This window comes from Marmota monax, unplaced genomic scaffold (genome assembly GCF_021218885.2).
Source record: "Marmota monax isolate L192 unplaced genomic scaffold, Marmota_monax_Labrador192_F-V1.1 WCK01_AAM20220418_F8-fsc00223, whole genome shotgun sequence".
Lineage (NCBI taxonomy): Eukaryota > Metazoa > Chordata > Mammalia > Rodentia > Sciuridae > Marmota > Marmota monax.
In genome coordinates, this window is record NW_026692990.1 from 502,196 (window position 1) to 646,374 (window position 144,179).

The following is a 144,179-nucleotide window of genomic DNA, read 5'->3' on the forward strand; positions in this document are numbered from 1 at the left end:
TTCTATATCCACAAAAAATGTTTTTCAGAAACTAGGGAGAAAATAAGACATTTCCACATTTAAAAAGAAGGAAAAGAAGCTGAGAGAGTTCATTATCACCAGACTTTACCTACAAGAATGCTAAAAGTTGAAATGAAAGTTTGCTAGAAGTAACCCAAAGCCATATAAAGATATAAAGATCTCTGGTAAAGGTAAATACATTAGCAGATATAAAAGTCATTATTAATATAATTTTAGTTTGTAACACTACTTTTGATTTTCTATCGGATTTAAAAGACAAATACATAAAAATAATTATAAGTCAACATTAGTGAGCATACAATGTATACAGATGTGATTTGTGACTTTGGAAACATAAAGGAGATTCAGAGCTTTATAGGAAAATAATTTTATATAAAATTGAAGTTTTTGATTCCAATGCAATAGTTAAAATATTAAGATGGTATGAAACTCATTATAATCATAAAGAAAATATCAATAAAATATACACAAAAGGAAATAAGGAATCAAAGTGTGTCACTACAAAAAACAAATATGAAATAAATTAGTAGTAGAAGAAATGATGCACAAAAACCTATAAGATACACCAAAGACAAAATAGCAAAATCACATAAATAGGTGATTCTTTATCAGTAATTTCTGGAAGTAAATTAAACTCTCAAATCAAAACGATTACCAAAGAGTATTTTTAAAAACATCCAACTATTTGAGAGAATCATTTTATATAAATGGCTAACAAATATATGAAAAAAATTTCAACATGTTTAGCCATAAGGAAAATGCAAATAAAAACTACACTGAGGAGGCTGGAGAGGAAGCTATTGTTTAATAGGTACAAAAGTTCTGATTGGGTGAAGATGAAAAGTTCTAGAAAGGACAGGTGAGGATTATCCACTGTGCCAATGTACATAATGCTGAAATGTGTTATTCAAAAATGGTTAAGTGTTGGGGCTTTCAAGATGGCAGAATAGGTTGCTTTCCTAGCTGCTGCATGGAATGAAACCAAGAAGACGGACGGGCAGCTTCTCAGCACAGTGGGTGAACCAAAAAAAAAAAAAAGAAGCAGGGGGATTTTACTGGAATTTAAAAGTGGACATTCAAAGCAGATCCCCTGGGGACTCAGGAGGTTGTATACAATAAAATAAGGAAGAAATCCCCAGAAGCACAGTTGTTGTGGCAGCTGGGCCGGAAGCACCAGCCAGAGGGGTTGTTCCATGAGGAAAGTGGAAGGATAAGAGCTTGATGGCACATTCCTGTAATCCCAGTGGCTCCCAGAGGCTGAGGTAGGAGGATCACATGACCAAAGCCAGCCTCTGCAACTTATCGAGATCCTGTCTTTAAATAAAATATTATAAAAGGACTGGAAATGTGGCTCAATGGTTAAGCAGCCCTGAGAACTTAACAAAGAGTCTGGTGTAGAGTAAGAACTCAATCAAAATTAGCTGCTATATATTTTTTACTTTAATAGGTGTTCTCTATAAATGATGTTATTGAATTGTTATAGCATCCTGGTTCTGAGATAGTCCCATTTTACAGGTGAGGAATCTGTAGAAGTTCATAAGCACAACACTGTATTCTAGGTTGAACTTCAGAGCCCTTCCCACTTATACTACCATCATTCCTGGTTTTTACTGTCCTCCTTTAATTGTTGAAACTGAGAGAGAAAGAGGTGGTTTTGCTCAAGGTGCCCTCATGGGTGGTCTGATCCCAAAGACCAAATGAGCTCATTTTGGAGGGAGAGGAGACAGAAAATAGAGAGGGAAGAACCAGAGCCAGGGGAGGAGAAAGGCAAGAAGAGACTTCTTTGGGTTTTATCTCTAGCAGTGGCCTGAGATACCTTTGGGGCCAACTCAGGGCCAGGCCAGCAGAAGGCGGGGTGGGTGGAGCTGAGCCAGAGGGCAGGAATAAACACCAGGTCCAAACCCAGAGCACTCACCCGTCTTTCGTTCGTCCTCAGTGCAGGGCAACAGGTAAGCGCTGCTTTCAGCCCAGTGCCTTCTCTTTGGTCTCTCTGCTCATCTCAGGGCTACACACTGTCTCTCTGGCCTGATTAGACCCTTTCCTTTATCTGTTTCTTAAAAACTGTCTCTGCCATTTTCTTTTTTCTCCCCCTCTCTCTTCCTGTCTCTCCCTGTTTTCAGCTTTCCCTTGTTTCTTTTTCCCTTGTTTTCTCTCCTTTGTTAGTTTTCAAGATCACTAACTTCACTTATTCATTCTGATATTCCTACTTTCTCTTGAATTTCTTTCCTCCAGTCTCTTTTCTCAATTCTGTTTCTCTCTGTCTCTTTCTGTTTCTCTCAGTCTCTTCCTCTCCTTTATTTTCTATCAAGAAAGACATTTTAATGTTTCTTCCTGATATTCTCTACCTCTCCTTCCATTTGACCCCTTCTCTCTGCTTGGCCAAGAACAGATCTCAAAGGGTCAGAGCCTAGGTGGTCAAATTTGGAGCCGGGGAAATTGATGGGATGAGGAGAATGGAAATGGAGAATTGTTAAAGAGAGATTTGGGGGAACTGAGTGGTAAATAATTAGAAAGAAAGGGAGAAGATGGAGGAGGAATATTGTATCATATGCAGAATGTCAACAGATTTGTATTCTCACTCTAATTCACTGTATGGCCCTAGGAAAGTCATTCATCCTCTAAAGAAGGGATTTGAACTGTGATTTCCACAACTCTTTCTAGTTTGATTTTGTGGTCTTCTGAATTTTTCTGTTCAAGAATTTCTAACTCTCTGATTCCAGGTATCTAAAATTCTCTGTGATTCTTCAGTGGTGGGAAGAGGGTACTAGGAAGGGAGGCAAGGCCTGATTCTTCCAACTCCTGAAGAGAACAGTTTCCCCTCCAGATGTAACTGATTCTTGCAAAACAGGCCACAAATGGGATGGGGGTGTGTCAAGGAATGCTATAATGAGTGGTTTGGGTTTTCTGCTTGGGTGGAGTTTTGGTTGGCCCTTCTGACCTCTGGGAATGCAGGATTGAGTGCTGATATGAAATTGAATTTTAATGATGCAGGGAAAACATTTGAATAATGATCCATCACTTGGCTGAATATTTTACTCTTTGATTAAAAGCATTGTTTTGAGAAGATCCCAGGCAAGAATTTCCACATAATAGATGCATAAACTATTAAATGGTAGAATGAATAAATGGATGTTCAATAGTACCTGAAATCCTACTTCAGTTAGGATGTGTTCCTTTGGTAAAGGAATTTGGTCACAAAAGGAAAATGTCCTGGAAAGTGCAGCAAAGGGGATGAATGTCTGGAGTTAAGTCCTCAGTTAAGAAAATATGTAACAGTATTTAAATCATGGATCTGTGTGGTTAAATTAGTGGTCTCTGAAGCCAGATTGCCTAAGTTGAAATCCTGCTTCTCTTACTAGCTCTGTGACCTGGACAAGTTTCCTTATCAAAAGGGTGTCATGAGGATTAAATAAGTCAATGTGTTTGAAGTATTTAAAATAGGGCCTGGAACAGTGAGGACTCTGTGAGGTTTGACTATCAGAACAAGATGGGATGTTTGAAATTATCTTGTTCAATGTCTGTGGAGAAACTGAGGCCCAGAGAGGAGAAGTACAGAGTCAAAATTCACACAGTAAGTTGTAATAGGATTTGGGATAAAAATCAATTCTCCAGATTTCCAGATTTGGCTTGATATCTTCATGATGTGACTTTCCTTGACAGTACCTCCACTTTCCCTACATAGAAAGTGGAGAAAATAAAGATAATAGCTAACACATTTTCAATATTGCTCTGAGATAGGTATTCTTCTAAATACCTTATGTGAATTATCTTACTGAATCTTTACAATATTCCTGTGAAGTAGTTTGTCCTATTTTTTTTCAAGCAACTCATTATGCAAGTGTTTTTCTGTCCTGTTATTATCTATAAGTTTATAAATATAAGACATATAGCAGGGAAGTGACTCTCAAGCTCACCAGAACAGTGAGTAGTGGAGCCAGGATGCAAACCCAAGTAATCTGGCTTAAGAACACAGAGCCTGTGTTCTTAATACCCTAAACTGCCTAAATTCTTCCTTGATTCAATTTAACGCACTCCAGTCTCATGGTAGGTAGTGGCATGGAATGGACACAAAACCAAAGATACCTAGACTACAACATTATGGGTCATAATGATGGCTGGGCAGATTGAGGCAATACTCCAGGAAAGGAGTATCAGAACAAGAGAAATTGGAACTATAGCTTGAAAGAACTTGAGAATTCAACAAATTTCAAGAAGTAACCTCTATTTTCCCAGAAGCCTGAGCCCTTTAAAGTATTGAACTTTCTCCATTTTTATACATGCAGTGTAGGCATTAATTCACTATCATCCCAAGGTAGGACAGGATTTTGTCCAAATGTGGGGGCTTTTCTTCTCACTACATATTTCAATGTTGTTGTCATTATTGTTGCTGGTGTTCATGTTGGGGAAAAGAGTCTGCAGGAACCTGGAACCTGTCCATCTGCCCCACCTGCCTCTCCCTGGGCTATCCATCTTTGCTTACCATCCACAGTCAGGGCAAGCCCCAGCCAGATATGCAGGCATGGTTCCAGGAAGGGGCTCCTGTTCTCTCTCATTCCCTGCACTCAGTTTGGGGAGTGGTCAGAACCCAATGGTGATAAACTCTGGGAGCTTTATCTGTGGTCTGCAGGCTAAACCCTGAATGCTTTGGCCTTCATGAGCAGGCAGGGGAAGGGAAACACTTATCTCCAGATATGAGGTAGGCATTGGATCAAATTAATGACTTTCCATGTGAGGTAGGCAAACCTCACATTTGACAGCTGATGAGAGCCAAGATCCAGAGAGGAAGTGACTGGCCCAAGAACATCCAAGAAACGAATGGGGAGCTGGAATTGAAATAATAAAAGCTAACACTTTGGGCTGGGGATATATCTCAGTTGATAGAGTGCTTGCCTCGTATGCACAAGGTCCCGGGTTCAATTCCCAGCATCCAAAAAAAAAAAAAAGCTAACACTTATCAAAAACCTACTATGCGCCAGACACCATCCTAAAGACTTGACATGGGTTATTTCATTTAGTAATTCACCAATTCTGTCATTTCCAATTTCTGGGCCCACATGCCCTGGCCCCACATACTAACACAGTATGCTATGACAGACAGCCTGTGAGATTGAGGGCAGATGATCTAAAATGTAATAAGGGGAACAGATTGCTTTGTGAAGAAAAGGGAGAGTGCTTGCTTTATGAAGTCAGGGAAGTAGGTGAAAGAGGTCGCCATATGAGGACAGGGCTATGAGTTCCTCCTACTCATTTGTCCCTGACATCATAAAGTTTTATACATACTGAGGATGCTATTAGATTCTATTCAGTAGTTTGGCAGTGCCAGGAGCTTAGTCTTCTGACAATCTCCCATCTCTCTTTCGTTGTACTGTCCCCTTATATTGTCTCACCCTTTGATTCTGGCTCTACATTTTGCCCTTGTTCTTTCAGTCTCTCCCCTTTGCTCTCTCTAGCTGTATGTATTTCTCTTGGTATCTCTCAGTCTTCCTTCCTCCCATCCCTCCTCTTCCCCCTTTAGCCAACTTTATGTCTTCATCCTTTGCTTTTGTAATATTCTTTACTCCCTTCTCTGTGCTACTCAATTTCTCTCTCATCTCCCTCAATAAGAACATTCTCCTCTACCTCTCTTTTTTATAGTTTAACTTCCCAAGCATTTCTCCTTTATATATTTTTTTGTTAAAGAGAGAGAGAGAGAGAGAGAGAGAGAGAGAGAGAGAGAGAGAATATCTTTTTTTTTGTAGATGAACACAACACAATGCCTTTATTTTTCTGTGGTGCTGAAAATCGAACCCGGGTCCCGCCCGTGCTAGGGGAGCACTCTACCACTGACCCACAATCCCAGCCCTCTCCTTTATCTTTTTATCTGACTTATTCTCTGCCCTTCTGGCTTCTCTCCTTTCCTACTGTCAGTTATAGGAATCTTTATATATTCCTCTAGGTTCCTGGATTTCTCCTCATGTCCCTTTTGTGTCCCTCTCTCTATTTGTCTGCCTCTATCCGCCATGTTCTCTGTCTCTTTCAGTTTCTCTTTCCCTCATCTTACTCTTTTTACCCATCCTTATGTATTTCACATCATCATTTTTTTTCACATCATCTTTTTGACCTTTCAGGACCCATCTTCCTTTCCATGTTCATTTTCATCTCTACACTGTTTCCTCTCCTCTGGCTTTGATCTCTTTTTCTCTCTCCATTTCTCTTCTAACTCTATCACCACACCTTTGTTTTCTCTCTACTTTTCTTCTTTTTTTAATCTTTTCTAAGTTTTCTTTTCTTCTGGTTTTTCCCCTACATCCCTTTCCTTTCTCCCAGATGCTATTCAGTCACTAATTTGCTCCCAAATTCAATAAATATTCATTAAGTGCTATGTGTCATTTCTGATCTCTCTGGCCCCTTTCTTTCCTTTTTCTTGGCCACCACTCTTTCACTGGCTCACAGACTGCATCTTTGTGCCATGTCTTCCAGTCCCCTTGTATTTCATTTTCATATCCTCCTTTATCTGTAATTATCCAAAAATCAGGAGAAAACCCAAAGACAGTAAAATACCAGCCTGGTGACACATAGTCTATATCACCTAGGGCCTTCCCTTTCTTCTTGTTGCCTGAATCTCTTTAAGCTAACTGGCCTTGAGTTCCTTCTCCTTCTCTGGCAGAACCTTTTCAGAAAACTTTCTGGGACAAGCCTCATGGGTTCTAATTTATGGCATCTATTTGCATTAGCAGGGTGATCCTTCACTTGGCTAAGGCCAATATTCTTAGAAATATTCTTGGCCCTAAGTATTGATGAAAGGGTTGGTTTTGTCAAATCTCATCCTGTTACACACAAATTATACTTAATGATTCTCAAAACCACAGAGGAGGTCAGTGCAGAGCCTGAGTCCAGGCTTTGTCACCTGCAATTAGAACTCTTTCCTTCACACCTTTTTCTAGTGGTCAGTTTCCCACTTCTTCCTTTCTGGTGATCTGCTAGTACATTTTAACACTGAAATAGAAGTTATTTCCTGGGAAGGACAATAAGGACATTTTTGAGGAAGGCACCAAGCTTTGGGTGGGAAGCTAAAACCAAAGAATAAAATACAGGAATGCACCTTGGCTTTGGGCTGGCTCCTCATGATGAAATCTCATGCCTTCCATGTGTTCTGCAGGACTTCAGTCGCAAGATGGTGGCAGCAGCTGTGTTGCTACAATGCTGCCCAGTGCTTGCCCGGGGTCCCACAGGCCTCCTGAGCAAAGTGGTTAAGACTCATCAGTTCCTGTTTGGTACTGGACGCTGTCCCATCCTGGCCACCCAAGGACCAATCTGTTCTCAAATCCACCTAAAGGCAACAAGAGCTGGAGGAGGTAAGAAAAGATTTCTGGAAAAGGGGGGATGTCTGGGTCATAGTGACAAGTCTCCAAGTCATACTAGCCATTGTTGCCTAATAATTAGGAGACTTCATGTGAAAATGTCAAGGCAGAATGAACTAGCCTAAAAATAAACACATAAAATGTCTTCTTCCAGGTTCTCTAGAGTCTCACTCCCATATTCTTCACACACTATATTCCAGCCATACTAATACTACTTAAAATAGCCTGAACCAACCTTATTGTCTCAAGATTCTGTAACTTTGCTACTGCCATATTACCCTCTCCTATACCAAGTACCAGAATATCTTATATTTCTCATTCAACACTGAGTTTGAGCATCATGTCCTTTGCAAAGCCTGCCTACACCTTTAGCCTATTCAATGCCAAGTCTGGGTTATAATCCCTATATCTTCTGAATTTTCATAAGCCCTGTCCTCCCTCACATCCTAGAATTATTCACAATGTGTCTTCAGTGTGTATCATTCCTACTAGCTTGAGAGATCCTCCCGCACACAGACCAGACTTATCTACCCCTGTGTCTCTATCATAGCTTGAGATAGGGATTTGGGATTTGGTAGCTCTCAGTAATAATTGTTGTACTGAAGTTACGGCTAGGAATGCACCCTCAATTACTCTCTTGACTTTGCATAGACTCTCCATCCTGGGCCAAGGGCCACTGTCCCTTCATGCTATCAGAACTCCAGGATGGGAAGAGCAAAATTGTGCAGAAGGCAGCCCCAGAAGTCCAAGAGGATGTGAAGACTTTCAAGACAGGTTGGAGTCAAGTTCTACCACATTTGACCTCTACTCCTAATTATTGAACCACTTCCTCACCCCTGAGCTAGGCTAAGCCAAGGGCAGCTAATTCACAGCCCATGTTGGGATCTTGGTCTTTTCCAGGGGAGTCATGGTAGACAGTAGTTTAGGGTGTACTGAAACACACTCTTCCCAAGACACATGCACAAGTTCCCATAACTTAGCTATTAAACTAAGAAGAGCCCTCTAGATTTCTGCCTCCTCTCTCCTAGGTGGTTAAATAGATCCTGACAGGCTGGTATCGCATTTAAGACTACATTGTGAGTGTCTGGATTTGCATGAATGAGAAAGGGTTAGGAATAGATAACCTTTTATTTTTTCATATACCATACTCCTTTAATTAGCCTTGTTTTACTGAAAAATATCATGCATTAGTAGTTTTATTAAAACAAATTCAAATGAAATATTGTTCTCAACCAGATACATCCTTTAGAAGGGTGTGGAACCCTAGATCGACTCAACTGGAAAAGGCCACCCAAGATAATCACACTTGAGTGATGGCCATACTGTTGACATCTTTCATAAACCCTTTTGGGATATCATTATGGACCAAAAAAAAAATCCAAAATTGAAATTTATTGATGTTGAGAAAAGAAGAGCAAGGTAAACTGGCCTGATTCTGTCTCCCAAATGCAGGACCCAGGGTGGCTGCCCTAGTTACTTCATCTAAGGGAAAATCTTTGTGAGAAGAAGTGTGGTTCATGGTATAGAAAGTTTCTTGATATTATAGGATTTGCCACTTGGGAAAATGAATAGGAGCTTACTTTGCAGATTTCTTCTCTTTGTAGAAATCCTCTAAACTTTAAAAACTTAAATGTCTATACATTTCATTAAGCCTAACGAGGACAATACATGGTTTCTTTCTCCCTCTCTTCATATCAATGAATCCCATACTCCTCAGACCTGCCAATCTCCCTGGCCTCAGTCAACCTGATGAAGCCATTCTTTGGCCCACAGGATCCAGAGCAGATTTCAGGGAAGCTTACACACCTGATTGAGAACAATATGGCCGGTAAGTTTGCTGAAGTGGAAATAAGGGGGTTGGAACAGGGAAGGAGTATTGAAAGGGTATCTGACACAGTACAGGATAAAGTACAGAGGGGCTTTGAAACCAAAGAGAATCTGAATTTAAATTTCACTGCCGGCACTTGCTGTATCTGTGTACTTGGGTAAATAAGTCACTTCCCTTAGGTGGAATTTGAATACCTATCTTAAAATTACATTTATGGCATGGAGTATAGCATTTCTAGTTTGTTCTGTGGTCTCATTAAATATTAGGTTTATTCCCATTATTTCTTCTCCATGCTTCCCTCAAAAATTCCCACCCTTCGTGGAGCCTTTTTTGCCCTTCTTGCATGTGTTCATATTCATGTTTTATATGGAATTTGCTCTTTTTTTCGAATATTGAAATAATATGATTCATTATCAAACAATTTTCAACAGATACAGGAAAATATAAATAGTGAAATTTAAATCAGAGTTCTACCATCCACTATTAATTTTTTGTTATATTTTTTCCAAGTTCCTATAACTAAACACACATACATGCACATGCATGCACACACACGTGTGCATAAAAACACACACACATAGAACCTCCCTTCCACTCTCCTCATCACACATCTTTTTCATAAGTAAGATCTACCAGAGTTTGTTATGCTGCTTTGTTCACTTACCAATATGGCCTGAGCATCATTCCATGCCTCTAGACATAGAGCTACGTAACAACTATTAATGAATAAAATGTGTTCTGTATTGTGGACACAACATCCTTCAATTAATCAAGCACTTATAATTTAGGTTGTTTCAAATATCTTTGCATTCTTCTTGTTTAGATTATATGTTGGCTTTACATATAATACAAATGTACCCAAAGTATCATATTACATTTTTCAGTTGTGTGTTTTTTTAATGAGTCACTTATTCGCTGGACACTTATTTATTATATGACCTCAGTCAAGTTTATGTTTTATGTCTCAGTTCCTGCATCTGTAAAAATGTAAATACTAATAGAATTTTCTCTATAATTTTGTTGTGAAGAATAAATGAAATCATATTTTAAAAGTTCCTGGAAGAGGGTCTTATAATGCATTAGATATTCATTAAATGTTGGCTATAATAATATAATTATTACATATGTTATATATTAAAAATTATATGATTATAAATATATATAATGTATTAAATATAATAATATATTTAATTAATATTAGCTATTTAATTACTACAACCACTACTATTATTGCAGTAGTAATAATACTACTATTACTATGTACCATATGTTAGTATGGGTGTACTTAATGCTATTTGTCATCAGATGCTCACAATTCTACTTGGAAAGTATTATTAGTCCCATTCTACAGATGAAGACATTAAAACAAAAAAAAATAGCCAGGCATGGTAGCACATGCCTGTAATCCTAGCAGCTCAGAAGTCTAAAGCAGGACACAATTTCAAAGCCAGTCTCAGTACTTGGTGAGGCTCTAAGCAATTTAGTGAGACCCTGTATCAAAATAAATAAAAAATGGGCTGGGGACATTTTTTCTTCTCCATGCTCAGTGGTTAAGTACCCCTGGGTTTAATTCCTGATGAGAGAGATTGCGAGACACAGAGAGAGAGAGAGAGAGAGAGAGAGAGAGAGAGAGAGAGAGAGAGAGAGAGAAATTATGACTTTCTGAAGGCCACACAAATAGCAAGTGATAGAGACATGACTCAAGACTAGATCTGTCAATGCTGGAGACTAGAAGTAGTAATTCCATTAAGGAGGCTTCCACATTAAACCTGGGAAGAGAGAGATGAGACCATACCAAGAGTAGGAAGCCTGAGTGACTGTGTCAATGAACTATTGAGTGAATAAATGAATAAAAAAGCAAAAAGATGGTTGAATGAAGTAGGGGAGAGTTAGTGTGATTCAGCAAATCAATGACTTAACAAATAAATGAATTATACAACTAATAAAGGGAATTATACAACTAAAAATCAATGACATGAATAGAATATAGATCAGCTGGGAAGAGATTTGAAATGAATTCTTTTCATCCCCATCTCTACTCCTACAGGTGAACATGTCTTTGGTTATGACCAGTTTTTCAGAGACAAGATCATGGAGAAGAAACAAGACCACACCTACCGTGTGTTCAAGACTGTGAACCGCTGGGCTGACGCATACCCCTTTGCCCAACACTTCTCTGAGGCATCTGTGGCCTCAAAGGATGTGTCTGTTTGGTGTAGTAATGACTACCTTGGTATGAGCCGGCATCCTCGGGTCTTGCAGGCCACACAGTGAGTAGTAAAGTCTGGGCTATAAGATATGGGGACATGCCTAAAGAATATCTAGAGCCACATATGGAAGGGAAAGGAAGAGCTGCAGTGTAAACCTGGGTTCTACCACCATCCCTTTTGTGCAAGATATTCCAGCATGTCTACTCCTCAGATATGAGCTAAGTCAGCCAACATACAAGGTATTCTAAACCCTTGGTTGTCCAGTGCTATGGAGGATAGCAAGGCCCATTTTCCGTGAGATCTTTTTTGGGGGAGCAGTACTAGGGATTGAACCCAGGAGTCTGTAACCACAGAGCTAATCTCCAGCCCTTTTCATTTTTTTATTTTGGGACAGGTGCTCACTAAGTTGCTTAGGGCCTTGCTAAGCTACTGTCATTGGTCTCAAACTTGCAATCCTCCTGTCTCAGCCTCTCCCCAGTCACTGGGATTGTAGGCATGTACCACTGTGCCCTGATCCATGACCTCTAAATCCAACTGTAGACTGAGTATTTCCAGAGATGGTATGTGACCTCTTTTAGGTTTCCCAAACTTCTCTAGCTCAATCTTGCTTCTCCTTCTATCCCTGAGTGCTTCCAGCTCTGGAAGAAAGAAGCATGTCTCCCTATCCTCATCATCCTCCCCTCTACTTAGTTACATAGGACACATTTCACACAGGATCACTAAATCAACACTGACCCCCATCACAAAAGGGAAACCTACCCAGTTTCTCAGTGCATGACAAAGGTTTTTCTTTTCTCTTCATCTCCCTTCATTTTCTTCTGACCAGGGAGACCCTACAGCGTCATGGAGCTGGAGCTGGTGGCACTCGCAACATCTCAGGTACCAGTAAGTTTCATGTGGAACTTGAGCAGGAGCTGGCTGAGTTGCACCAGAAGGACTCAGCCCTGCTTTTCTCTTCCTGCTTTGTGGCCAATGACTCTACTCTCTTCACCTTGGCCAAGATCCTGCCAGGTAAGCCTCAGGCCTGAGCTTTGTTCAAGGCTGGTGTTCTGCAATATGGCATCCAGTCACACTGCAGCCATTGCTCAAACCTCTATTCTGAGTTCACTTGCTCCCATTGTTCTTCCTTCTTTCCCACCTTGTAAACCCTCAACACTGGATAATTATATTCCTCTGCTTCTTCTCTTCTGTGCCTAGCTGAGGAACATCAGGAAACAGATACTCAGAAGACTAACTATAAATTCCTCACCTCCCAACTCAACTGGGATCTTAACACGCATTAATAACACTTCTATGTCTTCACAGAAGCTTTTAAAACTTTATTTCCTCTCTAAACCTTTTAACTCCTTCTTCACTTTTTAAATGAGTAGTCACATTTAAAAAATATATTGTAGTTGTAGATACACAATACCTTTATTTTATTTATTTTTATGTGATGCTGAGGATTGAACCCAGTGCCTCATACATGCTAGACAAGTGCTCTACCACTGAGCCACAACCCCAGCCCATCACAAGCAAGCATTCTTACCTATTTTTTTCTTACTCTTTCCCTCCTGTCATATTGGAAGAGATGACCTTTTTCTTGTTGACTATTCCTTCCATTACCCACTAACTCTTTTTTTAAAGACAGAGTGAGAGAGAGAGAGAGAGAGAGAGAGAGAGAGAGAGAGAGAGAGAGAGAATTTTAATATTTATTTTTTTAGTTTTCAGCAGACACAACATCTTTGTTTGTATGTGGTGCTGAGGATCGAACCCGGGATGCACGCATGCCAGGCGAGCGCGCTACCGCTTGAGCCACATCCCCAGCCCCAACCCACTAACTCTTCATGAAACTTGGCCTGTTAGCACTTTCTCTTTCTCCTATATCTTCAGCCCCTCCCCCTCTTTAAACTTGTTCAAGCTTCTTGCATCTTAAAATATCATTCTCAACCCCTCATCACTCTCTAACTATGTCCTTATGTCTCTTTTCCTTATAACAGGCAAACTGCTTGAAAGAAGTTTCCATACTTGCTGTCTACTACTTTACAGTATATATCACCAATACTACATGTTTTTACCACTAAATCACGTTTAGTGGTAAAAACTTTTTGAGGTCACTCATAACCTCCCAATAAACTGAACATCTTTGAGGTTTCTCTTGTCAATCTCATCCTCCTTGAACTTTAGAATTCAACTTTGTTCCATCTCTATTGCCACCATCTTAGTCTTAGACCAATATCTTTTTCTTGATTTTTATCTTTGCTTTCCTACAGTCCACTCTTTACAGCAATCAGAATGATGTTTTAAAAATGCAAAAACCTATCTTTGTCACTCTACTGGTCAAAACCCTTGAATGGAGCCCCATTTCTCTTAATCTAAACTCCCTATTATGTCTTCTAAAGATCTCTGTAATCCATCTTCTACATATCTTTTAACACTCATCTTTTGACATCTTCCTCTCACTTCTTCATTTATTTATGTATTCATTCACTTATAAATCAGTCATTTTGTGTTAATTCATTAAGAAATATTTACCTAGCATATACTGTATACTTAGCCTTACAATGAATACATGGGATTAAAAGATAAAGAGATGTTGTTGCTGCTCCCAAGAAACTCCCAATCCTTCAAGCCATGTTCTCTAAGAAACCATAAGTCAATTTTCTTAAGTAGAAATTCTCTTACTCTTATGAAAGGGATAAGAGATCCTTGATATCAGTACAAAGTGAGGGTCCAGGAATCAACTCCCTCCACCAATTTCCCACCCTACCAGCACTCCCAGCATTGCCCAGTAAAAGTCCCTGCATTCCTGTATTCCTCAGGTTCTAGAAAAATGCCTTTCTCTCTCTGGAGCTTAGCTTTCTCCCCTATATAGTAAAGGGTCTGGATCCCATAGTCATTAACTACCCTTCTTGTTCTCACATGCCCTGTGCATATGATTCCAACAGTGAAAGCTGGATAGGTATCTATGCCTATAACTATAAAAGATGGATGCTACCTGGAAGATGTGGGGTTTTATCTAGACCAGGAAGAATCCAGAATCAGTCAAAGTCTTCAAGCATTCCCTGGGATAAATCCCTTTCCAAGTATTGATCTTAAATATTCAGGAGAATAAACCTAGGCTCTGTCCTCAAGAAATTCTAAAGCTTCCTGGAAATTAAATTTTCCCTACCCCAAGACAGTCAGAGGCCAGACCATAGTTGGAAATGAATGTAGGAAAGAATATTAGGGTCAGAATTTCAGGGCAGGGGAGCTCTTCCAAAGGAGAGAGGTGTCACAAAGGCTTCCAGAGGAGGAAAAAGCAGAGCAGGGTCTTCAGTGTGAAGAGGGGGTTGATTTCCTTCCCCTGCCAGATCAGATCTGAAGGTTGAAATAGGATTACTGAGACAGAAGCTTAAGAATTATAAATCTTGTTCCTCAGGGTGTGAGATTTATTCAGATGCAGGCAACCATGCTTCTATGATCCAAGGTATTCGGAACAGTGGAGCAGCCAAGTTTGTCTTTAGGCATAATGACCCTGACCACCTGAAGAAACTTCTTGAGAAGTCCAACCCTAAGACACCCAAAATTGTGGCTTTTGAGACTGTTCACTCCATGGATGGTATGTATATGTGTGAGTGAGTGTATTTTACTAGTATTGGTCTTACAAAATCCATGATGATGATGATGATCATGACAACTAACATTCACAAGGTGTGAAAATCAAAATTATCAATATAATACATGTATTAATTCACTTAATCATCACAACAGTTCTATAAAGTAGGTACTGTTATTATTTTAATTTTTTTACATGAGGAAACTGAGTAATTTTGTTGTTGTTTTTTGCTAATAGGGATGGAACTCAGGGGTGCTTAACTACTGAGATACATCCTTAGCCCTTTTGATTTTCTATTTTGAGACAGGGTCTCACTAAATTGCTTAGGGCCTCACTAAATTGCTGAGGCTGGCCTTGAACTTGCAATCCTCCTGCCTCAGCCTCCTGAATCACTGGGATTACAGGCATGGAGCACCACGCCTGGCTGAAGTAATTTACCCAGGGTTACATGGCTAATATATGCTAAAAGATGGAAGAAGCTATTACACTCATCTTACAGGTAAAGAACTAAAGTTTAAAGATGGCATCAAATTTGTCTTCAGTGGTATAGAAAATTGGTGCCAAAATGAGTAATTTCACTCTAGAACATATAACTCCAATTCCCTTGCGAGACACTCCTTCCATTAGAAATGACATGCAAATCAATTATCCCAGTGTTTGATTTCTACAATGGAAAATTTCACATTGTCTAGGACATTTTCCAAGATCTGTTATGAAGCTTTGAAATCAAACCAGGTTTTCAAGTCATTTCAACACATTTAAATTTGGGTAACTCTTTGAATCTTTGAGCTTCATTTTTCCCCAAGGTAAAGTATCTGGCTATAAAAAATAGAGATAACACTTTATTATGCTTTCATAGAAATAAATAACTTTACTCTCTTACCTTCTTTCTTCTTCCAATTGAAAAAAACGCCCCAAAGTTTCTGTTGCTGGCCCTATTAAGCAGAAGTTATATGTTTTAGGCATCCCCTTCTGATGTTATTTAAGGAAAGAGGTTCTCATTTCATTTCAATATGTCACTTCCCCAAATGAGACAGGAGTATTTCCTTAGTATTCCCTAATTTAGTTAATGTTACATACCATCAGCATCATGTAATAATTATGTGTGCAGCCTCTGATACCAAACTGTCCATGTTCAAATTCCAGTTTAACAATTTATAACTTAGGCAAGTTTCTTAAGTGCTCTGTGTCTCCCTTGCCTTATTTGCAAAATAGAGGTAACAATAATAGAATAACTTTGAGAATTAAATGAGTTAATATATGTAAGGAACTTACTGATCATGCCCACTCCCACATATCTACAACCAGCAATAAAGTAAAATCATTGTATTTGTGTATTTCTAACACTTAAGACTATTCAAATTAATTCTCTAGTAGAAACCATGTTGGGATTCATATTACTTACATTTGCAAATCAATTTTGTTTTTGTTTTATTTTGTTGTTTTGTATTGGTGGAAGTTCTGCCAAAACTCTCAATTCTAGAGCGGAATCTCTCCCACTGAAATATTTGAACCATCCCATTGTCTTCTTTATCTCAGGATCCACTTCCTATACATGGCTCCTCTTATGTTGTCCTATCAATTGCTCACATACTTTAACCATGGTCTAGAGCCCGTTTCCACCTGCAGAAGTTTCTTCTGTATTCTAACTCCCTGTATATCAGCAGTTCCCAGGGAGTACAGAAATGGGGAATGGCAAAAAGGTGTGGGTTCTTATAATATGCAGAGTGACCACAAAGTATATATAAGAGATTCACAGCCATCCAAAGACCTTACAAAAACTTTCAACATAGATGATGTCTAGAATAATAGGAAAAAAATGGTAAGTCTGTAAGAACAATGGCAGGGGATATACATATTACTTTTAGTTTGCTATCATTTGATAGATTATGACTAAGCTTGAGGAAAGAGTCCCTCAGGGAACTATATTGATAGAAGTGAGAAAAACACTCCCACAGAGATACAGAAAAGACAAAGATGCCAAAATGCAAACTCAGAAAGAGACATAAGGATACTGAGAAAGAAAGTCTGGGCAGACAAAAACTCCACCAGTAAGAAGAGAGGGAAATGAGGCAGAGAAAGAGGAAGAGAGGGAGGGAAGAGGAGAGAGGAAAACAAAGGCAGAGTCAGAAAACTAGAGGCATAGAAACAAAGATGGGAGTGAACACAGAAAAGGATATAGTGACAGAAATCTGGAAAGACAGAAACAGAGAGGATTGGTGAAGAATAAATATATTGACAGGACTCTTAGTAATACCTGTACAAAAAAATTGAGTGGCAAATGAAATCAGAATTGTATTAAGCTAGAGCAAAAGATGACTTTTTCAACTTATTTAAACAAAGGCATCATACAGGCTAGTGCCAACCCAACACAGAATAACAAACACACAGAATTGCAGGAGAAAAAATTCAAAAGTTGCTAAGAATGGTAGAAACAAAAGGCTAGCCAGTCAGAATGGAGTAAAAATAAAGACAGAGAGCCAAGCCTTGATCCCAGGCTTGGGAAAACACCCCCCCCACACACACACACACACTCACTCACACATACACACACACACACAGAGTTAGGGTGTGGGTGGGGTGCAGGTGATTTGGAATAGCCCCAACTGTGGGTGCACACACTCCTCTCTCTATATAACACCCTTTTCCAATCCAAAGTAGGTATGAATGGGGAATTCCCCACTGGAGATAGAATTGGGATGGGTTATGATCCCTTACCCATATCCCTTGGCTTTGCCCAGGTGCCATCTGTCCTCTTGAGGAGTTGTGTGATGTGGCCCACCAGTATGGGGCCCTGACCTTCGTGGATGAGGTCCATGCAGTAGGACTGTATGGGACCAGGGGTGCTGGGATTGGCGAGCGTGATGGAATTATGCACAAGATTGATATAGTCTCTGGAACTCTTGGTAAGTGAATGTCTTGGGCCTTTCTTATGTGCAATTCCAGAGACGAGACCCCTTTTCTTCTTCCTCCCCAAATCTTCAGAAGCTAGGCCAAATAGCCAGGTTCAACTTAAAGAAATGAAGAGCTGTTTCCCTCCCCCCAAACAGCCCCAAGCTTCATTTTAGCTCAACTCCTTGCCCTAAACAGCTAAATGTCCCCACCCTGCTCCTGCCTATCTAATCATTACATATGGCATGACTTGAAAGTCCTATCTCAGAGCCACAGAATTATTAGCTGTCTGCCTCGTCATGGACAGAAGAGGTGAGCAGAGGCTTGGGAAGGGAATTTAGAGCCCCAGCTTCTGGTTTATTTCCTTGTGTTGCCTGGGGAATGATCCTGTTCTTCTAGCGAATGTTTACTGATTACAGGGTGTTAATCTTTCTCCTACCTGTCTCCAGGCAAGGCCTTTGGCTGTGTGGGTGGCTATATCGCCAGCACTCGTGACTTGGTGGACATGGTACGCTCCTACGCAGCAGGCTTCATCTTCACCACTTCACTTCCCCCCATGGTGCTCTCTGGGGCTCTAGAATCTGTGCGTCTGCTCAAGGGAGAGGAGGGCCAAGCCCTGAGGAGGGCCCACCAGCGTAATGTCAAGCACATGCGCCAGCTACTAATGGACAGGGGCCTTCCAGTCATCCCCTGCCCCAGCCACATCATTCCCATCCGGGTGAGAGCCCCACCCTCTCCACTGCCCTCCCCACCTATCTCTTCTGAAAGCCTTCCCACCCTAAGCAAACCCACACCAGCTCCTGTCTTCTGCTGTGTTTTCCTGTGAACATCCTCCTTATTGCCAGGTTTGTTCTCCTTTTTGAAAACTTATCAGCCATTCTGGATTAACAAATGTTTTTTGTGCATCACCTATTACCTCATGATTATTAGACTGTCCTGAGCCTCACAATATTGAGTACTTAGAGCCTATAACTCAGTGTTTTTCAAATAGTTCATTAAGAGCAATAGTGTGTTACATAATCAGCTTGGTGGATCATTAACTATCATTAAAAATTAGAAAAATATAAAATAGGAAATGTAGGAGTATACCACACATAGTAAAAGGTATCAGTTTGTGAGGAATTTGTTGTTTTATACGTGTGTGTGTGTGTGTGTGTGTGTGTGTGTATGAATGTAATGTAAAAATGTGTTGATTACTGAGAACTGAGGTCAGGAAAGTAAAATCCAAAGCCACATAACTAGGTGCTATTTTGTATCCCCAACTATGTTTGCATGTTTACAGCCTTTAATAGTGAATTGCTTCTTGTTTTTTAAATGACATATATTTGTGTGAGTCAGTAAGTCAAGGTGAAGAAAGGATACTTAGTTGTGACAATTTTGTAGATGAAAAGTATAGTCATCTCTCAATACCCATGGGGATTGGTCCCAGAACCCTCCACCAATACCAAAAATCTGATTGTTCAAGTTACTTATATAAAATGGCACAGTATTTGCATATAATCTCTGCAATACTCCCATATACTTTAAGTCATCACTAGATTACTTATAATATCTAACACAATGTAAATGCTATATAGTTATTAAACTATATTGTTTGGGGAATAACAAGAAAAATTCTGTACATGTTCATGATGCACCCAATTTTTTAAAAAAAATATATTTTTGATCTGAGTTGGTTGAATCCCTGATGTAGAACCTATGGATTGAGATCCAACTGTAGTAACTGCCATAGGATAACCCAATATTCCCTTGAAAGACTGCTTTTTAAAATACTTATTTTGTTGTTGTTGTTTTTAAAGCACCTCAGAAGTGGATTTGGTAGGTTTGTCTTCTCACTGGGAACCACTCCAAGTTAACCAATGTAGTTGCTTTACAAACAGCTTCAAGACAAGGCCTCACTTCCACCCCTCCTTCAATTTCAATTGCTCTGAGCATCTCCCTGATAGAAATTCTGGAGCTGCCACTTAAGAAATCCTCTATGAAAACAAAGTCCCCAAATTTAGTGCTGTTTCTTGATCTGATTACCTTCACTTGCTCAATGGAACTCATGATGGTGGGTCCAGGGTAGCAGGTACTGAAAGTTCTTTCTCTTGGGCCCAGGTAGGTGATGCAGCTCTCAACAGCAAGATCTGTGATCTCTTGCTCTCCAAGCATGGTATCTATGTGCAAGCCATCAACTATCCGACTGTTCCCCGGGGTGAGGAGCTGTTGCGCTTGGCCCCCTCCCCCCACCACAGTCCTCAGATGATGGAAGATTTTGTGGGTAAGTCCTCAACATGGTTTTTTACAACAATTATCCACATCTCAGCCCCAAGATATGAAGAGGCCAGATTTCATATATTATAAAAATTTCTCTAACATTTACCATGTGCCAAGCCCTATACTTGGGTCCCAAATGAATGAGAAATAGCCTACAGACTAACAGTGCTCTAGTTCGGTTGGGGACATGATGGCATACACGACATTAAGGGGTGATCAATGCTTAACAAAAAACAGTGTGTGGGGGAACTGTAGGAGCTGAGAAGAAGGGCCTGATCCTGCCAGGGATTTCAAAACAGGCCTCCTAATGGAGATGACACCTGAACTGGATCTTACAAGGTAAAAGTGATATTGGGCCAAGGGAAATAAAAAAGGTGTAGAAGAGGGAGGTGTTCCTAAAGATGAAAGAGCACAAAGAAAGGCAGGAGGGTGAGAAGTATCTTGAGATATATCAAAAACAATTAGCAGGTATTACTGGAATGTGGGTAGTAGGAATAGAGTTGGGGAAGAAAGAGTCAATCTATGGGTCTATAACAACAGCACAAGACAAGGACTTGACTGAGAGGCTTAGAGAGCTGAGTCATTATGGCAAAAAGATGCCAATTTAGTCAATTCACTTAAAGTTTACTGGACTTCTGTTGGGGATAGTTTTTAACACAGGGTCTGGCATAAAGCACATGTTCATTCCAGGTCTTCAGGATAAAAGATATGTAGACAGTTGCTGGTCTAGAAGAGGAGTCAGACAAAGAGAGTACTTGCTCAGTGTGGTGAGTTCTAGTGTTCCGGGATCTGGATGGAGAGTTCATTTATGGCTAGAGAAGGTGGGAAGGGTGACACTGGAAAGGCTTTGTGGGGGAGGAAGTCTTTGTGGTCCATATTGAAGTACATGCAGATATGATGCAGGATATTCGAGAATAAGGGAGTTCCAGGAGAAATAACTTAGAGATAGGAAAGCAGAGAGCCTGACTGATAACAGTCACTGTCTGGAACACTGGAAATCTATAAGAGTTCAAGGAAAACAAGATATATAGGTACCGTTACTCATTTGCTCAAAAACATTAAATAATTCTGGCTTTTATTAAGTACTTACCATGTGACAAGCACTGTTCTAAACACTTTACATGTATTAACCCATTTAATTCTCACAAAACCTTCATGAGGTAGAGAGTTTCCATTTCTATTCATTTTCATTGTATCTATGTGGAAATTGAGACAAAAATATAGTTACTAGTCTAAAGTCATGTAAGTAGTATGTTGGGATTTGTGTGTGTGTGTGGGGGGGGCTGTTTCTATCTTCATGGTCATAACCACTGGGTCTACTGTCTCTCTAAGATAATAACGCAGACTCTCGGAACTTCTCTTCAGTGTTCTATATTGGTCTGTGAATCAATTCTAGAACTTTCAGGTCTCTCAATGTTTACTTAGGCTGGGATTTTGCAGGAAAGGTACATGAGACACATCCACCATGAGTCCACAAATACCACAATCTCACAGGCAAATCATCTTCAAACTGCAAATCTTTATAATCTCTCTTAAATCCATTTTCCTTTATCCACTGTCACTTCTTTAATCCATTACAACATAATTTCTTCTTAATTTCCATTTCTCTCTTGTTATCCTTTAATTCTTTCTCCATACTGACCACTATAGGGATTTTTCTAAAAATCGGACAATATTGCTCCCTTGCTTAAACATCTTTTTTCCCTATTATGTAGACTCTGGAGCAGTGGCCTCTACAGTAAGATATTCAAGAAGATATACAGGGCAAGGGATTGGAATACAACATTTTTATGATTATTCTTATCTTAAAAATAGGAAATTAAGGAACTGGGGTTGTGGCTCAGTGGTAGAGCGCTCACCTAGCACATGCGAGGAGCTGGGTTCGAGCCTCAGCACTACATAAAAATAAATAAATAAAATAAAGATATTGTGTTCAACTACAACTAATTTTAAAAAATAGAAAATTAAGCTTTACCCTTACTGATTTCAATATGCAGGCTCACAATAATATATATATATATATATATATATATATATATCTCACAAATAAATATAGATTGGAGATACATGCTTAATCATCTGTATTGATTAGGTATGTGGAGTCCAAAGTTTGTAGACCCCTGGTCTATAGAAGAATTGAAGCTCCTTGGAATGATATGCAATGCCATTCACACAGTGATATTTATGCTCTCTCTTCTTCCCTACATGCATTTTCCTCTGGCTATTCCAAATCACTTTTGGTCCCCTCATTTTGTTGTTCTCTTACCTCTGAGACTTTGTTAATGCCTCTTCTGATTGGAATGTCCTTCTTCACCTCTTCTTCTGTATTACATCCTTTCACCTTCTAGTTTTAACTCAGGCATCCTTTCATTTATTCTTTCAACTAATATTTATCAAGTACTTATTGTAGGCCAACACTGTTCTAAGTGTTGGGGATCCACTAGTAAACAAACCAACACAAAATCTTTACCTTCCTGGAGTTTATATTCTAGTAGAAGAGGATAGTTAAAACATTTTTAGAAATAAGCAAATTAAATGGTATGTTAGTTCTTAGTACTATGAGAAAAATATAAAGCAGAAGTATGGAAGTATGGGGGTAAGGCCTAGTTTGGGAAAAAGAAAGCATTAGAAAAAGGCATTAGAGTGGCAAGTACAGAGGTCATTAAGGTAACACTTGAGCAAAGACTTGAAGAAGGTAAAGTAGTTAACTGGGCAGATATATAAGGGAAGGGTATCCCAGGCAGAGAGAAGGGCATAAGGCAGGGAAGACCCTAACAGAAGAGTATTCTTTTTCTATTTCAGGAACAATAATAAGATTGGGGATGTTGTGTTGTAAGCAAGTAGGAAAAATACTGAGCATATAGAAGCAATAAGAGGCCAGATTGTGCAGGGTACTGTAGGGCATTGGAAGGATTGCAATTTTTACTCCAAGATCTTTTGGAAGGATCCGAGCAGAGGATAGACATATCTGACTCAAATATCATCACCATCATCATGATTGTTGTTGTTGTTGTTATTATTATTATTAGGTACCAGGGATTGATCTCAGGGGTGCTTAACCATTGAACCACATCCCTATCCCTTTTTTAAAAAAATATTTTTTGATACAGGGTCTTGCTAATTTGCTTAGTGTGGCTTTGAACTTGTGATCCTTCTGCCAAAGTCTTTTAAGCTGCTAGGATTGCAGACCTGCACCATTGTGCCTGGCTTGACTCAAAATTTTAACAGAATTGCTCCGATTTCTATGTTGAGAATACACAGAAAGGAGAAAGAGTGAAAGCAGGGAGACCAGTAAGGGGCTACTGTAATATCCCATGTTAGAGATGATGGTAGTTCAAACTTGACAATAGCAATGGAGGTGATGAGAAGTGGTTGGATTTTGAAGGTAGAGCCAATGGTATTTGCTGGCAGAGTGAATGTGGGATGACAGGAAAAAAAATAAAGGATCACTCTGAAATTTTTGGACTGAGCAACAGGAATTGCCATCAATTGAGATGAGAAAGGTTGAAAGCAGAACTGGTTTGTTGGAAAGTAGGGTCATTAGTAGCTCAGTTGTACCCATATGAAGTCAGATATGCCTGTTTGATGTCCATGTGGAGATGCAGAATACTACTCCTACTGGATACACAAGTCTAGAAAACAAGAAAGAGTTCTGGGCTGGACAGGAAAATTTCAAAATCATCCACACAGAGTTGGTGTTTAAAGCTGAGACTAGACAAGATTATCAAAGGTTTGAGCATAATAAAGGTTAAGGACAAAGCCCTGGTACACCCTAAGATACTTCTGATAGCTAGGTCAGATTTCCTTCTCTAGGTTCCCATTGCTCCTAGTAATGCCCCATACACTGTGCCCCAGCCTCCTTGGTCGAAACACTGATGACATAATGTGGGTACTCTGTCATCCTCTTCACCACACTAGAGTTTCCAAAACAAATATATCCACTTCTCAGTCCACACATATCCTGCACTTAGGGAGTGGTCCAGGCCAAGACAGAATGATTTCAAATTGTATCAAAGGAGTGCTTTCCAAATCTTCTATTTATACAGCCCAGCACCCAAATGGTAACATCACAGCTCACACTGGAGCAAACAGATTAAGCTACTTCTATCCCTGAAGAACCTCAAAAGGCTGAGGGGATCAATATCATGGTGTATCTGTACTATGACACAGGATTTGGAAGACCAAGTCTAACCAATTCTTTCCTTCCCCTCTTTATCACCTTCAGAGAAGCTGATGGTAGCCTGGACTGAAGTGGGGCTGCCCCTCCAGGATGTGTCTGTGGCTGCCTGCAACTTCTGTCACCGTCCTGTGCACTTTGAGCTCATGAGTGAATGGGAACGTTCCTATTTCGGGAACATGGGGCCCCAATATGTCACCACCTATGCTTAAGAAGCCAGCTCCATTGGATGCCCATGCCACCTGTACTTCATTTGGGGCGGGACCTCCTCTTGACCTCTGCTTTGTTATATGCCTCTAGCTTACTTGAATCTGAAAATAAAGAGCAAATTGCAGCATTTTCACCCTCTGTTGGACAGACAGCAGACAAGTACACTATTCTGGGAAACCCTGGACAAGTGCCAGACCCAAAATGAAACCAAATATCACTTGTTATTCTGACCACCCCACTTTACTGACAAGGAAACCCAGATGTGGAAAGAGGAAAGAAATACCTCATATAAAATGGTTTTTCCAATGGTTTCAGCAAAAATCCAGGGATTGACTCTTCACTTGTAGGCCTGAAATATGGGGCCCATGTACCCTATAAAGCTAGGAGATAGTAGATCCTCACTAAACTGCCTAGAATGAAAGAGTAGTTCCCCAGAACTGTATTCAGCAGTGCAGGGAACCACTACAGCCCAGCACTGCTCTCCTTCCTCCCCACTTCCATTATATTAGGCTACAAGCATCTGGCAAACCCAGTTCTGAGATGGCTTCTTTAACTCAACTTTCTGAGCACATCCAAAATTTTCACTCAATGTAGTACACTGAATTTTTTAAAAAACAGACTTTATTTTGAACATATTTCCCCGCAAGAAAAGAAGAGGTTTTTAAATCACAACTTCCTAGGGCAGCTGGTTCTCATGAACTTCTGACAGGAAGGTAGGAAGTGGGGTGAGGGACTGGGTCACAACACTAAGGCACAAGAAGCTCACAAACAAGGATGTAGGCAGGAAGATAGAGGGACAGAGACCTTGGAGGAGGAAGAGGAAGTTGAGGTAGAGGGAGGGACACCTTGGGGGAGGAAAAGAATGAGAAGGAAGACAAAGAAGAAAGAGGAGGCCTGGCATGGTGGTGCATGCCTGTAATCCCAGTGGCTCAGGAGGCTGAGGCAGGAGAATCACAAATTCAAAGCTAGCCTCAGCAAAAGTGAGGTGCTAAGCAATCAGTGAGACCCTGTCTTTAAATAAAATACAAAATAGGGCTGGGGATGTGGCTCAGTAGTTGAGTGCTCCTGAGCTCAATCCCTGGAACCCCCCTCCCCCCAAAAAAAGAGAAGGAAGGGAAGCAAGGAGGCCTTAGGGAAGAAGGCAGCATAGAATGGGTGATCATGCCAGATATCCCTAGGTCTCCATGGGTTCAGCTGGGCTTGCTCCAGAGAAAGAAGTTGCAGCGGGAGGAAAGGTCACTGGGAGGACCCCGGGGCCTGGCACACATGTAAAAGTGGCGGCCCAGGTTGGGTCCTGGCTTTTTTACAGTTCGCATCACACATGGTTCCCTGTGGCCACTGCAGAGGGGCATGGGTGAAGGTCCCCCAAGCACAGACTTCCAGAATGAGGTCCGTAACTCCTTTTCTTCTTTACTCTCTGAGTGCTTGGCCTGCCCTTCTACCTCTCTGGCTATCATCTCCTCTTCTAGTGTCTTTGGGGTTGTGAGGTTGTTCACCAGAGGCAAGCTAAGCAGCTCCAATTCAGGAGAAGTTTTGGAATGGCTGGAGGAGGGCTGGAAGTAGCTCATCAGGTTTGTCTGGCCTCTTCTGGAATTAGCCTGACTTGGCCGAGGCCTGGTTGAGCGCACACGGACTTTGTTTTGCTGCTTCTGTACCTGTGTTTGATTGCTGAGCCACAGCGCTGACTTTTCCAACACAGGTTCTTGTTCACGAGGAACTAGGAAGCGGAGAATCTTGAGCTGGGTACCTGCAAACTCAGGGAGAAAGCGGGTGCACAGAGGAGGGCACTGTTTTGCAGGCACAGAGGACACATTCAAGGTGGCACCCACAGGGCAGTGGTCAGAGCCCATCACCTCAGGTAGCAGGAAGGAGTTCTGGAAGGTGTCTATTACCAGGGTCCTATCCCCCAGCACATAGTCAAGCCTAGAACCATAGTTGAGATGTCGGGCACCACTAACCACGGACCAGCAGGTGAAGGCCCTCTCCTGCTTTGGTTGGAAATAGCGGTAGCTATCAATGAAGGGCCCTCCATGGGATCCAGCCTGGCACTCCAGGTTACTGAGTAAGCTGTCCATCCATTTGCGTCCTGGGTCCTCTTCAAAGCATTCCTAGATACCCAGAAGGGGGAAAATCTGGTTGTTCCAAAAGACTACTGCTCAAGGTCACACACTCGAGAACTGGTAGAGTTGGGATTTGTTTTCTCATTTTCTGATTTCCCTCCATACCATGGTACACTTACCTTGCACTGGTCCATAAATGTCAAATCTGAAAGTCTGTTGTTTTCTTAATCTAAACAATTCCCAGAAATGCTTTTTGAAAGAATGGAAAACAGGAAAAGTAGTTGCCTCTAGGGAGTAGTGGGGCAGAGATTAGGAGTTAAAGAATGTTGGCTTTTCCTTTAAACCCTCTGGCACTATTTGGTTTATCTTGTGTGGGTCAAAACTCTCATTGACCATCCCTTCCTCCTGAAGTCAGAGTCCATAGAGATCCATGTCTTGACTACTTCCTTTGGCTCTGATCCCTGATCCATCCATTCATCTATCTAATCTACCCACTCACACATTCAATACAACAATGTTCACAGAATACCTATTTTGTCTCAGGCATGAAGCTAGGACCAAAGTAGATCTAGTCCTGGGGATAAACAGAATAAAGAGACAACCTCCAGAATGGGAAGAAATAATTGCACACTATTCAACTAACAAGAGATTGATGTTATAAGGAACTTCAAAAACTCGACAACAAAAAACAAACAAACAAAAATAATCAATATCACTAAGTATCAGGGAAATGTGAATCAAAACCACAATGAGATACCATCTTACTCCAGTTAGAATGGCTATGATCAAAAGGACAAAAAATAATAGATGCTGGTGAGAATGAAGAGAAAGACAGTCTCATAACTGTTGGTACCAATGTACATTAGTACAGCCACTGTGGAAAACAGTATGGAGTTCCCTCAAAAAGTTTAAAATCAGGGACTGGGGTTATAACTCAGTGGTAGAGCACTTGCCTCACACGAGTGAGGCCTTGGGTTCGAGCCTCAGCACCACATAAAAATAAACAAATAAAAAATAAAGATATTGTGTCCATCTGCAATAAAAATTATTTTTTAAAAATGTTTAAAACCAAACAGTCATGATTGAGTACTCCTACTTCTAGGTATATATCCAAAGGAAATGAAATCAGTATGTCAAAGAAACATCTGTACTCCCAAGTTCATTGAAGCATTATTCATGATAGCCAAGAAATGAAATCAATCTAGGTGTCTATTGATGGATAAATTAAAAAAAAAAAACACAGTGCCAGGCATTATGGTGCACACCTATAATCCCAGCAACTCAGGAGGCTGAGGCAGGAGGATTGCAAGTTCAAAGCCAGCCTCAGCAAATTAGTGAGAACCTGTTTCTAAATAAAAATTGGGCTGGGGATATAGCTCAGTCAATCTCCAGTATAAAAAAAAGAAAGAAACCATACTACACATATAAAATGGAATACTATTTAGCCATAAAAGAGTGAAATTCTATCATTTGCAGCAAAGGGATGGAACTGAAAGACATCATAAAGATAAGCCAAGCACAGAGAGACAAATGATATCATTTATGTGGAAGCTAAAAATGTTGATCTCATAATCAACTGGTTGCCAGAGTCTGAAAAGGGAAGGGGAGAAAGGGATAGCAAAGCACACAGTTTGATAGAAGGATAATATTCTAGGGTTCTGTAGTATAGTGGAGTGACTATAGTTAGAAACTATTTATTATGTATTTAAAACTAGGTAGTAGAAAGGATTTGATTGGTCCCAACACAAAGAAACAAAAATTTGTGGTGATAGATATGCTAATAATCCTGATTTGGTCATTATATTTTGTATATATGTATGAGCATATCACATAAATGTGTATAATTAAGTGCCAATTAAAAACACAGAAGAAGAGTATTTCACAAAAGAAGCTGCCCCTAGGGCCAAGAACTCAGCATTGGCTGGCTGAGTGAACAGAATTACAGTCAGGAAGAAGGCCAGAGACTAGAGGGACTCTTACCAGGTTGACTGCATCACAGTGGTCAATGCGGCGGTGGGCTGTATTCAGGTCACCCAAAATGATCACATGGCTGAAAAACACAAGGTGGGGTTGTCAAGTGGGCATTCAAGAAAGGGGAGCAGTTGTCCTGAACCATATTTTTTTTCCTAAGCCTAAGGGCTCAGATAGGCCACCTCCCACACCGAGACTAGCCAACAGCTACTTGCGTTGCACCTATCTATCTCTGCCACCATGCCACAACCTGAATTCCTCTACAGCTGACCAACCAAATCCAGTGCTCCAAAGGTGACAGTGCTGTTTGACATGAACACCTCAATCATGTCTACCTAATGCCATTTTTGTTGTACTTCAAAACTGAACTCAGGTAACACTTCCTCTAGGAAGTACCCCTTGATTACTCTAACCCACCCTCACTTTCCTGTCCTTCCCAGGAACAAGACTTTCATTTGCTTCCAGGCACTATTACCACCCTCATCTCATTTCATCCTTAAAACTATTCTGTGAAGTGGGCTTTCATATACTCATTTGACAGATGGGGAGAGGTAGGGATAGCCTTGGTATTCATAGGAGGAGCAAGGATATGTGTTCAGAATATAAAACTCATGGGCTGGGGTTGTGGCTCAGTGGTAGAGCACTTGCCTTGATGTGTGACGCACTGGGTTCGATTCTCAGCACCACATATAAATAAATGAATACAATAAAGGTCCACCAACAACTAGAAAATATTTTTTTTAAAATATAAAGCTCATGTTTGTGTCCCTTTACCTTGTACACACAGTTCTTAAGAGAGCAAGGCTTATTCAGGTGGGCATAGTGATGTCTGCAACTAGGCTTTGAAGGAACAGAAAGACTGTATATACCTTCCAATGGAGCATGACACAAGGTTGGGCACCCAGGACAAACTCAAAGAAGCCTTGCTGCCCAGATTTCCAGTACCTGCCAGCTGCCAAGAGGGCTTCTGCTCGGATCTGTAGCAAACGATAGAAGCGCATCTTAAAGGTCAGCCGCTCAGGCTTCCCAGGGTCTGCGTGGGGGCAGTACACGTTGATAAGGGTCAAGGTCCTCTCTTTTCCTTCCCAAGTGCTGGGGAGAAGAGAAAACCTCAAAAGGGTCAGTTTCAAGGCTTCCCCCACCACACCACATGGCTTCTACTTAATGGTTATCCACAGGATAGAAGAAAAGGATTAGAAAAACACTGAACTCAGAGGACTTGGGGACTGACTACAGGTGAGTCAAGGAAAGGGGCATGTAGGATGCCAACCAAGTAAACCAGGTGATGATGCTACCATTCATTAAAACAGGATACCCAGAAAGCGAGCTACATGGGTTTGGTATTGGCTATGTTGTTTTTGGGGTGCCTATAGTAGTAAAAGGGCTGGATTTCCAGGCCAGTCCCCCACTCTGAGAACTCAAGGTTCATAATGGTACATAATTTGCCAGGGTCACATAGTGAGCAGCCCAGTCACAACTAGAGTCCAGAAAAGGCAAGTTTGGGAACTTTTCTATAATGAATGCATGTTTATAAAGTGAGCTCTCCACATAAAGACTAGAACCAGCAATGCTCAGTGGCAGGGGGATATGGGCTATTACCGGATCTTGTGCTGTGTAAGGAGGGCCCGGCCCTCACTATCCAGAGCTCGGAGCTCCTCTTGTGTGAACTCATCCGTGTTTCCGTAACAACCCACGTCCCCATTCTGGGTGGCAAACAAGCCACTCAGGCCTTCTTCAGCAGCCACTGGGGTAGCGCTGTCCTTACAGAAGGTAGCTACACCTGGGGACAAAGAGGATATCTGAACAGGACTGGCAACCAACAGTCTGTTGTGCAGCCTGTCTCATTCCAATTGTTCCCACAAAAGTTACCTGATACTCTTCATAAAATGTGGCTCACTATTCTTTTAAGGCATTGACAAATTTTCCCAACTCAAGAGCCACGGATGGTTCCCTTGAATGTGGGGCAATTTAATACCTCAGAGCCTCAGTTCCTTCATCTAAAAAGCCACAGAATAATAATAGCTAATGTTCTAAGTATTTTACAGGGACATATGGTAACTGCTCTTAAGTTATTATGTATTATTATTATTACATGGATTACCTATCCTAGTTTTCCAGTTGAGAATTCTGAGGCACAAAGAGATAGTCTTTCCAGAGGGTACACAGGGAGTGAACCATAATTTGAACCCAGGCAGTCAGGATCCAGAGCTCACAAAAATAACCACCACACAATTGTACTTATTGTACAACAAGATAACTTTATACATAAAAATACACTTCATGTAACTTAAATTTTATGGGGCTTTAGCTCTTTGGACTAAAAATCTAAATTTCTTATCACCTTCTCAACAAATATTAGAAACCCTTTCTTCTTACCTGCCTCTATCACTAACACTAATTTAAAATCCCCCAAAACCCAATTTACCAGAATAGCCACTTCGGCTGCGGCTGAAGCTGAAATAGGAGTTATAGCCCTCAACGATAGCCAGGGGCTCTGTCAGCACATCCCCTGAAAAAAGGTATAACATTAAGTCAAAGGTAAAACTAGGACCCAGAACACAAAAAGGCCTGAAATTACAGTTGTAGGCTAATAGTATTGGCACACATCAGAACCAGCGTTGGAAGGAAAAATGAAGTATCTATGATCAAAGAATCTAGAAAGGTAGAAGAGTCAGAGAAGGAATTATATCAATATCAGAAGGCAGGGAAGTGGGGACAGCCCATGAAGTGGAAGGTGGAGAATTAGTGAGTGGGGAGTGAATCAAAACTAAGCCTAGGGGTCTAAATGATGGAAAGGAGCTAGGAGTGGGAAATGGGAACATGGAAAAGGAAAATGGGAATCTGAACTGGGGTGTAGGAAGATAGGAAAATAGCAGATCTGAAATGGTAATGATGAGAGAAGAAATTAGGGATCCTGAGGGAGTGGGGGAAAGGAAATTAGGTCTAAACTTGGGGTGGGAAATGAGGTGGAGATGAGGGTTGGAGTAAATAAAGGGAACTGGAGAAAATTATAAAGTATGAGCAAGAGGCAAAGATGGGGTGGGAATTGGAGAGGGACAGAGAACTGAGGGGTCTGCCTTGGGGGTTGGAGATGGATAGTGCATAGGAGGGGGAATTCAAAGGGCTGAGTTGGGGCAGTAGAATTAGTGGGAATCTGAGTGGATTGGGGGATTTCACAGGTGAGGCAATTAAAGTCCCGTAGAGGACAGGAGATGGGAGTGGGAATTAGGGGATCTAGCTGGGATAGACAATGGTGATTAGGGAGGGAAAAAGATTCTGAGCTGGGTTTAAAGGACTCTAAGTACGGGGAAGTGGGAGAGTGAAATGAGATAGAGCAGAAGACAAAAGTTAGCGGGAAAATAAGAATATGGTAAGGATTTTGGATTATTGAGTGCTCACTAGTCACTTTGGTCTCCTGGAGACAGACAATATCAGCATCCAGTTCATCCAAAATGCGTCTCATGGCCATGGAGGTACTGTTGCTGGTTTCCTGGCACACCACCCCTTGCAGGGGACTTCGGATTCCATTTATGTTCCAGCTCACAATGCGCAACATCCTAGTAAACAGCAATACCTCCGCCACATCCCGCGTCTAAGGAGCGGGCAAACTGCTTGGCGCTCGGAAGTCAGTTAGACCGCGCGTTTGCGCGTGCGTTTGCGCAGGCGTTCTTGTCCGTGCCACGGAAGAACTTGCCGCACGTCTGGCGGGGCCTTGAGTCCCGCAGTTCTCATTGGCCAGAGACGTAACTACGCGCACAGCGAAGGGGCGGGGCGAACGAACGCTAAGAAAGAATGAATGGCGGAAAGCAGGTCCGCGTTTGGGTCCTAACTCCTCTGGCCGTGCCCTGGACCGGACGTTTGCGTCTGACTGTGTTTCTCCTTTATTCAAAAGTTCCCTTGGTGCTTCCGGTTACTTAAGAATGGGATGTCGCCACTTTTTAGGCGGGAAACTCCTTGGACCCGCTCACCGGCCTAAGCCCCACCCCCAACACGGCAGATAGCCCACCTAAGAGCCCTTTTGGCTTTGGCACTTGTGCCCTGGGAGTTGCAGACACTCTGTGTTTGCACGCTCCAGGGATGAAGGGAACTTCACGGTTGGAGGAGAGAGCGCTAAGAGCTTCTCTACTGAGATAATATTTTAGTAGATGACCTCTGGCATTATTGAGGCAGAAGGCGGGGGGAGACTGTCTCAAATCCGCCCTGTGCCTAATTTGTCTTGTGTCTCAGAGAGTCTAGAAGAATGTGGCCAGACGTGTACTTGCTCTTGGCTCCATTTGTCAGATGAATTAAATTGAGGTCCAGAACATTTAAGCTCCGAAGCAGCACTGTCTGTCCCCTGATGCAGCTGTGTTTGTCCTGTATACATCATCTCTTTCATTCCCAGGTAAACCTTGGAAGGGGTGTAGAAGTTGAGTGAATTCACTTCAGTCTCACAGAAGTGATAGAGCCAGGATTCAACCTCTTCCTTAAACAGGTCAAGAATTACTTTTCTAAGTAAGATTTTATGGACTACACACCTGTCACCGAAGTCTTCCCCTGGGTCCCCACAGCACTCTATGGTTCATGCTGTCACAGCATTTATCACAATCAGCAGCTATCATTGATTTCTATTTCTGTTGCCATTAAACTGCCAGCAACTCTAGAGCAATGACATATGTATGAGTCATCTTGTTAGCTCCATTTCCTATTACTGGACACAGTATATCTTAGAGGGAATTGAATATTTGTTAGACGAATGAACAAAGGGCAACAGCAACAGGTTCATTTTTTTTTTTTTTGAGAGCACAAAAACAGAAGAGATACACATGCTTAATATCCAGGGGAAAATATAACATTGTATTTTTAGGTTTCTTATCCAGAATTGCAACATAGTTATTTTTTTCCACAGAATTTTACAGTCTTAAAGACATCATCTTCTGTGGCTGCAAAAAAGACCTAGCAAACTGCTTTTCCTCCCAGAGGACTTAAAGTTTACCTACTACTTGTTGCCATCAGAAAAGAGCTCTATAATTAAAATGTGTGTGAGTATGTGTGTTGTGTGTGTGCACACGCGTGCGTGTCTTGAGCTTTTTCATGCTTTGGGATTTGCTGATTTAGTATTGAGTCCCAGGAGTGGGATAACTAGGACAAAGGAAATGAACATTTTTATTGCTCTTGCTTCATATTGCAAATTGCTTTCCAGTAAGGAATTGTGCCCATTTACACTCAAGACTGATCTGAAACTCAGCCCCAAGGAAGGCCAGATCTTGCTTGTCTCAATAGCTGGTTTTAATTTCCCCATTCTGTCGTGGCTTGTTAATATTAGTTCTGACCTTTGGGGCAAGGTGAACACATGGTTGGACTGAAGAGAAAAGGCTCAGGAACTCCTTTGGCACTACAACAGCTGATATTTCAACAGAGAGTACACTACACCCCTTAACAAGGGTGCTTCCTCAGCCTTCCCAGGAACCGACGAACATCTCCAGGTTCCCTCTTTGATGCCACCCACTGGACCTGCTTTGGGGGTCTGTAAATGCAAGAGAACTGAGTGTTGGATAATTAAGGATGGAAGAAAAAACCTCTAAGAGAACAGGTAGGTGAGAAGGAAAAATAGAGAGGAGTTACACAAATCTAAATCCATTCTTTGGGCTCATTGGAAAGTTTTGTTTGCAAGGTGTTTGTTTGAGGTATGCATTAAATGGTATGAGAGAGTTGGGAAAAAACGATTTCTATATCTAAACTATCTGTATTTTTAATCTACTTTTACCTGAATTTGTAGGACAGCGACCTAAAGGGCAATTCCCTAGCACAATTAGAAGTATCTCCAACTTAGTCTAGTACAGTTTTGAATGAAATGTGTGATATAGATATCTCTTCCCTCTCCTATAGTATATAAAGTAGGGTTGATTTGCTGTGACACTTTGAACAAACTTTCTAGTTTCTCCAGGTGTCAATAGCTCATCAATAAAATGGAAATTAAAGTCTCTAGCCTACTTCCCTCAGAAGGTTGCCTGAAGATCAAGAGGGGCAGAAGGACATGATCCAAAGCTCTTTGGAAACATTTTAGGATTTTCATACTCTGTGTGAAATTAGTTATCATGCTTTGTACATAGCATCTACAGGCAATACAACCCACAAATCTCTAACTGCTCTTCTCCCTCAGTGACTATAGTGTATGGAGAGTTACTCCTAGGACTAGGATGCAGTGAGCTTTGGGTCCCAAGCATGGGGCTGAAAATAGGGGGATGGTGGCCAGGGCCGAGGCTGCAAAGGAAGTGGATCATAGGCTACTGCCACAGAAGGCCTGATATGTACTCATACATACACATCTAACCTGCAAGTATGTGGCTAACTCCCCTTTAGTCTCCCACAAATTCATCCATACACACATTCCAATAATTATCAATTGTGATTTTATTGCCCATCAGTACTGTCTTGCTACTTTAAGTAGGATTCCTTCCTTCATTCAGTATTTGGCAGAGGGGTGTCAGGGTCTGTGGATCTCTGGAAATCACATTGTATATTTTTCTTCCCTAAAGATAGCTACATTTGGACTTTATGGCTGAGCACTCAGTTTGAGTAAGAATCTGATACTGATTAAACCCTATCCCTGCAAGCAATTCATTAGACCCTCTCAGATGGGGCTTTATTCTTTTGTTTATTCTGTTCTGCACCATTCAAGGTTGAGAGACATTTCTAGATGCCACATTCTACCTTTTAACAAGTCAGTTCTCCCATCCACTTCCCTACACAGCTCTTTGTTTTAACACTTACCTTGATAGAACGGTGTATCTCATCTAGAGCAGAAAAATGTAGACTGTACCAATATTCATTGAGCAAATGTTTCCTCTGTGCTAGGGCCTGAGCTGGACACTGGAAATATATCACCAGGGTTTATTTCCCATCTTCATGGATTCCACAGTCCAGCATGAAAGCAGATGAAGAAAACAGTGGGGCTAATTGCTCAGATAGATGGAGGCACATGGGCAATATGAGAACTAAAGACAAAACCTCTCCCAAGGATCCAGAGTCAACTTCCCAGAGAAGATGAATGTTGAATCAGACCTTGAAGAGTGAGTTGGATTTCATTAAGAATGGAAGGGAAGGAAGGTATTCCAGGATACCCAGAGATAAGGGGAAAAGCCCAGAAATAGGAAAGTACATGGTATATTTTGGGTCCCAGTGAGTCAGTCAGTGCAATTTAAATGTGGATGTTTAAGGGAAATATGGTTGGGTAGGTAGGTTGGTGCTTAAATTAGAAGAGGTTTGAAGGCCAGGCTGAGGATTTTCCATAAAGCTTGTTTATTTCTCCTTCTGGAGTCAGAATTGGTAATAATGGTAAAAAGTCTTATAGTTAGTTTCAGATAATATTAAATTTGAGTTTTCAAGCCTAGACCCCAAGTTTATCCTTTCAGACCTTGTCAAAAATCCACTAGCCACCCATCTCAGATTTCCTGCTACTAAAATTATCTTCCTGCCTCTTGGCAGGTTCATAAGGACAGAATTGTAAACATAAAAAACATATTCATGTGACCGACTAGATTACCTTGGACAGTCCACTTCACCTCCCTAGATTTTAGTTTCCTTGTCATGTGAATCAGATGTGTGTAAGGAATAAATAGGATAAAGGATATGTTATTGCCTAATGGGCAATTGAATACATATGCAAAAGATTTATTATTAGTTATTAGCATTAACAGAGTTTTACCAATTAGTAATTAATTGGTAAATATTAGGATTAGGAGAGTTGTATCTCTTCCGAAGTCTGTCTCTGAGACTCTACAAATTCTAATCTAATCTAATCTGTAAGGCTACATTTTTAAAATGTCTAATTTTTATTGACACATAATTGTACATATTTATGGAGTATCATGATATTTCAATACATGTATACACTGTGCAATTCTAAGATCAGGATAATTGGCATATCTATCATCACAAAAATTTATCATTTCTTTGTGTTAGGAACATTCAAAATCCTTTCTACTACCTATTTTGACATGCACAATTAATTGTTGTCAACCATAGACAACAGTGTGCTATAGAACATTAGAAGTTATTCATCCTATCCAACTGCATTCTGTACCTTTTAACCATTCTCTCTCGATCCCACTCCCCTTCTTAGGCTCTGGTAATCAGTGTTCTATTCTCAACTTTTTGAGATCAACTTTTTAGTTTCTGCATATAGGTGAGAACATGCTGTATTTGTTTTTCCATGCCTGATGTAGTTCACTTAACATCATGCAAAATACCACATTCTTAAATCAAACTAGCTTGATCAGTTAACCAAAGAAAATCCCTGGAGTGGGAGAACTTAGGTTCCCACTGTTCTACTCATGACTTGGCGACTGATTCTCTTTCTTTTTTTTAAATTTTTTTAGTTATAGTTGAACACAATATCTTTATTTTATTTATTTATTTTTATGTGGTGCTGAGGATTGAACCCAGTGCCTACACCAACCAGCTGAGCACTCTACTGCTGAGCCACAATCCCAACCCCTTGGCCATTGATTTTCTATGTGATCTTAGAAAACCATTTTCCTTCTCTAGACCTCAGTTTATTTGTTTGTTTTCACCTGAGAAGATGAGATGAAATGATCTATATGTGGCTTCTCAACTTTAACATAAGTCTTTACATAAAACCAAAAAGGTGTAAATGAAATCATCTTTCTATTTGATTCTCAGGAGCTCTTTATATCATAAATGTTAACTCCTTTCCATAATATTGTAAGTTTCCTTTACTAATAAAAGTCACAGATTAGTCTAAGTGATTAAACATTTACTTCATTGCTGGCAGCTGGAAGTTTGCTGGGGCCCCAGCAAACTTCCAGCTGCCAGCACTTCATAAAGTCAATAACAGTATTATTTAGCATTTTCCAGATGCCTTACACATATTAATGTATTAAATCTTCAATAACCCTAAGGGGCTAGTTACTGTTATCATTCCCACATTACAGATGAAAAAAAAAAAAACTGAGACACTGAAAAGTTTATCTGTTCAGTGTCTCATAGGCAGAAGTAAGAATCCACTCAGATAATGTGGCTGTAGAGCCCATTGCTCTTAATCACTGTTATCCACTGTAGATTCATTTAGATATGTGGGCCCTGATGTTGAAATTCTGGTATGATTTATACACAGCAGCTGGAGGAAATCTAACCCTTGTGTAGACTAAGGCTGAGAATGTATTTTAGGGAACTTCTTAAAAGGCAAAGTTGAGCTGGGGAGCATTTGAGGGCAGAGATTGGAGATTTCAACCCCCAAGTGGTTGCTCTTGTGTAGCCCAGCTCAGTAGAAGAAAGTTGAACTTCCTAATAGCCAATCACTGGAGGTTCATCAGGGGGTGGGAAGGTTGCAAAAGAATGAAGTAAGAGCATGCTTGGACATATTCCAGGCAGGCTGGGCAGTTACATGAGTTCTACAGATAAAAGTCTCAAAATAACCAAGGGGAAGCAGGGAAAGCAGGCCCTGTGAAGGGAAGAAATTTGGGTGTGATGGTTCTGGCCTATGAATTTGTTCTATTTAGAGGACATTGCTTCTTTCTACCCATGCTCACCCTACTGCAGCCTCTACCCTCCAAAGCCATCATCCCAATGGCTTACATGAAAAACTTTAGCCAGGTTGTTGAGCAGATAATAATGTCTTTATCCCTAGGGCATCTCATGGCAGCTGTCAGCCATGTGAGCAGTGCTTACCATGTCTCCCTTCAGCAATGGCTGTACTCACTTCTCTTCTTGAGGTGTCAGTTTTACTGTGATTTGTTTAGCCTTGGCTAGAGAGAGTATAAAAATGATCAGATAGTGCCCATCTCTCCAAGAGTGTCATAGGCATCATATTTTAGGAGGAAGAGGCTCTGTGACAGGGAATCCAACAGTATTTAGGCAAAGACAAGGGTTGAGATGCCATTTTGGGTGGGGGTGACCTGTGAGGTAGTGAATATTCCACTTCCAGTTTGCCTTTTTCATTTGGGACTTGGTGTTTGAGCTTTTGTTCTTTGGGGCCTTGAATTTCTGATGTGGATCTTTGTTTTTGAGTTAGAGCTTGACATTTTACTTCAGACCAATTTTTAATTTCAAAGCTAATTCCTCTACCTCCATCATCTTTGCTTTGCCATTTCACACAGGATGCTAGCACATGATCTTTGGTCTTTTATTTGCATACTCTACTAGTCCTGACTTCATTGGCGGGAAGTGACTGGCCAGACCTGGGCTGTCTTGCTGGCTGCCTTCCTTGCTGGACTCCAACTTATCTCCTATGTACACAGCCCTTGGAGTTCAGAGGCCTCTGCTGACTTCTGCCCAACCTCTTTCTCTCAGCACCCAAGCCCCCCCTGGTATACACAGGAGCAGAGGCAGGCTAGGAAAAAGAAGAGGGCCTGGAGACAGGTTGTGAGAGGCTCAGAAGCCCAGTGTGCCTTCATTCCAGCCCTGTCCATCTGCTTCTGTGACAACATCACAGAAAGGACAACTAGGAAGATAGAAAGTGAGGCTTGATACCTTGTGAGCAGTGGTGTCATTAACTGTGACATCTAAGATGTCTCGAGAGATGGGGGAGCTCACCCAAACCAGGTTGCAGAAGATCTGGATTCCACACAGCAGCAGCAGCAGCAGGCTGCAACGGCGAAGGGGATGTAAGTGGGGTTTACTTCTGTGGGCTCAATGTGGTGGTGATAGAGTGGGTATAGAAGAGCAAAGGATGTCTGACATCCACTCACACCTTAACCTGAAAGTTGGAATGGATGAACAGCTGAATGAAATAACTGTAGGATAACAAGCAGCCAATGTCAGGAGAGGTGAGGAAAGAGAAAAGAATAAGGATTAGATAAAGACCATCTTGATCACAGGGATCTTTGACTAGAAACTTCTCCTTTTGTATGTAAAGCTTATTTGTAATGTTTCATGTTTGGAATTTGAGGTTTCTAGTTTGGGACTTTTCAGTGCTATCCTGGAATATTTCATTTTGGTTTGTTCTGTGATGTGTCTGGAAATTGGTCTTGTTTGATTATGCCCAGGTGAAATAAGGTGATGGTTCCTGGCATCATTTCCCATAGGACAGGTGCTGGATACACAATCATACCCTCTCATTGGCCAGCATCACTCCTCCCCTTTCACAGGCCTCTTCTAAGAAATCTATACCTGACTGGGCTGAGAAAGGCCGAGTGTCACACTCTCACATTGCCTTCTTGGCACATACAGACCCTCTCCCTACTCCGTTTGAGGGAAAACATATGCAGTCTCTCAGGACAAGCCTACTGATGCAGTGTGTTTGCTTTGAAATTTTAAGAAGGAGCATGGACAAAGGAGAAGCAAACAAAACCTGTAAATAAACTTTTTAAACTGTGGTATACCGTTTTCTATAGATAACGGGACAATTGCGTACCAAGGTGTTTTCATCGCAAGTATTATGGCCTAAGGAGCCAGAAGGTGGGTGAAGATAAGGCAGCTGCGGACTGTGAGACCCAGACATCTCAAGGACCAGATGAGCAGGCTTCCACATTCCCAATGCTAGAGGCATTCTAGGCTCTGGGTTATTGGGGGAGCAGTAGTTGTTTTAGAGGGTCCAGGAAGATAATGTGCATTAAATATAGTGTGTAGGATGTAAGGTATGGATGGAGGAATAAGAAAGAACAAAACCAGCTAAATCAGCAATTTCACTTACTCATCTGGAGATCTAGGAGCCTGGATGAGACAGAACTTCATTCCAACCATATTCCTGGGGACTCTTGTCTTTCAGGTTGGAGTGATAATACACATTCATCACCTGATATAGTCTCTGTCCTATGGAAGATACAAAATCAATATGTGCTCACTTTAGTTCTGAGTCTCACTTTCCTCAGCTATAACACAGAACTAATACCTACCTCTTAGTGTTGCTGTGATGATTTACTGATTCAGAGGTTTTGGATACAAGATTGGCAAGGTTTCACTCCCATTTTTTCCACTTCTTCCCTCTGTGACTTTGGGTAAATCTCAACCTGTCTGTGCTCCTATTTCCTGACTTGTGAAATGAAGTTACTAATAGTATTGTTGTAAAATTGGATAAACGAAAGCATGTAATGTACTTAGAAGTGTTCAGCACTTAGTATGCAATCAATATAATGTTATTATTTAAATAAGAATTTGGTTATATGGTTATTATTAATCACTATATCCCCAGCATCAAGCCCTGAACCTGGCACATAGTAGATACCCAGTAAATAATCACTGCTACTTCCACTCTGCCATTCACCATAATCAGCTATGAAGCTCTGTGTATACAACACATTTACTCTTTAATGATTGACTGAATTTTACCAGACCACAAATGCCAAAAAATTTGGATGATGGTTGCCAAGTCCTGCCCCAAGCAGTGTCTGTCTCACTTCTGATTCTGGGGAGGCCAGGCTATTTGACCCCAGAAAAGTCAGAGTCAGAAAGGAATGCTTGGAGCATTCTCTCTAGAAGACATGCAATCACTTAATGATGTTCTGAGTATTAATGGCATCAGCATGTGTAAAGGGTTTGAAAAATTGTGTATGTTATTTTCTCATCCAACGTATGTTTATGTGAGCCACCTATATAATGGGTTTTGCAGCTTGTTTATTCACCTTGCTGTGTACAATTACATTTTGTAAATATCCTGCAGTTTATCCATCTTACTGTTGATGAGCATTTAGGTAGTTTTTAGTTTGGGGTTATGAACAATAGTGCAATGGACATTCTTGTACATCCTGTTAGAGCAAGGTCCTCCATCTTGTCCTTCTTACAGAGTCTTAGCTATTCTTGGCCTATTGCTCTTCCCCATATATTTTGGAATCAGATTTTCAAGCCACATACACAGACAAAACTTTTAGGAATTTGATTGTAATTACATTCAATCTGTAAATAAATTTGAGAGTTAACATCTTTGTTTAGGCATTTCTAAACATAGTATGTCTTTCTATGTAGTTAGTCTTTTTAAATGTTATTTAAGTGACATTTTATAATTTAATCTACAATGGACTTGCATATCATTCAAGTTTATGTTCTTGCTGATTTTTGTTGCTATGGTAAAAATACCTTTTTAGAAATTAATTTTATGGCAGGTTGATGCTAATGTACACAAATATAATTTTTTTCTTGTATACCAAATTCATAACTAGCAAACTTGCTACAATTTTTTATGAGTTTTGGTAATTTGTATGTGTCAGTTTTCATCTCCCCCCTCCAATCCTTTTTTAAAAAATCTCTTTTTCTTGTATTTCTACACTGCCAAGACCTTCCACATCCAACAATGCATAGTACAGTTTTGAATAGAAATGTTAATACTGCATAAACATGTTCAGAGGTTAAAAAAAAAGAAGTGTTAATACTGCATGTTCTTATGTTGATCCTGATTTTAATGGGAGTGCTTTTAAAGTTTCACCACTGAGCAAATTTGAATTTTTTTGGTAGATATCATGTAACATGTTAAGGAATTTCCCATTTATTCCTAGTTTGCCAGTATAGTTTTTAAAAGATGAGTGGATGATGAATTTTATTAACCTGTTTTCTGGATCTTCTGAGATGACATGAAGATTTTCTATGTTAACCTGTTAATATGGTTCATTGCATTAGAATTTTTCTTATGTTAAATTAATCTTACAGTCCTGGGATAAATAAAAAAAAACTTTTAGTCAGTTCAATAAAATTTTGTTCAGGGAGGAGACTGGCCTGCAATTTTTCCATTCTCATGTTGTTCTGTCTGATTTTGGTGTCAAGGTTATACTAACCTCATGTAATGGGGTGAGAACTATTTTCTTTCATTCCGTTCCCTGACAGTTTGTCCAAGGAGCTATCTGTTCCTCAAATATTTGGCAGAACTTCCAGGTAAACCAATCTGGGCCTGGCATCTCCTTTAAAATTTTAACAGATACAATTACTTTAATAGGGAATCATTTCAGTTTGCTATTTCTACTTAAGTCATACTTGTTAAGTTATGGTTTTCTAGGAATTTCTGTATTTCACATCAGTTTTCTAACTTATTTGTGTAAAGTTCTTATCTTTGTATCTGTTAATCTGCTCTTATATCCTCTCTTTTTTTTTTTTTGTTCTTACATTATTTGTGTTTTTTTTTTCTGTTGATAAATCTTGCCAGAAGTTTTACCTATCCTCACATTTGGTGTTCATTGGAAGGAAGCCTATAATTCCAATAGAGGGATATGTATAGTTTTTAAAATATATTTTATTTATTTACAGTGCTGGTGATCAAACCTAGTGCCTCAGACATGCTAGCAAAGCACTTTTCTATTGAACTACACCCCCAGCCCAATATTTAACTGATACACACACAAAAAAACATTAAATTTGTACATATTATTGGGGTACAGTGTGATGTTCAATACATGTATAACATTGTGTGATGTTTATATCCAATTGAACCTATCTATCTCCTCAAATATTTATCATTCTTTGTGTTGAAAACTTTCACAATCCTTTCTTCTAGCTTTTTGAAATGAGCAGTGCATAGTTATCTGTAGTCACCATACTGTGCAGTGTAGTACTTTAGAGTTTCTTGCTCCTGTCTAATTATAGCTTAGTGCTCATTGATCAAACTTTTTCCATCCCCCTACACTGTCCCAGCTGGGATAGTAACCACCATTCTACCCTTAACTTCTATGAGATCAACCTTTTTAGATTCTACATATGAGTAAGATCACATAACACTTATCTTTCTGTGTCTAACATATTTCATTTAACATAATGATCTCCAGTTCCATTCATGTTGTCAGAAATAACAAGATTTTATTATTTTTATGGCTGAATAGTGTATTTGTATATGTACATTTTCTTTATCCATTCATGAGGGGTTGTTTCTATTTAATCACTGTTGTGACTAGTGCTACAGTGAACATGGGAATGCAGATGTCTCTTCAGCAAACTGATATTATTTCTTATGGATAAATGCCAGTAGTGGGATTGCAGGATATATTCTATTATTAATTATTTTTATGTTCTATTATTAATTATTTTTTTGGTACTAGGGTTGGAACCCAGGGCCTTGCACATGCTAGGCAAGCACTAAGGATGTAGCTAAGGCTACATCCCCAGCCCCTATCTTTAATTTTTGAGGTGATTTTAATTTCTATGAATGGATACTAGTAGTGGGATTGCTTGATCATATAGTAGTTCTGTTTTCAATTTTTTAGGAACTTCCATATTGTTTTCCATAATGGCTACACTAATGTACATTCCTACTAACCATATACAAGGGTTCCCTTTCCTCTATGTCCTCACTAGCACTTGTTTTCTTTAGACTTTTGGGTACTAGTTATTCTTACTGGGGTGAGGTGAGATCTCATTGTAGTTTTGATTTGTATTTCTCTGATAATTAGAGAGGTTGAATATTTTTTTCATGTGCCTGTTGGCCATTTGTTTGATAAATATCTTTGATAAATATATTTATCTTTTGGGAAATATCTACTTTGATTTATTGCCCATTTTAATAGCTTTTTTGTTATTGCGTTTTTAGAGTTCCTTATATATTCTGGATATCAACCTCTTGTCAAATGTATATATTGTGAATATTTTATCCCCTTCCGTGAATTGCTTCTGTACTCTATTGAGTGCTTCCATTACTGTGCAGAAGCTTTTTAGTTTTATGTAATTCTATTTGGCTATTTTTACTTTAGTTTCCTGTGTTTTGAGAATTTTGTCCAAAAAATTCTTGCTTATTCCAATCTCCTAAATAATTTCTCCTGTTTTATCCTAGTTGTGTAATAGTTTCAGGTCTTACATTTAAATTTTAATCCATTTTTAGTTGTTTTGTTTTTGTAATGGTGAGAGAGAGATGTTTAGTTCCATTCTTCTGCATATGGATATCCCATTTTTCCCATTACCATATTGAAAATATTGTCCTTTCTCCAGTGTGTATTCTTAGCACCTTTGTTGAAAATCAGTTAGCTATAGATGTGTGGGTTTGCTACTAGGCTCTCTATTCTGTTGCTTTTGTCTATGCATCTGTTTTAATACCAATAACATGCTGTTTTGATTATTGCAGCTTTATAATATGCTTTGAATCAAGTAGGATAATGTCGCCTGCTTTTCTCATCCTGCTCAGAATGGCTTTGGCAATAATCTTATTTGTTTTGTTCCATATAAATATTAAAATTAATTTTTTCTAGTTCTGAAAAGAATGTTATTAATATTTTGATAGGGGCCTGGTGATCCCAGCCACTCAGGACGCTGAGGCAGTAGAATTGGGAATTTAAAGCCAGCCTCAGAAACTTAACCAGGCATTAAGCAACTTAGCAAGAACCTATCTCTAAATAAAATATTTAAAAGGGCTGGGGATGTGGCTCAGTGGTTGAACACCCTTGGGTTTAATCCCTGGTACCAAAAAAAAAAAAAGTATTCTGATAGGGGTTGCATTGAATCTATGAATTGCTTTGGGTAGTATGGACATTTCAACAGTCTTGATTCTTCCAATGCATGAACAAAGGATGTTTTTCCACTAATTTATCTCCTCTTTAATTTGTTTTATCAATGTTTTTATAATTTTCATTGTGGAGATATTTCACATCTTTGGTTAAATTTAAGAAATTTGTCACTTATCCTTTGAAATAAACAACTTTGCTTTTTTGAAATGAGCAGTGCATAGTTATCTGTAGTCATCATACTGTGACTTTCTGTAATCTTTATTTTCTGTTTATCCTCCATGGGGATAAAGAGGCTTTCAAGGCTTTAAGCCTTTTTCCAAAAGGTTTTACGTATTTATTACCAAAGTAACCTACCTATTGTAGATGATAGAAAAAAGATAATAATCAGATTCCCAATAAAACATGTCTTATTGTCCAGACAGTGGTGACCTTCTTAGCTTGGTATGATAGTGACCTTGATACATCATAAATATGTGTGCCATCTCATGTGCAATTCTTTAATGACCCAGATTGGTTGTTCCCCAATGTCTCCTCTTGGAGTTATACCTGATTTTATTACCTGTTTTCATTGGAATACATTGGGGAAATGGGACAGTTTTGGTTTTGTGTTTTGGCCATAAGTTGCTTGATACTGGAAGATCTGAAAAGATCTGGTGAGGAATAGAGTGAGTGCATGCCATAATGGCAAAAAAAAAAAAAAGCTATCCTTTTATTTTTAACCAATCTCAGTCTTTTTATTCAAAATGTACTTTGTGTTTTTATCCATTCTGATACCTCTGTCTTAATGGTATATCTAGATCATTTACATTTAAAGGAGTATTGATACAGGTGGATCAAAATATACCACCTTTAATGTTTTTTTCTACCCATTACATTTGTTCTTTTTTTTCGGCCTTCTCTGGTTTTAAAAAGGGCATTCCATGTGATTCAGTTCTATTTCTTCTCTTGTTAGTTACATTTCCTTTTCTAATCCTTTTAAATAATGCTTTTGCTATTGGTGATTGAACTCAGGGCATGCTAGCAAGCACTCTACCACTGAGCTATACTCCAATCCTGCCAACTTTTTTTTTTTTAATGATTACTGTCTTAGCCTGTTTTGTACTATTATAACAAAATGCCTGAGACTGGGGAATTTATAAAAAACAAAAATGTATTTTCTCACACTTATAAAGGCTGGGAGGTACAAGATCAAGGCACTAATTAGTTTGATTATCTATTGAGGGCTGTTATCTGCTTTCAAGATTGTGACTTGTTGCTGCATCCTCCAGAGTGGAAGAACACTGTGCACTCACACAGTTGAAAGTAGAAGGAAAAGAAATAATGCTTGAAACCTCTCTTATAAAGGTCTTAAGCCTATTCACAAGGAGGGCAGCCCTCATGACCTAATAACCAGTTGAAGCACTTATTTTTTAATACAATCTCATTGGCCATTAAGTGTCAATACCTGAATTTTGGAAGGTGTATCTTCACACCATAGCAGCTGCCCTAGCAATATATACTTTTAAATAATTTGAATTCATCATCAAATGGCAATACCACTTCATGTGTAGAGTAAGTGCTTTATACCCAAGTATTCCCAATTCCTCCATCCTTTCCTTTGGGACATTGCTGGTATTCATTTCACTTATCCATATAATATCATTGCTGCTATTATTGCTTTTAAAAATAATTACCTTTTATATCAATTACGAATATGAAATATTAGATTTTACCTCCATTTGTCTATTTCCAACTCTCTTCTTTATGTAGTTACAAATTTTCTGAGCTATATCATTTTCACTTTACATAAAGAACTTTTAACATTTCTTGCAAAACAGATCTGCTAGGGATGAATTCACTTTTAGGAAAATAGTGCTGAATATATAATTCTAGTTTGGCAAATTTTTCTTTCAATATTTCAAAGATTTTACTACATTATCTTCTTGTTTCCATGGTTTCTGATAAGGAGTCTTCTGAAAGCAATAATTGTTCCTCTGTAAAGGTAAGGTGTCTCTCCCCATCTTCTTTATGGCTTCCTTCAAACTTTTTCCTTTTTCCTGGTTTTCCTCAGTTGATTTAGATACCAGAGGCTTCAAATTTCCCTGAACACCGCCTTTTGTCTCTCCCCTGAGCTTTTGAAATTCCTTTTGTGTTGTACTTTATAGGGTCTCTCTCTCTCTCTCTCTGCTCTCCCAGTAGTAATCACTGTTATTATTACTAGGCATTTATTAGCAAATAAGTGTATGGGGGCAATAAGTTTAAGTTCTCTGGACCTCTGAGTAAATTAAATTTCAGTTTTTGAATTGTACAGTGGGCCTGTGTCTTGGGGCTGTGAACATCAGAAATATTTCTGTCCTTTTCTTGGCTATCGCATTCCCAATCTATTTCCTTAAAGTCCTCTCTTCTGTGGACTATGGCTTTTTTTCCCCGTTGGACAAGACATGAAGACTGGAAAGGGCTGATGTGGAATAAATTTCTCTTTCTCTAAAGAAGAGATATTATGAAGTTTCAAAATTGCTAAGTCCTTCCTTCTGAACTCAGTCCTTTGTTAGGGAGAAGAGCCCGAGAGGAGCTCACAATGGCTATACTTGCCAGTCTTCAATTGGTGTCACATGGGAGCTTCCTTTTATCATTACCATGACAACCTGTGGCATTCCTTAAAGAAAATGCTGTGGAAGTATGGAGACCTCTAAGACTTCAACCTCTAGGAGCTTCTTACTCTCATGCCAATCTACTCTCAGCCTTCAGCAGTTTGTCAAAATTACTATTTAGGTATTCCTATTAGCCTCTTGGCATTCAGAGCCTTCTGCTCCAGGGAAGCAAATCTTCCTTATTGCCTCTATCTAAAAATGCTTGACTCTTCACATTTCAAGGTGGCATTTTTCTCTATTGCTTCACTTCTCTGATGGGTCCATGAAAGTCATTGAATTTCAGTTTGACTAAATTTTCCCTTTAAAGATGGGACCAACAACTTCCAAGATCTTGGAACTGAAATTGAAAATGTCTTGGTTCTTTTTTAACCTCACAAATTTGGCATTTGTATTAATGTTTCTCAAGTCAATGTTGGCTTAGCTTTACCCACATGTTTACCATTTTACTTGCTCTTCGTTCGTTTATACCTCCCAGCACTTCCTTCTGTGACTATTTGTTGTGTTCCTGAAATACATTTCATAGAATCCCTCTTATTGAAGGTTTGTTGGTAATAAATTCAGAGTTGTCTGACAATGTGATTATCACATCATCATTCTTAAAAAGTTTTTTCTGAGTACATGATTCTGGGTTAATAGTTGTTTTCTCATAGAACTTTTTAATGCTATTATTCCACTGTCTCATTTTTCATTATTATTGTTGACATGTTAACTGTGAATCTAATTATTACTCTTTTTATATTTTATTTTTTAGTTGTAGTTGGACATGATACCCTTATGTTACGTTATTTATTTATTTAGTTTTATATGGTGCTGAGGATCAAACCCAGGGCCCTGCATGCGCTAGGCAAGCACTCTACCACTGAGCCACAACTCCAGACCTAATTATTACTCTTATTAGGTAATCTTTCTATTATTTCTGATTGCTCTTAAGACCTATTTAGCATTATCATTCTTAATTTGATTATGGTTTTTCTAAATGTTGCTTCTTTTTGTTGTTTTTTTTTTTAAGTTGGATTTCCCTAACCAGAAGACTGATGTCTTTCATCAATTCTGAAAAATTCTGTCACATATAATTTATTTAGATATTGCTTCTCCAACATTCTATATTTAGTTGGACCCCTGGCAGACTTTATAATTCTAGTCATATTTTAAAATTTTTATTTAATATTTCTATATCTTCTTATTCCTATTCACATTGTATGTAATTTCTTCAGATTTATTTTCCAATTCACTAATTATCTCTTCACCTCTAATTTGCTGCTTAACCCTGTATAGAGGTTTTAGTTTCAATACTTTTTATTTTTAATTTCTACAAGTTTTATTTGATTCTTTTAAGAACACATGTGGTCTTTTTTTGACAGGCTCATGTTTCTTTACCATACTTTTGATTAACTTTTCTTTCTTCTTCCATCCTTTTTGTATTGGGGATAACTCAAGGCCTCATGCATGCTAGGCAAGCACTCTACCACTGAGCTATACCTTCAGCCCTTTTTCATTTCTTTGAAAGTATCATACATATTTATTTTACAGTATGCAACAGTCTTTGCAATTCCAATTTATCCGTAGTTCCTGTGGATTCTTGTTCATATAGGTTTTTCCTGTGTGCATGTGTGTGTTGTACTAGCTAGAGAGTCCCCTTACACAGGTAATATACATTACATCCCCAAATCACATTAATGTAGGATGTGGTTAGAAATTCTTCCCACTTTGAGCCCACAGAATTTTATTTATTTATTTATTTTTATATTGTTTAGTTTTGCCTGTTTTTGAACTTTTTTGTTTTTGTTTTTGTTTTTTTTTCTTTTTTATTAGTTGTTCAAAACATTACAAAGCTCTTGACATATCATATTTCATACATTTGATTCAAGCAGATTATGAACTCCCATTTTTACCCCATATACATATTGCAGATTCACATCGGTTACACATCCACTTTTTTACCTACTGCCATACTAGTGTCTGTTGTATTCTGCTGCCCTTCCTATCCTCTACTATCCCCCCTCCCCTCCCCTCCCCTCCCCTCTCCTCCCATCTTCTCTCTCTACCCCATCTACTGTAATTCATTTCTCTCTCCATACCACCCTGAACGTGCCCAATCTCGTCTGATCTCGGAAGCTAAGCAGGGTCGGGCCTGGTTAGTACTTGGATGGGAGAATTTTATTTATTATTTTTTGTACATGTTGTCTCCTAAAGCCCACATTCAGTGACCCACCAAAGAAACATGCACTTTGCTACTCAATAAACACCCAACATGTATGTGTGTGTGTGTGTGTGTGTGTGTGTGTGTATATATATATAATATTTAATTTAAACAAAAATGCCTTTTTGGACCACTGTGTTTTTTGATCTATTGTTGTTTAACAAATTACCACCTCCCAAAATTTCATAGCTTAGAATAATAAACATCTATAATCTCATAGTTTTTGTGGGTCAGAAATCAGTGCACAGCTTATCTGGGTCCTCTTGCTCAAACTCTCTAAAAAGGCTACAATCAAGGTATTGGAAGATTCCCCCATCTACTGGGGGAATCTTCTTCCAAAGCTACTCATATGGTTGGTGGCAAGATACAGTTCCTTACAAATATATTAGAATGAAGCCCTTAATTTCTCAGTGGCTGTTGGTTAGAGACCCTCATCAGCTCCTTGCCATATGGACCTTCCCAGTGGGAGCTCCTAGCATGACAGCTGACTTCCAGTGAAGAAAACTAAGGAAAGAGCAAGAAAAGATTTTAAAAAGATAGAGGTCAGAGTATTTTTGTGACAAAATCTTGGAAGTGATATCCCATAACATTTTCCTAGTCTGTTTTTAAAATATTTTTATTAATGCATTATAGTTATACATAATAGTGGGTTTAATTTTGACATAAGCATATATTCATGAAATAAAATTTATTCCACTTAAGTCTCTAATAATTCCTCTTTTCCTTCTCTCCTTCCTTCCCCTGATCCATTTCTCTATTCTACTTGTCTTCCTTCTATTTATTTATTGTTTTTTAAATTGGTACTTTATAGATATACATAAATTAAGCTGAATTCCCTGTGTAGATTCATATATGTACATAATATAATTCAGTAGATTTCCTCTGCAGTTCCCACATTTTCCCATCCCTTCTCCTTCTCCCTTGATTTCTGTACTCTACTCCACTTATCTCCCCTACTGTATTTGTTGGGCATTTTAGGCGTTTTGAAGTGGGAAGAGTTATTTACAAATATAGCCTAAAATATTGCCAGAAATTGAAATATCTCTTATAAGTTTTATCCCATTTCCAAATTGAATAAGATGATTGATACACTTTTTTAAATTACTTGGAAGTTTACAGAATGCTTGTAAAGAATGTGACTGGCTCTCATACAATTCTTTTCTAAAAACAGTAATTCATAGTGGTAAAAACAGAATTTTATTCACCCCAAAGGACTGTTTGCACCCACATATGCTTAGTTTCACCCATTTTCAATATCCTCCACCAGAGTGATATTTGGGTTTCTTTTATATTGTTTATTGTTGCATTATAGATGTCAGTGGTATTTGTTACAATTGATGAACATACATTGATACACCATTATCATCCAGACACCATAGTTTATATTAGTTTTTTTTTTTAATACTGGGGATTTAATTCAGGATCGCTTTACCACTGAGCCACAATCCCAGCCTGTTTATATATTGTATTTTGAGATAGGATCTCACTGAGTTGCTTAGGGCCTCACTAAGATGCTGAGGCTGGCTTTGAACTTGGGATTCTCCTGCCTGGGCCTCCTAAGCCACTGGGATTACAGGTGAGTGCCACCACACTCAGTTTATTTTTGTAAGATTAAAGGAAGTATTTCTCCCTGGGATTACAGGCATGCACCAACTCAGAATAGTTTGCTGTTCTAAGAGGACTTTGCTTCTATTTATCCTTCCCTTCCTCTTCCCATGCTCTTTTTACATGCTCTCATTCTCCCCATTTTTAAAGCACTTTTAAATTTTTTTCACAATAACCAGATTCCCTAGCCGTTTCTCCACAGAGCCATGGTTCCTTTAATCGAAAAATTATATCTAGAAATCAAGATCTGAGTGCCAGATATGCTGGTTTCTTCTAAGTTGTCACTACTTCTAGCCCTCTCACCAGACAGAACTAAAAACATTTGTGTGCATTCAGACACATTTATATTTTGGTGTATTTCTATTGATATATATGCTGATCAATCATGAGTTAGAACTGATACTTTTTTTTTTGAGAGACAGTCTCACTAAATTGCTGAGAGTGGCCTCAAACTTGTGAACTTCTTGACTCAGTCTCCCAAGTAGCTGGAATTACAGGCATGCGACACTGCGACCAGCTCAGAATTTATATTTCTGACCCTGAACCAATACTATGGTCTGGAGTTTCTCCTTTGTTTATTGTTAGCTTCTTTCTCAGACAGTAAGATACCTGGCTTCAATTATCTATTATTCATTCATTCATTCAACCCTATTGTACTGGTAGTTTCAGCACTATTAAACCATAGCTCAGTGAGAAATAAATTTATCAACACAAGTACAGTGTATATACAGACCTTTTCTATTACAGGTCTTACAGTATCAGTCAAACCACTATTTTCCATAATTATTTATTTGTATCTTCACTGCCTTTAGTGAGGTTACACTGTATACTTGTAATACAGTTAGATCCATTCATCACAAACTGTAATCAATATTGGGTAACCCAGGTATTTCAGTTGATTTTTTAAAAACTTAAATACATAAAATTCAGTTCTGTAGCTTTTGACAAATTTGTGAAGTCAGTCATCCATGTACACTGTACCCGACAAAACAATTCTATTACCCTAAAAATTCTCTTGTTCATTCCATTATAATTAATCCCTTTGACCTCCCTTGGCCCCTGGAAACTACTGGTCTGTTCAATTCCTATACTTAGTTTTGCCTTTCCAGAATGGCATATAAATGAAATTATACCACAGTGGCAGCTTTTGAATTTTGCTTCTTTCTCTTAGTGTAATGCATTTTAGATTCATCTCAATTATTGTGAGAATTAATGGTTCTCTTAAATGCTGAATGGTATTCCAGTTTGTGATTGTAACAGTTTGTTTATCCATTGATTAACTGAGTGACATCTTGGTTATTTCTGGTTTTTAATGATTTTTAATAAGGCTCTATAAACATTCTCATATGTATTTTTGTGTAAACTTAAGTTTTTCAATTTACTTCATAAGAATTTAAATGAATTCCTGTACTTAGGCATGAAAATACTGTATCATATGTCTTTTTCATTTAGTTTTTTTTTTTTTTTTTTAATTTTTTATTGTGGGTTGTTCAAAACATTACAAATTTCTTGACATATCATATTCCACACTTTGATTCTAGTGGGTTATGAACTCCCACCTTCACCCCATACACAGATTGCAGATTCACATCAGTTACACATCCATTGATTTACAAATTGCCATACTAGTGTCTGTTGTGCTCCGCTGCCTTTCCCATCATCCACCCTCCCCCCTCCCCACCTCTCCCCTCCCCTCCCCTCCTCTCTCTCTACCCCCTCCACTGTATAACCCTGAGGGTCTCCTTCCATTACCGTGCAATTTACCTTCTCTCTCCCTTTCCCTCCCACCTCTCATCCCTGTTAAATGTTAATCTTCTTCTCCTGTTCTTCGTCCCTACTCTGTTCTTAGTTACTTTCCTTATATCAAAGAAGACATTTGGCATTTGTTTTTTAGGGATTGGCTAGCTTCACTTAGCATAATCTGCTCTAATGCCATCCATTTCCCTGTAAATTCTATGATTTTGTCATTTTTTAATGCAGAGTAATACTCCATTGTGTATAAATGCCACATTTTTTTTATCCATTCGTCTATTGAAGGGCATCTAGGTTGGTTCCACAGTCTTGCTATTGTGAACTGTGCTGCTATGAACATCGATGTAGCAGTGTCCCTGTAGCATGCTCTTTTTAGGTCTTTAGGGAATAGACCAAGAAGGGGAATAGCTGGGTCAAATGGTGGCTCCATTCCCAGCTTTCCAAGAAATCTCCATACTGCTTTCCAAATTGGCTGCACCAATCTGCAGTCCCACCAGCAATGTACAAGTGTACCCTTTTCCCCACATCCTCGCCAGCACTTGTTGTTGTTTGACTTCCTAATGGCTGCCAATCTTACTGGAGTGAGATGGTATCTTAGGGTGGTTTTGATTTGCATTTCTTTATTGTCTAATTTTTTGAGTTCTTTGTATACTCTGGATATTAGGGCTCTATCTGAAGTGTGAGGAGTAAAGATTTGTTCCCAGGATGTAGGGTCCCTATTTACCTCTCTTATTGTTTCTTTTGCTGAGAAAAAACTTCTTAGTTTGAGTAAGTCCCATTTGTTGATTCTAGTTATTAACTTTTGTGCTATGGGTGTCCTATTGAGGAATTTGGAGCCCGACCCCACCGACTGTAGATCGTAGCCAACTTTTTCTTCTATCAGACGGCGCGTCTCTGATTTGATATCAAGTTCCTTGATCCATTTTGAATTCACTTTTGTGCATGGCGAGAGAAAGGGATTCAGTTTCATTTTGTTGCATATGGATTTCCAGTTTTCCCAGCACCATTTGTTGAAGATGCTATCCTTCCTCCATTGCATGCTTTTAGCCCCTTTATCAAATATAAGATAGTTGTAGTTTTGTGGATTGGTTTCTGTGTCCTCTATTCTGTACCATTGGTCCACACGCCTGTTTTGGTACCAGTACCATGCTGTTTTTGTTACTATTGCTCTGTAGTATAGTTTGAAGTCTGGTATCGCTATACCGCCTGATTCACACTTCTTGCTTAGCATTGTTTTTGCTATTCTGGGTCTTTTATTTTTCCATATGAATTTCATGATTGCTTTCTCTATTTCTACAAGAAATACCATTGGGATTTTGATTGGCATTGCATTAAACCTATAGAGAACTTTTGGTAATATCGCCATTTTGATGATGTTAGTTCTGCCTATCCATGAACAGGGTATATTTTTCCATCTTCTAAGATCTTCTTCTATTTCTCTCTTTAGGGTTCTGTAGTTTTCATTGTATAAGTCTTTCACCTCTTTTGTTAGGTTGATTCCCAAGTATTTTATTTTTTTTGAAGATATTTTGAATGGAGTGGTTGTCCTCATTTCCATTTCAGAGGATTTGTCGCTGATATACAGGAATGCCTTTGATTTATGCGTGTTGATTTTAAATCCTGCCACTTTGCTGAATTCATTTATTAGCTCTAATAGTTTCTTTGTAGAGCCTTTTGGGTCTGCTAGATATAGAATCATATCATCTGCAAATAGTGATAATTTAATTTCTTCTTTTCCTATTTTTATGCCTTTAATTTCTTTCGTCTGTCTAATTGCTCTGGCCAGTGTTTCGAGAACTATGTTGAAGAGAAGTGGAGAGAGAGGGCATCCCTGTCTTGTTCCAGATTTTAGAGGGAATGCCTTCAGTTTTTCTCCATTCAGAATAATGCTAGCCTGAGGCTTAGCATAGATTGCTTTTACAATATTGAGGTATGTTCCTGTTATCCCTAGTTTTTCTAGAGTTTTGAACATAAAGGGATGCTGTACTTTGTCAAATGCTTTTTCCGCATCTATCGAGATGATCATATGGTTCTTATTTTTAAGTCTATTGATGTGGTGAATAACATTTATTGATTTCCGTATATTGAACCAGCCTTGCATCCCAGGGATGAATCCTACTTGATCATGGTGTACAATTTTTTTTATATGTTTTTGTATCCGATTCGCCAGAATTTTATTGAGGATTTTTGCATCTAGGTTCATTAGAGATATTGGTCTGTAGTTTTCTTTCTTTGAAGTGTCTTTGTCTGGTTTAGGTATCAGGGTGATGTTGGCCTCATAGAATGAATTTGGAAGTTCTCCCTCCTTTTCTATTTCCTGAAGTAGCTTGAAAAGTATTGGTATTAGTTCTTCTTTAAAGGTTTTGTAAAATTCTGCTGTATACCCATCGGGACCTGGGCTTTTCTTAGTTGGTAGTCTTTTGATGGTTTCTTCTATCTCCTCAATTGATATTGGTCTGTTTAGGTTTTCTATATCCTCCTGACTCAATCTGGGCAGATCATATGACTTAAGAAATTTATCTATGCCTTCACTATCTTCTAATTTATTGGAGTATAAGGATTCAAAATAGTTTTTGATTATCTTCTGTATTTCTGAAGTGTCTGTTGTGATATTGCCTTTTTCATCCCGTATGCTAGTAATTTGAGTTCTCTCTCTTCTTCTCTTCACTAGCATCGCTAAGGGTCTGTCGATTTTGTTTATTTTTTCAAAGAACCAGCTTTTAGTTTTGTCAATTTTTTCAATTGTTTCTTTTGTTTCGATTTCATTAATTTCAGCTCTGATTTTCATTATTTCTTGCCTTCTACTTCTTTTGCTGTTGTTTTGCTCTTCTTTTTCAAGGATTTTGAGATGAAGTATGAGATCATTTATTTGTTGGTTTTTTCTTTTTTTAAGGAATGAACTCCAAGCAATGAATTTTCCTCTTAGAACTGCTTTCAATGTGTCCCATAGATTCCGATATGTTGTGTCTGTGTTTTCATTTATCTCTAAGAATTTTTTAATTTCCTCCTTGATGTCTTCTATAACCCATTGATCATTCAGTAACCTATTGTTCATTCTCCAATTGATATATGCTTTTTCCTTCCTTCTTTTATCGTTGATTTTCAGTTTCATTCCATTATGATCAGATAAGATGCATGGTAATATCTCTACTCCTTTATATTGTCTAAGAGTTGCCCTGTGACATAATATATGATCTATTTTTGAGAAGGATCCATGTGCTGCTGAGAAAAAAGTGTAACTGCTTGATGTTGGGTGGTATACTCTATATATGTCAATTAGGTCTAGGTTATTAATAGTGTTATTGAGTTCTATAGTTTCCTTATTCAACTTTTGTTTGGAAGATCTGTCCAGTGGCGAGAGAGGTGTGTTGAAGTCTCCCATGATTATGGTGTGGTGGTCTATTAGACTCTTGAACTTGAGAAGAGTTTGTTTGACGAACATAGCTGCACCATTGTTTGGGGCATAAATATTTATGATTGTTATGTCTTGTTGGTGTATGGTTCCCTTAAGCAGTATGTAGTGTCCCTCTTTATCTCTTTTGATTAACTTTGGCTTGAAATCTATTTTATTTGATATGAGTATGGACACGCCTGCTTGTTTCCGAAGTCCATATGAGTGATATGATTTTTCCCAACCTTTCACCTTCAGCCTATGTATGTCTTTTCCTATCAAATGCGTCTCCTGTAGGCAGCATATTGTTGGGTCTTGTTTTGTGATCCATTCTACTAGCCTGTGTCTCTTAATTGGTGAGTTTAAGCCATTAACATTTAGGGTTATTATTGAGATATGGGTTGTTCTTCCAGCCATATTTGTTTATTTCTGTTACTAAACATTGTTTGTTTTCCTCTTTGATTGTTTCCCCCCCCCTTTACTGTCCTACCTCCCACTGTTGGTTTTCATTGTTATTTTCCATTTCCTCTTCCTGTAATACTTTGGCTAGGATGTTTTGAAGAGATGGTTTTCTAGCTGCGAATTCTTTAAACTTTTGTTTATCGTGGAAGGTTTTAATTTCATTCTCCATCCTGAAGCTTAATTTCGCTGGATACACAATTCTTGGTTGGAACCCATTATCTTTCAGTGTTTGAAATATGTTATTCCAGGATCTTCTAGCTTTCAGAGTCTGTGTTGAAAGATCAGCTGTTATCCTGATTGGCTTGCCCCTAAATGTAATCTGCTTCCTTTCTCTTGTAGCTTTTAAAATTCTCTCCTTATTCTGTATGTTGGGCATCTTCATTATAATGTGTCTAGGTGTGGATCTCTTATGATTTTGCACATTCGGCGTCCTGTAGGCTTCTAGGATTTGGGATTCTGTCTCATTCTTCAAGTCTGGGAAGTTTTCTTGTATTATTTCATGGAATAGACTGCTCATTCCTTTGGTTTGGAGCTCTGTACCTTCCTGTATCCCAATGACTCTTAAGTTTGGTCTCTTAATGTTATCCCATATTTCTTGGATGTTCTGCTCATGGTTTCTTAACAGTCTTGCTGAGCTGTCTATGTTCTTTTCCAGTTGAAATACTTTGTCTTCATTGTCTGATGTTCTATCTTCTAAGTGTTCTACTCTGTTGGTAGTATTCTCCATTGAGTTTTTAAGTTGGTTTATTGCTTCCTGCATTTCTAGGATTTCTGATTGCTTGTTTTTTATAACCTCTATCTCCCTGTATAGTTGATCCTTTGCTTCCTGGATTTGTTTGCGTAATTCGTTGTCGAAGTGATCTTTCATTGTCTGATTTTGCTGTTTAATGTCTTCCTTGATACTCCAGATCATCTGAAGCATGTATATCCTGAATTCTTTATCTGACATTCCATCTGCTGCAGCTGTTACCTCTTCTAAAGTTGCGTTGACCTGCATTGCTTGTGGTCCTTTCTTTCCTTGTCTTTTCATACTGCTTGCGTATCTTTCCTGCAGGTGCGGGCGGCGGCTCTGCTCTCTCCTTATTCCAATTGGGGTGTCGTGGCTACCACGCCGGCAGGTCACTGGGCCTGTTCTGGGAGCTGGTGGCGGCTCTGTTCTGCCCCTACTCCAATTGGGGTGACGTGTCTGTCGTACCAGCAGGCCACTGGGCCTGTCCTGCTGGTCGGTCGCAGATCTGCCCACCTTTCGGGCACGAGGGGAGGCTCTGCTTTGCCCCTACTCCAATTGGGGTGTCGTGACTACCCCGCCTGCAGGATGCTGGGTCTGTTCCTGGCAAGGGAGGCGACTCTGCTCTGTCACTACTCCAATTAGGGTGGTGTTTGTACCCCGCCGGCAGGGTCCTGGGCCTGATCCGCCGGTCTCTTGTAGGTCTGCCTACCTTGAAGGCGCGGGCGGCGGATCTGCCCTGCCCCTCCTACCACGCCTGCGGACCCCTGGGCCTGATCTGCAGGTTGATCACTGGTCTGCTCACCCTGCGGGCACGGGTGGCGGTTCCGCTCCACCCCCACTCCAATTGGGGTCACGTGACCACCACACCGGCAGGGCCTGATCCGGGCGTGGGATAAGGATCTGCTCTGCCCCTACTCGAGTTGGGGTGACGTGTGTACCACACTGGCAGGCCACTGGGCCTGACCTGCCAGGCTGTCACAGGTCTGTTTACCTTGCAAGGGCGAAGGGCGGCTCTGCCCTGCCCCTCCTACCACGCCCATGTACTACTGGGTCGTGGGTCTGCCCACCTGGCGGGTGTGGGTGGCGGCTCCGCTCCGCCCCCTCTCCAATTGGGGTCACGCGGTCACCACGCTGGCGAGCCGCTGGGCCTGCTCCGGGGGCTGGCGGCGGCCCGGCTCCTTCCCTCCGGCTCGAGGACAAATTGAGGAGACTCGGGTGACTGAGCCTCACCCCCCTTACCAGAAGACCAACTGCTTATGTCACTGCTGGTATTGATGAAGATCTCTCCTCCACCGCTTTCTGCTGACATCAGATCTCTGCCATGTTGGTATCCTATGCGAATGGCAGCATTTCGTTCCCCTTGCCAGGCAACCCAAGCAATGGGTGAGTCCTGACCTGCCCTCAGCAGGACCCGGACCGAGACACAGTTTCCGCGGGCTCCTAGCCCCGGCCCAGGTAAGTTCCGGGAGCCGGAACTCGGCCGCTCCGTGCTCGGTGTAAGCTCCTATAAGTGTAGGCTCCAAGAAGCAGCCCCCGCGGGCTCAGTTCCGGGAGCCGGAATTCGGCCGCTTAGTGTTTGGTGTATGCTCTGATAGTAGCAGGGTCCAAGAAGCAGCCTCCGCGGGCTCCGCAGCCCTGAGCCAGGGCGGTTCCGGGACGGTTCCGGGAGCCGGAACTCGGCCGCTCTGTGCTCGGTGTAAGCTCCTATAAGTGTAAGCTCCAAGAAGCAGTCCCCGCGGGCTCAGTTCCGGGAGCTGGAATTCGGCTTCTTGGTGTTTCGTGTTTGCTCTGATATTAGCAGGGTCCAAGAAGCAGCCTCCGCAGGCTCCGCAGCCCGGAGCCAGGGCGGTTCCGGGACGGTTCCGGGAGCCGGGACTTGGCCGCCCCGCGCTCCGTGTTCACTCCGATAAGATCAGATTTTAAGAAGCCCCCAGGCGCTGAACCCTAGCAATCTGTCTGCAAGCCGCAGGCGAATTGCAGCCTGAAATTACCTGTTCTATGGCTGAATGAGCTGCGGTCAGTCAAAAACAGGTGTGGTGACGTCAGTTTACCAACATGGTGGCTGCTGGCCTCCTCTGTGGTCTGACCGGTGTGGAGAACCGAGATGGACCGCTTCCTTCCCCGTCTCGAACCCAGAATTCAGCCCTGAGTGCGGTGCTTGCGCGTCTGGCAGAAACTGCAGCGCTGTAACCCTGCGTCTCTATCCCAGCGCGCCTTGCAGACTCTAGCCGCGGGGCGATTTGCTGAATAAGCAGTATTACCCTCCGTGCGACAAACCTCTCGCGTTTGAGTCCCCGTAGCCGATCCTCATGCGATGGAAATCCTTCCTCCAGGTTCCGGCGCACCCCACTATTGCTGGAAATTCCTAACAAGATATCCTTTAGCCGTCCTGACTTGTCATACTCCCACACAGTGAAGCAGCACACGGGGGTAATGCACTCCCCTCGCCGCCATCTTCCCTCCTCTCCTTTCATTTAGTTTTAAAAGTAAGTGCCAAGCTGAGTGTGATGGCACATGCCTATAATCACAGCAGCTTGAAAGGCTGAGGTAGGAGGGCCCCAAGTTGAAAACCAGCCTCAGCAATTTAGTGAGACTCTAAGCAACTCAGTGAAACCCTGTCTCTAAAAAAATATAAAAAATGACTGAGGATATGGATCAGTGGTTAAGTGCCTCTGGGTTCAATCCTCAGTACCAAAAATAAAAAATTAAAAAAAAAATAAAAAGTAAGTGCCAAATTGTCTTCTGTTTTCCAACATGCCCGAACCAGTTTGGATTCCTACTAGCAATGAATAAGAATTGAGAATTGCTTTTGTTCTGCATCCTGGCTAGTATTTAGCATTGTCATGTGTGTATGTTTGTGTATGTGTATAATTTTAGCCATTTTAAGAATCTTATTGCCTTTTCGAGGTGCAGGGGACTGAACTGAGGGCCTCAGCATGCTAGGCAAGCACTCTAAGTCGCACTCCAGCCCTTATTGTACTTTTGCTTTTCCCTAATGATTGATGCAAACTTCTTTGCCATCTGTGCTTTTTGGTCAGTGAAATATTTTTTCAGATCTTTTGCCAATTTTTTTTCAGTGCTGGAGATTGAATCCAGAGCCTCATGCATACAGGTAAGTGCTCTACCACTGAGCTACATCCCCACCCTTTTTAATTTTTTTTTTTAATCTTGAGACAGGATCTCACTAAATTTTCCAGTCTGGCCTTGAACTTGCAATTTTCTTGCCTCTCGAGTAGGTAAGATTGTAGGTGTACCACCAAAGTTGGCTCTTTTGCCAATTTTTAAAATTACATTTTCTCTTTATACCTCAGTTTTAAAAGTTCCTTATATATTCTGCATACATCAGATATATAATTCACAAATATGTTCTTCCAGTCTGAAGCATTTCTTTTCATTTTCTTAAGTGTCTTCACAGATAAAAATTTTAAAATAAAAATAATTTTTATAGGTAAATTTTTTATAATCTAACTTTTTTTCCTTCTTCATGGATAAGATTTTTGTAATAAAATAAAAAACTCATCAACAAACCCAGTACATGCAGATTTTCTCACATGTTCTCTTTTAAAAGTTTTATTGTTTTTCATTTTCTAATTAGGCCTATGATGAGTGAATGCTAAGCAAGCATTCTACTACTGAGCCATAGCGTGGGCTGCAACTATAGGTTTTTTTGTAGATATCTTTTATCTGGTTGGGGAAGCTCACTTCTATTTCTAGTTTGTTAAGAATTTTCATCATGAATTGATGTTGTATTTTGCTAAAATTTTTTTATTTACCTGCTGGTATATTATGGAGTTTCACTTCTTTAGGATGTGTTATATTGATTGTTTTTCCTATGTCAAACCAGATTTTAGATATATTTTAAATATATTCCTTGACTATGATATATTAATTATTAATTTTATATATGGTCACATTTGTATCACATTTGTATGATATTTCTGAGGATTTTTATGCCTGTATTCATGAGGAATGTTAATTTGTCTTTTTCATTTTTGGTAGAATTTTTTTCTAGTTTTGAAGTCAGGGTCATGCTGGCCTTACTGGATAAGCTGAGAAGCACTTTCCTGCCTTCTTGTTTCCTAATCAGATTGTGCTATTGGTGCTATTTCTTCTTTAAATGTGTAGCAAAATTTGCCCACAAAGACATCTGAAGTTGAGGAATTTTTTGGACAATTTTTAAATTACAGATTTAATTTTAGTAATAGTTATAGAATTTAGATAATATATTTCATTTTGGGTGAATTTTGGTAATTTGTGCTTTTTTTCTGAAAAATTTATATGCTTGGAGTTGTTTATTATAATATCCTTCATTTTAATATCTGTGTTTATATTTCCTATTTCATTCTTTTAAACATTTTTTTAGTTATCAATGGATTATTATTTTATTCATTTATATGTAGTGGTAAGAATCGAACTCAGTTCCTCACACATGCTAGGCAAGCACTCTACCACTGAGCTACAACCCTAGCCCTCCTATTTCATTCTTGATATTTTAAATTTCAGATATCATATTTTTAGTTCAAAATATCCATTTGATTTTTGTTTATATCTTCCATTTTTTGCTGAATTCTTCTACTTTTAATATTTGTTCCAAGATTGTTATTGCTCATCAATCATATTTATAATGCATAAATTTTATAACACATAATTTTAATGTCTTATTGTTTGTAACTATTGTTTGTCTTTTTCCACATGATGGAGATTTTCATGGTTCTTTGCATGCTGATTTTATTAGTTAGCTTTGAATTACTACCATGAACTATCTGAGGCAGCTAAACTATAAAAGAAAAGTTTATTTAGCTCCTAGTTTTGGAGGTGCCGAACATTGGTTTGGCCTCTGTCAAGAGTGGCAGATGGCACCACATCATGGTGGGAGTGCATGTTGTAACAGCAGTGGTCACATCTCAAACAGGAACAGAAAGAGTTGATGGGTAGGGCCAGGTTTGTTCCTTTTACCACAATCCACCAGGAATTCAAGGGGTCACATGAGAACTACCAAGCAGTTGCACAAAACTACCTTAATATGTTCCCAATGACCTAAGGACCTTCCACTAGGCATCCCCTCCTAACATTACCAACCTTTTAACCAAGCCTTCAATCACAATGTACCCTTGGGAGACATAATAAAATCATATCCAAACCACAGCACTGATAGATTTTGTATTCTGGAGATTGTAATTATTATTTTGAGATTATGAATCTTGTTTACATTGTATGGCGAAGGTTGACATTTTTCTTCTAGCCTTCTGTGTATCATAGTTCCAACATCAATTCAATTTTCAAAGCTTTTGCAGTAGTACTATTTAGGGCTGTCCTATATGTGCACCACCTAGTGGTCAGTCTGGTATCTGGATAAAAGTCTTCTTGCTAGTGTTGGGGCTGGGGCTCAGTGGTAGAGCACTTGCCTAGCATGCGTGAGGTACTGGGTTTGATCCTCAGCACCACATAAAAATAAACAAATAAAATAAAGGCATTCTGTCCATCTACAACTACAAGAAAATTTTTAAAAAGCCTTCTTGCTAATTGAGTCTTCAGATCTTTGGTATGGTAATTAGGATCAAACACTCACAGATCGCAGATAAAATCTTGACTCTTCCCTGTCTTTTTGGTACTTTCCAGTTCCCTAGGATCCCATTTTCTGTCCTCTACTCAGAAACTACTCATTGTCATGTCCAGAAAAAGTTGCAAGAGGATAGAGGAAAAACTTGTATGAAGTCTACTTGTGTCCTCCTGACACTGTCTCAACCTACAGAAAGAATCTCATGCCATGGTTGAGTTTTGATTCCTGGAGGCTTCATTCTGGGCCACTCATGTTTCTGGCCACTTTTCCTATTGCCACTTTTACTGTGGAACCGAACAAGTAGAGTAAATAAAAACCCAAGGGATTTTAGGGGAAATTTCTCTGATCTCAATTTCTCATTTCCATATCTTAAGCTCAGACTATAAGCTTTCTTGTGCATCTGACTGTCTGCTAAAGAATGCTCACTTCTAGGTTTCATGCCATATTGAATTCAGGCTCAGGACACTGAAGGAGAAAAATATAATGTTGAACTTCCAACTGTTTAAGTGGTCCTTTATACATACTCTGGTGTTCTTCCCTGATTCACCCACTTATATGTCTATTTACTTTTCAGTATTCATATCTGTGTCCAGACATTCTATCAAGGTTTTATATTTGTGTTAGTGAGAGATTAAAGAAGGTTCCAGAATCAGATCCAGCTGTATGTTTTATAGACAACAACAAAAAATGCACTGTTTTGTAGTTGGATCTTGCTTTTTTATCCAATAAGACAATCTTTGTCTTTGGTGTGGCTTTAGGCAATTCATGATGAAAGTGATTTTTATATAATTGGATTAAAATCTACCACATTGCAAACTGTTTTCTATTCATTGTATTTGTTCTTGCTATTTCTTATTCATTGTATTTGATTTGGTTCTTTTTCCCCTCTTTTTCCTTAACTTTTCTCATTATATTTTGTCATTTAAAATTTTTAAACTGATACACAAAAATTGTACATGTTTCCGGGATACCAGAAATAAACACTGCACAGAAAAATAAGTACCACATGATTTTACTCACATGTGGAACCTAAATGGTTGTGCTCATAGATATTGAGAGCAGAATGGTGGTTTCTAGAGTCTGGGGAAAGCAGTGGGATGGAGGAAGGTTGATCAATTGATACTAATTTATAATTATAAAGGAGCAGGAAGTTCTGGTGTGCTATTGCATTGTGAATATTTGATCACTTTTATTATCTCATTTTATCTCCTGCATTTACTTAATATTTAAGTGTTTTGTGGGTTGTTTTTTGTTTGTTTGTTGGTTGGTTGGTACTGGGGATTGAACCCAGGGATGCTTAACCACTGAGCCACATCCCCAGCCTTTTTTTTTTTTTTTTTTAGTAGTTGGACACAATACCTTTATTTTATTTATTTATTTTTATGTGGTGCTGAAGATCGATCCCAGGGCCACGCATGTGAGACAGGGTCTCACTGAGTTGCTTAGGGGCTTGCTAAGTTGCTGAGGCTGGCTTTGAAATAGTGATCCTCCTGCCTTAGCCCCCACCCCGCAAGCTGCAGGGTTTACAGACATGTGCTAGTGTGCCTGGCCCTTCTTTTGATTTTTGAAATATAGTTTTGTGAATTTAGAATTCTAGATTGGCACTTTCTTCTTTCAACACTTTAAAAATTTCATTCCTCTGACTTTTTTGCTTATGTGATTTCTGACAAGAAGTCTAGTATAATTCTTCTCCTTGTTTCTCTGTAGGTAACATGTTTACCACCTACCCTTTCCTTCCTGGCTCCCTTCAAGATTTTATTTTTTTTGTTATTTTTCTTGTTTGTTTGTTTTGGTACTGAGAATTAAACTCAGGGGCATTCAACCACTGAGCCACATCCCCAAACCTATTTTGTATTTTATTTAGAGACAAGGTCTCACTGAGTTGCTTAGTGCCTCGCTATGTTGCTGAGGCTGGCTTTGAACTCACGATCCTCGTGTCTCAGCCTCCCAAGCCACTGGGATTACAGGCATGCCCAGCTCAAGATTTTATTTTTGTCCTGATTTTCTGCAATATGAATTTGATATTTATGGGTGTGTTTTTGAAATTTACTATGCTTGGTGTCCTCTAATTTTTTAGATCTATTTTTTGGTGTTAATCACTAATTTTGGAAATTTTTGGTTACTATGCTTTCAAATATTTCTTCTGCCCTGCTATTTCTTCCCTCTCTGTTTTCTAAGCACATATATGTTACACTTCTAGGTATTGTTCCACAACTATTATTTTGTGCAGTTTTCTTTTTTTCATTTCTTTCTTTCTTTCTTTCTCCTTTTTCCTCCATTTCTTTTGCACTTAATTTGATTATTTCTTACACTTTCCATCCACCTTCTGAAATCATCTGTGTGATCATTCATGATTACCTTTTCCAATAGAGCCTTTAACACATTAATAATATCTATTTTAAATCCTCTGATAATCAAAAATCTTCATCATAACTGAGTCTGGTTCTGATGACTGCATTGTCTCTTTGGACTTTTATTCTATCCTAGATTCTGCCTTTTGGGCTGCTTCCTGGAGACAATCTATCTCTTGCATCTTTTATATATATATTTCACTCCTTTTTCTTTTTGGTATCAGGGATTAAACCCAGGACACTTAACTACTGAGCCACATTCTCAGCCTCCCTTTTTTTCATTTTGAGACAGGGTTTCACTAAGTTGCTTAGGTTCTCACAAAGCTGCTGAGGCTAGCCTTGAATTTAAGATCCTCCTGCCTCAGCCTCCTATGTCACTGGGATTACAGGCATGTGCCACCATGCCCAACTTCACTATTATTTTTAGCCTGGTAGTGAGGAATAGGAGACTAGAGCATTCCATGTTATTCTGATTAAGTCAGTCTTAGGCAGGTTTACCCTGCGTGTTGGAGGTATGACTTTCACAAGTATTTCTGTCCCCCCTCCAAATGTAATGGTGGGCCTAGCATATTTTCCTGCCCCTCCTGGATTATAACTCTTTCCTTCATTTCTCTCCTTTAAATATACAGAGTTTTCACCAGTGCTCTCAGTTTTGTTGCCCTTCCTTCTGCAGTTTAAGGGGGGTTTCCCCCTCAGAAGAATAGGGTAGATTTGTCTGGTATTGACCATTGCACTACCAGCAGCAGTGAGTTTCCACCAGTGCTCTCATCTACAGATTTTTGTTGCCTTTCTCCATAAATATTAAGGCTTTTTTTAACCCCATAGAGAATATAGAGGCAATGATCTCAGCAGAATTTCAGCAATGGTTATTTGTTCCATTTTCCTCCCCAATCCAGAACTACAAGATATCTTTCTCAGGATCCTTCTCAGTCTTCCCTGACAGCACCTGGTAGAATTCCTGGAAGAAAATAACAAAAGGATATGAAACCATCTATGTCTACAGACCCTATGTGCTTCACATTCTCACATTGGCCCACAACTAGCCTTTAGCAATTCATTTATAAATTTTAGTTGCATCTTCTTAGGAGTTTATATGTTGCTCATCAGTATCTGCCCCAGGTAAGCAAATGCCTGTGTCCTCTTGCTCCCAGCAGATGCCTGTTTTTACATGTTTGCGGTTAGCTATTTATCCTGCAACCTCAGTTTATTATGAGTTCAAAGAAAGTCATTAGTATGCAGTTTTCAGCTTTTTTTTTCCTTTGTAATGGTGGGAGAGATGTTCTTTTCAACTCTACATCTCTGAGCTAATGCCAGAATATTATATAGTTCTGGGGATAAGCTTTTGACTCTCTGTTTGTCTTCCAGCATCCATACCCCAGTTTACCAATTCCCCAACGATGGTGATCATGGTGGGTTTACCAGCTAGAGGCAAGACCTATATCTCCACGAAGCTCACACGATATCTTAATTGGGTAGGAACACCAACTAAAGGTATGTCTCTGAAACCTTCTGTTATACATCCCTCCTGCAGACACTGGTAGAAAACTGAGTAAGGTAGGGGGCCAAAACCCTCAGTGTCAAAAATGCCTCATCACCATTATTACCTAGATTACATTACTACCATTATTACTACTAATATTATATCACTGCTACTACATTCTTATAAATTTTATAATTTCTTGAGTACATACTCTATGCCCAGTCCCATGATGGGTGGTAAGCACATGAAAACTAGTATTAAGACTTAGTGCTGCTGGGCATGGTAGTGCATGCGTATAATCTCAGTGGCTCAGGAGGCTGAGGTAGTAGGATTGCAAGTTCAAACCTAGCCTCAGCAACTTAGCAAGACACTAAGCAACTTAGTGATAACTTGTCTCAAAATGAAAATGAAACTATAAAATAAAAGGGCTGGAGATGTGGCTCAGTGGTTAAGTGTCTCTGGGTTCAATCCCTGGTACAAAAAAAAAAAAAGACTTAATGCCTGCTCTCAAGATGTTTCATGACCACAAAAACAACCTTCTGAGAGCAATATACTAGTTTTATTATCATTGCTATAATTGCACTGCCAACATCACTATTCTTATTAGCATTATCACATCTTCATCATTTCATAATTGGAGAAATTAAGGCCAAAGAGATGAAATGCCTTGTCTAAAGGCAAATAGCTGTAAGTGACAGAACCAGGATATGTTTGACTCCAAGCCTGACACTTATTGTGCTAGACCTAATGCATTGGCCCTACTGATAGGAAGAGAAAAATATTCCTATACTAGTTCTGTACTCTCCTTTTCTCTATTCACTTCCTCTCTGTATTTCCCTTGCCCATCCCAACATCCTATCCATATACCCTTTTCCCTCCATTCATCTTTCTTCCCTTTCTTCAAGTTTTCTCTCTCTGCTTGCAATTGAACCCAAAGCCTAGTACATGATAAGCACACAATACTGCTGAGTTACATCCTAGACCCCAGATCCTCTCTTCACCCCCCTCATTTCTTCTTTCCCTACTCCACCAATGGAGAGTTTTCCATGTGCCAAAACACATGCCGGGCATTGAGGATGAAAAAACAGAATAGACTGTGCCCTGTCCTTAAAGAGTTCTTAACTTGATTATGATACATAAGAATACCTCGTATCACCTAGAAGTCCCTGAGCAAGGTGCTTAGGGGGCTTAGAAATGAAATTGTCAACTGGAAGGCAATAAAAACTTCCCAGATTGGGTATATTTATGCTAGGTCATATGAGAGGAGGGTAACATAGCAGAAGGGAAAGTGAGAAGGAACCACTCTCAGGGAGGACTACAAGCTCTGAGGAACCTATGCTGAGTGGAGGGACACAAGGTATTGTGGCACATGGGTCTTTGCTATGACCCCCCTCTTCCTATCTGCTCCATTCTACTCACTCCTCACAGAGGCCTACATAGTCTTTTTTCAAAGCACAAAGCAGACATAACTACAGCCTTTAAGAGTCCCCTTGAGCTGCAGGTTTAAACCAAGGCTCCTTAGCCTGTCATTCAAGGCCTCCACAATTGGTCCCTTCCAGCCTCTCAGGCCCCAACCCCAGTGGATTGACACACCATCCACAAATAGTCTCATCTGCTGATACTATCTATACCTTTGCTTGAGCTATTCTTTTCCAGGAATGCCCTTGTTTCCTACCCTCATTTCTATGCATACCTATAAAAGGCACCTACCCCAGTAAGCATGTTTCAATGCCACTTTCTCTAAGAAATCTCAGATCAATCCAGATGGAATTTGTCTCTCCTTCTCCCTCACTCTTTTGCATAACTCTATATTGTTCGCCAGAGCACTTAACAAATTACATGGGAACTCTATCTTTACTGGTTAATTTGATGTCCTACCTGCTGGTTTGTGAGCTCCTTGAAGGCCCCATCATGAAGACCTGGTTATTCTCTGAGATCCAGAACTCATATCCTTCTTCACAGAATTGTCATCAATAGTATTTGTTAGATGAATGAGTGAAATATTCCCTGCTTGGCTTCTTATCCTCTTATCCTTCATTCCTTTTCTCCCCTATGACTTTTCACCATTACAAGTAGGAGAGTATGGACTAGAGATTTAGATTTAAATTCTTTGTCCTGATACAGAAAAATGAAATAGCACTAGGCTAGGAGTTAGAAGGCCTAGTGTATGTCTGTTACTACCTCACTCAGTTTGACCCTGGTGATTGATTGATTTTACTTCCTGAATCTCTGTCTCTTCATCTTTCCAGTGGAGTAAGACATTGAGAAGGTTGCAGTTTATGATAAAATAGAATAATTTTAGAGCCAAACATACTTGGGTTTCAATCCTAGATCCCCACTTTTTAACTGTGAAAGTTATTTTCTATCTCTGAACTTCACTTTCCTCATTTATAAAGTGGGAGTGGTCATCCATATAACTTGCAGGGCTGTTATGAGGAAAACAATGGGCTGGTAGTTTATAATTTGAATCTTTACATGCACATTTTGTTGCTTAAAATTATACCTTCTTCTACCTCTGAGTCCCTCTAAGCAAGGACATTTTTTGGCCACTGGGATCTTCCCAACCTCTTCACTAGGGCTCCCTGCTTTCAGTGTTTAATTTAGGCCAGTATCGACGAGAGGCAGTGAGCTACAAGAACTACGAATTCTTTCTCCCAGACAACATGGAGGCCCTACTTATCAGGAAGTAAGTACCCAACATATTACGGACCTGTGCTACCCGTTGGCTGAGGGAGGCCTTTCTTCAGATCATGGGAGAGTGGGACAGAGTAACCTGGGTAAGAGACAAAGCCCTACTCAAAGGGTAATTGGGACATCCCTGCTCAAATCCTGCTAACCATCTTCTTATCAGGAACCTTTTATGTTCTTCTACTTCTAACAGGAGAGTAGAAACTTCTTAGCCTAGCATTTGAGATGAAAGTCTAAATCGCTTGGCCAACCTTAAGATCTCTTTCCCCTATGTGATTCTGAGTACTTCCACAATGGAGCCTGGGTCTCATTTATTAATCCATGTCCTCACCATAGAACCTAGCTACAAGTAATCACTAAAGAGATTTTTTTTGCTGAAAATACATTGCCACTGTAATGCCTACACTTACAATATTACTCATGCCACCGCATGACTTTAACTTTAAAGACCACACACCTAAGCCCTACTTGGGTTGATATGATATTTAGCTTGAGTTTCCTTATCACAAGCATTGAAACACTTAAAATTGGGTCTGCTGTCATTACTTAGACTTTCCCAAACGTGTCACTTTATTCCTGCCTCTAAGCTGTACACACAGATCCAATTACAACTGTTTGACCCCTCTGTGCTTGGCATGGTGCCTAGAACATAGTACATCCTGTGTAGATGTTCAAAGGATGAATAATTTAGTGTAAGATATATGAGAGATGGTACAAACGATAATGCAGAAAAAGAGAGAGAAAACCATCTTGGAGATAAGGGTTGTCTGTTTCTTTCTGTATATTTTTCAGGCAGTGTGCATTGGCAGCCCTGAAGGATGTTCATAACTATCTTAGCCATGAGGAAGGTCATGTTGCGGTAAAGAAATTTCCATTATTTTCTTTGGGCATCTGCTGGAATGGAAAATAGCTAATATATACTGAGAATTAACTATTCCATATATTATTCTAAGTACTTTGCTCATATTAATAATTTAGTTGCACACTACCCCATGAGATATTGTCATGCCCCATTTGAAAGCCTGGAAGAATGGAACAGAGAGATTACATAATTCCCCAAGGTAGCACAACATGTATATGGTAGGGCCCAAACTGAAATCCAGATTGTGTAGCTTGGTAATCCCCACTCTTAACCACTGTGTACTACTAATGAACCCCTAAGAATTCAGCAGGGCTCTACTGGAATATAAGACTACAGTACAACCATTTTTGAGTTCTAGAGATTTACCTATACATCCCCAATTTCTAAAGGAGGAAAAGATTCTTAAATTTGCAAAGGGTCTGATCTAAGTTGCTGAGATTAGGGAGTTGTTTCCTACTCTTAAGGACTTTTAAGTTGTTAAGGAAGGAAGAGGCCTCATGTAGGACTTGAGGAAACCAATAGCTCTGCTCTGTCAGCAACTCTTAGTGACTAGTGAAGGTAAGTCTTTCTTCTATGCCTAAGTTACTCCACCTGTAAAATAATCCTAATAAAAACCTACAGTTTTTCTTTTGCCTTATTATACTCACAGGATCTGGTACATTTCTGGGCAGACAGAAAGTGCTTGATAAGTGTTTGTGAAATTGAGATAAGTTAATTCTTCCTTTCCTTCAAGATCCTCTAAAAAGTCTACCGCTTTCTAGAAGCCCTCCACTTAGCACAGACATGGAAAAAGAGTGAGTGTTCTGTCAACACTAGATACAGAGTAAGCCAATTTCATTACCTATCTCTAGGTTTTTGATGCCACCAACACTACCAGAGAAAGACGGTCACTGATTCTGCAGTTTGCAAAGGAACATGGGTACAAGGTACAGTAATAGTCCCATTCTTGTCTAGAACCTACTTATCCAGTACAAACTCCAAAGAAAGACTAAATAGGATACTCAGAACAACCAAATTGGCCACCATAGGCTCAATATATTCATTTGGTTGTCTGGTTTTCCGGAGCATAGTCAGAAGCAGCAAAACAGAATAGGAAAGGAGATGTACCACATTAGGCAATGGAAAATGGTTACTGACAGGTTGACACTGAGGGTGGGGCATGACAATGATGAAGGAGTTGAGAACCACTACAAAAAAATACAACAGACTTAAAAAGCAGTAAAAACACAAAACAACAATCCAGGGTCATTTAGTTTAAGGCCAGGATAGCTCATAAAACTCAAGCCTGAAACATCACTGTATGAGATTCTATTGTCAGGCGTGCCCCTGGAGATCACTCAGGGGGAGAAGGGATACATCTATGTTTGGCTCCTACCAAATATAATTCCCAGTTGGAACATCCCCTTTCAGAGTTAGAGATCAAACCTCTGTCTCTCTTTCTTTCTATCTTTCAGAGCTGGGTTTAAACCCAAGGCTTCATGCATGCTAGGCAAGACTTTTACCACTGAACTACATCCCCAGACTTAGACATCTTTTTTTATGTTTCTCTTACAGGTCTTTTTCATTGAGTCTATATGTAATGACCCTGACATCATTGCAGAAAACATCAAGGTAAGGCAACAGTTACTTTTCCTTCTTAGTTTTTGCTGTCTTAGTTTTGGCTCCTACCTAAAGATCTCTGTAAGATTTTTTTTTTTTTTTTTTGGTACCAGGGATTGAACCTAGGGGTGCTTAACCACTGAGCCATATCCACAGCCCTTTTTATTTCTTTTCTTTTTTTAATATGAGTCAGTGTCTTGCTAAGTTGCTTAGTGTCTCACTAAGTTCCTGAGGCTGGCTTTGAACTTGCAATCCTTCTGCCTCAGCCTCCTGTGCTCCTGGGATTACAGATGTGTGCTATTATACCCAGTTTATTTCTGTAAGATTAAAGGAAGTACTCTTACCTGAGCTTTTGCTTTCACTTTGCATAGGCACGATTCCCTGACCATCCTGGCCCACAATAACCCTATGGAATTAGGTAAAGCCAATATGTAAAGAGCCTGATAGAGGCACAAAGCATCAAATTTTCCTCATTTTTTTCCACAACAAACCTGCATATTAGGGATCATTTCTATGTTACAGAGATGAAAATAGGGTTCCAAGAGGATAAATGAATTGTCAAAGATTTATACAGCCAGAAAAAGACAGGAATGCTAGCTCTGCCTTGAAATGGCTATCCACCTAGAAAACCTATGTTCTTTATTCTGTACCACAATTCATATAAGAACTATCACCACTTTTAGAATCTAGCCATGTGTTTAGAACTAGATCATTCACAATATTTTGTTGTTCCCTACCTCATTAAATTACCAGAGCTTAGGAATATAAGATGCCCTTAAAGATCATCTCCTACAATCCTCCATCAGGTACTTGAAATCTCAGTTAAGTGTTTGTTTAGATTTTATTTTAATACATGCAAGGACAAATAGCTCACTGCCTTCAACAAATGTAGCCCAATCAAACTGAAACCTTCCTCCCTGTAATTTCCAATCATTGGTCCTATATTTTTAACCTCTTGAGACATAGAACATGTCCAATTCCTCTCTTAGCTCTTCATCTACCCATCCATCTATTTATTGATTTAATATAAATTCATTATATGTCTAGGATGGGCCATTCTTGGCAATAGAACATAGAAATGGTTACGTGAAAATCCTTCTCTTAAGTTTATGGCCAAGTGAAGGAGACTGGAAAGTATATAGACAGAACTCTGAGATCAAAGCTGATATGAGGAAACAGGGGAGAGTGTCAGAATACAGTAGTAAGGGTATGTCAGGGAAGGTTTCCCAGTGGAGGTAATAGTTGAGATGCACCTTGAAGAATGGATGGGAATTTTACTGGTAAAGAATGGGAATAAGAAAGAGCTTATACTAAGTATGACATCTCTGGGAGCTATAAATAGCTTAGATTGGCTACATCAAATGTGTGATGGAATGGGAAGCAGTGAGAAATAAAGACTAAGAAATAATTTCGGTCTTACTCATGATAAGCCATAAGCCACGTGCTAAAAATAGTTGACACGTTGGGCTAAAAGATATAAGGAAATGGCGATGGGTTTAATGGGTTTTAAACTGGAGAATACATGATTGGATATGCATGTTAGATATACCCTTCTGGCTGCCGGTATGGTAAATATATCAGAAATAACATGACTAGACAAATTAGTCAGTCACAAAGCCCTAATTAGTACAGGCAAGAGAAAATGAATATTTAGAAGGGATTGGAGAGGATTTGGTGCCTGCTAAGAGATAAGGGATGATAAAAAGAAGCATCTGGAATGATTTCCAGATTCTGTGTAGGCTAACATTACTGGGAGGGAATGAGTTGGGAAATGTGAAAGGAGAAAATGGATACTGGGGGATAGGAACTGTTAGCCCTTCAGAAAACCAAAGAGAATATGTCACATTCTTCCAGTAAAGGCTCCAAATATGTGAGCCATTATGACTCCTAGCCAAGTTTTCTGCTTCTTTTTTCTGTAGCCATTTTTTTACATCACAATGTCTAGTCCTCTTATTAATATGCTTCCTAAACAGTGTGTGCTGTGGCAGGGAATGCAATAAAATAGTCCTTTTTCTAACCACCTGGAGATAAGAAATGAGGAGTTTCTAATCTTTTCTTCACTTAACTGATTTTTGTAAACTCTGGCAAGGTTCTCCAAGTTTCAATTTTCTCACCTTTATAATAAGGGATGTTGTATTCAGTGGTTTCTAAGGGCTTTTCCCAAGAACACTTTCAGAGTCTTTATCTTACAATGTATCCCTTGGTCCCTCTGTTCTTCTCCCTTCTTCCAGCAAGTGAAACTTGGCAGCCCTGATTACATAGACTGTGACCGAGAAAAAGTTCTGGAAGATTTTCTAAAGAGAATTGAATGCTATGAGGTCAACTATCAACCCTTGGATGATGAATTGGACAGGTAAGAGCCCAACATCCCAAAGTTAAGACCTGGATCCTTAGTGTAGTTTTGATGTCCTTATATGGAAACATCCTCCTTCCCTGGGCCTCCAATCTCTCTATTTTTAACATCAGGGGAACAACTTGATGATCTGTCTTCATGGCAGTGTGAGGTATTCATGAGATGACTGAAATAGTGCCTTCCTGAGTAATATGGACAGATCAGAACCTTTATTTCTGAAAACAAATGCCTCCTTCCCTTGGGTGTTTGCTACTATTATTGTAAAAGTATTCTTCACACTCAATAATACTTCAGTTTTCAAACATGTTCCACTTCTTTCTTTCATTGAATCCCACACAGAAGCCCTGTAAAGGAGACTGATAAATATCATCATAAAAATTTTTAAGAAGAGGAAATTGAATTCTTAGAGGATTGAAACTACTTTCCCAAGCTCCCAACACAAGTGAGGGGTAGAACTAGGACTCTAACTATATATTTTATCTTCTTATCATGTCTCTTCTCACAACACTCACATACCTCTTTAATCAGCAATCATTTGGACCCTTTTGGGCTGTGGTGTATGTAGAGATTATAAACAGGAGGAATAGAAATGGGTTCTATTCTCAAAAAGCTTCCATAATATGTTGACATATGGGAATATCCATGAAAAATAATATATTTTCCATCATAATACTAGCTAAAGATAGGAGAGGTATTAACTGCCAGTCCATAAGAGAGATGAGTTTAGATGTAAATTGTTCCCAGAACCCTGCTTTCTTTCAAAATTGATTAAAATGGGAAAGGATCCTGTTCACCTACACTCTTTGAGGCTCAAGTGTAAATTGTAAAGAGGACATAAATAATCTTCACCACCCTAAGAAGTTTACATCACATTCTTTCAGCTTTACCCAACTGAAGTACTAAGAAATGAGCATTGTTATTACTCCACTCCTTAGAAGGGAAAACTGAGGCCTAGATCAGGTTAAAGGTTTACCTGAGATAATACAATGAGTCAGCAGCAGAGCATAAACTGAAACCCATATTCCCAAACTTCCAGCTGGTTTTTCCTTTCTTATATCCCTATAACATAAAAAAAATGTCAGATGGGGGAGTTGACAGTGCAAGGACCATGGCCTTTATGTGCATTTTCACAGCTTTGCTTCATTCAACTTTGGTATGTATGTGCTAGAATGTGGCTCTGTATGCTCTGAGGAAAGTATAAACTTTTCAAATTTCCACAAACATACCATGTAGACTAAAAGCATATGGTTTTAGGAGGTTAAAGAAGGGAGGCTAAAGTGAAAGAATGGCATCAAGAAAGCCCCCAGCTCTGGGTCTAGACTACTACAAGTGCTCTGTTATTTTTTGACGTATTGGTTTGGGCCTAAAGAACTAAAGACGACATATATAGTAGGCCAGATTATTTCATTATATTTCCATCAATGAACATTTATAGTTTGTGCATTAAGGACGGCCTTAGCTGTGCCTAAGGAACTCCAAGAAGAAAGGGATATCCCTGCTTTGATAGAATTTCCAGTTTGTTGGAGAGGACAGTCTATACACAGTTGGTCACAATTTTGGGGACAGAAAACCAAGTGATGTTTGGAGGATGGTTCCGCAGAGGAGGAAACCTTGTCGAACTTGCAGGAAGAGATCTAGAAAAGCTGGGTTGCCCAATAGACAGACTAAACATGTGCTTAGAGTACTGGCAAGGTGGGGGCTTCCAAAAATAAGAAAACTATCCTAAAAACATTTCATACTTAATATAAAAACAGCATCAAGGTAGTCAAAATGGAAAAACATAAAATCAGAATTTGGTAGGACCTAATTATATTATCATAAGTTTATAATTTTTATTTTAAATTACACATGGTGGGGGATAGGAATGAGCTACTGTAATACTTTTGGTGTTGAGCACTTCTAAATGATTTTACATGACCCTGGGCTCAAAGGTGACTTTCTGTAGAGAGTTATGTACTGATTATTGAAGGATGGATGCATAGGAGCTCAATGAGGGAAATCTGGCAAGGGACATCTTTTTAAGCAAGAACAGCACTTTGTAATGGTCCAGTTAGAAATCTGAGTAAGAGGAGAGAAGTACAGAGGGATATTCCAAGGGTACAACAAAGACATGAAGATAAGAATGAAACAAAGAAGCTATGGGTACAGCTTGGTAACATGAGGTAAGGTCAGCTGGGGCTCATGTGTGAAGGCACATAAAATGTCAGACATAGCTGAGTGATTTGGAAGTTCTCCTAGAGACATGCTGTACCTAGTGTTAGGAACAGAGAATAACTAGGAAACAATGTTACATCAGATATTTTCTACTCCTAGGCTCTAAGGATCCTAGGAGAGATGATTAGAGAGAGGACCATTCTAGAGTTAAAGCCCAAGTCTACTTCCTAAGGTGACCTTAGGCAAATAGCTTTATCTTTGTGTATTTCACAGAGATAATGATCTCTTCTCTGTATGACAGTCATAAGGATTCATGCACCTTAAAATCTCCGATCCCTGCCAGATGCATGGAAAATTTCAACAAATCCAAGTGCTCTGTGGGAATCATTGGACATGGATCATAGGTCTGGGCATAACGAGTGGGTGTAGACATAAAGGACTAGGGAGATCAAGGGAAAAGTTTCCTGAATTAAACTCCTCAATGACTTTGGGCTAGTACAGATATTTCAGTTCACTTGATTTTCTTACTGTGCAACCAGTGTTGGTGGCATAGCTCCAAAGCCCAGATTCCCACACCTGAGGAATCTCTCTGAACTCCTTACAATCTAACAATCAAAGGATTAATGACTGGTACATCAGTGGCCTCAGAAGTCTTGCTCCATGGTTCTAATCTTCTGATTAGTCAGTATCTCCAACTTATTCCTCAGCTCCTCCACAGATAAGTGGTTGAGGAGCTTGGAGCAGGGACCACAGGTTCTCCAGTGATGTTGTGGACCACCTCTATATCCCTATGCCCCAGTGCTTGGCACACCTTCCAGTGAGTATTTGTGAAATTAATGATGAACATTGATTACATATTTCCAAGTATATGTTCCTGACTGGCCTAAGAGTTCCCAAAGGGCAGATGCTGGGTCCCACCCCAAACACAGTGCCTAGAACAGAGGAGGGTGTTTGTAGACTGCATGGCAAATAGGGAAAACACCCAGTCTAACTCCATTTTCTGAGTGTGGAGAGATAAACAGGCACATGCACACCCAGATGTAGAATATAAAGTACACTGTATCATGGCAGGAATGAATCAGACATTACTTTCCTATGACCAATATAATTCTACATCATATACACCCAGAAGAATGAGAAGTTATATTCTCTATATGGATAACATGTCAAAATACATTCTACTGTAATATATAACTAAAAAGAACAAATAAAACATTTTAAGTAGCAAAAAAAGAAACAGAGAGGGGAAGACTTCAATTAGTATTTAAAGGGGAGGAGAAATGGACAAGACAGAAGCTGCCAATGAAATGTTGATTTCAGAGATACAGAAGATCACTCTATTTCTGATTATTGCAGCAGTGTGAATCACAGAGAAGAGAGCCCCAGCTGCTTGATTTGGGATGAGTGAAGGTAAAAATACAGCTTTGCTCAAGCTGAAACTGAGAAAAGGAGAAAGAGGGGTATGGTAGTAGGCAATAAGTCCTGTAAGATAGTCAGGAACTAAGACTCTAGAACAGATATTCAGAACAGGGCAAACCATAGAATCTTGTTAGTTAAGAGCAGAATTGCAGAGGAAACTTGAAAGCAAGGTGTGTGGCTGGGGTTTTCTCTTAGGATCAGCCCTCCCTACCATCAGACACTGATCTTCCCTTCTACTTGTGTCTGGCCCAGCCACCTGTCCTACATCAAGATCTTCGATGTGGGCACACGCTACACGGTGAACCGAGTGCAGGACCACATCCAGAGCCGCACAGTCTACTATCTCATGAACATCCATGTCACACCACGCTCCATATACCTATGCCGGCATGGTGAGAGTGAACTCAACCTCAGAGGCCGCATCGGAGGTGACTCTGGCCTCTCACTTCGGGGCAAGCAGGTAGGGAAGGCACCATGCACTAAGATGGGCTGCCTGAGCTGTCCAGGTAGCATTGCCAGTACCTGGGTCCTGAGTAGGGGGTACCCAATGATGGGGTAGAAGCAGATTCAGGTCACTCATGCCCTTCCATACTGTCAGACACTCAGTGTTGAAATAGCAACTTAATAGCTTCCAAAGGCCAAATGCTCCTTCAATCTGGTAACTTCATTCTGACCTGCCCAAATCTGGCTGCTTCTCCATCCCATCACAATGACCACCTTTGGCCCTTGAATGACGGTCTCCTCATCTTTCTCACAACTCTGTGCCTTTGTTCATACACACCTTGCTACCTTCCTCTGTCACTCTGTCATCTGGCAATCATCATGTGCATAGACAGCTCCCTTGAGAGACCTACTTTGAGTACCCATTCTTCCCAACTCAGGGAAAATGCTGTCTTCCCTCCCCAACCCACTGCAGGAATCACACTGTCATTAATTGTCCCCACTGCTTACTGCATCTTCCTGCCTCCCCTGTTCCCTTCCAAGGCCCAACTCTTGCTCCAAGATCTGGATCTCCATGAAGCCCCCCAATAACTGTTAACTTCTTCTAGGCAGGTTGCCAAACCCTGGGCTTCATCTCTCCCTGATCTGGCCTATCTCTGACTCTCACAGGGCATGAGCGTCCTCCCCCAGTGAGGCATAATGACCACATTCTGGATGTTGGCTGCACAAAGGGATATATTTCCTGTGTGTGTGTGTGTGTGTGTGTGTGTGTGTACACATTTGTGAGTGTAGGAGACACACATGTGGAGATGGCTACGTGTCCAGCTAGGCTCTGGGCTGTGTGGGCAGAGCAGGGGCTAGCTCTAGTCAAAAGATTCCAGGTACAAGTAGTGCCTCAGGGCAGAGTGACACTTCCAGTGGCCTCTGTCTTTGCTCTGAGGAGCATAAGTGGGTGTCTGATCAAAGCTTACCTCATGGTTCAATTGTCTGGGATTTTTAGCACAGGTATTGCTTGCTGGGAGGATTCACTTCGGCTGAAACAACTGGGAAATAAAGTGCAGGAGGGAGATTCATTGTTATGCACAGTCATGGCGCCATCTGTTTCCACATGTGTGGCCTGACTTAGTTTTAAAAACAGGTCTTTGGGGTGACCAGTACCATCACCAGTTTATAGATGAGAAAGATGAGATTCAGAGAGGAGCAAAGAGGTCCCCCAGGTCGCAGGTCCCACAGCTGATACAAGACAAAGCAAAGACTGAAGACCGGGCCTTTCTGCTTGATTTCAACATCCCTGCTGGAGATATGGGAGGTGTCCCAGGTACACTATTGCCCCAGAAGGCCTGGACCTCGGGGCTCTTTTTATTTTATTTTTTTACCTCCAGACTGGCAGCCTCCCATTGAGGTAGACTTTGATCTGACGCTCACTTCTTGTGCTCCTCAGAGCAAAGATAGAGGCCACTGGAGGTATCACCCTGCCTGGATGTAGCACCCTCCCCTGTGGCACTACCTGTACCTGGAGTCTCTTGACGGGAGCTAGGCCTGCCCTACCCACACACCCAGAACCCAGATGGACACATGGCCATCTCCATCTGTGTGTCTCCTGCACTCACAATCACACACAATCACACACACACACACACACACACACACACACCAGGCCCATCCTGCACTGTTATGGGCACAGTGCACCAGGTCTGGTTTAAAAGTACTTTCTCATCAACTATAATCCCATCACTGTAACTCTCACTTATGCAGAACCTACTGCATCTCAGGGAGTGGTATTGTTTCTCCTCACTTATCGTGTACACTGACTCTCACAGAAGATAGGCCTGATGATCAAATACTACTTTTAGGAAAAAAGGTCAGAGAAGGGCAGGGATGTGTCTGAGTGGCTGTGTAAAGGAGTGGGGGGTAGGGGTTAACTCATGTCTCCTACCTGCCAGGCAAGAACTTTTTTAGCTAGAGCATATTGACTGATGACACATATCCATCATTAAGTGTATATTTGTGATGCTTATATATGTAGATACAAATGTGCACTTGCACGCATTTGTGCAAATATTCCTAGAACACACCATCTATGATTAATGACACAACTCTTCACAGAAGGAAAGCTGATCTCTTGGTCTTCTGGGCTCCCACAGCCCTTTGCAGTTGCTGCCATTGTTTCCTACCATGGACTGGCTGTGTTTTGAGAATAAGAACATTCCCAGCACTTAGCAAAGGCCCCATATCCTCAATATATATGTGAATTCCCTTTATACCTAGGTACTAGAAACCCTGCTGAAGCAATAAGAATTCACAGCATCAAAGAAATGTCTCCCAAATCTTACCTCCCCATTCCAGACCACTCTCTGGGTATCTTGAACCTTACCATCTTTAAAGACTGGGAATTTGTTTCTAGTGCCTACATGGGCCTGTCTGAGAGTCTGACCACTTGAGGACAGGCTGTGTCACAGAAGTTTATACAATCTTAGGGCAAATGGTGGCCAAGGGGTAGAGCATAGGAATTGGTAGAGGTTGGTGTGAAGAGAACTTGGTCATGTGACTTGATTGTCCACAGATATGTACTCAGGCCATATAGAAACATAGGATGGTGCCCAAAATGGAAGGAAAAAGGAAGGAGCATTTTGGGTGGTATGCCAGCATTTGTATTCTTGTCCTGGGCTCCACAAATGTTAGAGGTGGATCTGTTTGAATGAGTGAATATCCTAGTAGGGTATTTAGTCAGTGACTGCAAACACATACAGAGACATACATAAGTGCAAGCACACATACTCTTTTCTGTTTCCTTGACCTTTAACCACATAGGAAAGAGTATGGCTCTATTTTGTTTTACACTTTGTAATTATGCATATGCTTATCAAGTACAATGTGATGTTTCAACATACATATACATTATATCTATATACTGCATATTGATCCATCCCCTCATGAATTTATCATTGATTTGTGGTGAGAAAACTCAAAATGTTAGCTATTTTGAATTATACACATTTTATTTTTAATTAATTAATTTATTTTTTAGTTGTAATTGGACATAATACCTTTATTTTATTTTTATGTGGTGCTGAGTATCGAACCCAGCGCCCCACACATGCTACACAAGTGCTCTACAACCCCAGCCCCACAACATTTTATTTTTAATTATGGTTACTCTACTGTGAAATACAATGCTGGAACTTATTTCTCCTGTCTAACTGTAATCTTGTATTTGTTGAATAACCTCTTCCTATCTCTCCCTTCTCAAGGGTATGCCTTTTTATAAATTTGGGACATCTCCACTCTACAATTTGTGGAAGATTTGAGCTTGTTTTCATGGATACCTTATCTTTCTCACCTTTTCCCCTCATCTTTTCCTTTGCACCCCATCCCTAGTATGCCTATGCACTGGCCAACTTCATTCAGTCCCAGTGTATCAACTCCCTGAAAGTGTGGACCAGCCACATGAAGAGGACCATCCAGACAGCTGAAGCCCTGGGTGTCCCCTATGAGCAGTGGAAGGCCCTGAATGAGATTGATGCGGTGAGATGGAAGGGGTGAATCTCCTGGCAGAGTTGGGGGTTTGAGTATGGGTTTATCCCTGAGGTTGTCTTTGCTCCAGTTCTTATGGGGAACCTAATTAATTCAACAAACATTTCTTAACAATCATCTAGTGCTCAACACAATTCTATGTCTCAAGGATCCCTGGAAGGCCTCTACTTTTAGAGAGCCCAAAGGCAGACAGCAAGACTCTATATCTCAGTGTGACATAAGTTTCCGAGAGAGGAAGTACAAGGGACTGTGGAAGATCAGAAGATGAGGGTGCCCCTGACCACACTTGTGAGAGAGATTTATAAGGAAAGATTCATGAAGGAAGCCAAGGATGAGAAAAGAAACATGCAAAATGGGCTTGGAGTGGAACAATAAACATAGTTCAGAGATGGGGAACTACTTATATGAAGGCTCAGAGGTGAGAAGAGACGCTAGCATGTTTAGGGAACTAAAAGAAAGAATGACAGAGATTCTGGGACAGTGATAGTGAGGTCTGGGGAGAAGGGAGATGAGTCTGGAAAAAGACCTAGGTACAGGGTCTTATAGTCCATGTTGAGGGATTTGGATCCTGCCCTAATATCGATGGGAAGCCATTAACATGGTCTAAGTCAAGGAGATTGGTCTGAATGTAATTCCCATTTTAAAAGCCCAGTCTGTACATGCATGGAGACTAGGTGAAAACAATGCCAGGATGAGCATGTAGACCAGTCAGGACAGGTGGCTGCATTAGTGTGGCAAGAGGCAAAGGCATGTGGAACCAGAATAGTGGTATGAAGATGGAATGAAGAAGGACTTTGGGAATGTTTCCAACATAATAGGGTCAATGGTACTTGACGGTGTAAGGAGTAAGGAGGAAGGAGAGGTGAAGGAACCAACTCTGGTGACTAGGAAATCTCCTTCAGGGTATCCTTCTCTTACCTATGCTTTAGGTACATTGGCAATGGGTGGTACTTCACAGGTTATGGTTGTTAAGGCCCAACATAAGAGCTTCACCACAGGTGTAGATAACTTGCATGGGGTAGGTTAACATGCTAGAAATGCTTCTATAAATTTAGAAATGTATGTGTGTACATATTTCACATATACATATATAAATATAGATGTACAAAGGAACACATATTTAGAAAGGGGCTATTTAGTAAAACATACACGTGCAAATATGTAAACTTGTCATCATAAGAGTTTAGTTGATGTTGTAAAGAAGAATGAAATTATGACATTTGCTGGTAAATGGATGGTAGAATAAAGGAATAGATTTGAGAGAGATTTAGGAGGCAGAATCTCAGGAATTGGCCAGAGGGGGATGAGTAAGGAAGAAGCAAGAATTTGCAATGATGCCTAAGTTTCTGATTTATTTTCTATTATTGATTACATTATTAATGTTTAATTCCATCAATTGAGTCTTTTAAATGTACCTTGTACACCCGGTACTAGTATCTTTTACATATACTATCCCTAATATCCAAAACACTTCTACAAGGTAATTGTAATTCTCATTTCTCAAATAAGGAAAATAAAATTAAGGGGAATTAAGCATTTTGCCTAAAGTCAAGAGAGTGTTAGTGACCATTTCCACAGGCAAAAGGCTCCCAGCTTGCCTCAAAATTGAAAGTTGAAGCCAATCAGGAAGGACCTGTGTACTGAATAGGGTACACATGCTTCCATGGGCAGTGTCAGTTGGAGAAGGTCGACACTGCAGAGCTACTTATAGGTTGTGACAAGGGTTCAGTTCCACAACCCTGAGGGAAGCCTGATAAATGACCCAAAAGACAACAGAGGCCACTTTCCCACTTCAGGAAGGTTTAATTGGAATTTACATACTCAGAAGGAAACTTTAGAAACCCAACATCACTTGCCACTACCTCCAGCAGCCACCTCACTTCTGGAGATTTCTCAGCTGACTTGGAAGCTCTTCCGTGCTTCCAAAGAACTCATTACTTCCTTGGATAAAGAGATTGAAACCCATTCTAACACCATTAAGAATTTACTAGTTTTGCTCTCTGAAATTTCTGAAATACAAACACCTGCTAAATACAGACACCTGTTAAAAAATAAGGATCAGTCACTTATCTTTCTATCTAAAGTAGGGGTCGGGGTGGAGGGATAGGAAATGCTATAAAATGGAAGAATATGGACTATATTGTGCTCACACATGTGTATTTGCATACAAAATCACAGATATCTGCCACAAATATGTTTATGATTGTACATATGAACTTCACAGACACAGGGACCTTCTTCTACCATCATGCCTATACCGCACATACATACACATGCCTAGAGATTCATATGGACACACTCATTATAGACACATGCAGCCCTATATATACCCCACATGGACACAGAGGAGCATATAATGAACATGAACATAAACATAGCACAGATACAAAACCTCAAGCATATTACTGCAAATTCACACAGGCCTCAGACACAGGAATAGAAATATACATAGAACAGAAACACCATGAAAGATACATATTCATGGATCCACATGCTGCAGACACACTTAGATGCGCATGGATACTCATATCACAGAGACATCCACACGGGCATAACACACACACACACACACACACACACACACACAAATACAATACATAAGGCTTAATAATAATTGCATAAGGCTTAAGTCCTTTAACAAGCATGCTGCATACATACTTGTAGATACAACCACAAATTCTTAGGGCTACATATTTATAAAAATACATAATTATATGTATATTGTATACTTATATACCTACTGAGACAATCATAGAAAAGCATCATATACTCAACCAGAACACACCCCCATCCACACACTATTGTTTTTATACTCACACAAGTACACACCATCCACACATATATATTCACATACACACCCACAAATAACAAACACAACTCCATAGCTGTGCTCACACAAGTCCCAAGTACCATATTATTGGTCTTAGAACTATGGCAAAGGCTGTCTGGATTTCACCAGGCGAATGCTTGTGTCCCCCAATACTTTCTCTTAGGGTGTCTGTGAGGAGATGACCTATGAAGAAATCCAAGAACACTACCCTGAAGAATTTGCACTACGGGACCAAGATAAATATCGTTACCGCTATCCCAAAGGAGAGGTAAGTTTTGGAGGGTGGCCTAATTCTTAGAACTCCTCCACAGCATCTCCATTCCAACTTCCAAAATTCCAGTTTCAAAACATTTTTAGAAACAGGGTAAAGCATGTTTTGCAACATCTGCCATCTTACAAGGCACACAGTGATTTGGCCATTGGCCATCAATTCGTGGCTATATGCAACAGATTCCTCTTATTAAAAAGCTACATATATGCTAGGCATGGGGGTGCATACCTGTAATCTCAGCAGTTTGAGAGATTGAAGCAAGTGGATTGGATTGCAAGTTGGAGATCAGCCTGGCAACTTAGCGAGACCCTGTCTCAAAATTTTAAAAAATTAAAAAGGGCTGGGGTTATAGCTCAGAGGTAGAGCATCCCTGGGTTCAATTCTCAATACCCCTCCACACACACAAAGCTACAATGCTTTCTCTCTACTTTTAGGAGGACCCACTTTATCCTACACTTTATCTCTGGTCACCTCACTGGAGAAACTTGAAATACTTCAACATACTCTAATTTTAAGACATTTTATTGGCAAGTGCACTACATCTCCAGTCTCTCTGGGCAGTTGGTATCATCCTAAAGGACAATAGGTACTACTTTGATCAACTTTGCCATCACACGAGCCAGACCATCATTTTCCTATTTGCATATGAAATGACTACTTATTGCTTTCTATCCAACCCCCACTTAGCCAGTTCCACATATTAGAGCATTTGCTCATCACACTCCATTTCTGAAACAAACTCCTGTGAACAATTATCAGAAAACCAGGGCATCTGGGAAGACAAAACAATAGATACTCTGTTCAGTTAAAAAGAACTTTCACATTTTATCTTCATCCTCAGCAATGATAATGTAAAGTCAGGCTTAATTTGCAATCATTTTCCTTTATATATTTTGAGGCTTTGTTAAAAAGAGACATACAAAATTTTTTTGTTTTGTGTCTCTTATAAACAGCTTATAGTTGTATTTTGCTGTTTCTAATCCAAACTAAAAATGGTAGTTTCATACCTTTACTTTTATTTTAGTTACTGATTTTTTTAGTTTATTTCTATTATCTTATCGTGAGCTTCCCATGCTTAATTTTTTCTCTTCTCCTGTATCCTTTAGGATTGAGTTTTTACTATATTTAAGTTATATAATATTTACTTTCTTTTAGAGGTTGTCCTTAACATATTTAAGATACTTCATCATGATTCTTTTTATTCTTGCAGATATCCTAATAAGGATATGAGGTCTAAATATTATACTTCAGAATCACTCAATTCATTGCTATGTGTTGTTATGCAACTGACTTGAACAATTAACATTTTAATGTGTTATTAACAAAACCTACAATCAACCTCTCCACCATTACCCCAAATAATAAAAGAACTTTAAAACTCCGGATTCTCCTTCTCCTAGTTTGCATGTTGTTTTATATTTTAGTTCAACCTTGGTCTTAACCCCCAAATGAATTAGCACTGTTGTTATTACCATTGCATCTAGTTAATGTTTATTTATTTATTTATTTATTTATTTATTTTGTACTGGGGATTTAAACCACTGAGTTACCTCGTCAGACCTTTTTTTGGAGGGGAGGGGTCTTTTTTTTAGAACCAAAAAAAAAAAAACAAACCTAACCCTTTTTATTTTGGGGGGACAAGGTTGCCTAGGGCCTCAACTCACTGATACTGGCTTTGAACTTGCAATTCTCTTGCCTCAGGCTCCTGAGTTGCTAGGATTACAGGCATGTGCCACAATGCCCAGCCTGTCTATGTTTTATTCTTTTTATTTGTTTTTTTTAGTTATACATGACAGTATATTTTGACATATTTTTACAAACATGAGGTATGTCTTATTCTAATTAGGATCCCAGTCTTGTGGATGTATATAAGGTGGAGATTCGCTGTGGTGTATTCATATATGTACATGGGAAAGTCATGTTATATTCATTCAGTTTTCTCTCCTACTCTGATTCCCCTTCCCTTCCCTTCATTCCTCTTTGTTTAATTCACTCCACTGAACTTCTATTCTCCCCCGCTTGTTGTGAGTTAGCATCTATGTATCAGAGAGAACATTCGACCTTTGGTTTGGGGGGGACTGGCTTATTTCATTAGCATGGTAGTCTCCAGATCCATCTGTTTACCAGAAATGTCATAAAGTCATTCTTTTTATAGCTAAATAATATTCCATTGTGTATATCACCACATTTTATTTATCCTTTCATCTATGAAAGGGTAACTAGTTTGGTTACATGGCTTAGCTATTGTGAATCAAACTGCTATAAACATTGATGTGGCTGCATAACTGTAGTATGCTGATTTTAACTCCTTTGGATATACACCAAAGAGTGGGCTAACCAGGTCAAATGGTGGTTCCATTCCCAGTTTTTTGAGGAATCTCCATACTGCTTTCCAGAGTAGTTGCACCAATTTGCAATCTTACCAGCAATGTATGAATGTACCATTTTCCCTACATCCTTGCCAATATTTTTGTTGCCTGTGTTCCTGATAATTGCCATTCTGACAGGAGTGAGATAAAATCTCAGTAGATTTAACTACTTGTTTATGAAATCCTTTGATCATTCTTGCTGCTTGTAACCCGAAGACTGCCTTTCGAGTTCTTTTTTCCCTTCTTTCTTTGGAAGTTCCTTATTTTTTCTAAAACTATTTGTGGGGGATGTCTTCAATCACCAATGAAACTTTGGTGTGGAATAAAACTCTAAGCTGACAGTTGATTTTCAGCATTTTGAAGATATTACCATTCTGGCTTCTAATCTAAGAAACTTGGTTATTTTTTTTTCTTTTGCTGCTTTTTTTAAAAAAATTGTTTTAGTTGTAGATGGACACAATGCCTTTATTTTATTAATTTATTTTTAATGTGGTGCTGAGGATTAAACCCAGTACCTCACACATGCTAGGCAAGTGCTCTACCACTGAGCCACAACCCCAGCCCTCTTTTGCTGCTTTTAAAATCTATCTCTGTTATCTTTGAGCTTCACAATTATGGCTAGATATCAATTTCATTTTACTTATCTAAATTAGGATTCGTTGAATTTCCTGAATCTGAAAGTTGGAATTTTCATCAGTTCTAGAAAACCATCAGATATTATATCTTCCAAATTCTCTCACATTCTTTCTGTTATCTTTTTCTGAATACAGTTACATATGTTAATCTTGCCTTTATCTTTCATATCACCTAACTTTTCTTCTTAATTTTAGCTGTTTGTATATCTTTGCTGCATTCTGAGTAATTTCTTCAGCTTTCTCTTCCAAGTCACTCTTTCTTAAGTTATATAAAATGCTGTTTATACCTTCAATTTAATTTTTAATTTTTTGAGATTTGGGGGATTGAATTCAGAGTGCCACACACTGAGCAACATCCTTAGCTCTTTTTTTATTTTTTATTTTGAGATACAGTCTTGATATGTTGCTGAGGCTGGCCTTGAACTTGCAATTCTCCTGCCTCTGCTCCTGAATGTAGTACAGGCATGTACTATACCATACCTAGCTAGTTTTCAATTTTAATGATTACAGTTTTTATTTCTGAACTTCTGTTTAGTTTATTTTGAAATCTGCATCATATATTTGATACCATCTTATTTCTTACAGTCTATCATTTTATTTCTTAAAAATTCAAACATACTTATTTTATATGGTGCATCCTTTAAGTTTTTAGAATTATCTTCTTGTTTTTCTAATTATTCTTACCCATACTAGGTTATTTCCTTGTGTATTTGTGAGAATTTGTTTTGGAAATCCCAGGTGGCCTGAGGTGAAAAAATCCAGAGAGAATTTCCGTTTATTTCTTCCACGCACTCCCGGGAGTTAACAACTTGAGACCACTTTTTATTAAACTCTCATCAAAACATTTTCTAACCTACATGGGTAGTGTAATTCCATGTCACCAACCCAACTATAGGAATACTTGCAACTGTAAATTCTTATAGAAGGCATCTCCGAATTTTTTTCCACCAAAAGTCATGGAGAGACTGATACATTTTCTTGTTGCTTCCCTTTGCCCATGGATGAACTTTTTCTATTTTACATTTTACATAGGGTATAAGGTTTGCCCTTTAAGGGACTCCCAGTTATGTTAGAGTCTTAATCCCAGCTCCCCACAATGTGCACACCTAAGGCCTTATATCCTGTTTCTTTAAGGATTTAAAAACTCAAACCGCTTGGTTACTATGATTGTAAAATACACTCAGGACAGCGATAGCTTTTATACCCACTACTTATTCTTTTTACCAAGTTTTCCATTTTGGAATCCTATAGTTGAAATTACCCTTATTCTTTTGAAGTGTCAACAGTGTAATTAAAACATCTTGTAGTGGGGAGTATTATTATTGCTATTTTGCCCACTATATTGATTGCACCCATTTAACAGATGGGAAACTGAGACCCTATAAAGAAAATAAGTTACCTAAGGTCACACTGCATGGTAAACAACTCACCCAGCCCCAGAATCAAGTTTCCTGATTCCTAGGTTTGATTTCTTCCTCTCTGGGCTAATATGCCTCATCCCCCTTATCCAAAGATTTCTCTTACCTTTAGTCCTATGAGGATCTGGTTCAGCGTCTGGAGCCGGTTATAATGGAGCTAGAACGACAGGAAAATGTATTGGTGATTTGCCACCAGGCTGTCATGCGGTGCCTCTTGGCCTACTTCCTGGATAAAAGTTCAGGTAACATCTTCCTTCCTGTTCCTGGTGTGGGGAACTGAATGTGATTTTATATGTACAATTGGAGGTTTATTTCTTAGTAGTTAAAAGCACAATATCTAAAACAAGGATGCCTAGATTTAGATTATTTGTAACTTTACTTATTATTCCTAACTGTACTTCCTTTGGCAAAGTACTATAACCCTTCTGGCCTTAGTTTCCTCATCTGGAAAATGGGGAGAATGATGAAATTTCATTAAACATGTGTAAATAGCTTAGAACACTTCATAATACACTGTGTGGGCCATATAAGTGTTTAGGGATATTATTAGCATTATTCCAATGTAATGTTTTCAAAGCTGACATTAACAGTCTACATCAGCCTAAAATGCTGAGTCAGTATCTCTCTGAAGCATGGTGTCCTCAGGTGATAGTGGGACCTTTCATGGCCTCATAATTCTAATTATAGGTTTTCCTAATTATAGGTTTCTGCTTTGCTAAAGGGATCATTTCACCAAGACAGTGGTTCTTCTTTCATTTTTTTTTCAAACGATAATTTATTTTAAAAAATCTAGACATGGCATCTACAGAATACCTATACACTGACAGTATACACTAAACTTGAAACTAAGGCAGGTGGCTGGGCAAGGAACTGTTGAATTACCTTCACATATAAAAGTCTATTTCTAATATAGATGCTGAAGCTTTGGCATTTCTAGGATATTTTGAGGGGGGTTGAGAGCAATGCAAAATTGTATTATATGTCTATAATATCCTGATCTTTTTTATGATGCTAGTTTCAAAAGAAAGAACACTCTGGATAAGTCATTTCCTCCACCTGGTCTTAAACTTCCTCACTGGGAATAAGCTATGGGATGTGTGATAAGGGTCCTTGCACTGCTAGATTTCTGATATGTTCACATCAGGTAGACACTACATGATTTCCTTTTTCTAGATAAGGAAATAAAGGCCTAGAGAGGTGAGGTAGCTTGCCAAATGTCATAGGGTTACACAGTGGCAGAGATCAGAGTTGATCCAAGGTGTATGACAGAGGCCCTTCCCTTTCAAATGAGCACAAAGTATGTGAGGAACATTTGCACCTCCCTCTTTCTCTACTTCTACCCACTTTCACACATAGGCCATGCCAGCTGCTTGCATCTGCCCTAGGAGCCAGGTTGGGCAGGGCTGGGCAGATAGTCTTTCTCCTGTTATTCAGGTGAGTGATGGGACAAGACCCAGAGAGATGATATGGCAAGGAGTGCAGACCCACAGAACTATAGGGCTGTGACAGCTTCAGGTACACCCAATCCAATCCTGTCCTATAATATGGGGACAACAAGGACCAGAGAGAGAAGTGGCTGGGTCAAGGTCACTGGTTGAGGTAGTAGCAGAGCTGAGTCATAGACCTTAGTCAAGTTGCCTTCCCTTCTCTGAGTCTGTTTCCTCATGTAGACAATGAGGGTGAACAGGACCACAGAACATTGGTGAGGGTGCAGTGAGATCATCCACAACAGCCCTTGGCCCAGGGGCTGCCAAAAATGATAAGGAGAAGCAGGATGAATGCCCAGGACAATTCCTAATGTCTCAGGAGTTTGGGAAGGACGTAGCAGGCCTTGAAAGCCTAGAATGGGCCTAAGGGATGGAAAGCCACGACCATGTTCCAGCTAAATGAAAGGAGGTAGGGAACCGTCTGTATTGCATCCTGGGGTTTTGGGAGGGTGGGTATCAGGAAAAAGTGCCCAGCAAGTGGGTATGTTGCCCCCAGGATGCTGTGAGCCCCTCTCTGGCAGCAGCTGCAGACTGCAGGAGCAGAGCAAGCTCTTGTACTCAAAGGGTCCTGGTTTTGAGTTCTTACACTGCCGTATTCTGGCTGTGTGACCTCAGACTAGCACCTTTCCTCTAAAGCCCCAGTGTCCTAATCCATGGGCTGGGCCTAATCACTCCTCCTCTCAGGACTACCTGATTAATGGAAATATAGGCCCAGAAAGGAAATTGTACATAAGTATCCAAAACAACTTTCTGCATAATAGTAACTGGAAATGAGTGAATCAATATTTGTCCATGAACAAGTGTGACAATAGGAGAAATCAGGCCTAGGCTGAGGAAAAGGCTGTGGGAGAGGTAAGTGCCATATGCACCTCTGCCACATTGGATGGTCACAGAAAATACTTGCCAATGGGAATTGTGAGCCTTTGTGGTGGGAGGTCTGTGGATAGTTGCCTGGGCTGGGCTGGAGTGAGGCCTGTCTTGATTTCCTATTGTCACTGAGCATGAGGAGGTGGCCATTACTGCATGGCCTGCCCAACTCTCCTGTGGGACACATAGTATGCCTGTTTTTCAAAGACTATCCTTCCTTCCTACTTCTAGGCCAGCCTAGCTGCTCCCTTTCTTCCTGTGTAGATTGCTCTGAGTACTGTCCTTTGCAGAATGTGAGGCGTGCACCCATGGTGAGCCCCACCTGAGGAAGGGGAAGTGAAAGGGGGAGCATTGAGAAAGCCTGGTGGCCAGAGAGGTGGTGTCCTGCCCAGTACTGTCTCTGAGGTCTGCTTCCTACTCCTCTCCTTTCCAGATGAGCTTCCCTATCTCAAGTGTCCTCTGCACACAGTGCTCAAACTCACACCTGTGGCTTATGGTGAGTGCCTCATCCTCATCTAAGCAAAGGTACATAGAGGCCATGAGCATGCCTCTACTGCCTACCATTTGCCCTGAAGAGTCCAGGGAGTGGGCCCCTGGTTGGTGGTTGGACATTCTGCTGGAGGCGGGACTGGTGGTAGGTAACATAATAGGGAAGAACCAGGATGGTTTCTAAATTCCAGGTCTGCCTCCAGTTTTCTGTCTCTGCCAAGCACTGAGCATAGAACACTAAACTGTAGAAGGCCAGAGGGGGTCCCCAAAAGGAACCAAAGTAAAGTTGACCAGTCTGGGTAGTTGATATTCTGTATTGGGACATTAGTTAGCTATGAAAGGTTCATGAGGAGGGAGAAGACAGAATCAAATCTGGTTGGGGGAGTGAGAAGAAACAATGCCCTAATGAAGCCTGCAGTAGGGATGTAGCCTACCCATAGGAATGGATCTAAAGGGACTTCTATAAGCATTGGGCCTCTTCTGCCAGCCCCAGGCTCCACTAATGCATGTTCCTCCTTCTTCAGGTTCCCTTGAACTCCTTGTGATCTCCACTCCTCTAGTGTTGCCATAGCCACATTGCCCTCAAAATAAACTTTTCTTGGGCCTAATTGCCTAAGGGAGTGGCCCAGGACTATTTCACCTCCACTGCACCTAGCATAACTTGGAGGATCCACAGAGCTCCATCCTTCGTACATAGATTAGATCACTGTCTCACTGGCCAAAAAGAGTTTGGGGAGGCCATACAGGTCTGGTCTCTTCTCTTTCCCCATGTTCAAATGAGCATTGGAAGTCAAGAGAACATAGGGAAAGAGCTGGGATGATGCCCTATTGGCAGCCTCTTTCTTATGTGGCATCTTCCCAACATATCACATATCTCATCTGAATTCTATTCCCTACCAGCAGATACAATCTGTATACAATATGGAGCTGGGGTATGAGTGATAATGGGGGGGTAGGAATGAAAGTTTAGGAAAGACTTGTGCTCACCTTGGGGGCTTACAGACACATGGGTTATTCTTTTCTGAGGCTGCAAAGTGGAGTCCATCTACCTGAATGTGGAGGCTGTGAACACACACAGAGAGAAGCCTGAGGTAGGTAGATTCCACACCCAAGCCCATGTGGACACAGCACATGGTGAAAGCACCCTCCCGGATCCTGGGTGTTTCACATCACCAGAAGGAAAAAATCCAGAAATGTAGGAAATACAGCCAAGACCTAAGACACCTAGACAATCCCTGCCCAAAAGACCTTACACTGAGATTCACCCCCCAGGCCTTCCTAAGAAGAGGGTCAGGACTCAGAGCTGGTTGAAAGAGGGGAATCTGACAGTAAGGACAAGAGGCAGGGGAGGTCCTAGGGCCCCACACTGCTGTCTCCTTCTTTCTTATTAACCCTGGGCACTCTCTTCTCAGAATGTGGACATTTCCCGGGAACCCGAGGAAGCCCTGGACACTGTCCCTGCCCATTATTGAGATCTTTCTGAGATGTCAAACTGCTTCGGTCCTATCTTCCACCTTTAGGAACTGCTGTCCTTGCTATTCTCCTGTTTTGAGAAGATTGTGGCTTTGGCCTCACTGGGAGAAGAAATCCTCAGCAGCTCCCAAACAGGTCTCAGTTCCTAGCTACTACCAAGGAGCAACCTAGCTCTAGATGAGGCTCTTTCTTAATTCCTATTCTCTGATCAATAAAGACTTCTCTTACTGCCTATAGGAGGATAGGAGAAGGTCATAGGGAGACTTCTCCCATTGTTTTCGAGATTCTGATCCTGACCCAGTTCTGGTGTTGTGGATGTGGAATGGGTGAGGAGTTCCTGAGAGTTTGGGGTAGTACCTGCAAAGATGGGGGAGAAGATAGGTCCTTGTGAGTGCTGGTGGAGCTTGTTCCTTGGTGGTTGATGTAAATGGGGGCAGGACACCTTTATCCCTATTTTCAGAGAAGAACCTGGCACTTGGGCAAGTGATCATCTTCTCTAACTCTTGTTGCCATCCTGAGTGTTTTCTGTCCATGTGAATGACTGACCATCACACAGGCCTCACACTCTGATCCCCTCAACTCCAGTGATCAACACCCTATCATCCCATGGATCTTGGCATCATCTCCTCGGTCTGACCTTGAGTTCAAGCATCCCACTCTCATTCATGAGTCTTCACAACTCTGTCATTCATAGGGTCCCTAATAGCACACCTCCACACAGTAGGCATACATGTGGTATTTCTTAATGGGCAGTATTTGTACATCAAGAGTATAGTCCTTTGACTTCCCCATTATGTCCCAACCCATCAGTCTTCTGCCTCAGTTTTCTTCCATCCCTAACCAGCTTGGGTCCTATGGTCTGCCTCTTAAGTTACTATCTATACATCAACTATGAGACAAGCACCAAGTGACCCAGTGGTAAAAAGTCTTCAAAAGACTTTATTCACACACTTGCTGCCTTTGTTCTCTTGTTCTTTCATCATAACCACCCAATGAGATCCAAACCCTAAATAATTCATACCTCCATTTTTGTTGAGACCTACTACAGGTTGTAGATCACTGCTTAAAATGATGATGATCTATATTCATCTGCTTCCATACGCCTAAATCCTGTTCAATAGTCATGTTCTATTTTCTGGTACCTTATCCCACCCCACCCTCTTGGACTACTTCTGTCAATTCCTGACTCTTCCATCTACCTTCTGGCCCTCTCTATTGGTTTTGGTGTCATAGTCTTTACAATATGCTTAAGACTTTCCTAATCCAGGAAAACTGTCCCTTGTTCCCATGTTTACCCCTAGTTGCCCCCCCTTCTGTCCCTCCATTCTTACAGATAATTCAAAACGAATCTGTACTTACACTCTAGAACTCTTTCTCTTTGCATTCTGCTTTTGGCTTCCCCCCTTCGTATTTTTTTCAAGCTATTATCCTCGGGTTTGCCATGCTTTCCTAGGCTTCCCCCCACTGAAGAAATACCTGCCTTTTAGCCTGAAGCTGGACCCCACATTCCCAAAAGAGCTATGCTGATCTCTAGCTCTTCTACAAACCCAAAGTGTCACTCACAATTACCTAAGCAAATTAAAAGAAAAAAACTCCAATTCATTTTGCAAATTTAATAACTCTAATACCAAAATATGACAGCACACAGAAAGCAAACAAGAAAGCAAGAACAGCGAACAGATTTTTTTCAAAGCATGTCACCCTCAGCTGATTGGTAGTAGCTGCTTAGGACTGCTGTGTGGACAAAGATTCCAAGGCTGTACCTTGGCTCCATGGGAAAGACTGCTGCAATTTATTAGTGGTGTCTGTAAACATGGGGAATAAACCTGAAAATGAAACACCAAAAACATTTTAGGACCAAATATACTGTTTTCTCATACTTCCTTCATTGCCTTCATCTTCCCACTCAGCCCCCCTCCCTCATGGTTTCTTCTAAATATAATATCCCAAATATTATACCCAACCCCATGGACTCTGGCTATGGAAATATGGCATTCACCTGAAACTTCATTAGCCGTAGGAGAAGCCACAGGCACCAAGGCTATTAGGTCCACCACCAAAGCCAGAACCGGTGCTCGGTCCACCGCCGAATCCAGCACTGCTGCTTGGTCCACCACCGAAGCCAGCACTGCTGCTTGGTCCACCGAAGCCTGTACTGGTGCCCAGTCCACCACCGAAGCCAGCTCCGGTGCTCGGTCCGCCAAAGCCAGCTCCGGTGCTCAGTCCACCACCAAAGCCACCAGTGCTTGGCCCACTGCAGAAGCCAGCACCAGTGCTCGGTCCACTATTGAAGCCAACAATAGAAGTGGGTCCACTATTGAAGCTGGTGCCGGTGCTGGGTTCGCCAGTAAAGCCAGTGCTGGTGTTGGAACCACTGCCAAAGCCAATGATGGTACTCAGTCCTCTGTCAAAGCTGGCATTAGGCCCACCGCCAAAGCCATCGCTGGTGCTGAGGCCACCACTAAAACCCACACCAGTGCCAAGTGTGCTGCCAAAACCAGCATTGGTACCCAGTGCACTACCAAAGCCATCACTGGTGACTAGTTCGCCACCAAAGCCAGTGCTGGTGCCCAGTCCGCCACTGAAGCCAGCACTGGTACCTAATCCACCACCAAAGCCAGTGCCGGTGCCTAGTCCACCATCAAAGTCAGTGCCAGTGCCTAGTCCGCCACCGAAGCCAGCGCTGGTGCTTAGTCCGCCACCAAAGTCAGCACTGGTACCTAGGCCACCATCGAAGCCGGAGCCACTGCCTAGGCCGCCACCGAAGCCAGTACTGGTGCCTAGGTTGCCACCGAAGCCAGCACTGGTGCTCAGTCCACCTCCAAATCCAGCACTGGTGCTTAACCCATTACCAAAGCTGAAACCGGCACTGGTGCTGGGTCCATCACTAAAACTGGCACTGGTGGCACCACTAAAGCAGGCACTGGTGCTAGGAGAGCCACCAAAGCATAGGTTGGTGTTAGATGCACTGCCAAAGCAGAGGCTGGTGCTGGGAGCTCCACCAAAACAGAGGCTGGTGCTGTGAGCACCACCAAAGCTGATGCTGGTGCTGGGAGCACTGCCAAAGCCAATGCTGTTGCTGTGAGTACTGCCAAAGTCAGTAGTGGTACTAAGTGCCCCACTGAAGCCAGCACTGGTGCTGAATGCACCACCAAAGCCAGGGTTGGTGCTTGGTGCACCACTGAAGCCAGCACTAGTACTGACAGCACCATCAAAGCCAGCACTGGTACTCATGGCATTGCCAAAGCCGGCACTGCTGCTGAGTGCACCTCCAAAGCCGGCACTGGTGCTGATGACACTGCCAAAGCCGGCACTGCTATTGAGTGTACTGCCAAAGCCAGTATTGGTGCTGATGGCACCACCAAAGCCAGCACTGGTGCCAATGGCACTGCTGAAGCTGGCATTGCTGTTGAGTGCACCACCGAAGCTGGAGCTGGTGCTGATGGCACTGCCAAAGCCAGCACTGCTGTTGAGTGCACTGCCAAAGTTGGCACTGGTGCTGATGGCATCACCAAAGCCGGCACTGGTGCTGATGGCACCGCCAAAGCCAGCACTGCTATTAAGTGCACCACCAAAGCTGGCACTGGTACTAGGAGAGCCACCAAAGCAGACACTGGTGCTTAGTGTACCTCCAAAGTCAGGACTGGTGATAGAAGAGCCACCAAAGGAGACACTGGTGCTTAGTGTACCACCAAAACCAGTGCTGGTGCTAGGAGAGCCACCGAAACAGATACTAGTACTGAGTGTGCCACCAAAGCTGGAACCAGAACTTGGAGAGCCACCAAAACATACACTGGTGCTAAGTGTGCCTCCAAAGCCAGTGCTGGTGCTAAGTGCGCCAGTGAAGACAGTGCTTGTGGTGGGTGTACTGCCAAAGCTGGTGCTAGTGCTAAGTGCACTGCTAAAGCCAGCTGTGGTGCTGCTGAGCGTGCCTCCAAAGCCAGAGCTGGCTCCACCACTGAAACTGGCACTTGTACAAGGTGCACCACCAAAACTGATGCTGGCTCCACCACTGTAACTAGTGCCGGTGCCAGGTGCACCACCAAAGCTAATGCTGGCTCCCCCACTAAAGCTGGTGCCGATGCTGGGTGCACCACCAAAGCTAATGCAGGCTCCTCCACTAAAGCTAGTGCTTGTGCTGGGTGCACCACCAAAACTAATGCTGGCTGTGCTGCTGAAACTAGTGCTAGTGCTGGGTGCACCACCAAAGCTAATGCTGGCTCCTCCACTGAAACTAGTAGTAGTGTTAGGTGTGCCACCAAAGCTAATGCTGGCTGTGCTGCAGAAGCTGGCACTGGTACTGGGTGCACCACCAAAGCTAATGCTGGCTCCACCGCTGAAACTAGTGTTAGTGCTGGGTACACCACCAAAGCTAATGCTGGCTGCACTGCTGAAACTGGCACTGGTACTGGATGTGCCACCAAAGCTAATGCTGGCTGCATTGCTGAAGCTAGCACTGGTGCTGGGTGCACCTCCGAAGGTAATACCAGCTCCACCACCAAAGCCATCACTGGGGCCGGGTGCACCATTAAAGCTAATACTAGCACCATCACTTAAACCACCCCTGGTGCTAGTTCCTCGGTTGAAGTTGACATTGGTGGTGGCATCTGCATTTTCTTGGGCTCTCGCCTCAATTTCAAATGAAAATCTGCTCCAGGCCTGAGCATCATCACCTAATTCTTCCCTTGTTAGGCAGTCGATATCCATGTCATCCCAATTCCAAGGCCCAGCCACAGCTTCCTCTCCAATCCCCATTTGGGCTCTTGCCTCAGCCCTGGCCTCAGCCTCAGCCACAGCCACAGCTGCAGCTTGGACTTCCATCTCCACTGCCTCCCGATACTGAGCAGCCCAGTCTTTGGGGTCTTTCTTCTGCACCTTAAATGGAAATAATAATCATTATAAAGAAAAGAACCTTTGTAATGATATGTGAAGCACCTACTAAGAGCTTTGGATAAAATTAAGAGCATTAATTTTTTAAAATTCTTATTAAGGCTCTGTCATGGGTCAGTCCTGGGATCTAATTTCAGCTCTGATAACTTAGGAACAATAAAATTATGGACAAGTTATTTAACTTTATTGAACCCAAGTGTCTTCATTCATAATATGGGAAATGACAGTATGCCCAGTGTGACTGTTTGGGGAGATAGGGCTGTTATAGAGGTAATTTATAGTTAGTTAATAAGGTCTTAAGGGTGGGGCCCTCATCCAATAGGATTAGTGTCCTTGTAAGAAGGGTCACTGCAAGAAGGCAGCTTTTTCTAAGCCAGGAAGAGAGCCCTCACCAGAAACCAACTGTGCAGGACCTTGATCTGGGATTCTCAGCCTCCATAACTGTGAGAAAACAAATTTCTGTTTTTAAACCACTCAATTTATGATATTTTGTTATAGAAGCCTGAACTAATTAATACAAAGCATAGGAATGAATAAAACAATGTAAACTATATTTCCAGCAACATTCTGGGATATTAATGAGGCTTCATATATTTACATATAAACTGCAGGTTGTTGTGTACCTGTCTATTACTACACACAGGCTTTGTCAGCCAGAGACATGCCATTCCCTTAACATGCCAAATCAGGCAGCTATGTTACCTTGCATGCAAACTTGAGGACTTTCATCTTGCTAGTCTCATGGTAAGAGCGCAGGCCCCAGAAGAACTCATACTCAGGTGGTCTGCTGTTGGGGACCCTCTTATACTCCAGGTACCTTGGAAAGGAAACAAATCTTACTTCTAGCCAAGCAAACCTGTTGTTTAACCACTAGGTCTCATATGACAACCTCTTCTAAACAAATGCTAAATAGCCCCTACAGAGGTATTTCCAAGACTCTCCAGCCCAAGATTCATTCCCACACATAGTTCATGGTCTTGGCCTTCCAAGACCATTTCCCAATGACCCTGTGCAAAGGCACCTGGGGTATATATATAGGGCATGATGTCACAGGAAGGCCAATGTATCCTGCCACCTGTGAGGAGTAAACCCAGATTGCTGTTGGGTGTGTTGTAAACAGAGAAGCCATTCTTCAGGCCCCCTGCTCTGAGCACACCCCATTGCAAGGGCATTGTGTCGGTCTGTTCCTAGTCCTGGATATGTCCCTCCATGGGAATTTCAGACAGGACTCATTTTTAGAACACAAGATGCTCATCCCTCTAAAGACAGCATCAAGAAGGCACTGACTAAACACTTTCTGAACTAGACTAGCACCCCCAGAACACATCAGGGTCAAATAAAACCCCCAAACACCACTTACTTTTGCTTCACAAATTCATCTGTGATGAGCTTCCTCACTTCCCCAAAAAGTGAATGTCTCACCCTGGCAATGGGAAAAATAACCCATGAACACAGACCAAAACTGCCCAGATTAGTGCAGAGGCATTTCCCAACTGGAAGGAAACCTCTCTAGCACATGGGGCAGTCTCAACGAAGAGAAGAAAGTAGTGAGCACATAGCCACTAGAAGAAGCAAGCAGCCGGAGGCCAGATGGCTCTTTCTCAGGGATCCCTGAAGGTTTATCTTACATCTCAGCTCAGAACAGATGGAGGACATAAAGGAGAAAGGGAGTAAAGAGTTCAGAATCATTTTCCCATCCACCCAGCCCAGCACCCCCCACCCGCGCCACCAGACCACCAGGCTGATGCAATCCTGGGACCGTCCTCTCTTGCCAAAGGACAACACGGACAGCAAGCGCTGAGAGAGCCCAATCATACCCAGGGCGTAGCCCCAACTTGCGCAGCACCTCCCAGATGACAGCTGCAAGGGGAGGCAAGAGGGGACAGGGACAGAAAATGAACACATGGAATTCAGAGCACAGCCACCCATTCAGCTGCATGCCCAGCCACTCACCCTCACTGGCCTTGTTGCCATTCATAAAAATGACACTCAGAATCACCATGAGGAGACCCAGCTTGGGTGTATCCTTGGTCCTAAAGGAATAATGGGACAGAGAAGGTTTATGTCCTGGAGCCACATACAAGACACACCAGCCAGCTCAAAAGTCTAGACTCTCCCAGATCCCTCAGATTTTGGAGAATTCTGTCCTGTCTGTGCTTACAACTCCATGTGACCCCAGGCAAGGCACTTAAGACCCATGAGTCAAAGTCTCACATTTAGCAAAATTGGAAAATCATGTTCTACCTCCCACCCCAGGTTGCCATGAAAATGAAGGAATGCCTGTCAACTGGGCACAACACAGGCACCCAGTCAATATGAGTCCCTTCTCTCCCAGAGCCCTCATACCTGAGCAAATTCTAGGCAGAACCCCAGTGATGCCACTTCTCATGATCTTGGGAGGTGGAGCCATGATATGGTTTCTTTCATGTGAGTCTACAGTGATTCTGCAATTCTGATTTCAAGTCTAAGCCATGATTCTATTCGTGGTCATTCCTTGCCTGGACTGGTTACCTCCTAGGGGTAAGTCTAGCATTCTCAGTTAGATTGTGTACTCCTTGAGGACAGAGACAGCAGTTTTTTCTTTTCTAAATCCCAGAGCACGGAAGGAAGGAGTAAGCACTACACAAAGATATATATGCAGAAGTATATTCAACCTTTTCTTGTCCTTGGAGCATCATGATCCACCTACATTAGGAAGCCTTCCCATGAGAACCATTCTGCCAAGGCAAGGCCAGGCACTCAGTACGAAGAAAACAGGCAACAACAGGCCTGGTTTCCTGGGAAGTTTCTATCTGGAGAGACAACTAGCCTGATAGCAGGAATGTCCAACCCAGCCTCCTACACCCTTCAGTCAATCATAATCATGTACTGCTATTGTGTATGGGTCTCCAACCATGAATAGGAGCTGGCACAGGGTCTTTTTAGGATCCATCTTTCCAATCCTCTAAGAGGATGTTGGAGGAGAGAGCAAGAAGAGGATGTTGGAGGAGACAGCAAGAAAGGGGTAGTGCCATGGATGAAAGTAGAAGCCCCCTCTGACCCCAGCCCTTTCCCAACTTACGTTCCCAGTATGCCTGCAGAGGATTCCTGAGTGCTGATCAGAATATACAAGCTACTTTGCTTATCGATTTCCTTCAGATTGACTCGAAACATCTGTCAAACAAAATATTAGCTTGTGAGATCACAAAAATTTAATTCAGTCATCAATGAGTTTCCCAGGCATTAGGCAGCTTCCCATATAACTGGGGGTTTTGTATATATGCACAATCAGTGAGGTAATGCATGTAAAGTACATAACTAAGTGCCCAGCACGCTAAACATGCAATAAATGTACTACTTTCATCAACATTATCTTTGTGATTTGTGTGAATCTAAGGAGACACAGAGGTGAGCATCTGAAATATTCATCTAGCAGCAAACAGAAGCCAGGACTAATTTGAATGGCTTGGGTCTTCACTGTGCTTTTTACCCCTGACTAGCAGTGTGACCCATAGCTGGTCTATGCTCCTCTTTGGACCCATCTGTACAGTGATAACCTCTGTGGTTCTCCCCAGAAGGAGATTGTGATTGTATACCTTTGTTCCATTCAAGGCTTCCTCAGTGCACCCATACCCCAGGCTGCCCATTCACCTTTTCCAGAGCGTAGCTTGCTCGTTCAATGATCTCTGGGAAATATTCATCATATTCTTGGATGACATCCTTCAGCATGTCTACAAGAAGGGAGAGGTAGGAACACCTGGTCTGAGCATGGGCCATAGAGCTGCAGCCCTTTTTTTAAAAAAAAGAATGGGTTTTTTTGGCTGTTGATGGATCTTTATTTATTTTTATTTTTACTTATATGTGGTGCTGAGAATCAAACCCAGTTCCCTCACACATGCTAGGCAAGTGCTCTACCACTGAGACACAACCCAGCTCCAACTACCCTTTTGTCAGCCCAGTGGGGTCAGTGCAATCAGAGCCTTGAACTAGGTTATTAAAAGATGCTAGCTCTGATGATGTAGGAGGAAAGCAATGGTAGAGATATCAGAGAATAAGCAAGCCATAAAGGTAAAGGATTAACCCCAGACTATGGGATGGGGTGGCTCAAAGAGGAGGATTGGTAGGACACTACCTGAGCGCTTTATGGGGATCTTTGTTTGATCCTTAACCAACAGGTATTTCACCAATTTATTTGCCTGAAAAAAGGGAAAGATGGTGAGATCTCAATATACTTGTAAGATGGCAGAAAAGAGGCAGAGGAAGAAAACAGAGGAGGCAGCATTGGATTCTTACCCTTTCTTGCAAAATGGCCACATCTCGTGGTGGTGTAGGCCTCCGGCCCCATGGGATCCGCCTATAATTACTGCCACTTCTCTCATCCCCATTTGGATATTTGGACTTCATCACGAGAAAGAAGAAAGGTCCCGAGTTACCAGGTGAAAGATATGGCTGTCTCTTCCAGCAAGTCTCCTTCAACTCCCCCCTACAGTGGGGCCTGACCCTGCCATTGGCTACCCAGAGTCCTGGGATTTTCTTCCACTGTCTTCCAGGCAGAAATTTAATTGCCCTGTTCAGGCTAGAATAACCTAAGGGCCTGGGACAGCTCTGCTTCCTTGGGTATCACTAGACTCTGCTAGCTGTACTCCCTGGACAAGTAACTTCACTTCAGTGGGACTCAGTTTACTTATCTGTAAAACTAGAACTTATGGTCCCTGTATCCCTTTCAAGATATAAAGGCATGGCTTTTGTAAATGTACCCAACCCAACGTCTGGAACATGGTGACCACTATGTAAACACAGGGTGAATTACATACAGGTTATATCTAAGTATATAGATATCTTACTTCCCCACCACTCTGTGAACTGCTAGTGGGTCACAAACTATATTCCATTCTTATCAGCATCTCCCATATCCTATATGAACACAGGGACTAGTAATAAGGTTCAGTAAATGTTTATAGAAGAAATGAGCAAACAAGGAAAACAGGAATGGAAAAGAATTACAAACTTAAGGATGCTGTCAGAGATCTCACCTTTCGGTTTCTCTTGCCCCGGGTCCTAGTTGTGGGCTCCAGACTCAACTGAGCCAAATAGTCATCTGCCAGGGCCTGGACAGCAGCAGCAACCTGAGTCTCAAGGGCACTTATGCTGGTCTGAGAGGCAGCCATCTTCATCTGAGCCCCCTGGTCAGCAATTGGGGTCTGGCTTTCAGGTACCCGAGCCTTAGTGGCAGCCTTTCGAGCCCTAGACCCTCTCTTGACTCGAATAGTAGCTACTATGGTTTGGTTTGTAACCATCTGAGTGGTGGGTGGAGCCTCAGTGATCTCAGAGGCAGAATTTGGGCCCTTATTGACAACCTTCTTTCCCTTGGGCTTTTTGGGCCGGAGAGCTGCTGCTGTGGCCTCAATCTGCCTGCTCACTGCCTCAGTAGAATTTGGAGACTCTAGATGTTCTGTGTCAGTATTTAGGGCCTTAGCAGTTGTATTCTTGGCCTTGGGAGCTTTCTTGGTTCTGATAGAGGCTGCTGTAGCTTGGATATTGGCTGTCTCGCTGGTAATTTGGCCTTGGGTAGTAGCTGTGTGGATAGTAGTTGGAGCTGGTAAGATTTCAGTGGCACTAGCTATGGTCTTATTGGCAGCCTTCTTGGCCTTGGAAGCTTTCTTAGGCTTGGTAGAGACTATCAAGGCCAGGGAACTGGCTGACTCACTGGCAACTGGAACCTGGATAGTCTGTGAAATCACCGGTAGGTTTAGGGTCTGCAAGGGTGACTTGAGTTGGGTAGTAACACCCTCACTCCCAGTTGGGGCCTGGGAGCCTTGGGCTACCTTGGCAGAAACTCTCTTTGTCTTGTTGGCTTTTTTAGGCTGAACAGTGACTGAAGAAGCCTGAATATTGGCTACCTCAGTAGTAGCTGAAGACTGGCTGATCTGAGTGAGCATGGGCAAGTTTAAAGCCTGTAAAGTTATTTTGGGCTTGTTGGTGGCAATCTCATTGGCAGTTGGGACTGGAGAGGCAGCAGGTGCAGACTTAGTAACAGCCTTAAGAGAAGTCTTCTTGGTCTTGCTTTTCTTAGGTCGGTTGGCAACAGGTGGGTCCTTGGTTGCCGCCAACAGGGTATGCATCAGCAAGACACTGTCCTCTTCTGTGGTCTCAGTCTGTACATCTGGAGGGAAGGGAAGCCCCAGGCTCCCAGAGGGAGGCAGAGGGCCCTACACACTTAGGATTATGATCCTTTGGGCTACCTGCCTCCCTATGCCCACCCCTTTCCAGAAAGCTTCTCTTTCTTCTGAACGGTGTTTGATTGAAGGGGGTGATACAATCAGGCAGGTTTTCCACTCCTCCCCCTCCCCTTTCACCATGCAAAGGAGAACTGAGACAGATTAGGCAGGCAATTATGCTAATACAGGGTGGTGGGGGGCTCACATGCAATTAACTCAGGATAGGGCAGATAGCCTGATAAGAATGCAGAGAGGCCTCACCTGGAACACCGTTGTTCTATAACCATAGTCATTTCTTCTATCCATCTTTCTGGAAAGCCAAGTAAAAGCTGAGCCTGAGAGAAATAGGCTGAATTTGGGGAGAATGATAAGGAGGGAGAGAAGGAGAGGGAGATTCATCAGAGGTTTTGCCTCATTTGAAGGCAGGGAGGGTCTCACCTAACCTTGGACCCCAAACCGTTCAACTCCTGGGTTCTCATCACCTAGAAACCCAGGCGGTCTGGTTTCCGGCCACCAGCAGCGTTTTTATTTTTCCAAGATGGCAAGTCAGTTCTATGACAACGCCCCTGCACCTACGAACGCCCCCTACTGCAATTTGAGAGTGCGCATGCGCACCAAACAGAGCCCCCACCTTTGGCACACCGCTTTCTCAGACGAACCCGTTCGAGGCCCCCAGTGCGCATGCGCCTTGATGGACTGGACCGTCTCTAGCCCCTGCTCTCAGAGCAACAAAACACCTCGGTCCCACCCCTCACCCCCTCTTTCTAACTGCATCACATCCCGGTCCAACCCTTCCCCCAACACTGGCTCCTTCCCTCCGATCTGCAGTACTGCTTCGCACAACCCCTTCCCCAACACCGCCCACCCCTCCTCTGCAGTACAGCCACGCACCACCCCTTTCGGATATGCCCCCTCCCTCTGTTCTGCAGTACTTCTCCGCACCTCCCCTCCGCTCCTCTTAATAAGCCCCCTCCCTCCGTTCTGCGGCAAGTCTCTGCACCGCCCCTTCCCCAACACAGCTCCCCCCTCTTTCCACGTCTGCAAGTGCCCGGCCCCGCCCTTTCTGCAACACGGATACCCCACCAACAAATCCAACGGTATTAACCTGTGTGTTCCCTGTTCTCCAAAAACCCTACCAGGTTCCGTCTCTTCCCTTCTTCAAACCAGAACCAACCGGATTCTAGCCCTTCCTTTCTCCCTTCAGAGCCTCGTCCTTTCAGCCGCTTAATTTAAAAAAAAAAAAAGGAAAAAATCCTGCCCCCTCCTTCCTCAGTACAGACCCCTTCTTTCGTTAACCCAAACTGGGTCCTGCCCCCTTTCTCCAGCCTGAACGGGATCCCGCTGTCTGTCTCTCATCTCCCTCCCGAACTGGGTCCTCCACCCTTCTTTCTACCGCCTGAAATATTTCTCCATCTTTCCTTTTCTATGACCCCAAGCAGGTCTACATCCCACCTTTCTCCCGCGGAACCGAGTTCAGACCTTTCTAGTGCCCACAGGGTATTCCTCCTCCTCCCTTTTCCCATGAGAATCGGGTCCAGGCACCGCTAAACACAACCACTTCTATGCGGTTAGATCCCAAACCCTGAGTAGGGTTTCTTCAAACCTTAAGGCTGTATGGAGTCAGGAGCCTTGAAGCCTCAGCCCAGAGGCCCCCAGAGGTTCTTCACTAAAGCTGGGCACCTCAGCTCACCTCGTCCTCTGGAGTCCAGAAAGCGTGTGCTCTCTCCAAGCCTCTCCTTAGGTCTGAGCCAGTCCCCCGCCTCCCTGGCCGGAAGTGGTCCTGCCTCTTTCCGCCTCCGGAGGGGGTCTCGGTCCCTGCTGGTCTGCCCTCTCTCCCTCCCCCTCCCTACTTCCAACTTTCCATTCTCCTCAGTGTAGCTCCTCATTTCCGTTTACTGCCCGTTATTCAGCAATCACTCGCTCCTCTTCTCCATTTGATTTCCCTATTCTCCATTCTGTATCCCTGTTCCTGTTGGATTCTCCTGTTCCTTCTAGAGCTCCCACACCACCCCTTCCTACAGCCCCCTCTATCCCAACAAATTAGGATATTTAGAGTCTAAAGATTAAAAGATAGGATGCTCCCTCATCATATATATTCAGAATAAAAAACAACAAATATAAGAAAGCCCACAAAAGATTTTTATTTATCCTGCAATTACTATGTTGTTGCTGTTAAAAAAATCAACTTATTTGAAAACTATTGAGGCCATGTTCCTTCTTCACTGATACACCAAGCAAGTATTTAGATTTGTTTCTTGTGACACAGTGCATTGGTACACTGTGCAGAAAACAATTTCACTTATTTGCTTGATCTTATGTTAGACATCATAGACTTGAAGTCAAAACCATAAAATTAAACAAAAAAGGTCATTATATCATGATAAAGGCGTCAATTCATCAGTAGAATATATATATATATATATATATATATATATATATATATATATATATATGCATATATATGTATATATATATATCCAGCACTGAAGCATTTATACATATGAAGCAAATATTCACACAGCTGCTGGAGGGAGAGATACACTACAATAAAATAATAGTAGAGGACTTCAATACCCTACTATTGACAATGCACGGATCATCCAGACAGAAAATCAATAAGGAAACGTTGTACTTGAACTACACTTCAGACCAAATGGACCTAACAAACATCTACAAAACATTCCATCCAACAGCTGCAGAACACACATTCTTCTCCAGTGCAAACAACATTCTCCAGGATAGATCATAATTCGGGCTACAAAACAAGTCCCAACAAATTTTAATTCATATCAAATAACTTACAACCACAATAGCATAAACCTTGAATTCCAAAACAAGAGAGACTTCAAAAATTCATAAATACATGGAAATTAAATAATGTGCTTCTGAACAACAAATGTATCAAAGGAAATTAAAAAGGAAATGTAAAATATCTTAACACAAACAAAAAGTGGATCACAATATATTTAAACTTATGGGATGCAGCAAAAGTAATTCTAAAAGAAAATTTATAGTATTAAATGCCTTCATCAAAAAGAAGAATGATACCAAATACAGAACCTAATAGTATGCCTCAAGGAACTACTGAAAGAACTAAGCCAAAATTAGTAGAAGAAAGATCAAAGTAAAAATAAATGAAATAGACACTAGAAAAAAACAATAGAAAAGACAAATAACAGAGTCCCCACCCCCCACTTTTGTTACTGGGGATCTAACTCAAGGTGCTTAATCACTGAGACACACACATCCCCAGTGCATTTTAAATTTTTTACTTTGATGCAGGGTCTCGCTATGTTGCTTAAGGCCTTACTCAATTGCTGAGGCTGACCTTTAACTTGAAATCCTCCTGCCTCAGTCTCCTAAACCACTGGGATTACAGGCATGTGCCACCACGCCCAGCGAGTTGCTTTTTTGAAAGGATAAAACTGAAAAAACTCTAGCTAGATAGATGAACTAAACACATGACAGAAGACAAATTAAAAATGTAGATATATTACAACCAATAGCACAGAAATACAAAGGATCATAAGAGAACACTAAGAAATTTTGTAAGCCAAGAAATCAGAAACCTAGAATAAATGGAAAAATTCCTAGATACATGCAAGCTACCAAAGCTAAATCATAAATAAACAAAATCTGAACAGACCAATAATGAGGAAGGGGATTAAATTAGTAATAAAAAGTTTTCCAACAAAGAAAAGCCCAAGATCTGGTGATCTCACTGATGAATTATGTACAACCAACAAATAATAAATATACATCTTTCTCAAACTCTTCCAAAAATTAGAGAAGACGGAGTATCTCCAAACTCATTTTGTAAGAGCATCACGACTTTGATATCAAAACCAGACATGGACATTAAAAGAAAAAAGTATTATAGGCCAATATCCCTAACATAAATGCAAAAATCCTCAACAAAATACTTGCAAGTTGAATACAACATCATGTCAGAAAGTTTATACACCATGATCAAGTTGGATTTATCCTAGGAGTGCAAAGATGATTTACACATACAAATCACTAAATTTGATTCATTACATTAACAGAACAAAGGATAAAAATAATATGAGCCTCTCAATAGATGCAGAAAAGTCATTTGAAATAGTTCAAACTTTCATGATTTAAACAATTTCAAAATTTAGGTATAGAAGGAATGTACCTCAAAATAGTAATGGGTGTATGTGAAGAACCCACACCTAACATCATACTGAATAACAAAAAGTGTAGATTTTGTTAAGATAAGGAACAAAACAAAGATGACTACTCTCACTTCTATTCAAGATGGTACTGATATCCTAGCCAAAACAATCAGGCAAGAGAAAGAAATAAAAGGCATCCACACTGGAAAGGAAGAAGTTAAATTGTCCCTTTTGCAGACAACATGATCCTATGTGTAGAAAATACTAATGATCACACAAAATCCTGTTAGAACTAATAAACAAATTCAGTAATCTTGCAGGAAAGAAAGTCAAAATATAAAAATTAGTTGTATTTCTATACACTGATAACAAACTGTCAGAAAAGGAAATTAAAATTTTATCAAAAACAGAGACCAATGGAACAGAATAGAGAGTCATAAATAAATCCATTAATTCATGGTCAATTGATTTTTGACATTGATACCAAGAACATACAAGGCATAAAGGGCAGTCTCTTCAAATAAGTGGTGCTTGGAAGACTGGGTATCCTCATGAAGAGAAATGAAAACAGATTCTTATCTTCCATCACAAAAAAATCAACTCAAAATGGATTGGTCTTAAACATAATACCTGAAGTTGTAAAAGTACTGGAAGAAAACATAGCAAAGAATTTTTTGATATGACACCAAAAGCAGTCAACAAAAGCAAAAATAAACAGGTGGAACTGTAAAACTAAACAGCTTCTGCACAGCCAAGGAAATAATGAATATAGTGTAAACAGTGTATGGAATGGGAGAAAATATTTGCAAACCATATATATCATAAAGAGTTGATATACAAAATATACCAGGAACTAAAACAACTTAATAGCAAGAAAACAATAACAATTAAAAATGGACAAAGTATCTGAATAGACAGACATTTCTCCAAAGACATACAAACGGCCAACGGATATATAGCAAGACGCTGAATATCTCTGTCATCAGGGAAGGCAAAGTAAAGCCACAATTACATATCACCTTGATTGGTGATTGATCATCAAAACGATGAATATTAACAAGTGTTTTCAAAGATGCAGACAGAAGGGAACCCTTGCACAACTTTGGTAGGCATGTACTTTATTGCAGCCAAAATGGAAAACACTAAGATTATAAAATTAACATAAAAGCACCGTATGATCGAGAAATCCCAGCTATATATATCCAAAGGACATAAAATCATTATGCTAAAGAGACATTTGCATTCTCCTGTTCATTGCAGCATTATTTACAACAGCCAAGACATGGAATCAATCCAAGTGTCTGTGAGTGGACAAATGGATAAAGATGGTGGGGTATACACACCCAATGAAATACTAGTCAGCCTTAAATAAGAAGTAAATATTGTCTTTTGTATTAAAATGGATGGGACTGGAGGATATTATGTTAAATAAAATAAGCCAGGCTCAATAAAACAAATACTGCATTATCTCACTTATATGTGAAGTCTGAAAAAGTTGAACTCATAGAAAAAAAAAATAAAATAATGGTTACAAGAGATTTGGGGGTTGGGGAGACATTGGTCAAAGGACACAAAACTTGAGTTAGCTAAGAGAAATAAGTTCAAAAGATCTACTACTGTACATCATTGTGGCTATGATTAATAACAATATATTCTATGTTTAATTTTCTAAGAAAGTAGATTTTAAGTGTTCTCACTAAAAAAATTACAAGTATATGAGGCAATGCATATGCCAAATAGCTTAATCTGGTAGGCATGTACATTATTACAGCTATAAAGCAGTCAACAAAAGCAAAAATAAACAGGTGGGACTATATTAAACTAAACAGCTTCTGCACAGCCAAGGAAATAATGAATGTAGTATAGGAACAGTGTATGGAATGGGAGAAAATATTTGCAAAGCATATATCTCATAAAGAGTTGATATACAAAATGTACATAATGCATACATATATCAAAGCATCATGTTGTACATCACAAATGTATAAATTATTATTTCTCAGTTAAAAATATATACAAAACAATTGTTTAAAGATTGGGTTAAAGGTTCTATGAGCAGGACCAATCATGTCTGTCAATTCTGGTTTTAAAAATGGAGCAGTTATGTAAATCGAACTTTTTGTATATCAGGATCTAGTACCCAGGTTTAATAAGACTGATACTAATAAGTAGTGTTTATTATATTATGAATATTAATATTCATTCATAAAAGAAAGCATATACTGAATGAAAGAGAAAACTATAGAGTATAAGAGTGTGTTGTCTACTTTAGAAATTCTCAAAAATGGTTCTACAAGGAAAGATCAGTTGAGTAGGAGACTGGCAAACATGAAAACCAATAAGCAAGTAACTGTGGAAATGCAATTACCATTAATTGAGATACCATTTTTAATCTATCAAAAGAGTAAAAGCTAAACAAACCCTAAAAATCTAAAAAAAAATTGACAAAAAATATCTAAAAGTAGTGTTGGGGAAAGTATCAGAATACAGATATTTTCATTCAGTGTTCATGGAGAGATACATATGTCCAAGTATATTTTCTACCAAAATGTAAAATAAATGTAACCTACAACCTCAGAATTCCAATGCTAGGTCATATTCCAAAGAAATGTGTTTGTGGATCACAAAAAATGAATATTTATTGCAGCATTGTTTGTACTAGAGCACAATTAGAAAACTACCCAAAATTAAAAAAATTACGGAATTTTATTAGTTAACTGGCACACTCACTCAAGGGGATAATATATAACCATTAAAATATATATCAAAATGGATATTTTCCTACTGATATTTTCAGCTCAATACATTTATGTGCAATTTGAAAACATGCAAAACTATGCTATACATACTTATGGGTACATACACATACCATAATAGTATAATAATATGCAGAGAGAGATAAGGGAAAATGGAATTTGGGAAAGGATACACAAGTGTCTTTAACTTCAGCTAAAATATTCTATGTATTTAAAATATATATATAAATCAAGCAGAGCTTGATATCACTGAGCTTGTAGAAACTGATAGTCAGGGATCTTTCTCATTAGTTGGTGTCCATGACATAACAGGTTTGTTAAATATTTTGAATATAATCTCTGAAAAGAAACCTTTTAAAATGTTATGATTTGATAGATGTAAATAGTGTATTCATAGTATTTATTATATTATAATATTAATATTAATTCATCTTAAATATTTTATAATAAAACTTAAAATTGTATTAAAAGAATATTATAGATGAGCTTAATGCATAGAGATATATTATGTTTATGGATGGGATAGTTTAATGCAATTTTTTGGTACCAGGAATTGAACTCAGGGACACTCAACCACTGAGCCACATCCCCAGCCCTATTTTGTATTTTATTTAGAACAAGGTCTCACTGAGTTGATCTATAAATTCAAAACTATCTATAAATTCAAAATCTATACCTATAAATTCAATGCTATCCCAGCTAAAATCTCAGCAAGAACTTTTAAGACCTTTATTTTATTCATTGATTTTTTTTTATTTTTTTATTCTAATTTGTTATATAAGATAGTGGAATACATTACAATTCATATTACACATATAGAGCACAATTTTTCACATCTCTGGTTGTATACAAAGTATATTCACACAATTTGTGTCTTCATACGTGTACTTTGGATAATGATGTCCATCTCATTCCACCATCATTTCTAACTCCCTGCCCCCTCGCTTCCCCTCCCACCCTTCTGCCCTATCTAGAGTTCATCTATTCCTCCCATGCTCCTCCTCCCTACCCCACTATGAATCAGCCTCCTTATAACACAGAAAACATTTGGCATTTGTTTTTTTTGGGATTGGATAACTTCACTTAGCATTATCTTCTCCAACTCCATCCATTTACCTGAAAATGCCATGATTTTATTCTCTTTTATTGCTGAGTAATATTCCATTGTGTGTATATACCACATTATTTTTTACCCATTCATCTACTGAAGGGCATCTAGGTTGGTTCCACAATTTAGTTATTGAGAAATCTCACATTCTTTTTTTTTTGCATTACAATTCTTAATACACATATATACCACAATTTTTCATATTTTTGTTTGTATATAAAGTATGTTGACACCCAATTCAAGTCTTCATACATGTACTTTGTATAATGATGTCCATCACATTCCAACATCCTTGCTAATCGCCTACCCCCTCCTTTTCCCTTCCACCCCTCTCCTATATCCGAGAAAACATTAGGCATTTGGTTTTGGGGGTTTGGCTAACTTTACTTAGCATTATCTTCTCCAACACCATCCATTTACCTGCACATGCCATGATTTTGTTCTTTTTAATGCTGAGTAAAATTCCATTGAGTATATATACTTCATTTTTTAAATTCATTCATCCACTGAAGGACATCTAGGTTGGCTCCACAGTTTAGCTATTGTGAATTGTGCTGCTATAAACATTGATTTGGCTATGTCCCTGTAGTTTGCTGTTTTTAAGTCCTTTGGGTATAGTCCAAGGAGAGGAATTGCTGGGTCAAATTGTGGTTCCATTCCTAGTTTTCCAAGGAATCTCCACAGTTTTCCATATTGGCTGCACCATTTGCAGTCCCACCAGCAATGTATGTGTGCCTTTTCCCCCACATCCTCGCCAACACTTATTGTAGTTTGTGTTCATAATAACTACCATTCTGACTGGAGTGAGATGATATCTTAGAGTGGTTTTGATTTGCATTTCCCTGATTGCTAGAGATAATGAGCATTTTTTCATATATTTGTTGATTGATTGTATATCCTCTTCTGAGAAGTGTCTGTTGAAGTACATTTTTTAATAAGGAATTTAATTGTGAAGTCATTTTTAAATGTGTTTTTTAGCATAAAAGTAATACATTATTGTGGGAGATAATGAAAATATAAAAAAAGATTTTTGAAAACCATCCATAATAACACCATGCAGAAATAACTTCATATTTGCCTCTATCACTTTCTATATTGTAACTTACATTATGTCAGTATATTCCATAGGGTAGGGATTTTTGTCTTGTATTGTTTAAGGTCTGGTATAGTGATGCCACCTGTTTCACTCTTCCTGCTAAGGATTGCTTTAGCTATTCTGGGTCTCTTATTTTTCCAGGTGAATTTCATGATAGCTTTTTCTATTTCTATGAGGAATGCCATTGGGATTTTGATCAAAATTGCATTAAATCTGTATAGTGCTTTTGGTAGCATGGTCATCAAATGATGTTGGGAAAACTGGAAATCCATATGCAACAAAATGAAATTAAATCCCTATCCCTCACCATGCACAAAACTCAACTCAAAGTGGATCAAGGACCTAGGAATTAAACCAGAGACTATGTCTAATAGAAGAAAAAGTAGGCACTAATCTTCATCATGTGGGATTAGGCCTCAACTTCCTTAATAAGACTTCTATAGTGCAAGAATTAAAACCAAGGCTCAATAAATGGGATGGAATCAAACTAAAAAGCTTCTTAGCAAAAGAAACAATCTGTGAGGTGAACAGATAGCCTACATCCTGGGAGCAAATTTTTACCCCTCACACATCAGATAGAGCCCTAATCTCTAGGGTATATAAAGAACTCAAAAAGCTAAGCACCAAAAAATAAATAAATAAATAAATAACCGAATCAATAAATGGGCCAAGGACCTGAACAGACACTTCACAGAATCACAGACGAGGATACACAATCAACCAAAAAAATTCATCATCTCTAGCAATTAGGGAAATGCACATCAAAAATACTCTAAGATATCAATCTCACTCCTGTCAGAATGGCAGCTATTTTGAATACAAACAACAACAAGTGTTGGCGAGGATGAGGGGAGAAAGGTACACTCATACATTGCTGGTGGGACTGCAAATTGGTACAGCCAATATGGAAAACAGTATGGAGATTCCTTGGAAATCTGGGAATGGAACCACCATTTGACCCAGTTATCCCTCTCCTCAGTCTATACCTAAAGGACTTAAAATCAGCATACTACAGGGACACAGCCACATCAATGTTTATAGCAGCACAATTCACAATAGCTAAACTGTGGAGCCAACCTAGATGCCTTCAGTAGATTAATGGATAAAAAATGTGGCATTTATACACAATGGAATATTACTCAGCAATAAAAGAGAATAAAATCATGGCATTTGCAGGTAAATGGATGGCGTTGGAGAAGATAATACTAAGTGAAGTTAGCCAATCCACCCCCCAAAAAAAGCAAATGCCAAATGTTTTTTTCTGATATAAGGAGGCTGATTCATAGTGGGTTAGGGAAGGGGAGCATGAGAGGATCAGATGAATTCTAGATAGGGAAGAGGGGTTGGAGGGTAAGGGATGGGGCATGGGATTAGCAAGGATGGTGGAATGTGATATACATCATTATCCAAAGTACATGTATGAACACATGAATTGGTGTCAACATACTTTATATACAACCAGAGATATGAAAAATTGTGCTGTATATGTGTAATAAGAATTACAATGCATTCTGCTGTCATTTGTTTTTTAAATGAATAAAAAATAAAGCATAAAAAATAAAGTTTTATCTCTGTAACTCTACATAAAATTTTTTGAAGTTTTAAACACACGAGAATATAAAAATATAAACTAGTAGGTCTATCTATTATATCTATATCTGTGACTTTATAGATATAAGATATATATCTGTGATTTTCAGGTGCAGATGGATTTATTAAACAAGACACATAGAACACAAGCCATAAGGATAAAAGTGGATGGGATTGAATCAAAATTAAATATTTTAGAGGCAATATAAAAAGTAATAGACTAAGATAAAAATGGAATATCTATAAATAAAAAAATGACTGAACCCTAAGATACAGAAAGAATTGAAAACCAGTGAAAACATGCACAAAAACACTTTTCTAATGGAGAAAATCAAGAAGAGAATAAGCACAAACTATTCATAGACATTTCACAAAAGGGTATAATGTACTAATTCATAAATTTATGTAAAAGCCACCTTTCTTATTGATAATCACACAAATGGAAAATTTAAAAAATGAAACCTCAACCAACACCCATCAAATAGGGAAATTAGCAAACTAGATAATGTAGATTGACTGTATGAGTTAGGGGAAACAGAAAATCTTAGGTATTTCAGAAGAAAATGTAAACCAGTGAAGTCTTCTTAAAGAGCAATCTAGCAGTATTTAGTGAAATCAAGAATAAATGAGGGGGCTGGGATGTGGCTCAAGCGGTAGCGCGTTTGCCTGGCATGCGTGCGGCCCGGGTTCGATCCTCAGCACCACATACAAAGATGTTGTGTCCGCCGATAACTAAAAAATAAAATATTAAAATTCTTTCTCTCTCTCTCTCCCTCTCTCTTTAAAAAAAAAAAAAAAAAAAAAAAAAGAATAAATGAATGGATAAAGAAACTGTGGTATATATACAAAATAGAATATTAATCAGCATTAAAAAAGAATAAAATTATGGCTTTTACAAGTAAATGGATTGAGTTGGAGAATATCATGCTAAGCAAAGTAATTCAATCCCAAAAAACCAAAGGCCGAATGTTCTCTCTGATAAGTGGATGCTGATCCATAATGGGGTGATGGGAGACATAGGAAAATGGAGGAACTTGATTGGGCAAAGGGCAGGGAGGGGGAATTTAGGCAGGAAAGATGGTGGAATCATTATCCTAGGTACATGTATGACTGCACATATGGTGTGGAGCTACATCGTATACAACCAAAGAAATGAAAAGTTGTGCTGTAATTGTGTACAATGAATCAAATTGCATTCTGCTATCTTATAAGCCTAATTAAAATAAATAAATAATTTTTTTAAAAAATAAAGTCCTAGAAATGGAGAACTCAAAAAAAGAATCCATTCCCCCCAGGTGCAATGATGCATACCTATAATCCCAGCAGCAGCAGAGGCTGAAGCATGAGGATTTTGGTTTCAAAGCCATCCTCAGCAAAGGCGAGGCTCTGAGCAACTCAGTGAGACTGTCTCTAAATAAAATACCACATAGGGCTGGGGATGTGGCTCAGTGGTTGAGTGCCCCTGAGTTCGCTGGGGATGTGGCTCAGTGGTTGAGTGCCCTTGAGTTTAATCCCTGGTACCAAAAAAAAAAAAAAAAAAAAAGAATCCATTCCCAATTTAACTGAGAACTGCCACTCCTGAGAAGCTCTCTCAGGCCTACCAAGGGACATGTAAAGGATGCTTATCATGGTATTATTTATGGTACCATAAAGTTAGGACAATGTATGAGTGTATAATCATGGAATAGATATGTAAAATATCATTAGGAACATTTGATAGAATCCTTGGCAATGACAATTTTTTTTTTGTACCGGGGATTGAACTCAGGGTCACTCAACCACTGAACCACATCCCCAAATAAACTAAATGTATGTATAACAAGATGGAGAATTTTCAACATAATGCTGAATCAAGAAGTAAGAAATACAATGAGATTTAACATGCAGTGTTCTTGAGCATTCTCATTTTTTTTACAAAGCACTTGGTCCCATTGATTATACCTCTAAACCCCGCAAAAAATTTAGAAAAAAAAACCTGCCTGAGAATCTGAAAAGTAACCAAAAAGCAGGTAGATGGCAGAGAAATGGTAAGGTTTCCATGGTTTTTTGCTTCTCAGCCTTGCAGTGTCTCATTTGTGGACTGGAGCAGAGGATGTAGCAAAAACTCTGATGGAATCATTGGCATTTTTCTGGCCAGAGGAACCACAAAAAGAACCTGGGTAGGATGTATCATGAGCAAGAAATATCAGAAGGAAAAGAGATGAAGTTCATATTCCTATATCTGTGTATGAAAAAAAAAACCTATTTGCCTAACCACTGAACAATGCATATGTGAGAATTCACCAAACAGGCAAAACAGAGACTTAGGAAACCGAACTCAGAATTCAATCTGCCACAAAAGTCTCAGCCTCACACACAAAACAAAAGATTTTGGAGCTAAATTGCATTTTAACTATAGACCAGAATAGCAAGATAGAACTGATAGCCAGAATCTGACTGGGTTGATCATCTGCTAAGATAAACAACATTTTTTTCAGATAGTTGTTACAGAACCCAGAGTCCACACAAAATAACATTTGCAATGTCCAAGATATAATAGAAAATTATTTCATATCAAAGAACCAGAAAACACCCTCCATTCTGAAGGAAAAAGGAAATCAGCAGATGTCAAACCACAAGAGATACCTATGCTTTATTTATGGGGCATAACTTTAAAGCAACAATTGTAACTACACTCCATGAGGTACAGGAAAGCACACTTGAATGAAGGGGAAAGAAATAACAGAAGAGAAATAGAAACTAAGGGAAAAAACAAATGAAAAATTTTAGACTGGGAAATGCAATATCTGAAATAAAAAATTAATTGGATGGGCTCAGTAACATAATGGCAGAAGAAAAATTAGTGACCTGGAAGATATATTGGTGCAAAGTATTCAATCTTGATAAAAGAGAAAAAATTAGGGAATAATAAGCAGACTTAGAGACCTGTGGGACATTCAAAAGGACTAAAATTGGAGTTCCAAAAAGACTGGCTAGATAAATTGGAGAAGAAAATGTATTTGAAGAAACAGTAAACAGAATTTCCTAAATTAGAGAAAAGACAAATTTCCATATATGAGAAACTTGAAAAATAAATTTTAAAAAACTCAAATCTAAAATATATCAATAACATTGCAAATAAAATGACATATTACATTCCATGGGAAAAGGCTTGAATAACTGAACCTCTCTCTAATCAGATACCAAATAGGGCTGGGACAATGCAAAAACACTTTAAAGTGCTGAAAGGAAAAGAACATACTCTTTTTATATCTAGCAAAAATATACATCAATATTGAAGGCATGATTTTTATTGGTGCATACTAATTATACAGATTAATGAGTTTCATTGTGACATAATCATGTGTATATAACATAATTTGATCAATTTTACTCCCCTATACCTCCCTTTCACTTTCCCTCCCCTTCTTCCTGATGCCCTTCATCTACCCTAATGATCTCCCTTCCACTTTTACAATGTCCTTCTCCCAGCCCACCTTCCACGTATGAGAGAAATCTTGTCTTTCTATGTCTGGCTTATTTCACTTAACATGATGCTCTCCAGTTCCATCCATTTCCCTGCAAATAACCTACTTTCATTCTTCTTTATGGCAGAATATATATATAATATATATATATATATATATATATATATATATATATATAATCTATTGTGTACATATAACCACATTTTACTTATTAAGTCATCTGTAAGTGGACACCTACATTAACTTTATAACTTGGTAATTGTGAATTGTATATACAATATTTTTTGAATGAAGAAGTATTAAGGAAGTTTTGCAAGCAAATCTGCTCAATGAGAAATGCTAAAGGAAGTTCTTCAGTATGAAAAGAAATGACACAAAAGAGAAACCTAAATCTTGAAGAAATGTTTGGGTAAGTATTAAGTAATAATTTTTGTCTTAAATTCATCAAAATACACATGAGTACTTAAAGCAAAGAAGTATGAATAAGATTGTCCATTGGTGTTTTAAGTGTCATAAATATGACAATTTTTACATAAAATCAATGAAGTGAGGATTGAGGAAGCTATACGGTTAGATATTTTCAACATTTTATGTGATGTTATATAGTACTAATGCTAGTTTAGAAATATACGTTAACATCAGATAGAACACTAATCTCTAGGGTATATAGAGAACTCAAAAAGGACTAAAATTGGAGTTAAACACCACAAAAACAAATAACCCAATCAATAAATCGGCCAAATACCTGAACAGACACTTCTCAGAAGATAATACACACTCAATCAACAAATATATGAAAAAATGTTCATCATCGCTAGCAATTAGAGAAATGCAAATCAAAACCACTCTAAGATTTCACCTCACTCCAGTCAGAATGGCAGCTATTATGAAGACAAACAATAATAGCTGTTGGCGAGGATGTGGGGGAAAAGGTACACTCATACACTGCTGGTGGGACTACAAATTGGTGCAGCCAATATGGAAAGCAGTATGGAGGTTTCTTGGAAAATTGGGAATGGAACCATCATTTGACCCAGCTGTCCCTCTCCTTGATATAGACCCAAAGGACTTAAAAACAGCATACTACAAGGACACAGCCACATCAATGTATACAGCATCACAATTCACAATAGCTAAACTGTGGAACCAACCTAGATGCCCTTCAATAGATAAATGGATAAAAAAAAAATGTGGCATATACACACAATGGAATATTACTCAGCAATAAAAGAGAATAATATCATGGCATTTGCAGGTAAATGGATGGAGTTAGAGAAGATAATGCTAAGTGAAGTTATCCAATCCCAAAAAAACAAATGCCAAATTTTTTCTCTGATATAAGGAGGCTGATTCATAGTGGGGTAGGGAGAGGGAGCATGGGAGGAATAGATGGACTCTAGATAAGACAGAGGGGTTGGAGGGGAAGGGATGGGGCATGGGGTTAGAAATGATGGCAAATGTGATGGACATTATTATCCAAATACAGGTAGGAAGACACAAATTGTTGTGAATATACTTTGTATACAATCAGAGATATGAAAAATTGTGCTCTATGTGTGTAATAAGAATTGTAATGCATTCCACTGTCATATATAAATTAAAGAAAAGAAATATACATTAAAATATCTAAAGTAAAAATTTAAAATATTAAGAAATATCACTAAAAATCTAATAGATAAATTAAAATACAATACTAGATATATTCATTAATCCAAAAGAAAGAAGGAAAAAAATAAAAAAGAGACAAGGGGGACAAGCAAAAAAGAAATAATAAAATAGTAGACTAAATTCAGCCAAATCAATGAAATGCTAATGGTTTAAACACCCTACTTAGAGGTCAAAAATTAACAAAACAGATAAAATTTAAAACCGCATTGTACATTGCTTGTAAGAGAAACACTTTAAATATAATGATACAGAAAATTTGTAAATAAATGATTAGAAAAAACATATTAATACACAGTAAAGAAAACATAGAAAGGCCATAAATATTATTTTAATGTCATTTTCAAGTGCAAATACTCCAGAAATATATGACAAATGTTCACTATCACTAATCATCAGGGAAATGCAAATCAAAACCACAATGAGGAATCATCTTCATTCCAGTTAGAAGAGCTGTAATCAAAAACCAAAAAATAAGAAATGCTGGTAAGGAGAAAAAAGAACTCTTATACATTGTGGTAGGAAAGATATCCCATGCTCTTGGATAGGCAGAATTAATATTGTCAAAATGGCCATACTAACAAAAGTGCTATACAGATTTAATGCAATTCCTATTCAACTAGAAAAAGCAATCATGAAATTTATCTGGAAAAATAAGAATCCAGAATAGCCAAAGAAATCCTTAACAAGAGGAGTAAAGCAGGTGAGATCACAATACCATACCTTAAACTATACTACAGACCAATAGTAACAAAAACAGCATGGTATTGGCACCAAAACAGACATATAGACAATGGTACAAAATAGAAGGCACAAAGACAAACTCATATAAATATATTTACCTCATACTAGACAAAGTCACCAAAAACATACATTGGAGAAAAGATAGCCTCTTCAACAAATGGTTCTGGGAAAACTGGAAATCCATATGTAGCAAAATGAAATTAAACCTTTATCTCTCACCCTGCACAAAAATCAACTCAAAGTGGATCAAAGACTTAGGCACTAGAACAGAGATCTTGTGCCTAATAGAAGAAAAAGTAAGCCCAGTTCTCCACCATGTCAGCTTAAGACCTGACTTCCTTAACAACACTCCTAAAGCACAAGAAGTAAAATCAAGAATCAATAAATGGGATGGATTCAAACTAAAAAGCTTCTTCTCAGCAAAGGAAAAAATCAATAACATGAAGAGAGAGCCTACAGAATGGAAGAAAATCTTTACCACATGCACCTCAGATAGAGCACTATTCTCCAGGATACATAAAGAACTTAAAAAATTTAACACCAAAAAAACAAATAACCCAATCAATAAATGAGCTGAATAGACACTTCACAGAACAAGAAATACAATCAACAAATATATGAAAAAATGTTCATTATCTCTAGCAATTAAACATTGCAATTCAAAACCTCTCTAAGATTTCATCTCACTCCATTCAGAATGGTAATTATCAAGAATACAAACAATAGGGCTGGGGTTGTGGCTCAGTGGTGGGTGCTTGCCTCGCATGCATGGGACCCTGGGTTTGGTTCTGGGCACCACATGAAAACAAATAAATAAAAATTGGAGACATTGTGTCCATCTACAAATATATATATATATATATATATATATATATATATATATATATATATATATATGTGTGTGTGTGTGTGTGTAAAGAATACAAGCAATAATAAATGTTGGCGAGGATATGGGAGAAATGGTACACTCATACATTGCTGATGGGACTACAAACAGCTAAAACTACTCTGGAAAGCAGCATGAAGATTCCTCAGAAAACTTGGAATGGAACCACCATTTGACCCAGTTATCCCACTCCTTGATTTATACCAAAGGAATTAAAATCAGCATACTACAGTTATGCAGCCACGTCAATGTTTATAGCTGCTCAATTCACAATAGCTAAACTAGGAAACCAACCTAGATGCTCTTCAACAGAAAATGGATTAAAAAAAAATGTGGTACATATACACAATGGAATATTACTCAACCTTAAAGAAGAATGAAATTATGGCACTTGCAGGTAAATGGATAGTTTGGAGAATATCATGATAAACAAAATAAGCCAAACCCAAAAAACAAAGGCCAAATGTTTTATCTGATAAGTGGATGCTGATCCATAACTGGAGTGGGGAGAATGAAGGAACTTTGGATTGTGCAGAGGAGAGTGAAGGGAGGGAAACAGAGGAGGGATGAGAAGGGTGGTGGAATGAGATGGACATTATCACCCTGTGTGCATGTATGATTACACTATCAATGTGACTTTGCACAATGTACAGCTAGAGGAATGAGAAGTTGTGCTCTATTTATGTACAATGTATCAAAATGCATTCTACTGTCATGCATAACTAATCAGAACAATATTTTAAAAAATAATACGAAGCAGCTGAGATTTTCATGTGCAGTTTGTATTATGTTAAGGCACTTGATTTATATTCCACATTTTTGAGGGTTTTAAAATATATTTATAGACATATAGCCATTGCATATATTTATGTGAAACAGTGTGACATTTCAGTACATGAATATAATAGTAATGATCAGATTAGGGTAATTGGCATATCTATCAGACATTTTTCATTTCTTTATGCTGTGAATATTTAAAACCTCTCTAATTGCCTATTTTGAAACATTCAATTAATTTTTGTCAACCATAGTTACACTATTGTACTATAGAACATTAGAAGTTATTACTCCTATCAACTGTACTCCTGTACCCATTAACCATACTCTCTCATTTCTTCTACCCCAACCCTTGCCAACTTTTGGAAACCATTATTCAAGTTTCCATATCCTTGAGATCAATTGTTTAGCTTTTAGATATAAGTGTTAACACATAGTATTTGTCTTTCTGCGCTTGAATTATTTCACTTAATATCCTACAGGTTTATCCATACTGCTTTAAATGACACAAATTCATTCTATTTATGGCTGAACAATATTACATTCTGTTTCTTTATCCATTCATCCATCAAGGAATACCTAGGTTAAGTCAGTATCTTGGCTATGGTGAATGGAGCTACAGTAAGCAGGGGAATGTAGATGTCTCCTCTACATACTAACTCCAATTTCTTTGGATATCTACCCAATAGTGGAATTGATGGATCATATGATAGCTCTTTTTAAACTTTTTGTGAAATGTCCATTCTGTGTTCCATGATTTCTGTACTAATTTGCATTCTCACCAATAATATCCAACAGTTCCCCTTTCTCTACAACTTCAGCAATACTTATCTTTTGTCTTTTTGATAATATCCATTCTAACTGGAGTAAGATGATTATCTCATTGTGGTTTTGATTTGCATTTCCCTGATGATTAACAATGTTGAACAGTATATATATATATATATATATATATATATATATATATATATATATATATATATATATATATATTAGAAATGTTTCCATCCTCTTTTGAGAAATATCTATCCAGGTCATTGTCTCATTTTTATAATAGATTAGTTGATTGTTTGGTTGGTTGGTTTGGATTTTTGTTGTTGCCTGTTATTGCTTGGGTTACTTATATATTCCAGAAATTATTCCCTTGTCAGATTAAGTTTGTAAATAGCTCTCCCATTCTTTAGGTTGCCTCTACATTCTCTTGATTCCTTTGCTGTAGGGAAGATTTTTAATTTGTTTCTTTTTTCTGCTTTATTTTTCTTTTATTATTTTCAGTGCTGGGTACTCGACCCAGGGCCTTGTCCGTGTTAGACAAGTGTTCTATCACTGAGTTATACCCTCAGTCCTGAGATTTTTAAAATTTGAGTAATCCCATTTGTCTTTTTAAATTTTTCTTGCCTATATTTATGGGGTTATATCTAAAAAGTCTTTGCCCAAACCAATATCTTAAAGCATTTCCCCTGCATTTTCTTTTAATACTTTCATAATTGGTCTCTTACAGTTAAGTCTTTGATCTACTTTGAGTTGATTTTTGTATATAGTAAGAGGAACCTATCTTGATTCTTCTGCACATGGATGTCCAGTTTTGCTGGCACATTTTATTTAAGAAAACTTTCTTCCTCTGATGTATGTTCTTGCTACCTTTGTTGAAAATCGGTTGGCTCTAAGTACATGAATTTATTTCTGAGTCCTATAGAACTACAGAGCATACTTTGTTCCATTGGTCTATGTGTTTGTTTTTAAGTAAGTACCATGCTGCTTTGGTCACTATCTTTTTCTAGTATGTTTTCAAGTCAGGTATTGTAAGGCCTCCAGATTTGTTCTTTCTGATCAGAATTTCTTTTACTATGCAGTATATTCTGTGAGTCTATACAAATTTTAGGAATGCTTTTCCTAGTTTGTGAAGAATGTTATTTATATTTTGATGGCAATTGCAGTGAATCTGAAGACCCTTTGTATAATAAGGACATTTTAAAAATATTAAATCTTCCAGGTCATGAACATAAAACGTCTTTCCTTTTTTCTATGTCCTCTTCAATTTTTTTCATCAGTGTTTTGTAAATTTTTTTTATTTTTAAGTTACTTATTAATATTTATTCATGGAAATAATTAAAGTAACATATTTTCTAAGATTCTATAAAATCTTTTAAGTTTTTGTCATTTAAGATAATAAAATTTGGACTGGGGATGTGGCTCAAGCGGTAGTGCGCTCACCTGGCATGCATGGGGCACTGGGTTCAATCCTCAGCACCACATAAAAATAAAACAAAATTAAAAATGTTGTATCCACCAAAAACTAAAAAAAATAAATATTAAAAAATTCTCTCTCTTTAAAAAAATATATTAAAATTTATGAATTTAATCAACAAAATACAATAAACTTGCATCTTTGACTTTACATTGGTCTTAATTATTTTCAGAGTTGTAGTATTTGTATCTGAAGATTAGAAGCAATCAATATCACAATCACCTTGTAAAGTTGTATAGATATCCTTTTGGATATTTGGGTTAATGTGTTGAAACAACTGCATAATATTACATTTATAAGCAAACCAGAAAACTTTATTTAGAATAGAAACTAAGAAGGCCATTTCTAATAGAGATTGGGAAAGGAAATATGTGAAATAGGACATAATAACTACACCTTAAAAGAAATAATTTTAATGGTTCAAAATCTTTCACAGAATCATATTAAAATGAAGGCAACATTAGTTTACTATTTGACAGAGATGAAAATAGTTTTCAGTAAGGATCTGGCCTGATAACTAGACCTTGGGTTAGTATATTTTCTAGTTACAGATGTAAATCTAAATCTTCAAAGTACATATATGACATACAAGCCAACCAAATATGAAATAGTATTAGATCATCCTTTATGTTCTTGGAAATGAAGAGATAATGTACTTATGATCCTTCATTAAAAATGTTCCTTAAGCCCTAGCAACTTCGAAGTTCTGGGACTTACATCAGAGAATATCACATTTCCAATGCCTATACATCTGTTTAAATTCATCATATATGTGCAACAATGACAACGATATTGTAAATTGTGTTTAGAAAGAATTGATGTTCTTCCTAACTTTTACTTTAAATCAAATCCTTGTTATTAGTAATACTTAAGCTTCCCATTTCAAAGTAGTAAAAACTAAATTCATTAAAATAATATCTAAAATCAAAGTACAGCTTTATCTATGAAACTATATATCTTGTAGACACTTGGGAGCAGAGAACATATGAGTGAACTCAGAGATTAATGTCACTATGAACAAGAAAGGAGATATAAAAAATAAATAAATAAATATATATATTGTGTATGAGTATATATACATACACACAAAAGGTGTGTGAGTGTGTCACATGCTCAAACATTTTTTGGCCAAATGTCCCAATGCTGAGTTTTAAATTCAGCATTATCTTATCTCTCTTTAAAGATAAGTTTTTACACAAAAAGTAAAAGTGCAATATGTTAAAAAACAAAACAAAATGAAATAAAACCTTGGTTTAGTATCAGTAGAGCTTATATAGACAGCAGGTATAAAAACTGGTTCACCAGGATGAAGCATCAAAAATTGTCAAGTAACATTACAAACCAAAGAAAGCAGCAGAAAAACCTCATAGCCAGGTTGTGTTCTTATGATTTTTTTTAACCCCACTGTTTCTATGTTGTATATGCTCAATCCTAAACAAAATCTATGAATATAAACTAAGACAAAGAAATTATGAATTGGTGGTTTCTAAAATGTAATATACTTTACTGCTAAAGGTACTAAGAAAAGTATGCATAGCATAAATGCTAAGGAGTTTGAGCACTGAAAAGTTAAAATTAAAACATAATAAAAAATTCAAAAATTCTAAATATCATATTAAAAAAGATTTGTCATTTAATATGAAAACTTTCCTATACATTCTAAGGGCATACTTAAAAGACCAGTAATGAAAAACAGTGGCAGCTATAAAATATCATACTTTATTGTGTGAAATAAGAGCTTATTGATTGATAGAAAAATATTTTTATTTCAAATGCTAACTATATTATACCCTATATGCCACTAACAATTCCATCAAGGTAACTAGGCTTTTCAATCTGAGACTGGTAAGAATATTTCTATAATTCAACCAAATGAACCACACCAAACCAAAACAAGAAAATTAGGTAACATGTAAAGCAGTAGCCTCAATAAATGTGTGATTTATTTACCTTTTTGTTTACATTTTAGTTTTATTTTTTCAGACCTGATAAGCACAAGCTGGAATTCCTAAACATTTTTTTCTTAGTCTAAATCTTTTCCCTTAATAAATACTAAATCATAGCATCATACACTAATAGCATCACTTAACACACTGTCCTGACCTACCTTGGGACCTGCATCTTGGATTTTCCAGCTGGTCATGTTATTTTACTGATCCAACAAATACTTACGTTTTCTCATGATACAACTGATTTGGTCTGTGGACAAGCTAATCATAAGGCAGTACACTATAACTCTAAAGCCCACTGTCTTTCTTAGAACCATTAATAGTACTTTACCTGAATGTATAAAAACACAAAAGAGGAGCTTCTACATTGAACATTCTAATATTGACAAAGTGAAAGGGTTTGGAATGGTTAATCAAAAAATTTAAGACCTAACTCAGTGCACTTCCACATAAGCACTGGATACCTCTGGTAAATTATAAAGATTGTCACAGTAAAAGCTTTTCTAAATCTGCTCATCAAATCTAAATCAGCTCCATCCATGAAAACAAATTTCAGGATGTTCTATAACAAATTGTAACTCTCGTACAATCAGGTTATGACTAATGCCACTTAAGTTCTAAAGCATATAGAAGACAAAGTCAAATAAGAGGTAAGGTCATGGTTTAAAGCTTACAAGAATGAAAATAATACAAAATTGTAACTATATATTGAACATCTTGGATCCAACATGCAACAATAATATCAGTACTGTTTTATCAACATGAAAACTTAATCAATTTTTACACTGATAAAATAAATATGCATTATTCTCTATCAAATTCATATATACTTCACATAAATCCACATTTATACACTGGTTTTATATTAAATTGTCTTTTTTGACAAATTTTTGCATTGAAGAACAATAAAATAACTGTTAAATATTTTAAATTGCTGAAAAAAGTATTGCAGATGTTTACACAGATAATTATAAAAACATGTCAATAAAAATTGAACGATAATCTTTAAAGCAAACAAGAGTTTTATAACCAAGTAGTGTGGCCATTAGGGAGTTAGGTTTCAGCAATAAGCCACTGGATGTGTCAAAAACTGATTATTCAGGCTTATAACAGACCAATGGTAGCACTGGATGTCCTGGAAGTTCTCATAATGGGCAGTATTGGCCAAGCACAGTTCTCACGCATCTGGAGGATGGTGCTGGGTTGAGATAACCCATATTATGATGATGTTTCATACCAACTGCCGGCTTCACAGCTTCAAGCCTTTTCAATAAAGCCATGTGAAAAAAATATTTCACATAACATACTTATGAAAAAATCTAAGGATTTTCACCTATCTTATAGGTAATCAAACCACTACAATACAAACGTTATAGTGGGAATTAGAATGCTAAGAGTCCAGTATTAAACTTTAGTAATGACCACAAACAAGTATCAACTACTCCAAACTCTACGTATTCTATATGTGTACATTACAGAGCAGTAACCAGTGTTCTGTAATTTTTGTTGTTGAAATATTTGACTACCTTGGTTAAATTAATTTCAAGAAATTTTATTTTATTTGTAGCTATGGTGAATAATTTGTTTCCTGATTGAAGTATGAAAAAGCTACTTTTTACAACTTTATTTTAAACTGATATTAAACTGATACCTAAAAATCATAAAATCCATATTAATGTAATGTTTAAATCAGGTAAAATACATTTATCTCCTCAAATATTTATTACTTCTTTTTTGTCAAAATCCTTTCTTCTAGCTTTTTAAAATGCAGAGTATACTCTCTGCAGTAACTGATGTTAGATTGGAGCAAGAAATTCTTAATACCTATTCATCAATCTTTCCTCATCCTTCCAACCCTACTCTACCAAGTCTCTGGTAACCATGATTCTACTCTCAATTTGTATGAGATCAACATTTTAGTTTCCACATATGAATAGGATCATGGTGTACTTAATTACCTCCAGTTCTATCCATGTTGCCTCAAATGAGAGTATCTCACTTTTATTTAAATGGATTAATTATATATATATATATATATATATATATATATATATATATATATATCATTTTTAATTTTTTGAGGAAACTCCATGCTATTTTCCATATTGGTGGAGCTAATTTAAATTCCCATCAACCAGTGTATAGGGGGTCCCTCTTCTCCACATACTCACCAGTACTTGTTATCACTAGTCTTTCTTACAATAACCATTATTACTGGGGTGAGGTGATCTCTAACTGTGGTTTTGATTTTAATTTCCCTGATGGATAGTGATGATTAGCATTTTTCATATGTATATTGGCCATTTATTTGTACATCCTTTAAAATTTTTTTAGTTATATATAGACACAATATCTTTATCTTGTTTTTTATTTTTATGTGGTGCTGAGGATCAAACCCAGTGCCTCACACATGCTAGGCAAGTGCTCTACCACTGAGCTACAACCCCAGCCCTATTTGTACATTCTTTTTGAGGAATGTCTAGGATCTATTGCCCGTTTAAAATTGTATTGTTTTTATATTACTGAGTGTTCAGAGTTCCTTATATATTCTGTATATCAATCCCTGTCAGGTGTATAGCTTGCATATATTTTCTGCCATTCTGTAGATTGTCTTTGACTCTGTTGATTGTTTCCTTGGCTATGCAAAAGTATTTCAGTTTTGTGTGATCCCATTTTTCTATTTTCCTTTTGTTTCCTGTGAAATCCCTTTTTCATGGTGCTGGGGATTGAACCCAGAGCCTTAGGCATGTTAAGCCCACATAGATATAGGTATTGACAAATAGATACTGTTGTCTTCTAACAAAAATTATTCATCTCCTTCTTTCCTACTTGAATGATCTTTATTTCTTCCTCTTGATTTTTCTCCCCTTTGGCCAAGATTTCCAGTACAATGTTGAAATAAAATGGTGAAAGTAGACATCCTTTTTTGCTATAGTTTGTAAATATATAATGTCCCTAAATGTCCATGTATTAAAGGTTTTGTCCCTGGAGTGGCACTATTGGGATTTTATCTGGTGATCTTAGGGGGTGGGATTTTATGCCATATCTTTAAGTCACTGAGGGCAGGCCCATGAAGGGGATTATGGGACTCCAACCCATCCAGTCAAACTTCTGCTTCCTGACTCATACAATGAGTGGGCTCTCTCCATGGCCTGTCCCCTAACGTTGTCATCCATTACCTCCACCAGAGGCCCAAAGCCATTGGTCCACACAATCTTAGACTGAAACCTCCAGAACCGTGAACTAAATAAGGCTTTTCTCTTACAAGTTAATCATTTCAGGTATTTCATTACAGTAATGTAAAGCTAAGTAATACACTTATCTTATTCCTGACCTTAAAGATAATGTTTTCATGTTTTCCCATTCAGTATGATATAGGCTGTGGGTTTTCTTAAATACAGTATTTTGTTGAGTTGCATTCCTTCTATACCTAAATTTTTTAAGTTATGGAGTCATGGAAGGCTCTACTGAGGTCCCTGAGAAATACCCAGGTTGTCCCACCCATTCACCTTTGTCCCATGAAGAAGTTGAGCAGCCTATTCTCAGCTTAGCCAAATGAGGCTGTGAAAAGCAGATGCTCAGCCCTGGGTAAGCCCCAGATGCTGGACTTGGACTCAAAAAACTTAACACCAAAAAAAAAATAATAATAACCCAATCAATAAATGGGCCAAGGAAATGAACAAACACTTCTCAGAAGAGGATATGCAGTCAATCAACAAATATATGAAAAAATGTTCAACATCTCTAGCAATTAGAGAAATGCAAATCAAAACTACTCTAAGATTCCATCTCACTCCAGTCAGAATGGCAGCTATTAAGAATACAAACAACAATAAGTGTTGGTGAGGATGTGGGGAAAAAGACATACTCATACATTGCTGGTGAGACTGCAAATTGGTGCAACCAATATGCAAAGCAGTATGGAGATTCCTCAGAAAACTTGGAATGGAATCACCATTTGACCCAGCTATCCCACTCTTCAGTTTATACCCAAAGGACTTAAAAACAGAATGCTACAGTGACATAGCCACATCAATGTTTATAGCATCATAATTCACAATAGTTAGATTGTGGAACCAATGAATAGATAAAGAAACTGTAGTATATATACACAGTGGAATCTTACTCAGCATGAAAAGAGAATAAAATCATGGTATTTTCAGGTAAAAGAATTGGAGAATATCATGCCAAGTGAAGTTAGCCAATCCCAAAAAAACAAAGGCTGAATGTTTTCTCTGATATGCAGATGCCGATCCATAATGGGGGTGAGGGGGGGAGCATGGAAGGAATGCAGGAACTTTAAATAGGGCAAAGGGGAGGGAGGAAAAGAGAGAGGGTATGGAGGTAGGAAAAATGGTGGAATGAGATGGACATCATTATCCTAAGTATGTATGAAGACACAAATGGTGTGACTCTATGTACAACCAGAAACAGGAAAAATTGTGCTCTATATATGTACTATTAATTGGAATGCATTCTGCTGTCATGTACAAAAATTTAAATAAATAAATAAAAAAAATTTAATTTCTGTCCTACTGGGTTTCAGTCTGGCTTTGGAGAAGTTACTCATTTCTATTTCCCTATTTCTCCATTTTGGGATAGAAATGTTCATTCTATTTCCATTCTACCATTGTATCTTGGAATTAGATAACTGGGGTTTTTTTCCACATTTTATTTTTTATTTGTTCTAATTATTTATACATGACAGAAGAATGCATTGTGATACATCATACTTAAATGGAGTATAACTTCTCATTCTTTTGGTTGTACATGATATAGAATTATACCAGTCTCATAATAACATATGCATATAAGGTAATAATGTCTGATTAATTGTATTACCCTTCCAACACCCATGCCCCCACTTCACTCCCCTATGTCTAATCCAAAGTACCTCTATTCTTTCCTAGCACCCCTACCTTTAATGTGAATTAGCATCCACATATCATAAAAAACATTCAGCCTTTGGTTTGGGGAATTGGTTTGTTTCACTTAGCATGATATTGTCCAGCTTCATCCATTTACTGGCAAATGCCATAATTTCATTCTTCTTTAAGGCTGGATAATATTTCAATTTTTTTACATATATATATTTGTAGATGGACACAATATCTTTATTTTTATTTATTTATTTTTATGTGATGCTGAGGATCAAACCCAGGGCCTCATATATACTAGGCAAGTGCTCTATCACTGAGCTACAACCCTATACTGATAACTGCAGGTTTTTGCTTTTGTTTTTGTTTGGTAACAGGGATTGAACTTGTTGGGGCACTTAACCCTGAGCCACATCCCCAGCCCTTCTTATTTTTTAAGACAGGGTCTCGCTAAGTTGTTCATGTCCTCTCTAAATTGCTGAGGCTGACTTTGAACTTGCAATCCTCCTGCACCATCCTCCTAAACCACTGGGATTACAGGCATGTGCCACTGTACCCATTGATAACTTTGTTGTTTGTTGTTACTGTTTTGAAGATTTTTTGGACAGATTCACCCCTAGAACATTTGAGTGATGATGGAATAAGTTAAGATTTGGGGACTATTTGAGATGAAATGAGTGTATTTTTCATTTGGGGAAGGACAATTACGCTTGTGTGCCAAGGATAGAATGGTAAGGATTGGGTTGTGGTCCCCCACCCCTGCAAGGGTTCCTGTGTTGGCAACTTGATCCTCACTATGGTGGCATTGAACTGTTAGAAACTTTAAGAAATGAGGCCTAGGTGAAAGGAGTTTGGATCATTGCTGACATTGCCCTTAGATGGGATTAATAATAGCATGTGTAATGAGTTGGCTTTCTCCAGAGTATGGTGTTATAAAAAAGTTTAAATCTGAGCACTAAATCTCTCTCTGGTTTTTTGCCTTGACTTTTGACCTCTTCCATTTATGCTGTTGCCATTGATTCCATTCAACATTAAGTTCTCTCTAGAGATAAGCAGATGTTAGCAACATGTTCTTGAGTATCCAGAACTATAAGCTAAATAAACTTCATAAAAAAAAGTACCCAGTGTAAGTCATTTTGGTATAGCAATGGAAAATAGATTCACACAGGGATATTGACCTGTAGTTTTCATTTTTGTCGTTTTTATCTGACTTTTGTATCAAGGTAATGCTGTACCAATAAAATGAGAGTAACCTCCTCTTCAATTTTTTGAAAGAGCTTGAAGAAAAAGTTTGTGAGTTATTTAAATATGCAATGCAAATTCCCAATGAAACCCTTTGGTTCTGGTCTTTTCTTTGTTAACAAGCTTTTGATTACTGATTCAATCTCCATACTAGTTTTCAGTCTATTAAAACTTTCTACTTCTTCATGATTTGATCATCAAAGGAATGTTTTAGGGAATTTATTAATTTCTTCTTGATTGTCTAGTTCATTGACATATAATTAATTTTTTATGCTAGTCTCTTATGATCCTTTGTTCTTCTCTGGCATCAGTTGTCATATTTCTTCTTTCATTTCTGATTTTTAGTCTTCCCTCATCTTTTCTTAGTTATTCAAGAATTTGTCAATTTGTTGATCTTACAAAAAACTGTTAGTAGGCAAGGTGCAGTGGCACACACCTGTAATCCCAGTGACTCAAGAGGCTGAGGCATGAGGATCGTGAATTCAAAGCCAGCCTCAGCAATGGCAAAGGCACTAAGCAACTCAGTGAGACCCTGTCTCTAAAAAATACAAAACTGGGCTGTGGATGTGGCTCAGTGGTTGAGTGCCCCTGAGTGCAATCCCTGGTACAAAAAAAATTAAAAAAAAACTGTTAATAGTTTCATAGATTTTTTTCCACCATTTCTCTATTTTCTATGTCATGTATGTGTTATTTCCTTCCTTCTTCTAACCTTAGGCTCAATTTGTTCTTTTTTCTAATTCCTTGGGGTGTAATTTAGATTATTTATTTGAGTTTTCTTACTTCTCAATTCAGGCATTTATTATTATGAACTTTTCTCTGTACTGTTTCTGCTACATTACATTAGTTTGGGTATGTTGTGTTTTGATTTTTGTTTGTATCAAGGTATTTTCGAATTTTCTTTTTTGATTCTTCTCTGACTCAATGGTTCTGCAAGATTGCATTACATGATTTACCTGTATAGGTGGGTTCTCCAGCTGTCCTTCTGCTGTTGATTGCTAGTTCCATTCATTTTCTCCTAAAATATACTTAGTATGATTTTAAACTTCTTAAATTTGCAAACACTTATTTTGTGACTTATCATGTCATCCATGCTGGAAAAATCTGCATGTGAGTTGAAAAGAATATGCATTGTTGTTGTAGAATAGAATCCTCTGTATATGTCTGCTGGGTCCATTTTGTCTGCAGTGCTATTCAAGTCCTCTGTTTTTTTATTGATTTTCTGTCTAAATGCTGTATTCACTACTGAAATTGGGGTCTTGAACTCTCCTTTTCCTTTATTGCTGCCTTTTTTTGCCTTCATGTCTATTAATGTTCATTTCATGTATTTAGGTGCTCTGATTTTTGGTGTATATAGTTATAATTGTAATATCTTCCTGGTGAATTGATACTTTTATTATTATAAATGTCCTAATTTAATCTCTCATGATATTTTTTGACTTAAAGTTTATTTTGTCTGACATAAGTATAGTCATCCCTGTTCTCTTTTGTTTGACCATTTGCATGAAATTTTTTTTCAAACCTATCTGTATGCTTAGATCTAACGTGAGTTTCTTATAGATGCAAATACTTGACATTCTTCTCTATTTTTAAACCAGTTTCTCTGTATCTCTTGATGGCATGTTTAATCCATTTACATTTAAAGTAATTATTGATAGGGAAGTATTTACTATTGCCATTAGGCTCTTGTTAGTCTTATAGTTCTATTTTATATCATTTCTTCTCTTTCTGTCTTTGTGTTTGGTTGTTGATTTTTTCTTATATTGATATGGTTTGAAATCTCTTTCGTGTAACTTCTTTTCTTTTGTGTAACTTGTATAGGTATTATTTTTGTGGTTGTCTTAGGACTTACATAAATTATCTTGTGGTTATAACAGGTAACTCAAATTCAACTGTTATACTTTTTATCAACATATTGTGAACCTATAAATTATTTCAAAACATAATTTTTTAAAAATGCTACACATTATATAGTAATATTTTGTATTGTTTTATTTTGCATTTCCTCAATAATAAATTATATTGATCATGCTTTCAAAAAATGCTTAATATTATTTTTAATTGGCAGCAGAATACAACAGACACTAGTATGGCAATATGTAAATCAGTGGATGTGTAACCGATGTGATTCTGCAATCTGTATACGGGGTAAAAATGGGAGTTCATAACCCACTTGAATCAAAATGTGAAATATGATATATCAAGAACTATGTAATGTTTTGAACAACCAACAATAAAAATTATAAAAAAATATTATTTTTAATCAAGGAAAAGCATATTAGGCCACAGCTATTAGAACAGCAAAAAAATGTTTTAACTGATGATGCCAAATTCTAGCAAGGCTATAGAGCAACAGGAACTCTCATTTATTGCTAGTAGAAATGCAAAATAGTACATCTACTTTGGAAAATAATTTGGCAGGTTCTAGTGAACTTAGGCAAAGACTTACCATTCAATCAGCAATCTCATTCTTTGCTATGTACCCAAGTGAACTAAATGCTTATGTTTACACAACATCCTAAAATAAATGTTGAAAAAAATCATTCATGTTCACTAAATCAAGAAGCAACCAAGAAGTTCAACAGAGTAATGGATAAACAAACAGTATTTTATTAATACCTATTACATGCATTTATTTTTTATGTGAAAAACACAACTATATGGATGGAAAACAGATCAGTGATTCCTAGAGTTTGGTGGAGGGGAGTATGGTAAACTACAAAGGGAATAATCAGAAAAATGTAGGGTAGTAGAACTGTTCTCTGTGTTACTAAGATGGTGGGTAGATATCTCTATGCCTTTGTCAAAACCCATAGAGCTATACATCACAAAGAGTGTACTTCAATATATGCAAACAAAGAATTAACCAGAATGTACAGGGATCCCTGAATGAAATAAAGGCCATGACAAATGAATCTAACTTTATTACAAATGTATGCTACAATCATATTCAGTTGTATGATGATGGATAAAGAAAGAATTGAAGAATAAAATTACCTAAAAAATCTTGTAAAGGATGGAAATGAATAGTTTATCTAAGTATTGTTAGGAAATTGTTTTGACTAAAAATGATATAACTAAAGATAAAAAAGCTGTATATACATCATGTATTCTAGGTAGTAAATTTCTTTTCTCATCATTGGATGGGTTAACAATGCCTAAAACCTTTTTTGTACATACCAAAATTGAGAAAATAAGTAAATGAATGGTAGATGGTGATAGCTAAACTTCTTGTCATCAGAGAGGGAAGTTATAGATAAGCATATGGTAGGCTAGGACTAAACCTGGAGTGGAGTCAAAAACTTAATATGAAATCACGTTTATCTTAATACATATACAGATGAATAAACACAAAAGAAAGATATTTGTACTCATGACTTGTTATACAGAAGAAATATATTCCCTAATTCTGCTTGCTGAGAAGGTCAGGAAAAAAAAATGACACTTCAATAACAATTAGCAAACCCAACACCCAAATCCTTGTTTCTAAATAATATTCTCCAATAGAAGGAACCAGTCCTCTGGATAAATGGCTGATTCTAAGGGTTGGAGTGGAAGAAATACAAAACTGAATCATCTTGTAGTAAAAGAAAGTAAGGAAGTACCCAGAAAACAAAGGGAGCAATATCAGCAAGATGGCTAATTACAGGTGCCTAAGGCTGGCTGCACACACAGGAAAAGACCCAAACAACAATTAAGCAACTACATTTTGACTACTGTATCCAAAAAAGACCATTGGACTATGGCAAGGCAATGGAAGAAACCCTGTGGATTACAGAAACTCAGAATGACTGCATAGAGAAGGGATCAAACACTCGCTTCTGCCACTTTGTCTTCCTAGTTGGGATCAGCTTGGAGCAACTTCTCCCTCTTGTGAAAAAGCAATAAGGAGGCTCCCAATAGTCTCCTCTTCTGTGGTGGATACCAGTAGTCTCTGGTATGGGGAATTCCTCACAGGTCCTGAGTCCAGTTTAGGGATCTGCCTAGAGTACACACAACTGCATTACTGTAGAGAAGGATCCCACATTTTGCTTCCCCTGTAACCCAAGCTGCTATTGCATGGTGCCATCTTGAAACTGGAACCATTCCTAGCATACATTCTGTTCTGGAGGCCAGTAGCCACGGAATTATTTCATCCCTGAGACTGATATCATTGGACTGTTCCTCAAATGAGCCACTACAACTCCCTACACCCTGCCTAGGAGGCACCCCATCTTCCCCATTTTGGTGACTTCAGTGTTCCAGTATGAGCTGTTCAAATCTTAGGCCCAGCAGAACAGCTGGGACACCAGTGCCCAAGTCCATATGGCAATCTGCTTCCAAGGAACAGGTGGTTCTGCCTGTGGAGAAGCCAACCTTGAACCAGCAGAGTAGCCATACAATAATTCATCATATGACCCATTCTATTGTTCTGGCTTCACAAAATACATACCCACCAGTCACACCCCTTTGGCACCTGACCCATCCTGGTGCTCTATCCAAGGGAAATGGAGCCTTGATCCAGGAGAGCAGCTGCAACCCTGGTGCCCAAGCTATCATGACCCCTAATTTCTCAGAGAAACAGCCTTTGCTGATCTGTATCATCCTGTCCTCTGGGTCAAATAGCAACCATGCCCCTGTCCTTGGATCTGACCCAATCCTCCAGAGTCTGAGCTGATGAAGCACACCACCTCACTGGGTATTAATTCAACATTACACTGCTCCCTCCCATTCACTCACCCTTCTCAGAACCACACCACTGCTGCAATCCACCATTCTGGGTCCTTGCTACCAATGCACCCATCCTCACAGAGCCTAGGCCACTGCTGTGTCTCACTGCTCCAGGGTTCAGAGTCATCATGATGCAGTACCCTCTCTCTTGAATTAATGTTGTGCCATGTTGGCACTGGGACTTTAATTTCAAAGGTACTCTGATACAAAGGGCCAGAGTCTTTGGAACATGTCTCCTTTAACCCTGGCAATGCCAGTGTTGTACCCTGACCCCCGGGATCAGAGTCACAACTATATACATGATTAAATATATTTTAAAAAAAACACCTGACTTTTGAATTGGGTGGCTGGAGCCTCAGGTTAGCACTCATCTTGGTCATGGACTCGCCATGGTGCTGTAGCTGTCCCAGAAGCCCAGCATCACCCTGAGTGGGACCACAGAAATCATGACATCAACAGTATTCTGTAACATGTGGCATATAGCCCTCTGAAACCTTCACTTGAGTACAGAAGTATGGACTCACCCTGCTGGTAACTACGGACACTGAACTCATAAAGTATCTCAACAGTGTGGTGGATCAGCTGAAAGATTGTCTCTACAAGTGCTCATTTCAGAAGCTGGTGGTGGTCATCTCAAAGAACAAAAACAGGGAGCTCCTCAAAAGGTGGCAATTTGATATTGTGACAAGACTGCAAAAGATGACAGTGCTCCCAGAGACAAGTCTCAGAAAGCTATCCAGGATGAAATCCATTCAGTGATCAGTCAGATTATGGGACAGTGACGTTTCTACCAAGGTTGGAAATTTCTTGTTCATTTGATCTACTGATTTATACAAAGATTTGGTAGTATCTGAAAAATGGGAAGAGTTGGGATCACAGTTTATTACCAATTCTGAGGAAATCTGTCTTCGTTCATTTACTACCACCATCCACAAAGTAAACAGCATGGTAGCCAACAAAATTCCTGTCAATGACTGAGGGTGGGATGAAAATATACTGTGTTGTAATTCTCAATGTGGTTTTCCCAAAACCAAATCAACTGCAGTTAATGTGCTATATTTCATGGGTTATTTTAGCTGGGGAGCCAGCACTGTCCTGGATGAACTATGCATAACTATTCCATGTTTGTACCCAAGTGACCTACCACATTTGTCAATGTAGTGGGCACACTGCATGTTGTTCCAGAGTAGCCAGCAGATTTTGTCAGCATTGCAACATGAATTCCTTTGAATGTGATCTTGTAGATGGAAAATCTTTTGCTACAAAGCTAATTATTTTCCTAAATTGTTTTGGTCAAGTAATTGACTCAGAATGTAGATAGATATTTGAATATAAAATAATATAACAAAAGAGCTATGAACATTCAGAATGTTTGTTTAGATCCTGAAAATGATGAAAAACTGCTTTTTGGGTCCTTTGTCATTTATTATATTGTATAGTTTCCTCATGGAAAAAATGCCATTTGGTTTTAATATATATAACTTGAACCCATGAAGCAATGGATAATTGTACTCTTTGATTCTTACAATACAGAATTCTTAAATACTTCAAATAGTTTATAAATCAAGCTTCAAATGATAATGATAAATAAAGTGATAAATCTGTATGTTTAAAAAAAAAACCCTGAAGAATTCATAAAAATGATTAGATCTAATAAACAAGCTGAGTGAATTTGCAGGACACAAAGTCAATATACAAAAGTTGGTAGTATTTATGTGTAACAATAGTTAACTATCTGAAAAAGAAATTAAGAAAACAGTTCCATTCACAATAGCTATTTGTGTAATTTCCAGACCCTACAGCCTTACTTCTCAGCTGAGGTCAATAGGATAGATCAATTGTTTCCAAATGTTCCTAGAATTCTTAAGTTGAAAGTTCTGGGGAACTGGAAGGCTACATGTGTGCTATATTTCTCTCCGGATGTAAACAAACAGTTCTAGCATTTCAGTACCAGGACATACAAATGCCAACAGTAGCTTCAGAAAATACTGGTAGGATATATCATAATAAAGAATCAGTTAGCAATCTTTGAGGGTCCTTCATTTAGCACTGTGAATACAATGACCAATAAAACAGAAGGCTCCTTAAAAATGTCCAGGGGGGTGGGGTGGGGTTGGGGTTGTGGCTCAGTAGTAGAGCGCTCCTCTAGCACGAGTGAGGCCCTGGGTTAGATCCTAACCACCACATAAAAATAAGTAAATAAAACAAAAGTATAAATAAAATAAAGCCATGTTTCTAAAAATCAATGTCCTTGTCAAGCATATACAAAATGTGAGAAGGCAAAGGCAAAGTTCTGACTCATTTAGCCAATAGATAGAAAGAGCATCTTTTAGATTCACACAGTTTATTACTTACATAGCCAATGGAAGAATAGCCAAAGTTTTCAGCTCATTATAGTTTTTGTCCCACAAACCCAAAAGAACAATATCAAACTAAAAGGAGCCATATAACTACCACATACATTGTGGGATACTCCAGTGCTGAGAAGTCAACTCTAGACTTCAGCTAAATTGTTTACAGTCTGCATCTCTATTATCACAGAGGTGAGACAGAAAGCTCTATACCTTTCCAGAACTCATAATATAATGAAAAAGTCTCTCATGACAGCCTCCCAGGAGAGACAAGTGGGAAATAGCCTTGTGAAATAGGAGATGACTTTGTGACAACTCCTTAAAGAACTCCATTCATCTTGCATTCAGAGAGAACAAAGGCATTCAACTAAGACTCAGATAAGCTGTGGTTAAAGCTGTGTGGCTTATGTGGGTATATGAAAGATACTCAGAATTAACTATACCAATTTTTTTTTCAAAAAAAAATACACAGAGCCAGATCACCTGTAATACCAGCAACTTGAGAGCCTGAGTCATGAGGATCACAAATTTGAGGCTGACCTCGATAAGTTAGGAAGACCCTGTATCAAAAGAAAAGTGAAAAGGCCTGGAGTTGTGGCTCAGTGGTAAAGTACCTCTGGGTTCAAGGTTCAATCCCAACACACACACACACACACACACACACACACACACATATGCAGGATGAAATTTGTCATGAGAGTTGTAGTATTTTTATACCCAATGATGAGATTACTGGGAAAGAAATCATTAAAGCAGGGGCTGGGGCTGGGGCTCAGTGGTAGCACACTTGCCTGGCATGAGTGAGGGACTGGGTTCATTTCTCAGCACCACATGTAAATAAATAAAATAAGTATCTTTCAACAACTAAAAAAAAAAAACTAAAAAAAAAATCACTAAAGCATTTCTATTTATAACAGCTACAAAAATTAATCTACCTAGGAATAAATTTGACCAAGGAAGTGAAAGAACTCTATAATGAAAATTGCAAATCACTGATCAAAGAAATTGAAGAAGACACAAAAGATGGAAATACTTTGCATGTTCATGGATTAGAAGAATTAATATTGTTGAAATGTCCATAGTACCCCCCAAAATCTATAGATTCAGTGAAATCACCATCAAAATACCAATGACATTCTTCACAGAACTAGAAAAAAAAGCCCAATCCTGAAATTCAAAGGGAGCACAAAAGACCCCTAATAGCCAAACAATCCTGAATAAAAATCCTGAAAGACAATCATCAGGAATACAAATAATGATAAATGCTGGTGAGGATATGGGGAAAAAGGAACACTTATACACTGCTAGTGGGATTGGAAATTAGTGCAAACACTATGGAGATAAGAGACAGCTATAACATTCTTTGTATTTACCCAAAAGAATTAAAGTCAGCATACTACATACTGAATAAAAAAGATAAAGGTTAGGACATCCCAGTACCTACCTCATTCCAAGGACATACTACAGAGCCTTAGTAAACAAAGGCGAATGATATTAGCATGGAAACAGACTCAGAAACCAATGCAATGGAGGAGAAATACCAAAAATGAACCCATGCATCTACAGCCAATTGATTCGTGATACAGGTGCCAAAAACATACAGCCTTTTCAATAAATAATATTGAGAAAACTGGGAATCTATATGCAAAAGATTGAAAGTTGACCCCTCTTACCCTGTGCAAAAATCAACTCAAAATGTATCAAATACTTAAATGTGAAATCTGATACTATGAAACTACAAGAAAAGATAGTGGAAATACTTCAACACATTTACATAAGCAATGATTTTTTGATATGACCCCAAAAGCACAAGAAATAAAATAAAATTTGAAAAATAGAATTACATCAAACTAAAAAGCACACCAAAGGAAACAATCAACAAAGCAAAAGACAACCTACAGAATGCAGGAAAGTATTTTCCAGCTATTCATCTGATAAAGTATTAATGTCTAAAATACATAAGAAACTTTAAAAAAACTGGTAATCCAATGAAAAACTGGGCTAATGACCTGAATAAATACTTCTCAAAATAAGAAATACAAATGGCCAACAGATATATGAGAAAATGTTCAACATCTTTAGCAATCAGGGAAATGCAAATCAAAACTATACTGAGATTTCATCTCACTCCAGTTAGAATGACAATCATCAGGAATACAAATAATGATAAATGCTGGTGAGGATATGGGGGGAAAGGAACACTTATACACTGTTAGTGGGATTGGAAATTAGTGCAAACACTATGGAGATAAGAGACAGCTATAACATTCTTTGTATTTACCCAAAAGAATTAAAATCAGCATACTACATTGATACTTGCATTCCCATGTTTATAGAAGCACAATTCACAATGGCCAAATTGTGGAGCTAACACAGGTGTCCATCAAGAGATGACTGGATAAGGAAACTGTGGTACATATACACAATTGAGTTTTGTCCAATCATAAAGAAGAATAAAATTATGTCATTTGTAGGAGAATGGATAGATCTGGAGAACATTAAGCTAGGTGAGAACAGCCAGATTCAGAAAATTAAGGGTCATGATTTCTCTCACATGTGAAAGCCAAAGCAAAAACAGGAATGAAAAAGGATCTCAAGAAAACAGAAGTGACACCAGTAAACCAGAGGAAGGGGATCCAATAGGGAAGAGGGGAGGGAAATAGGGGACATGAGGGAAAGAAACAGAACAAACTATGAGATGTGCATGTATGAATGTATCACAATGAATCTCATTACTATGTAAAACTATAATGTACCAATGAAAAAAAGAAAATGTGAAACATGGAATATTGTTCTGCCACAAAGAAAAATAAAATCCTGTCATTTGCATCAAAATGGATGAAACTAAAGAACATTAGGTTCAGTGAAATAACCAGAAATAGGAAGGCAAGTACCTCATGTTCTCTCACATGTGTTGAAATATTTTAAAAAGTCACTCTGAAGGTTGAATAGTGATTACGAGAGGTTAGGAAGGTGAGAAAGGATCAATAAAGGGACACTGGATTTGATCAGTGAACACTATAGGAATGTACTGAAATATCATACTGAATTCTATGAATATGTACAATGAATACTTGTAATCAAAAAATTAAATTTATTTTATCGCCAACCTTCCCCTTCTTTGATGCTCACAAATTCCAATCACCCTTTTGCCCAAGGACAGTTTTGGAGGAAATAAAAGTAGAGTGAGGATTAACTATCTTGAAGATAGTTGCTCTGGATCTCTTTACCCTCCCCAACCTCATAATTAGACATTCTATTTAAATGTGAGGCACCCTTCTGGGCCACAAACCAAAGTGCTCGTCTTAAGTGTGTGCTCCACTGGAAACTGCCACTTGGCTGTCCTGAAGGTTTCATATTTTCCTTTAAGAGTCCATTCTAAATTCCAATGACACCTGCTGCCTAGGATGACACAGGCCATAAACAACCTGACAAATGTCTATGTAGCTTCCCCCTGCTGTATACTTTTTGCTATAAAGAGAGCACCAATGCCTAATCATATGTTTAAAGAATCCAAATATGTAACATGGTGCATTTAATTGA

General features: G+C 39.2%; 4 protein-coding genes, 1 non-coding gene and 1 pseudogene across 20 annotated transcripts; 3 read left to right on the forward strand and 3 right to left on the reverse strand.

Annotated features, from left to right (window-relative positions):
• Positions 1-1,849: 1,849 nt before the first annotated feature.
• Positions 1,850-24,641, forward strand: Alas2 (5'-aminolevulinate synthase 2). 2 transcript variants are annotated; one of them, XM_046452647.2, is made up of 12 exons: positions 1,850-1,970; positions 7,160-7,355; positions 8,013-8,135; positions 9,079-9,189; positions 11,237-11,459; positions 12,226-12,410; positions 14,800-14,979; positions 17,718-17,882; positions 18,318-18,586; positions 19,969-20,131; positions 20,818-20,894; positions 24,353-24,490. In XM_046452647.2, the coding sequence occupies exons 2-12, from the start codon at positions 7,175-7,177 to the stop codon at positions 24,359-24,361; spliced, it is 1,686 nt and encodes a 561-aa protein (XP_046308603.1). In that variant the 5' UTR covers positions 1,850-1,970; positions 7,160-7,174; the 3' UTR covers positions 24,362-24,490. The 2 variants fall into 2 exon arrangements, with proteins under 2 accessions (XP_046308603.1, XP_046308602.1); XM_046452646.1 differs by lacking the exon at positions 20,818-20,894 and having other exon boundaries at positions 24,353-24,641.
• Positions 24,642-25,115: 474 nt separating this feature from the next.
• Apex2 (apurinic/apyrimidinic endodeoxyribonuclease 2) lies at positions 25,116-32,215 on the reverse strand. Of its 4 annotated transcripts, none has more exons than XM_046452654.2 (6): positions 31,945-32,215; positions 30,971-31,054; positions 30,145-30,325; positions 29,415-29,522; positions 28,555-28,624; positions 25,116-26,622 (listed from the first exon to the last, which is right to left on the reverse strand). In XM_046452654.2, exons 1-6 carry the CDS (start codon positions 32,099-32,101, stop codon positions 25,705-25,707), a joined length of 1,518 nt encoding a protein of 505 aa, XP_046308610.1. In that variant the 5' UTR covers positions 32,102-32,215; the 3' UTR covers positions 25,116-25,704. The 4 variants fall into 4 exon arrangements, with proteins under 4 accessions (XP_046308610.1, XP_046308609.1, XP_046308611.1 ...); XM_046452653.2 differs by having other exon boundaries at positions 29,491-29,637; positions 31,945-32,212; XM_046452655.2 differs by lacking the exon at positions 31,945-32,215 and having other exon boundaries at positions 29,491-29,578.
• Positions 32,216-33,859: 1,644 nt separating this feature from the next.
• On the forward strand, positions 33,860-95,826 carry Pfkfb1 (6-phosphofructo-2-kinase/fructose-2,6-biphosphatase 1). 8 transcript variants are annotated; one of them, XM_058582033.1, is made up of 15 exons: positions 39,136-39,152; positions 66,475-66,697; positions 66,944-67,069; positions 69,651-69,744; positions 70,539-70,605; positions 71,460-71,534; positions 72,163-72,219; positions 74,439-74,560; positions 78,386-78,593; positions 81,953-82,099; positions 85,102-85,206; positions 89,744-89,873; positions 92,419-92,481; positions 93,501-93,565; positions 93,887-95,826. In XM_058582033.1, exons 3-15 carry the CDS (start codon positions 66,976-66,978, stop codon positions 93,944-93,946), a joined length of 1,287 nt encoding a protein of 428 aa, XP_058438016.1. In that variant the 5' UTR covers positions 39,136-39,152; positions 66,475-66,697; positions 66,944-66,975; the 3' UTR covers positions 93,947-95,826. The 8 variants fall into 8 exon arrangements, with proteins under 8 accessions (XP_058438012.1, XP_058438011.1, XP_058438013.1 ...); XM_058582029.1 differs by lacking the exons at positions 39,136-39,152; positions 66,475-66,697 and adding an exon at positions 33,860-34,117; XM_046452568.2 differs by lacking the exon at positions 66,475-66,697 and having other exon boundaries at positions 38,775-39,152.
• On the reverse strand, positions 95,546-106,826 carry Tro (trophinin). 5 transcript variants are annotated; one of them, XM_046452562.2, is made up of 13 exons: positions 106,725-106,826; positions 105,296-105,383; positions 103,850-105,025; positions 103,110-103,214; positions 102,949-103,012; positions 102,468-102,547; positions 101,899-101,990; positions 100,791-100,870; positions 100,655-100,697; positions 100,198-100,260; positions 99,540-99,654; positions 95,947-98,822; positions 95,546-95,773 (listed from the first exon to the last, which is right to left on the reverse strand). In XM_046452562.2, the coding sequence occupies exons 2-12, from the start codon at positions 105,338-105,340 to the stop codon at positions 95,958-95,960; spliced, it is 4,728 nt and encodes a 1,575-aa protein (XP_046308518.1). In that variant the 5' UTR covers positions 105,341-105,383; positions 106,725-106,826; the 3' UTR covers positions 95,546-95,773; positions 95,947-95,957. The 5 variants fall into 5 exon arrangements, with proteins under 5 accessions (XP_046308518.1, XP_046308519.1, XP_046308521.1 ...); XM_046452563.2 differs by having other exon boundaries at positions 106,638-106,771; XM_046452565.2 differs by having other exon boundaries at positions 103,850-104,979; positions 106,725-106,770.
• Positions 99,868-99,996, reverse strand: LOC124098070 (small nucleolar RNA SNORA11). Its single transcript, XR_006853464.1, has one exon. It is a non-coding gene; the product is annotated as a small nucleolar RNA SNORA11 (small nucleolar RNA).
• A 30,213-nt stretch (positions 106,827-137,039) lies between the features above and the next one.
• Positions 137,040-139,522, forward strand: LOC131424469 (mitotic spindle assembly checkpoint protein MAD2A-like; annotated as a pseudogene).
• Positions 139,523-144,179: the final 4,657 nt, after the last annotated feature.

Coding starts and splice junctions, on each gene's coding strand:
- Alas2 (XM_046452646.1), top strand. CDS start 7,175: ATGGTGGCAGCAGCTGTGTTGCTACAATGCTGCCCAGTGCTTGCCCGG. Junction 9,190..11,236: donor GATTGAGAACAATATGGCCG/GTAAGTTTGCTG, acceptor CTACTCCTACAG/GTGAACATGTCTTTGGTTAT. Junction 17,883..18,317: donor TATAGTCTCTGGAACTCTTG/GTAAGTGAATGT, acceptor ACCTGTCTCCAG/GCAAGGCCTTTGGCTGTGTG.
- Apex2 (XM_046452653.2), bottom strand. CDS start 32,101: ATGTTGCGCATTGTGAGCTGGAACATAAATGGAATCCGAAGTCCCCTG. Junction 28,625..29,490: donor GCCCTCTTGGCAGCTGGCAG/GTACTGGAAATC, acceptor TGTGTTTTTCAG/CCATGTGATCATTTTGGGTG. Junction 26,623..28,554: donor ACTGTGATGCAGTCAACCTG/GTAAGAGTCCCT, acceptor CTGGGTATCTAG/GAATGCTTTGAAGAGGACCC.
- Pfkfb1 (XM_046452568.2), top strand. CDS start 39,056: ATGTCTCGAGAGATGGGGGAGCTCACCCAAACCAGGTTGCAGAAGATC. Junction 67,070..69,650: donor GGTAGGAACACCAACTAAAG/GTATGTCTCTGA, acceptor CCCTGCTTTCAG/TGTTTAATTTAGGCCAGTAT. Junction 74,561..78,385: donor TTGGATGATGAATTGGACAG/GTAAGAGCCCAA, acceptor TGTCTGGCCCAG/CCACCTGTCCTACATCAAGA.
- Tro (XM_046452562.2), bottom strand. CDS start 105,340: ATGGATAGAAGAAATGACTATGGTTATAGAACAACGGTGTTCCAG. Junction 102,548..102,948: donor GATCCCCATAAAGCGCTCAG/GTAGTGTCCTAC, acceptor CCCTTCTTGTAG/ACATGCTGAAGGATGTCATC. Junction 100,261..100,654: donor AAGTTGGGGCTACGCCCTGG/GTATGATTGGGC, acceptor TCCCATTGCCAG/GGTGAGACATTCACTTTTTG.